General features: G+C 45.7%; 2 long non-coding RNA genes across 2 annotated transcripts; one reads left to right on the forward strand and one right to left on the reverse strand.

Moving 5' to 3' along the window:
• Positions 1-10,064: 10,064 nt before the first annotated feature.
• LOC135918245 (uncharacterized) lies at positions 10,065-70,510 on the reverse strand. Its single transcript, XR_010569608.2, has 2 exons — positions 70,171-70,510; positions 10,065-10,829 (listed from the first exon to the last, which is right to left on the reverse strand). It is a non-coding gene; the product is annotated as an uncharacterized lncRNA (long non-coding RNA).
• Positions 30,069-44,741, forward strand: LOC135918243 (uncharacterized). The gene is made up of 4 exons (XR_010569607.2): positions 30,069-30,159; positions 31,557-31,665; positions 39,865-39,923; positions 44,590-44,741. It is a non-coding gene; the product is annotated as an uncharacterized lncRNA (long non-coding RNA).
• Positions 70,511-144,179: the final 73,669 nt, after the last annotated feature.

Here is a 144,179-nt window from a genome sequence, read left to right on the forward strand (position 1 = left end):
CATGATACATCAACTTTTCTAGTGCTTCACTCGCGGTATTCTTCCGGCAGCTCTCTAACTTCGCTGACTTGCGATGCCTTTGTGAATCATCTCTCAGTCAGTGAATGACAGCTGCGGTCTCTGTTGAGTATATTTTTCCAGTTTGACCACGTTGCAGTGGCGTACAACCTTTAAAGAAAGATACATTATCATTACATCTTGTCAGGCTAGTTGACAAATTTTCGACGATGTTGCATGCTGTGTCAAGGAACACGCACGGCCCTATGTATTGGGTGTCCTGTTCTATTGGCAACACATCCGTGTCAAGCGACATCGTTTCATGTTTATGGAAACACGACATGAAAAGCCCATTCACTATGAAATTTCTTCTGCACGTGAAAAACAACGGAACTGCATTCGTGAAATAGTACTTTTATTTGGTGCAGGTGAGTTCTGTTCACATTTTGCTGTATACTTTCATGAACAAATATGCGCTCAAACTTTAATAAGCAATGTTGCAAACTTCACTGCTGCTCTACATTCATGATATATGTTAAGCATTGCTGGTTTCTCAATAGCTGGCTGAGAACACAAGGAATCAGTATTTAGAGCTAGTTTTCTTTATCGATGAAAGCTTGGTTAATCTTGTCAAGGGTTAGATAATTGAGAGTTCTGTTTATTTTCGGTTGATCTTTCTGCGAAATGGCCCTAAGCGTGAAACTAACATCCAATAGTTTAAAGGTGCTAGGCAACCAAGCATTGGAAATATTGCTCCGGAAGAATTTGTGCTGTAAAGCGGCAAACCAAGCTTAGGGAGAAGACGGCAGCGTGCGGACAGAACTGTCTTTGCCGTATCGTATGCTGAAGCGCCAAGTGCGGCGCGACATTTTACGAACGTGATTTCGCTCATTTTTAGCGAAAACTGTTCGACCTTTTAGTTGAGCTTAAAATCGGGAACATTGCGCACCCCAGGTGAGCAAGCGGTAAAGGCCGATCCACACGATGGACCAAGTCTGCGGGCCGATCGGTCACGTGATGCGTCGTCAACGGCCCGCCGCGGTCCGGTCCGGCGCAGTGCACATCCACCCGAAAGCACATGGTGTTTAAATAAATATATCTGCTGCACGCACGTGCAGGCGGAACGGCGAACATGAAACGACTGGCTTTGGCTCAGCCGAAAACTAGATTGGATTTGGCTGAAGACACTATGTTGCCGGGCAACATTCTTTGGCTACCCCGAAATCGCTGCGGTTTGCATGCGGTCCGCCGCCAAACCTGATGTGGGAAAAGCCACGGACATTTGTTGGACCGCGAGGGCCGCGGTCTTGCGCAGGCTAACGGCGGTCCACGCGAAGTGGTGACGTCCTATCCCATGATGCGCGGACCGTGGTCCAAAAGAGCAATTTGGTCCGTCGTGTATATCGGCCTTAACGAGAAACTGACACGCACACGGTTGCTTGGCGCAAGCGGAGCAAATTTCCGTGCGCAATGTCAGAGCACACCCGGCGCCGTAGGAGACGATTAGGAAAAGGCAGCGCTGGCCCTCCTACATGGCACTTGCGCCGTCACCTGTCAAGTGGTTTCTGTGCGAAAATAATTAAATGCAGAAGCACAGATTAGCGACAACTTATACCTTGCTTTCTTTACATTCATCGATGAGGGACCGCAGTTCCACTCGAAGAGTCGGCAACCGTCTACACATATCGAAGGGAAATGTTTTGCCTGCGCGTCTGCTAGCATAAATCAGCCCCGTATCTTTAGTTTTTTGCAACACCACACCAAAATGCAGCGCGGCACACCAAAAAAAAAAAAACATATTCACTTGAAAACAAGCGCGGAAGGCTTTTCATTACGCCATATAGTTGTTTTGGTAGGAAAAGACTCGAAACCGGTGTGCGCCAGCAATTATCGAATGTAAAAGAAAATAAGCAAACAGGTATTTTTCTGTCGGTTAGGCTCACCTTAAAAATTAATTCTACGTCTCGCAGATGGTGTAGCGAACCCAGTAATCCTAATATTTTTTTCTGCTGTCGTAAGCAGGTCGAACGGCTCGGGGATGTCACGTGACGACGCCTACACACACGTGCCGCACACAGGAGACATTGGCGTTTCTTAATCTGGCCTTGTTAATTTTATTTTTAATACGCGTAACACAATGAGCTTTAACTTTATATTTCGAGATATATCAGTTCATCATTGGCCGATTTAGTTTCGTACTCTACCGGCACGCTCTCGGTAGCGTGTCCTGAAGGAAGCAATGAAAAGTGTTCGTCGGCGCCGTGTGTCTGCTGCACAACACCTCTTCAGTAAAAACTCTTTCAACTTGGTGAGAGCTCCCTTAGGTAAAAGAGTGTTTGTTTGCACGTTCGTGTGTAAGACTTATTAGCTATCCCTGCCAGAGGGACGCGTTCGTCACTGAACTACATGCGGCGCGTCGCTTTTGATGCGCCATTTTGCCTCTTTGGCTCATGAAATGTTCGCGTATAGTAGTTCCATCAGTGCATCGGATTTCCACACCTTCTTTTCATGGCGGTATCAATTACATGGACACTGCAGGACCATTTATGCCGTCGACGCCACCGTGATGTTTTGTATGAGTGAAAGACTGTGGGGGTGAGACGGCGAACGCGGTTCATTCTCGCGTACGCGCGTGAGGGCAGCGGCCCGGAGGCTCACCCTCTCCGGTGGCGCCCGAGGCAGGGGGTCAGGAGAGGGAGGAGTGGCGTTCTTCCACGGCGGCTGATAAGCGTGCCTCGATGACCTCCTCGCACACCGCTACCGAAAGAGTGGAGACAACCGTGGCGTCTTCTGCGGTGTTGGCAACGCGAATCGCGGACACCGTAGGGACGCGTTCGCGGCGCTCGTGAGTTGTGAAAGCGATGTGCGACGTGGTCAAGATGGGCGCCCGCGCGGGCCTCACTTTCAAAGCGCTCTGCGATGTTTGCAGAGGTAGTGTAGTGGCGGTAGTTTCGTATGCGCTGTGCTTTCGACGTTTTGTACGTGTTGAAGCGACAGATGCAGGGAGATCAAGTGGCTGGCGGCTGCTGCGGCGATTCCTAACTCCAGCGTTTTCACAGACAATTTCCGCTGTCATCGACCGAGATGTGTTCCTGTTTACCTATGCGCGCGTGGCACCATGCCGCTTACTTTAGTTAAACACGTTGACGGGCTAGTTGGTTTGAGTCCACGATAGAATGTGCAGGCTCGGCTGAACAAGGACGTATAAAAAAGGATACAGCGCTTTCTGTGTGTCTTTCTACGTCCTCGTTGAGTGTCGCTTACACATTCTATCATTGCTAATTTAATTAGTAAGCGAATGTTTGCAAGTTTATACTGCCGATAAAGCTACTATATATCCTTACTTCGTAGAGCTATCTCCTAATTTGCTATCGCCATCTGTGCTTTTCATTCAAGGAGTAACTGCGAATTCTTTTTCTTTTAATGAATTGTCTCCTCCTCCACGTTCATGCAGCGATGGCAGTTATCTGACCTAAGGTCGTGCATCACCGAAGTGAAAGCACTTTGTGGCTTCGTTATTACGCGGCAACAACTTGCATTTACTGTCAGAATTACTGCTCCTCGCTATAAAATGCACAATATACAAAGAGTGAATTAAGAACGCAGACAGCCGAAGAAGTTCCTTGAAATCGCTATACCATTGCTTTTAAGTAGAACATGAGCAATAGTATTTATTGAGTTGAAACTGACACCACACGAAGACCATTATGGGGGATGTTCAGGATCCCTAGGCGTGAACAAATGCCGAGAAATCGGCTCCATTCGCAATATCCGAGGCTGTTGTGCCCGCTTCTCGGCCTTTTGGCTAAGATCAAAGTGTGTGGATCAGGTGCTTTTCACGTGCGTATCATCAGCCTGGGCACCACGCATTGCGTCGTGGTTGCTTAGGTGAATCAGCCATGGACCGACCAGCGCCTGCCCAACGCCCAACGAAAGCCCAGTGCTTTCTCTTCAATGTACCGGTTTCGACGCCGGTTGACGCCATCATCGACTCCATCGAAGAAGTCGTAGGTGCCAGAGGCTTGCAGTATCTGCAACATCACGGCGGCAACAATTTCTTGGCAGCTGTCCGCTCCGCGGCTCAGGCAGCCAAGATGGCGGCAAAAGGTTCCCTGCTGCTCGCCAACAAGGTCGTACCGCTGGAACGCATGGGCACTCCAGTCGTTTATGTGACGGTCTACCGTCTTCCACCCTGTGTCAGTGACGACGCCCTGATTGCTGCACTTGCACCATATGGGAAGTGCCGCGGCATTTCCGACGTCGTTTTCAAGGACAGGACGGACATCAGCAATGGCAGCCGACTGGTCAAGCTTGAGATGGTAAAACCTCCACCGAATTTCATCATGGTGACTGGCTTTCGGGTAATGCTGGAATACAAAGGAATGAAGAGAGTGTGCTCCAAGTGCGGAGCAGAAGGTCATTTTGGGGCCAGCTGCACATCAGCTCGATGCGGCCGATGTGCCATTTTCGGCCATGCGACTGCAACGTGCAACGCGCCATGCAGACGTTGTAATGGCGAGCACGCCACTGTTGACTGTGTGTTGCCACGTTCGTATGCTGCTGCAGTGACACCAGTGACGCCCGCCCAGCCAGAACCGGGCGAGAATACCTCTGAAGAGGCAGCACAGACGCAAGCCACAGATCAACCAGGAAAAGAAAGTGCCCCGGAGGCGTCGACGCCAGCGTCCCCCGATGCCAGCGACACTGCTTCTTCTCCCTCTACTGACGAAGAGAGCAACGAGACGCCACCTGCCACAATGGCGTCGTCTGCCACGGAAGACGATGAAGAGCCTTCGTTAGACGCCCAGTCTACGCTATCACAGCGGGAACGGCTCCTTGCATGTGCTCCAACACCGAACGCTGGCGGGAACGCGGCTGGACGTTATCGCGGCCTCCCCGAAGTCTCGGCGGGTCCGTCGAGGTTCACGCCGGTTGCCAAGACAACGACCGCGCTTGCGAGTGGTGCTAGTACAGCGGTGAATGAGAGACGCACGCGCTCGCAAATAGTGTCTGAAGACGCCAAGAGAATGCTCTCTTCAGAGAGCTCTACGTCATCAGAACCAATGGCGACACCCTCCAAGAAATGCAAGAAAATGCCACGAGACACCACTACCATGGACGTTGTCTCCGATCCGGAGACGTACTAACAATGGCGCCTTACACTGCATCTGCTGCCCGTAAAGGCTGCTTTTTCTTTACTCCCCGCTACGAAGCTCAGGCAGCGTTGACGGAACGATGTTTGGCGCAGACATCGCGTTTCCGTCCCTGTGCGAGCGTCTGCAACCTGGGTTTTTTAGTAATCAGCTTGCTTCCGACTAACTTGTGTGAAGAACGTGAACAGTGCCCGTTTCGATTTCGCCGCTGTGATACTCCTAAGTCATTGCTGACTTTGCCGTGTTCTGGCTGTTGCACTGATGTACGACGCCGATTCAGTTCGCTACTAGTTGTGGTAAGCCATTTGTCTTAGTCTATTTCGGTACGCAACTAACTCACCATGTATTTGCACATAATGACACTTAACGCACAAGGATTTCGTAGCATAAATAAGCAGAGGGAAGTAATTCATTTTGCTCGCGAGAAAAAAGTCGACCTCCTGTTTCTTCAGGAGTGTAACTTGAGAAACAAGCAGGACGTTAAAAGATTTTGCGATGAATTTTCTGTTAAAGCTTATTTTTCATATAGCCCCGGGAGATGTCGCGGTGTAGGAGTGGTGGTTTTTCGTAGGGTGCTTCTACATGGAAGTCACCGCCTTTTTGACTTGGAAGGTCGTGTAATAGCTTTTGATTTTTTCTGGGGTGAGAGGAAAGTTCGGGCATTGAATGTCTATGGACCCGCCGTATGGTCAGACCGCAATGACTTCTTTGCGAGACTCTCCCCCTTTTTGTTAGACAACCACCCATTCTTTATCGTTGGCGATTTCAACTGTGTGCTCGACCCCATGCGCGACTCACGAGGGCCACGACAATACGCTTCCAATGCGCACGCAACTGAATTATCTCGTATAGTGACAGAATACAATTTATCGGATGCCTGGGTCCATATGCATGGCGGAAGTTTTGGCGCCACATGGCAGCAAAGGCAATCACAATGTCGTCTAGATCGAATGTATTTCCCCCCTGAATTAACAACGCAAATTGTCCAGTGCAGCATCCTCGATCTCCCCGCGGACGCCGGGCACATTTCAGATCATCGCCCTTTCGCTGTCATATTGAACCTCGAGGGAAGGCCAGGTGAACGCACTGACATGTGGAGACTAGACATTGCTTCTTTGCGTGACCAGGCGACTATAACCGAATTAAAAGCGTCAGTAGCTACAGCAGTTTGCGATTATGAATGCAACATCGGAGCGTGGGATACCTTAAAGGAAAGGTGGAGGTCAGTATGCATAGCAGCTAGCAGGAAACGGAAAAGAAAAGAGACCGAGCAGCTTTGTGAGTGCCTGAGAAGGATAAGAATAGTACGAGACGGTAACTCCCAAACACAGTTAATCCGCGAATACCTAGATCTTCAGCGTGAACGCTACCATAGACTTATGAGCTGGTACTCTCGCACCTCTGCAAAGGCGTGGATGACCAACAGACCAATTTCTGACCCCGAGGTACTGCGGCTGGCTCGTGCGTCCAGCGGGAGGCAGAATGGCAGCTCTTTCATTGAAAGAGTTATAATAGAAGATGGCACAGAGAGTGGTGCGAGGCGAGATATCGAAAGAATTTTTTGGAACTGGTTCTCAGATGCATTTTCATCGGAAAAGATTTATGATGCAGAGCTATTGAGTGAAGAAATTTCAGACTTTTGCGCTAACCTACCTCAAGTAGAAGATACAGAAGGCCAGAATTTATTGTCTCCAACAAATCTGCAAGAAGTTTTTGATGTTATACGATCTATGAACAGCGGATCAACACCCGGTCCAGATGGCTTACCAGTCGAATTTTACCGATCTTGCTGGGAGGAAGTAGGAACTGCCTTAGTGTCGCTCCTTAACGGCATTCTTGCGCGGGAAGGTATTCCTAAATCGTTTAATCGGGGTCGCGTAATGCTCTTGCCAAATCCAGACTCCAACCTTGCAGAACCCTCATCCTGGAGGCCTATAACGCTGCTCAACACAGACTATAAAATATTGACAACCCTTCTTGTAAATCGCATGAAAATATTATTGCCAAAAATAGTCAGTGTACATCAAACATGTTCCGTGCCGGGTCGGAGTATATTTTCATCTCTCAACTTAACACGTGATATCATACATTACACAGCAGCGCGTGAAGCTTCAGGAGTATTACTAAGCTTGGACCAAGCCAAAGCGTTCGACCGCTTAGAACACCAGTACTTATTTGAGGTTTTACGATGCTATAACTTCCCTGACGAGTTTGTAGACATCCTGCGGATGTTGTATTCGCGAACAACAGCTGAGCTACTGCTTAACAGCATTTTAACACCTAGATTTGATGTGACAAGGGGAGTGCGGCAGGGTTGTCCTTTGTCACCCATATTGTTTGTGCTTGCGATTGACCCGTTGTTGAGGCGGTTTAGCGAGAGCCCGCTCATAAGAGGTCTTCCTATGCCGGGATCCGGGTGCAAAAAAGTATCGGCGTATGCGGATGACATCACTTTGTTTTTACGGGGTGGGGACAGTCTTGTAGAGGTATTTCGTATTTATAATCAATATGCTTCACTGTCAGGGGGCAAAATAAATGTTAGGAAATGTGAAGCATTAAATTTAGGTCGCGGCGAAATAACGCTACCTGGGGACATTAAACAGACCGAGCATATGCAAATACTAGGTATCAAATTTTGTACAAGTGGTGTTTCACCTCACACGTGGCGAGAAATTGTCAGCTCCATTAAAGAACCGTCAGAAGCAGTGACTGCGTCGCCACTGCCGCTGGCAGAAAGGGCTTTCTTCATTAAGAACGTATTGTGCAGTAAACTGTGGTTTGCTGCAAGGGTAGCTCTCCCGCCGTCACCAACAGTTCGAGTAGTAAACTCACTTATTTTCTCATGGTTCTGGCTAAACAAGTCGCAATACGTAGCGCAGCAATTTTTGCGTCTGCCTAAATCCAGTGGAGGATGGAGCTTGCCGTGCATAGTTACATTCGGTAGGCTGTTGTGCACTAAGTGTACATGTGATCTACTTGATGATGATGAGTACCCTGGTAGGCCACTGCTCCTTTATTGGCTGGGCCATTACCGTCGAACGCTTATGCCGCAGAGTACAGGCAACTTGCTTCCGACGGCGGTAACGCCAGCACCGCAGTATGCGGCGGCTGCGCGCTTGCAAAGCCAGCTTGTACAACTAAGAATCACAAAGTGGCGTGCGACACCAGTTTCCAGGCTTTGTGAAATGTTGTGTGAGACAGCTGTACCTCCACGGACAGCTACTACACAAACATGGACAGCTGTGCTTTCACCTGATTTGCCCTCTCAAGTGAAGGACTTTCATTGGCAATATCAGTGGGGTATTCTGCCTACAAAAGACAGGCTTAAACGCTGGCTTATGGTAGCGAATGATAAATGCATATATTGCGCACAAACAGAGACCAACGCGCATGTAGTAAAGGACTGCGTTGTAGCACGCACCTTCTGGAAGCTAGTTGCAAGAATGTTCGGAATATCCATCGTGCGGCCACGACAGCGCCGGGATCGGTTTGCGAGTCTCGTCTACTACAGCGCTAGCTACATTTTGTGGTGCTTCCGTAACATCGCAGAACGATCTCGACAGACAAATAGAGCAATGTACCCCAGATTGCGGAAACTACGAGTGTTAATATGGGGTCATCTTGAAGAACAGTTGTTCAAACTCGGTGAAGTCGAGTTTCTTCGCCGCTGGTCTACGCGGTACATAACCGTCTCCCGAGGCAAAGTCTCTCTACAGCCAGAATAATGATCAATTCGGTTGCCCGAGTTCAGGCTGTGTCAGTATGTGCCTCGTCGAGGCCGACAATAATGCTTTTGCGTGGATGTGGTAATGAGTTTTGTTGTTGTTGTTGTGTGTGGCAAAGCCAGTGTCAAGAAGACACCATTTATTACTTCATTTGTTAATCTTTTTTGTTTACATCAAGTATGATGTATTACATGTGATGTACCTCATACTGTACTTTTCGTTCCTACCACTGTTGTAAGTGTGCCTACGGGTGAATAAATTTCCTTTTCAATCTCGTTTACATCAAGTATGATGTATTACATGTGATGTACCTCATATTGAACTTTTCGTTCCTACCAGAGTTGTAAGTGTGCCTACGGGTGAATAAATTTCCTTGTCAATCTTGCTGTATTATTGATGTGGTATACGAGACTATCACATACAGATCGAGAGGCTCCTCCATCAAAAGTTGTTCCAAGAAAAAGTACTACTACGCTTTCCCGTATGTTTATTACTTATACGAGGGCAACATCTGGGAACAAAGTCATATACAGACTGCTACCATTCGGTATGTCCTTTCCGCACGGTGACCACGTCGCGGTGTGTACACTACATCGCTACATAGAACCTCGACAGGACGCCCTACATGATCCCGGAGGATGGTGTGCCCCCATGGGACTGGTACTTTCGGGTACAAAGGCTACATTCCCGTTCAGCATCGTTACAGTGGGTCAACGACTCCTTCTACAAATATCCATTCATCTGAACCAAACTAACTCAATCTAGTACTGACGATCCATGTACTCCGAATCGAACTGGACATTTGTGGCTGTGCGACAGCATGTATTTAATGTAATCGCATCACGGTTTGCTCAGGGATTGCTACGTGAGCACGGGCTTACCACAACGCTTACCACATCAATATAGCGCCAATGCGTTTAGTCTCATCCGCCGCACCAATCGAAAGTGAAGAACGAATGCGAGAAAGCTGGGCTAGCTGAATTTCATGTAACTAATGAATTTCCATTGTTTCCGACGGAACAAAAAAAAATCTGAATAAGAGAGATCAGAAGTGGCAGGACGCTAGTTCTTCAACTGATTTCATGTCGACAAGGCGCAGAACAAAAGACCTAGAATAATGGCACAAGTGTCCAGGTGCTCAGCTCAGGTGTAACTATACAAAGCCAACACACACGGACAACAAGGAAAGCGCAGGGGAAATTACTTGTTTATTCAAGTGAAATGTAGCAATAATAAATAGGTGAAATTGGGTGAAAAAAAGATATGTTTTATCCTTCTTTCATAGGAATCGGTAGAACATCAAATGAAAACGTGTCTTCACAGAATGTTTTGCGTGTTTGCTTTGTGCACTCATAGTCCGGTGCAGGGATAGGTGGAGGATTTGGTGGCTGGCGACCGTGTTGCCGGATTGCTTGGCGTACGGCTGTCCTGTTGGCGAGCGGCGTCGTGCTATGGAATCGCTTCGGTGAGCGTACGAGCATCCTGGTATTGTTCCTTAGTGTGTTTTGCAGCCAGCTTAGTAGCGACGTGCTCAGCTTGAGGAATATGAGTGCCATAGATCCGAGATTGTGCCGCAAACACGCGATGACGTACTGCTTCGAGCTGGCTTCGAGATTCGCCCGCGAACGTCGTTGCCTTTCTGCGCTAATTGACGCAGCAGTTCTCTTAGTAGATTCCATCGCGATCGGAGCAGTTGGCTGCGTGTAAGCAGTGCTGATGTATGTTGACGCTAAACTCCGTAGGGCACGAGTTGCACAGGCTAGACAAACGCGGAGGAATAACAATGTGTAGAAAGTGCGTCGTCACCTGAGCGGAAGGCCTACACCCGGCTACACCAGGCTACGCCGCGTTGGAGCGTTCGCTGCGCTGAGACTACAGAAGCGCTCACCGTCGGTGCTCCTTAGCCTCAGGATGCAGTGCTTCGCGTCAACGCTGCACGGTGGTGGCGGATTCCCTGTCAAGATAAAGCATATAAACCTGGTGTTGTTAAAGATCCCGTGTCGCACAAAATTCGGTGTCAGCGTCCAGCGTCGGCACCGACCACCTCGAGAGTGAAAAATAATTTCGAAACACGTAGGCCCTCCGCGTGGCGCGCACGCATCACTAAAGTGTTTTGAAATTCTCCAAGTAAAACGCGTCAGAAAACTCGTATAGTAGAACCTAAACACAACCTACAGACGTGGCAACGTCGGACTGTAAGTTGAATATACGAGAAAGCTGATTCTGGCCACCCTGCATACGCAATGCCTCATGACCTCGAGCGTACCGGAATCTTGCAAAAACGCTAACATAATCCTAATTCATAAGAAAGGAGACGCCAAAGACTTGAAAAATAATAGACCGATGAGCTTACTGTCCGTTGCCTACAAACTATTTACTAAGGTAATCGCAAATAGAATCAGGAACACCTTAGACTTCTGTCAAGCAAAGGACCAGGCAGGATTCCGTAAAGGCTACTCAACAATAGATCATATTCACACCATCAATCAGGTAATTGAGAAATGTGCGGAATATAACCAACCCTTATATATAGCTTTCATTGATTACGAGAAAGCATTTGATTCTGTCGAAACCTCAGCAGTCATGGAGGCATTACGGAATCAGGGTGTAGACGAGCCATATGTAAAAATACTGAAAGATATCTATAGCGGCTCCACAGCCACCATAGTCCTCCATAAAGCAAGCAACAAAATCCCAATAAAGAAATGCGTCAGGCAGGGAGATAAGATCTCTCCAATGCTATTCACAGCATGTTTACAGGAGGTATTGAGAGACCTGGATTGGGAAGAATTGGGGATAAAAGTTAATGGTGAGTACCTTAGTAACTTGCGATTCGCTGATGATATTGCCTTGCTTAGTAACTCAGGGGACCAATTGCAATGCATGCTCACTGACCTGGAGAGGCAAAGCAGAAGAGTGGGTCTAAAAATTAATCTGCAGAAAACTAAAGTAATGTTTAACAGTCTCGGAAGACAACAGCAATTTACAATAGGCAGCGAGGCACTGGAAGTCGTAACGGAATAATACACCTACTTGGGGCAGGTAGTGACGGCGGATCCGGATCATGAGACGGAAATAATTAGGAGAATAAGAATGGGCTGGGGTGCGTTTGGCAGGCATTCTCAGATCATGAACAGCAGGTTGCCATTATCCCTCAAGAGAAAAGCATATAACAGCTGTGTCTTACCAGTACTCACCTACGGGGCAGAAACCTGGAGGCTTACGAAAAGAGTTCTACTCAAATCGAGGACGACGCAACGAGCTACGGAAAGAAGAATGATAGGTGTAACGTTAAGGGATAAGAAAAGAGCAGATTGGGTTAGGGAACAAACGCGAGTTAGTGACTTCTTAGTTGAAATCAAGAAAAAGAAATGGGCATGGGCAGGACATGTAATGAGGAGGGAAGATAACCGATGGTCATTAAGGGTTACGGACTGCATCCCAAGGGAAGGGAAGCGTAGCAGGGGGCGGCAGAAAGTTAGGTGGGCGGATGAGGTTAAGAAGTTTGCAGGGACGGCGTGGCCACAATTAGTACATGACTGGGGTTGTTGGAGAAATGTGGGAGAGGCCTTTGCCCTGCAGTGGGCGTAACCAGGCTGATGATGATGATGATGATGATGATTATGATGATGATGATGATGATGATGATGATTCTGCTACGCGGTAACTAAAACAGAAACCCCTTTTCCAGCGTTTCACGATTCATAGAGTGGTGCGCCCTCCTCGGTTCCTTGCAACAGCATTCAGATGGCGCTCGCCTCAGCGCATGCGCGGAGGTAAACGTGGAGAATAAAAAAAGAAAGCTGCAGTTGCCGGGAGCGCTTCAAGCCATCAGGGAACTCTGATTGCTTTTGCATTGCACTGTAAAAGTTGAAGCTTAAGCATTCTCAAATTTTTTTACGGGTTTCAACTGGCCGCACGTTGGATGTGAACCCGTCTGTTCGCATTACGCGTACAATACCCTTCCTAATTTCACTACCGTGAAAACGCTTTTCCCGTCCACTTTTTTGGCGTTTGCATATGTATACTATATTTATCCTTAGGAGTGCTAGTCAGCACCACAGCTCACGTTCTTAGTGCGGATGTGGAACATCCTTTCTGCGGCAGGTGCCACGTAGAGCGTGAACATGGTTTGGTGACATAGTTTAGTGAACTTGATTTGATTTTCTTTGACGTCACAGCCATTACAGGAAATTGATCGTGGACCCCAGCATAAAACACTTTCTCATTAAAAAAGATCTGGCTGCAGTTTGATTTTGAACCCGTGTCTTACATATATATATATATATACTAGAGGTAACCCTGGGAATGTCAGCCAGCGCCATCACTCATGTCCTTAGTGGCGGATGTCGAACACAGTTTCTTCCGCAGGCGTCACGTATTACGTGAACTTGGTTGGGTGACCTATTGGACCATGGCGTGCTATGGCACCGCTGCTAAACGCGTCAGAGAAATAATAGTCTAAATACCGCCAACTGAAGCGTGTATTATTCGCACCCGCCACAATCTATTCAATTCATCCCATTCACACAGCTGGTCTATTCACATAGTTGGTCTATAAGATCTGCAAGAATCATCCTGCCCGTCACGAGGAGTGCACAGTGAGTTCAGATACACCCGCTTGCCTCGCCACTGTTCCGTGAACAAAGATGGGTCTGCAAATGAACCGCCAATTCCTGGAATCTCGTTCTCTCTACAATGATTGGCTTATTCTTCTATTCATACATGCAATAATACTGTCTCCGATTCAGGAGGGGAAATATTTGAGTAAATAGCCCTCTTATTCGGTGTTGTAAATACTGTATGTATCGCAAATTGTACGTTGGTTCTCTATACTTTCTCACATTCTTGTCCCTTTCTGTTTAGCACTCCGTTCTGGCTGCTGTTTGTGCGCCAGTAGAACTTTCCTATACAACTACAAACTTAACAGTTTCCTTTTGCACAGCCAGCTTTGTAAATTGACGCAGACGCGAAGCCATGAGCGTTGCGCACGGCTCTTTCTGTAGATGCTGCTTGAGCAAAGCATTGTGGTGGGTGAGAAGGCTCAAGTTTGCCAACGAATCTTCCTTGTTTATAAACATGAGAGAAGCAGAACGAATTGGGGTAAATTGATTCGGCGAAAGAATGTCAGGTGGGTCCAAAGCTTCCCGAATCGCGTATCTTTTGTCCGCGTATGGTTGGTCACACCCTTTTCTGCCTGTTTTGTCATGCTTGAAAAAAACCTAGACGACCGCATTGCTTTGGAGCAATTGTGGCGCGTCCAGCTGCATGCTGTCACGTGTCCTATCCATTTTCTTGGATTCCTGGCGTCCCAAAAGGAAGAGCTGCACTAGTTCTGCCTGGCTGAAAACATTTTGAACATTTTTCTTTTGGGTAAATATTCAATACTAGAAAAAGTAATTGCGCATTTTTGGATTCTACAGAATTTGTGCGTGACGACATCTCAGAACTGTGTGCCACCTGGAACACTACTAGATAATAGACAGTAGTGCTTCAGTAACAGGTTTTTCGCAGGACATATTTAAAATGGCTCATCTAAACAGACAGTGAATTGGAGGGGGACTCTTTTCAGGAGTTTTGTCGGCATTGAAAGCCAGACATGTCTCGGGGGGAAGGGGTTGGGGTAGGGGAGGGCCCCCTTCTGGATCCGCCACTGGTCTGTAGTGCCGTGGGACCCGCTATCTCTTAGTGCAACTGTATGTTTGTGAATGTAATAAAAACAAACAGAAACACCCTTGCACCCATCCGCAATATTCTTAGTCAGTGCACCCTTTTGGCGGGTAAAAGGGTGTTATGACATCTAGAACTGCCCTATCCTTCGCAAAAACTCATGATGATGAGCTAAGTATGGACAGCTGGGCTAGTTGGTTATGATTAGCATTGTGAAACATAGTTCCAGCGCACAATTGAACTAGGACGAGGAGAGAAAGACAACACGAACGCCGGTTTGATTTTTTTTTAGGACCACTCAAAAATATTTCCTTGGTCTAGGCAAAGGTCATCAGAGGTGTCAAAACAAAAATAAAAAGAAAAACTTTTCCCTCTTTTTTTTTCCTATTTACGTCACCCGTTTGCCCTGAGATATTCAATTTCTTTTGTCCCGGCGTTCGTGTTGTCTTTCTCTCCTCGTCCTTGTTCAATTGTGCGCTGGAACTATGTTTCACAATGATGATGAGATGTTTCTTGAATGAAAACACCCTTCAAGGGTGTTATAATTCGCAATTCTCACCATAAAGGGTGTAAATCATTTTACTGTCTATAGAGAGACGTTGAAGGCGCTTTTGTGTCTTGAAAGCGATCTGCGTTGTTTGCAGAGTGCACTTAGTGCCAGTAGCTTCGCATGGGCTGTGCCTTCGACGTTTCGTTGACGTTGAAGCGACATATGAACGAAGGTCAATTAGCTCACGGCTGTAGTCGTGATTCCCAAGTCCGGCGTTTTCAGACACTTTCCGCTGTCATCGAGCGGGATGGGCTCATGTCTACCTGTGTGCACGTACGTGACACCTTGCTGGCAAATTTGGACAAACGCGTTGACGTGCTAGTTGGTTTGAACCGCTGATAGAATGTTTAACCGCGACTGAATAAGGACGTAGAAACAAGCAGACAGAAAGACAGTGCTGTCCTTGTATGTCGGTTTCTTTCTACGTCCTCGTTGAGTCACGCTTACATATTCTATCATTTGGTAATTTAGTTAGTAAGCGAATGTTCACAAATTTCAACGACCTAGAAAACTACTATACTTACTTCGTACAGGTATCTAGTAAATTGCTATCGCAATCGGTGCTTCGCCTTTCAGACGTGACTGCAATTATTTTGATGAAATACCTCCTGCTCCACAATGTTGATGCAGAATGGTAGTTATGCCAGTGCGCTTCCGAAGTGCAAGCGCCTTGCGACTTTGTTATACAGCGGAAACAGCTTGCATTTTGGGGCGGAAATACTGCTCCTTTCTATGATATATCTAGCATACAAAAAATGATTTAAAGAGCTCACACAGCAGGGGAAGTGCATTGACAACGCCATACTGCTGCTTTTATACACCTAATGACTGTTAGAATATACGAAGTCGAAGCTGAGGCAAACCCCGGGCCATTGTTATGGGTGTTCAGCCTAACTAGCAGCGAACAAATACTCATAGGTGGCTCCATTGACATACTGCCTTCGTTATATGGTGTGTTCTAGTATGCGCGACTCTAAGAGATGGAGAGGCTGCTCCATTAAAAGTTGATTCCATTGACAGGTCCACTTTCCCTTCGTCTCGCTTCATATAGTGTACCAGCTTCTTGGAGAGCCTCTTCTATGAAAACTTTGTTCAAGAACGCTACTATGACGCCTTCCCGTATGTGTATGATTTGTACGTGCGCAACATACGCGAACTAACTCATATACACAAAAATATCATCGCTGCTTTTTTGCCACATGCTGACGACGTCACAATGTGTACACGACACACAGACCACAGGGGGTGTTCTGTATACCTAGCAATGAACAATTGCCATGAGGGCGGCTGAATTCGCAATGTGTTACTTGCGTACGTTAGCTTCCTGTACTATTGATGTATTATACGAGGCTATCACAAGGAAATAGACAGCCCCCTCTACCAAAACTAGTTCCAAGAAAGGCTACTACTGCGCCATCCCGTATGTTTATTGTTTGTCCGTGTGCAATATCGGAGAAGGAATTCATCTCCACATGGTTACCACCGGTATGTTTTTTCTACCCGTTAACGACGTCACAGTGTGTACACTACGTGGAGATCTAGGATGGCCATAGGATGCCCTGTATGAGGCCTCAGGATGGTGTTCCGGTATAGTAGAGGCACTTCGGATGCCCAGGCTACATTCACGCTCATAACTAATACGCTAGTTCACCGACTTCTCCTGCAAACACGCATCAATCGCAACCTAAATGACTCCCTCTAGTACCGGCGATGCACCCACTTCCAGTCCAACTGGGCACTTCTGGCTCTGCGACAGCATGTGTTGCACGTCATCGCATCATGGTTTGGACAAGGGTTGCTACGTCAGCATGGGTTTGCCACATCGCCTACCACATCAACAAAGCGCCCTTGCGCTGAGTCCTACATGCCGCGCCAGTCAAAAGTGAACAACGAATGGGAGAAATCTGGGCTAGCTGAATTTTATATAACCTATGCATTTCTAGCGCTTTGGATTGAAAAAAGATTCAGAGTAAAAGAGAACAGATGTGTAGCAGGATGCGTTAGTGGGGAAGTTGGTTCATTGTAATTCGAAACATTGGTTGCGCCTTCTAGACAATCGCATGTAAGAAGACAGGACAGGCGCAGACTTGCGCCTGTCCTGTCTTCTTAGATGTGCTTGTCTAGAAAGCGCAACCAATGTTTCCAAGAACAGATGTGGCAGGAGCCTGATTTTTCACCTGATTTCATGTCAAGCGGCCGCAGAAGATGGACGTAGAATCATGGCGCATTTGGCAAGCCGCTCGTCAAAGGTGTAAAAGCAGAAAGCCAACACACACTGACAACAAAGAAAGTGTAGGGGAAACCACCTCTTTATTTTGAGTCAATGTAGCAATTATATATAAATGAAATTGGATGAAACAAAGGACATGGTTTTTAATTCTTTCATTGGAGTCAGTAGAACACGAAAGTGAGTTTGCATGTTTGCTTCGTGAACTTACTGTGCGCTGCAGCGAAAGGCACAGGATGTGCGGGATTGCTTGGCGCAGGGCGTCCAGCTGCCGAGTGGCTTGGGCGAAGGCACGAGCATTGTGGTGCGAGTGTCTGTTGCAGCCAGTTGAGTTGCGACGCGCTGAGCTTCAGGATTAGGAGTGCCACAGCCCACAGCCTGCGATACAAACACGCGGAGTTCTGCTTCACGTTGGCGTGCCTCTCGTTGGGCCAAAGGGAGATTCGCCCGCCGACATCGGTGCCTTTCTGGGCCACCTAGCGCACCCATTAGTTGATGCCATAGGGAGTGAAGTGCTTGGCGGCGTCTAAGCTCAGCTGATGCATGTCGACGCTAAACTTCGTAGGCGACGAGGCGTCACAGGCAATCAGACGCGAAAAAGAAACTATCTGCGGAAACAGCGCCGTCAGCCAAGCAGATGGCCTATATTGCATGCACCTGGTTGGAGGCTCCAATGCTTTGAGACTATATCGAAGCGCTGTCTGTCGGTGCTCGTTAGCGTCATGATGCAGTGCTTCGCGTCACCGCTACTACGTGGCGCTGCCGTACTTGTCAAGATGTAGTATATTAAGTGGTAGTGCTAATGGTGTGGCGTCGCATAAATACCGCTGTCAGCGTCCTTCGCCGACACCGAGCGTCTTCCGAGTGAAAAATCATATTCAGAAACGCAGGCCATCCGCGCGGCGCACAGGCGTCACTAAACTAATTGAATTCAATCAAATCAATCAAATCAAATCAACCTTTATTTTCCAGTAAAAGAAACAGAAACTGCATGGTCATTTTGGGCTAGAAGCTCCAAGTAAAACGTGTCAGAAAGATCGGAAAGTACTACTTAAACAGAAGCTACAGACATGATAGTATTCATCTGTAATGGTAATATACGAGAACGCATAATTCTGGTACGCGGTAACTCAAACACAACACCCTTTTCCAGAGTTTCGCCATTCTTAGAGAGGCGCACTACGCTCGATTCCTTGCAACAACACCGTCCAGATGGCGCTGGCCTCCGCGCATGCACGGCAGCCGGGCGCGGAGTCGAAGGTGGACAGAAATATCGCAGTTCCAACGAAAAGGCGAAGCACCGATTGCAATAGCAAATTAGTAGATAGCTGCACGAAATAAGGATAGTAGAGTTATCTGCTGCATGAACTAGTAATCCTTCCTTTACTAAATAAATTAACAATGACTGAATATGTAAGCGTGACTCAACAAGGACGTAGAAAGAGACGGACACACGGAGACAGCGCGGTCTTTGTATGTCTGCTTCTTTCTACGTCCTTGTTCAGTCGCGCTTACACATTCTATCATGGATTCAGACCAGCTAGCCCGCCAACGTGTTTTAACTGAGTTAACCAGAGCGGTGTCACGCGCGCACAGGTAAACATGAACATGCGTAGCTCGATGACAGCGGAAACTGTCTGTGAAAACGCTGAAGTTAGGAACCGCGGCAGAAACCGCGAGCCCATTCCCCTCCGTGCATCTGTCGCTTCAACGCGTACGAAATATCGAAAGCAGAGCGCATACAAAGCTACCAGCACTTCGCGCACTCTGCAACCATCGCAGATCGCTTTGAACATGGGGCCTGCGCGGCTAATTACTTTAGGGACGTCGCACACCGCTTTCTAGACACACGAGCGCCGGCAACGAGTCCCTATAGACCAGAACACGATAGTCTGGAACCGGATAAGCTGAGCTCATACTCCGAAACCTAGCGACCGGCCGCCATCTTCCCTGAGCTGACAAGACGCGGTTCGCGTGCATGTAACGTGTGTGTGTTACGGGGTGTTCAATGTGTAAATATGTCTGTGCCCGGAACAACCAAGCACAGAACATCCTCGGGGCGTCACTGCGTCATATATGGATGTGCAAATAATCAGCGAAAAGAAGCAGATTGAAGAGCAACGTTTGCGACGAATACGATGTACGTCGGGAGCTGCGGCGCTGTGGCATATTAGGCCGTGCATGCATGTCTCTGTATGCGTGTATCTGTGCGTGTCTTTCTGTGTATTTGTCTGTCTACGGACCTCGATTACAAAAAGGCTTGAGGTGGGCTTCGTACAGCGGCTCTCGCCATAGAACTCCGCACCTGATTCACAAGCAAATGCCGCGAAAGTGCTCGCACCGCTACAAAGATCATGGTATTGGTGGCCGCGAAATGTCGCAATACCTTTCAACAAGTATTAAAAACCTCTACGTGTGAAAGCTGGCTTGTGTTGCTTATCGTAAATGCAGGCCAGGAGGAAAGAGTGGCGACGTTTGTTAAAATAGTTTGCACACATTGCACCGTAGATCCGACACGGTTGAACTAATCTTAATTCATTCTTGCGCCATCGCGAGACAAAAAACCGACACATCTGGGCATCCGCGCACCTTCGCTGTGCTTACTCGAACATATGCCGCCTGTTTTCAAGGTGCGCGCCGCGAGATTTTTCCAGGCACTACAACGCAGAGGTAAATGTATCGCGTACATCAAGGCTTGTACTAGTTCACGACGTATTGTCAGACGTCCAAATCAAAGTAGAATAGCCGCAGAACCAAGGTTTCCGCGTGCAAAGGTAACGCGGACCTACCCGAACGATCCGCTCCGTCTGCGGACGTTGCGCTTGCCACAGCCATCGCGATTTGCAGCACAATCTTGCCGAGAAGCTGAAGTTCGCTAACCAAATTCGTTAGCTAAAATTCGCCATCCCGTCCTTCGTGAGAACTTCGAAGAAATGCCAAAGCGCAAACAGCGCAAGCACTGCGCCTACCTGCGGTCGCCTCGCTCGACAGCTCGGAACCGTTAGAGCAGCAGGTGGCGCCACCGCGCTTTGAAAATGGCGCCACTCAATTTTTCTTTGTGTTGTGGTTGTATACGGCGCCCACCCAACGCGTCCACTACAACGTCCACAATTCGCGTGGGCAACGTCGTACTAGACTCCTCGGTTGCCTTTTCCTGCCTGCACTTTACACGGAGCGGCGGGCGAGGAGGACGTCGAGGCACCGTAGGAGCCGCCGGAGAAGAACGCCCCTCCTCCCTCGCCTCGCCTTCCTCACCCTCGACAGAGAAGGCAAGCGTCCGGGCCGCGTTCCTCGCTCACGCACGCGGGATTGAACCGCGTTCGCCTATATTCGCCGGCTCACCCTCACACGTTGTCACTCATGCAGAACCTCACGGCGACGGCGTCGAAGGCGACGGCACAAATGCGGTTGGAGTGTACATATAATTGATATCACAATAAAAGAACAAAGCTGCAGTTGCCGGGAGCGCAACAAGCAGTCAGGGATCTCTGAATGCAATCGCGGCTGTAGACCGCACGGGGAAGAGCCTCGCGATTGGCACGGTGACCACGGGATACACGGAGGCGGCCAAAGAAGCCGCGATAGCCCTAGCACTGGCCGCGGTGCCGAGCGCCTCAATCGGGATCAGCGGCTCGCAGGCGGCAATCCCCGGTTTCGCGCGCAGTCGCGTCTCGCGGGATGCGATCCGCATACCCCAACTTTCTGACGACGGCGACTGGTCATCGCCCTCGCAACCTCAAAATTTTACCGTCTTCCTCCTCTGGACCCCCACACACTCCGATGTCCTGCTCGCGGGCAACGAGGAGGCCCACGCCACGGCTCGAGGTCTAACACGCCGAGCCGCCGCAGATTATGTGGCCGCCGCCCCCGTCCCCGAGAGCGGGGCGCCGGATTCGGGGGCGGGGGCGGGGCACGCCTCAGATTCGTCGCCGAAAAAATTAACTGCCTTCCGTGTGTCATCGTACTATGGTTAGTAGGCACGTTTCTGCAATGTAAACCACGTTGTGTCTTGAGATTGAACACATTTTAAGACACTTTCGATGTCTACAAACATGAACCCTGGAAACTTCCGGTTTTGCTCCCTGACGTATCTAGCTAAACGCAGAAAACGAGTAGGGCATTGGCGGCGATATCGGGCAGCAGGAGTGCGCCCAAATTAAAGCCCGAATACTGTGAACATTTTTTCTCTGAACATAAAGACAATGTTGCAAGTCAAGGTTGTCTAATTTTATACGCAAAATGTTACGTATTGGTCTTGAGACGTAATGCGCGCGTCTTTTGTCTCAACGGATTAAAAACATAACTACTGCGCAGTGAAAGAACTTTGCAATGCGCTTTCTCAACCAGCGCAGCAGACTGATAAGGCCCGCGACAGGAACCTTCTTGGGGCCGCACTCCCGCTTCTATTGTTGAGCAAGCGAAACCGTCTAAGGTTTCTCTGCCAGAGGGGCGCGTTCACACTGAACAATATGGTGCGTTGCGTTTGATGCGATATTTTGCCTTGTTGGCTCTTGAAATCTTCGCGTACATCAGTTTCTTTAGTGCGTCCGACTAGCACACTCGTACTTCTGATAAAGTGTCTCCTTTTCTGTCCTGTTCTGGTAGGGATGGTAGGTTGGCGAGTTAACGTCGTGCGTTTACCAAGTGTAAGCACACGGTGACTTTGCCGTAAAGCCGCAGAATTTTGCATTTTTCCACCCGAAATACTCCTTGTTGCTATCAGATGCCCTCTATTGGACGCTTGAGTAAAAAAAACGCGGACAGCTCAAGAAGTGCCTTCACAAGCCTGTACTCTCGCTTTTATACAGAGCATGCTTAATAGTATTTACTGAATGGAAGCCGAGACAATTTGCATGTTAATTGCGTGGGTTTTCGCAATACCTAGCCGTGATGAATTCCTACAAAGCTGGCTCCATTGGCAGTGCGCATTGCAGTACTGTCAACCAGATTACCACAAAGAAGTGTACAAACTCCTCTCTCGCTAATATATGAAACGCTAACATATTACTACGCCTTCCCGTATGTTCGCTATTGGTACATGTGCAATATTTGTGAATGTATTCATATAGACGCGGTTACGATCGGTATGTTCTTTCCACGCCCTGACGACGTCGCAGTCTGTACACCGCGTGGAGACCTAGAACCCAGCTAGGTCAGGTGCTGTACCCCACCAAAAAGGGCAATGGCGTAACGAATGCCATTTTATACCCTCGTGATGGGTAGACTCAACTCCTAGAAGAAAAAAAAAACTAGAAAAAAATGAAGCCTGCGTCCACGGCAACGGTTCTGCATATACCATCCCACTTGTCGTCTGCTATGCGCTCGACGAGCACACGAATTTCTCTGCAGGTGCGAGCGGAAACCAACACCGCCTGCATTTAATTTTTCAGATTGTCTACCTCTTTCAGATTTAGTTTTCTACCCGCTTCGGCTTCTAATCTTTCTCTAATTCCCAACATATGTAACGCATCTGTGTGAAAACTTATCTTTTTCTCTGCAAGATGGGCATGCCGGCATGCAATGCTCACGCAGGTATTTTTCTGCTTCAGCAGAACATAAGTAGGCAGCAAAATATGGCTTATTCACTGGTTTTACTAGCAACCTGTCGCACAGCAGGGCATTCAATACACAACACAATAATGTAGAGCTGAGTATCTCATTATTCAGTACAAATGGGCGCATTCGGTACTACGATCACACATACGTAAGACAACGTCCTACAGTTTTTTTAAAGACTGAAAATAAGTACAGAGACCAGGCTAGCTTGCAGTGCACAACAGACCTCTACCTGAGTAATTTTGCCGCAACAGTTGTTTGTGAATATTAAAAACACTATCAAGAGCAACAGATCTACATGTGTCGCATACAAGTAAAAAAAACTTCCTTTTTTACTCCATACAACGGGTATACTTGCTAGACGAAAGAACTTGCTATACCTAGTCAATCTTCTGCAAAGCTCTCCTTGTGCTAATGAAACGATAAATCTCTACCAATCTATATTGAATATGTTTGTAGTATTTTTAAATGTCTGGTTTTGTTTCGCTATACAACATATAAGACCACTAGAGCTTCATTGAGATCTGTGACATTGTAAACAAAGCACCAATACTAAATCCCTCGCTAACTTATTGCAGGTGTTTCTTAACATTTGTAATACAGTTCGTTTGCTCTATCGTCATCTTGGCAAAAATGGCACGGTTCCAAGACAATAAAAACGTACAGCGCTATGTTTTCTTGTTGTGAAACAGTAAATGCAAGAGAAGCATGCATCAAACAGCAGTTAAACGTCAGTAGAGTTTGGGCAAGGACAGAGTGATGCATAAAGTAATTATTAAACGCGCAGCTTCGAGACATACAGACATATTTTCTAAAAGCAACGCAAGTTGGCTGCATTCAGTGAATCAGTGCAACCTCCTCAAGACAATTCCCTTTTGAACGGTTTTAAACACGTTTTGATACGCTTAATGTACATTGCGCAGTTTCCTTAAAAAGAGCCTAGGCTCAGTTGCGTGCGGCCTATTTGAAGCCTAGGAGACGTGTCATAGTTATGTTAGGAGTTTCATCATTGTCTGCAGAACAAGCGTTATGGAAAAATTTCTGTGGACACAATAAGGAGGCGAAAGCTCTTCAACTTTCCTAGAATGCTTGCTTTCTTTGCTTATTAAGATTACTCGCGACTTTGCCGAAAGAAGATGTCCCCGCTCCCACTTTTACTCTATCAAAAGGAGGAAGCTTTAGTTTAGGTGCTCCTATCTAAATACATCTAAAAGGAGGATTTGTTTTTCTCGCCAACCGCTGCACTAAATCTGCATTTAAAGGAAAAACCTAAATGTTGGTTTCGAATTCTTGATTTATATCCTCCATTTTTTCATTAAAGTTGGCAAAAGTACAACATTTTCAGAAAACAGAACTATAACACCTACAAATGCGTAACTATAAGAGTAAAAATTGATATCCCAAATTTGTGAAATGAATATCTAAATAAATGAACATTTAAAGCGGACAAAATTGATATGTTACATATGAATGTAAAAAAATCCAGTATCATGGAAATACAGCGTTTCCAGAACCTTTGATGATATTTGGTGTTTCATGGCGCAAGGGCCAGGTATAGCCAAGGAGTGCCAAGCGACTGCAGAACCCTTTTACACAACGTAACAAATTCACGTAAGACACAAATGAAATACCGAATGTGTCCGCTTTAAATTATCAAATAGATGCAGTTTACAAAACCGCGATATCTCTTCTTGATGCCGAAGTAATAAATTATAAACTTCGTGTACCTATTCTCGCCACACTTTCGAACTGCTGAAAATTGTTTTCGCTGAACTCACGACATATATAAAAAGATATTTTCTGCACAGCAAAATAACTTAGAAATGCGCACTCCATTCCAGCGCAGTATATTCACAAGGCCCATGACCGGAATCCTCTTGGGGCCGCACTCTGGCTTCTATTGTTGAGGAAGGTAACCATAGAGTTTCTCACTGTAACACCTAGAGAGAAATCTCGCGCCACTGCCTTTGGGATTTTCTTAAGGGGCGCTGTGCCGTCACGGGAAGGACTGTAAATGTGTGTGCGAGGCTTTTGTTGGCTGGTGTTGTAATAGGCTTCGTGTTAAAACGTTTATATGGTTACACAAATAACGCGTTTTTAAAGTAATATCTTTAATGAAATGCTTCAAGTCACCCGAATGCAATCTCTACTCACCTACAATGTTTGACGAACGAAAGAAAAGCATGAACAAACGACAAACTGCTTCAAAGCGAGCGCGAATCTTGTTGTTGGTCCTCCAACTTTTGCGGCCCACTGATACTTTTTACGTTTCATATAAGTGTACCTGCTAAATCAAGTTCTCATGGTTAAACAAAACACGTTTTTGTGTAATAATAAAGCTAAAACAGCTTATTACTTGCGGTTTTTGTAGAAAATTAATCATTGTGACAGACGGAATGGTGTTTGCCTGGCTCTCCGAGAACGATGCCAATCCGAAGTGACAATGTACCGGCATTCCCATGCATACCACGGCGCAGCAGCGTCACATTTCCCTCTAGGTAATATCGTGAGAAACTCTATGAAGGAAATTGTCTTAGATTTCTCTGCTAGAGGGACGTTTTCACACTGAACAATGCGGTGGGTCGCTTTTGATGCGCCATTTTTCTTTGTTGGCTCTTCAAACCTTCGTGTACTTCAGTTTGATAAGTCCATCCGATTTTCACACTTTGTTCTTCCGATGAACTGTCTCATCCTCAACCATGTTAACGCAGGGATCGCAGGTAGGCTAGCTAACGCTGTGGGAGAACTCTGCGACTTTGCTATAAAACGGCAACAGCTTGCATTCTTCCATCACAAATACTTGTTGTTGATGTGAGAGGCGAGTAATAGAACGAATGAAATAAAGAACTTCGATAGCTGAAGAAGTGCACTGACATGCCTGCACTCCTACTTTGCTTTGAAAAACGACTAATGGTATTTCCTAAGTGGAAGCTGAAGGAATCCCCATTCTATTTGTGGGGTGCTCAGAATCCGTAGCCATGAACAATCTTTCTGTCGTTGGCTCCATTCGCAAATGAGGATGTCTCTTTCCTACTTTGCTGTAGATGTTCTATACGAGATTATCACAAAGAGGTGTACGGGCTCGTCTACCAAAAGTACTTCCAAGAAACGCCAGTGCTACGTCTTCCCGTATGTTAATTCTGTCTACATGTACAATAGCTGTGAATGTGGAGTCACGGCTACGATTGGTATGTTTTATGCGAAGCATATTACGAGAGCTCAACCCAGCTCCTCAGGCGCGGAGTGTCGCCTTCAATACCACGTGACACCGTGACGTCACGACGGAGGAGAAGTGGCTTTGGCTCAACTCTTGCAAGATGGGCTGGGTGGGAATCGAACCAGGGTCTCCGGAGTGTGAGACGGAGACGCTACCACTGAGCCACGAGTACGATGCTTCAAAGTGGTACAAAAGCGCCTCTAGTGAATGCGGTGTTGCCTTAGAAACGAGCTGTTTTAAGGCTCAGGCGTGCGTCGCTTGCTCAGGCGCACATTTCGTTGCCGCGCCGAACGCTGCGTTGCTCGACGCTCACCGCGTCCAATGCGGGGCGCGTAGTCGCTGCGTCGTAGCCCATTGTCTGCACCCCTTGGCGGGTCGACGGGAACGCTGTGGCGTTCCACTCTTGAAGGCGAAGCAGAGTAACGCATGAGTTGTTTCTTCGTCTAGCCGAACCAAATATAGCCAAGCAACAGCTGTTCACCAGGCTAAACAGTGGTTCAACAACTAAAATAAAGGCTAATATGCTTCGCATCCTGGGCTTAACCTTAGCTAAGCCACAGACATTTTTTCATATTGCTTTACCTCTTTCGGGTTAAGCTTCCTACCTCCTTCGGCTTCTAATATTCTTTTATTACTCACAAGATATGTGTGACGCATTTGCGTGAAAACTTACCTTTTTCTCTTCAAGATGCGCCCGCCAGCATGCTATGACACGCGGCAATTTTGTTTCGGCAAAATATAATTTGGCAGAAAAGTGTGGTTTGTTCACTTTCTGTATCAGCAACCCAACACACAGCAAGTCCTTTAATACAGAATGCAGTGCGTCACTAGAAATAGGCACCTTCAGTACTCTGGTGGTACATACGCAAGACAACTTCCTACAGTTTTTCAAAGACAGAACATTGCTACAGAAGCCATACTTAGTTGCTGTGCCGAACATTACTCTACCTAAGTAATTTCGCCGCAACAGTTACTTGTGAATAAAAAGAAAATATATCAAGAGCGGGAGATCTACATATCTCGAATACCAGTAACAAAAACTTCCTTTTTAATTTCATACAACAGGTACACTGGCTACTCCAAGCAACACGCTACACCTAGCCAATTTTCTGCATAGCTCTTCTTATCATAATGTGCCCTTATATATCTAGCAAATTATTTTGAAAATGTATCCTTTTTTGTATGAAGTTTTGTTTCGCCATACAACACATAGGACTACTAGAGCTACATTCAGATCTCTAACATTGCGAACAAGGTATCAATACTAATTCCATCGCGAGGATATTGCAGATTTTTCTTAACATTTGTATTGCAGTTCGTTTGCCTTGTCGTCATATAAGCATAAATGGCACGGTTCCAAGATAATAACAGCAAATAGCGCTGAGTTTTCTTGTTGAGAAACAGTAAATCCAGGAGGAGCATGTGTCAATCGCCGGTGGATCGTCAGCAGAGTATGGGCAAAGGCAAAGTGATGTGCAAAGGAATTATTGAGTGCGTAACTTCAGGACATGGAGACATATATTCGAAATGCAGCGCAAATCGGCTGCATTCAATGCTTAATGGTGACCTGGTCAGGACTTTTGTCTTTTGATTGCATTTAAAGACAACATTCTGATGCGCTGAATTTATATTACGTACTTTCTTTAAAAGAGCCCATAGGCTAAGCTACGTGCAATCTGCTTGAAGGATAGGAAAGGTATTAAACCGATGTTACAAGTTTCATCATTGGATGGAGGCCATTCGTTATGAGCATGCAGGTGTGGACACAATAAGCAGACGAAAGCGTTTCAATTTTCCTAGAACACTCCTTTCAGGCACAGCATGCTTTCATTGCCTATTCAGATTATTTCTGACTTTGGGGAGACAAGTTTTCCCCCTCCCAATTTCCCTCTACTAATGAAACACTGAAGTCAACAGTGCTGAGCAACACTTGTGCTTGCACACTTTTACTGAAGTAAGCTCAAGAAGATTCTAGCACCCCAAGACCAAAGTATGGTAGATATGTAATGATCAAGAGTAGGGTGCAAGCGTTGGAGCAACTACTGTATGCAGTAATAACACATTACACGGTGTTAATGCAATTATAGAAATATGCATAGATATATTCAAAAAACAGGTTAATCAGGAAATCGCCATAAGAGCTATCCGAATTAAAAAATATCAGGCAGAAATTTTCTTTTATTTTCAAACTTTCTTTCGTCAACGGGTTTTTCTCTCACGCTGTCTCGCGATATCGCATAGAAAGCAAGTATATGGGATATTGATTAGAACAAGCGATTTCTTATCGTAAACATCTGTTTAGCTCATTTTAAGTACAGCGGACACACCGCAAAACTGCGAGACAACACCAAAGTGGTCCGGAAAAATTTATCGATGTTCTTCCCTTCATTTTGAGATAATGGAGCGTCACGTGGCACTGGAAGAGTTGGTAGAACTCTGGGCTGACATGATACAACAACTTCTCTAGTGATTCCCTCGCGGTATTCTTCAGAAAGCTCTTTACCTTGGCTGGCTTGCGAAACTTTTGAGAGTCATCTCTCAGTAGGTGAATGACACCTGCGGTCTCTATTGAGTATATTTTCCAATTTTGACCAGGTTGCGGCGACGTACAACCCTTAAAGAAAGATACATTATCAGAACACCTTGTCAGGCTAGTTGGCAAATTTTCGCCCAGGTTGCACGTTGTGCCAAGGTACAATACGCAGGGGCACACAGAAGAAGCGCAGGACCCTATGTTTGAGTGTCATGATCTGTTGGCAACACATCCACGCCAAACGACATCGTTTCACGTTTATGGAAACACGAGATGACAAGCCCATTCATTATCAACTTTCTTCTGCACGTGAAAAAAAGTGAAATTGTTTTCGTAAAATAGTACTTTGAATTCATGCAGATGAGTTCTCTTTACATTCCGGTGTAGACTTTCAGGTACAAATACGCGCTCAAATATCAATGAGCAATATTGCAATTTTACTGCTGCTCTATATTCATGTAATATGCTAAGCATTGCTGGTTTCTCAATAGCTGGCTCAGAACACAAGGAATCTGTTTTTAGGGCTAGTTTTCTTTATCGATGAAAGCTTGGTTTCTCTTGGGAAGGATTAGGTAATTGAGCGTTCTGTTTATTTTATGTTGATCTTTCTGCGAAATGCCCCAAAGAGTGAAACTAACATCCAATAGTGTGAAGGTGCTAGGCAACCGAGCGTTGGAATTATTGCTCCGGACGAATTTGTGCTGTAAAGCGGCAAACCAAGCTTAGAGAGAAGACGGCAGCGTGCCGACAGAACTGTCTTCGCCGTATCGTATGCTGTAGCGCCAAGTGCGGCGCGACATTTTACGAACTTGAATTTCCTAATTCTCAGCGAAAAGTGTTCGGCCTTTTACTTTAGGCTAAAATCGGGAACACCGCGCACCACAGGCGAGCAAGCGACAAAGGCCGATCTACACGACGGACCAAGTCTGCGGGCCGATCGGTCACGTGATGCGTCGTAACGGCCCGCCGCGGTCCGGTCGGCCGCAGTGCGCATCCACACGCCGGACCGCCATTGCAGACGGCAGAGCAGACCAACCACACTGTAAAAAATTTCCGTAATTTTACGGTCAAACCTGCCGTAAAAATTACGTAGACCATTCAGTTTTATGAAAAACGGCGGAATTCTACGTAAAAAAACGGACGTGAGCTCTGTTTTTTGAAATACGGAGAACCGTCCGTAATTTCATGAGGAGGGCAACTGAGCATGTTAAGAGCGAAAAATCAACACGCAACGAATATAAAGAAAAGACACCGCCCACGTTTACCAGCAGTTACATAATATCACTATAGGTAACGCTGCTTGAACATTATTCATAGGCGAATCGTAGTACGCACGCACAAACGGGAGAGGTTTCAGCGGTGGCGCTGCTTACCACCCTTCATCGCTTCTACACGACGGGTTGCATTTCTCCGCCTCAACAGTACAGAGTGGACAGCGGCTGGAAATGGCGGCGTGCGGTGGTGGTATACCTGTTGCATTTGGGATTTCACTGAGAGAATAAGAAGGAATCGACGATGGAGTGCTACGCAAGTAAGTGATTTAAGTGTCCTTTTTTGTTGTTGGTGCACGTCGCGCGTGCGAAATGCACCGCGATGGCCGGTGACGGGCTCAACTGTGTTGTGTGAGCATGCCCTGTCAATGCCCTGTAACGACATTCCCGCTTGGCCATGAGGATTGATAAAGCCGCGGCATTGCGAGACTGTGATAAATGGTGTAGCGTTTGTTGTGCTGATTGCATATAGAGTACATTGAGGCGCGTAGGCAACATCAGCGACGATGTCGTCTGTAGCAGTTCGTTATCGGCTGTATGTGGCAGCTGGTTTACTGACGTTGGCATTCCAGTTTTGCAATGTGTTGTGATGTGTTCTTGGCATTCCAAAATAAAGTGAAGTTACTGTTCCCCTTATCAATCTCTCACGGCGCGGTGTAACACTATATTAGCCGTATTCGGCAACGCATTGCATCACAGCGAAATTCTATTTTTCCTTAAACTTAGGACGCAGTGTGCTTGGCGTGCATAATCGCTGTGTTCATAAGACTGCTTCTGGAATTGAAAGTCTGCTTGTGTATGAAGCCCTCATAGAGCATGTTGCATGCGATGCCCCTACATCACAATAAATGGACGGTGTAGCGTGTTTGCTGCCGTAACCTCGTGCGATCTGCAGTGTTACGTAACACTGGTGTAACACGGTGCCTTGGAACACTTTGGGATCGAGCCCGAGCAATCGTGCGCGATCGCACTTGAAAGTGTCCGCGTGATACCCATTAAGGGTCGCTGGAGAAGAAATTGATTATTTTGCTAGCTGGTAATCGGCATCAGATTATTCGCGAATTTTTGTTTTTGTTTTGTTTTTACTTCAGACAGCTACCAGGCTGACTATCAACGTTCTGACGCAATACGTCAGCATTTAACGTAATCTGGGAGTGGATTGCCACGTAAATTTTGCCTATCTGCGGCCGTAATTGTAAAGCAAGTGCATGTGATAAGTAATTTTTAAGGTAACCTTGACACAGAATAGCGGCGCCCAAAAGTGTGTAATGGACAACCAAAATTACAAATGTTCCAAACTGGTATAAAAAAATCAAAAGATGTGTCAACACTGATGTTAAAGGCTGGTTCTAATACTGACTGTCTCTAGTTGCGTAGACTAATTTTCAGCATATAGGCATCAGTACAATAATTATTCTAAAATACACGTTGTGAGTTATGTAGAGCAAAATGTCTGCTGTTTTGCCGAATAGAAGGTGCTTCATGAAGTCTTTTTTTAAATGAGTTGAACGATACAATTGAAGACACCAAACAATACCACAGCAATCGGTAATTCGGTGAAAAGCTTATGTGCAAGAGTATTTGTATATGAAAATGTTTTTGCTTTACTGTGGACGACCGGTCTGAAAATACCTGATAATATTTGCTTCAATTGCAGCTATTGCACCAGTGAAGGATGTCTGTGTGCCGGTTTGTGCTCAGTTTCTCAGCCAGCGGGCCTGAGAAAGTGTGCCACAGCAGTCTGTCTAGTGGTGCTCTTTGTTCTGGTAAGCTGTGCCATTCTATTGTATACCTGTCTTGCATATGCAGTCTTAATAGACAGTGACTGCAAATGTTGGTGGAATGACGAGGCCTATGCAAGTAGAGTAATTTTTGCAGATGCATTCAAGAATAATTGATGATTTGTTTTCCTGTGGCAACAAATTGGTTCAGTATGAGCACGTCGACTTGAAAGGGATATTGTTTCGTACCTGACTTGGTTGCACATATGAGTGGTGTTTAAAAAGCACTTATAGCGCCAGAGTTAAAGATTTGAGGCAACAGATAAAACATGCACCAATAAAATAACTGTTTGTCTAGTGTTGGCTTAATGAGTATGCAACAACACTGCACACTGATCGTTAGCACTGTCATGCATGGGCTCCATGGTAACTAAGATTAGCCACGAATAAGCTCACTGTGAGCTAGTGTCGAGCTAACTATAACAGGTGAGTATGCGATGATGTAATTAAGGGCAACATTGGAAGGCAATGTAACAATGTAAAATTATAGCCTGAGATCGCAGCTGCGTTGCGTGGTCAGGCGACCAAAAGATATGAATATTTAAAAGGGAACAAACAGTGCTACTGCCAGTATGAAGTGACAGCGTTGTACACAGCAACATATTCCCTTTGTCCTGTCTGTAGCCCTGTTCGGTTCCCTTCTAAACATGCACCAAGCAGCCCAATTCAGAACGTTCGGCAGGTTGATCTGAATACTTCAATATGCCAAGCAGGTTAAATGATGGCACGCTAGCATAGTGGGAGCTATTCTGAAAGTTATGTCTGCTATGAAAATGTGTCATGAAGATACTTCACTGCTAAAAATTTTGTGTACAACTGCACAAAGCAGCATCAACAGCTATGTTGCTCCCCCATGTTGTGTCAAGGGTCTGTGCATGTTTTGTAAGATAATCCTTGAGTCGTCGGCCGGTTTGTCCTACATAATTGCGGCTGCAGGACAGTGGGATATTGTAAATAGCACCAACCGTAGTACCTATGAACTCCAGCACATACTTTTTTATGTAAACTTTACGTGTTGCCCTGGTCCGGTTAACATTTTGTACGTGCCCAGATTGCTTGGCACTGAAAATAAAAAGGTAGTTTCAACTCTCTGAGCAATTTGCTTGAATTGATGGTTGCCTTTGTGTACAGATTGCATAACAGTCATAGGCCTTGGCTTTCTCGAAGTTGTCTGACCTGAGACGTCAGCTACGTTCAACTCCATTAAATGCTTCTTGGCAATGCTTGCTAAAAGGCAGTGCGAACGCACTGTTAAAAGCAAACATTGTACTTGGTTATGGAAGCTCCCCTCCACGTCGGGGTGGTACCAAGTGTTAAATGTGCTCTCTGGTGTTCCTTTATCAACAACATGCTTCAGTGTTCAGGTGCACCAACAGAAAAGTTGAAAACACCTTTGAGTGCAGGGAATAGCTCCAGCTCGATGCTCACCACAAAAAATCTTCAGGCCCAGATAGTGGAGCTTGCCTTTCAGTAGTAGTTTTGCTTACTTGAACATGTGTGGCACTTTGTAGGAGACATTAAAAAGTTGCTCAACCACTTTAATTGCGACTTTTCACTGCCGAGAACACTGTCAGCTAGTCGTAAACACTAGCTGCTGTAAGAACCAGCGTAGTAGAGGTATTCTGCTTCATTGGAAACTTTCTGCCCTATATGACGTGAAGTAAGGCTACTAAATGGGTTGAGTGATTTGTTTTCTGTCTTCTCTACAGTGCTAGATGAGCTCATGGAAGGGGGAAAACTACATTTCAATAGATGAAGTGCCAACAGAGACAGCACAGTCAGAAAGAACAAAGACAGGACAAGGTGCTACTTGCAACTGTTTATTGAGGTCAAAAGCACTGAATATATAGCCATGGGGAGAGGGGGAAGAAAAAAAAAGAAGCACTGATTATGTGAGTGCGCATGTGCAAAAATATGGAAGATGTATATGAAGGGAATCATAAGATTAACCAGAATCAAAAATTTATCTAAAAACATGCGTTCATTTCGGTAAATAGTCGGAGACGGGGTGTCGACACAGGCGTTCCCTCTTTTCTTAGTCTGGCTGGTCTCCAAAAGTTCACGTGCCAAAGTGTCATTGCTTTTAAACATGTTTGTTGTATCAGGAAGCCTTGCTTCACGTACTTGCTTATTCTCATTCTCACATGCCTTGCAATGAAGCAGCAAGTTTGAGCCATAACCATTTTTGAGTGAAAGCTTGTGCTCCTGCAGGCGTTCATTAATACATTGGCCAGTTTGGCCAGTTTACTCCTTCCCACACTTCAGCGGTATGCAGTATACGACCCCTTCTCTGTACTTCACAAAAGGGTTTGTGTGTTTACTAGAACACTCTACTTTCTTAGTCATCATATCCAATCAGAGGGCACAAAGTAGCAAGTTTTTGCGGCTCGGAAGAAACCACAGGAATTTTGTATTTCATGATGACATGTTTAATATTATGAGCTGCTTTGTGAGAATACGGTATCACCACTGGTTTCGCTTTCTTTTCCAATGTTTGACCTTCTTCACTGCTTCAGTTTCTTTCTTTTTGCCCCTTTTTCAACAACGCCTCTGAAACTTTGCTCAAAACCAAACAAGGAAAGGCAGCTTTCTTCAACTTCAAAATCTGTTCATCAAAGGTTTTGTGTGCCTTATGACAGCACAATTCTTTAAGGGTAAATTCAAGGCACATAGTGGCAATCGCACGTTTAACAGTCTTGGAGTGCATAGACTTATACTGCAACAATTAATTGCAGGGTCGGTATACCGACCTTGTGCCCGCAAGGAATTTCTGCCGTATCCAGTTGTGATACCATATTCTCACGAAGTGGCGCGTAATCTTAAACACGTCGCCGCTAAATATGAAATTCCTGTAGTTTTTGCTGTGCCCCGAAAGCTTGCTACTTCGTGCCGCCTGATTGGATCTCATGACTCTAAAAGTAGAGTGTTCTATTTAACATACAAATCCTTTTGTGAAATGTGAAGAAGCGGTCGTATACCGTGGAAGTGTGGGAAAGAGTATATCAGACAAACTGGCTGATGTATCGGCGAACACCTGTGGGAGCACAAGCTTTCGCTGAAAAATAGTTATGGCTCAAACTTGCCACTTCATTGCAAGGCCTGCAGGAATGAGAATAAGCAAGTATGTGAAGCAAGGCTTCAGGATACAACGATCGTGCTTAAAAGCAAATACACTGTGGCACGTGAACTGTTGGAGGCCAACCAGATTAAGAATAGAGGGGATGCCTGTGTCAGCATGCCTGTGTCTGAATATTTACACAAATGAATGCATGTTTTTAGATAAGTTTTAGATTTTCGCTAATCTTATGATTCCCTTCATCTTCTGTGTTCTCGCGCGTGCACCTTCACACAAGCAATGCTTCTGTTTTTTTCTTCCCCTTCTCCCCATGGCTATATATTCAGTTGCTTTTGACCTCAATAAACAGTTGCAAGTAGCACCTTGTCCTGTCTTTGTTCTTTCTTACTGTGTTGTCTCTGTTGGCGCTTCATCTTCTGAAAGCCCTTCACCAAGTGGCCCCACAACGTGTTCTACTGGAAAACTACCACTAGACAGTGATCTTCCATTTCTTGACCTCATTGTTTTCTTTGGTGAGTGTCATGTGCACTGCATCTATGCCCCGTCTTTTAAGGAGGGAATTCTGCCTTTCGCATCAGCGCACTGTTCGGCTGTGAAGCTCTGTCACAGAAGCACGAAATAGCATCCTCAACAAGTCGAGGAGAACTTCTATACCTAGGTCTAACATTGGCCTACAGTGGTGTGACCACTGTTAGATCACATTCAAGAGGTCAGCCATAGTCTCAATATCTGGGTTCAAAAAGGTGAATCATACCAGGCCTTGACGCAAAGTGTAGCAAGAGGCACATGCAGCAGTTCAACTGTGTGGTTGTTTACAACATCCCGTTGTCCTGCAGCTGCAACTAGGCAGGACAAATAGGCCTAATATTTGTTTTTGTGTGTGTGTGTGTGCGTGTTTGTGTGTGCGCGCACGCGCGCGCGCAATTAACCAAAAGTCTTAGCCTGCGCTCGTGTTGTTTGGCCTTCTGTCTTTTCATGTTGTCCCCAAGTAATCAGTCGGTGTCACATTCTTATAGAATTTGCAGTTATGAGATTCATGCTTTGGAACATGATCAGAAGCTACCAGATGGATGACATAACCCATCTACATGTGTTGGTGTAGATAAATGTGTCTGTGCAGTAGGGGTAGGGCATCATATGTGCTTGTTTAGCACTTATGTATGCACTTTTGTTTCCAGAGCTTGTGACACAGTGATTCAAACGGTCTGGGAAAACAGTGCTGCACGTTGCAAGGAAATGTTACAACACTTGTAGGTGAAGCTCGCTGTTGTGAGAGGTTATAGAAACTTGCTTTTTGCAAGTTTCTAGAGCATTCTTTAAAGATGCTTAACTCCCGCGTGCATCGTGTTCATGACTCGCTATGAAACTGTCAACAAGTATGTCCTTTATGCCATCCGTTTCTAAAGAATACATGAATATAATTAACCCTTTGAGGGTCGATCTTTTTCGCCATATTCGACCGCCCAGGGTCGATTTTTTTATTGCAGATTCCAATTCTTAGGGACTTATTTCGAAAAAAATTTACCGTAATTTTTCTAGGGTGTCCGTAAAGCCAGAAAAAAATTATTTTGCGTTGATATACTATATGTACTCTTTATTCATGAGTAACAATAATAAAAAAGGAAATAAACCTACAAGAGTAAAAAATTTGTTACATTGTTATAGTTCAAGGCTTTGAAAATGTGCACACGAGAATACTTTGCAAAACTCAAAGGTTCCTGCTCTTACACTAATACATACTATTATGAGCAATATCTAAGGGAACACAGGAACGCGTAGAAAACACCCTCAGACCCAGCTATATTGGTGATACGCAGCAGCCACCATCAGAAACAAAGTGGAAAGGGGGATGCTGTTCTAACAACTGTTCGCACTCCCGCCATGCGTATGCAAAGTGCGGAATTTCACATCACCAGCAGACAGTGATAACACTGTTCGATATTGCGTCACTGGTAACCTTTTGCGTCGAATCATTACAAAAGATAGCACTGTTCCGGACTTCGATATCGATTTATGGCAAATCTTCTAAACCGGGAAAAAATTGTCTTTAAGGGTGAGTTCAATATAAGTTTATTGGCGCTTGCCGAATATTAAAGAGATATTGAAGCAAATGAAATAAGGCAATAGCGTTATCGCAGCTTATCCTCGTCCTTTGCTTTGTTCGTTGGTGGCCTAATAACGCGTCATGCCACCGTCGGCTTAACGATGGCCTCCATTTTTTGAGGCAAAGACGCGTAGACAGCCTCGATGAATGCGGTATCACGCTGAAGGCGGGCTTCCACTCATGTTCTATTGCTTCCGATAGTTGGTTGGAGTTCGCCAGTTCTAGTGAGCTCTTCGAAAGGTTCACTTTCATATGGCCCCAAACGTGCTCTATAATGTTCATGTCGGCACCCTTCGCACACCACTGAAGTTGCATTACCCCTCACTCTTCCAAAAGGCCTGCCACGTCCTTCGATGTGTGAACGGGAGACAAGTCCTGCTGGAAAAAATAACACCCATCCGGGTGCGGCCTGTTCAACACATAGGGGATCATCTGGTGCTCGAGCAGAGTGCAATACGCAGCACTGGTGAACCTCCCATCAATTCTCACCAGTGGGCCTAGGCCTGCGTGGGAAATCGCCCCCCAGACGTTCACAGACACGTGTCAACTGGCGGCCACCTCCTGTATATTCTGTGGACTAAAGTGTGTGTTTGGGGTCCACCACACTCTCTTTCGTTGGTCCCAGCGGCTCGAGAACGTGAACTCATCAGAGAAAACTACATACTTCTACCTACTCTCACTCCAGCTGCGGTGTTCAGTAGCGAACCTCAGGCGAGCCGCTTTGTTGGCTGCGGTGAGCAGAGGTTTCTGCGCGGCGATGCGACTTTGCAGTCCTGCTTCTCTAAGCCTTCGTCGTACCGTGCTGTCGCTCAAGTTGTTCAAGCCAAGAGCACCTCGAACGTCCTTTGCACTTTGAAATGGCTTGTCGCTGACGGCAGCCACGATGCAAAGGTCTTAGTCGTTCGTTGTTGATCGAGGTCGTGTGCGGTGCGGTGCATCGTTTATGCGTCCTTCGTCTCGGTAAGCCAGGATAATCCGGTTGACCATTTTCAATGGGTGGCTTGTCACGAGAGCAATATTGCACTGCGTATAACCTCTTTTAGACATTTCTATTATATCTTCCTGTCTTTGAGGCACTCGAGGCATCTTGAGGCTACAAATTCAGAGTTGACTGCTCTGCGTGGGCCACTGCAGTGTGCGACGTGAATTTTTTCTGAACAAACTTCGTGCAACAGTCGCACGAGAGACAGTTTGTCAATGTTCTTTTTTTTTTAATTTTTCTTTATTCTATTCCTCTGTCGTCATTGGTTCGAGCGTCGCCGCTGTTCGAGGTGCCCCTGACAACGGAGTGCGTCGATTCAAATAAAGAATTGATTTGAAATACAGGGCAAACTTTTTCTCGGGGTACTATCAAGCGGTTGCACGAACAAAAAAAAGAGAATGAAAGAAAAGAAAGTGAATCGAAGTCACTGGCGACGATCACCATCTTATCGGCTGTCGGACGATCCATGACGTAAGCTGCTCCTTTGTAGAAATGCCAGCATGGTGGGAGTGCCAACAGTTAGTGGAAGAGCGCTCTCCTTTCACCCTTCATTTTTCACAGCGCCATCTGTGTATCGCTCCGAGTCTGTTTCAAGGCTGTTTGCCATGCGTTCCTGTGTTCCCTTTCATATTGCTTATGATAGTACATCCATAGCATAATCGAACTGTGTAGGTGCACGCACTCAAGAAAACTGCGGTTGTGTGCCCATCAAAAAAGCAAAACGTGTGACAAACTTCTACTAATCTTCATCTTATCGCCAACCAGATGCAATTAGTTTTCGCGAGTCTCAAAAAAAAAAGAAAAGGAGCAACAGAAGCGCATGCACGGCAGCATCCTTCCTATGCGCACCCCTGCGAGCACTAAATGAGCGAGAAACAATCAGTAGCCTTTTGAGCGATTAGTAACGAGATAGCCATCAGTTTTGCAAGCGCAAGAAGCCGAAACGGCCTGCGAAAACAAAACCCAAACTGCCACCCGCCCGCGCGCACGCCAATGCGCTAGCGGTCGTACATAGATGCGCAGGAGCAAACTAGCGCTAAAACAAACCATGCAATGAAAACTGAGAGAGCGAGGCGTGCAAAATAAATTCCCTGTATTTCCACATAATGGCAGCACATGACAGAAAAGACAAGGTTAGGAAATTGTCGTGCTTTTTAAACCTACAGACAGCGCCGTAAATATACGGCATCGACCATTTTTGTACTTCGCAATGCGGTATATTTACGTCATTGACCCTCGAAGGCTTAAGGAGTCATGCTCCTTGAAACAATTTCCCATAACATTGCAAAATACCAACTGAGGGTCTCGCATCTCTTACATCTGCTGTTTTGCACATCATAATTTAATAAAACTGCATTTAGTAGCTGCACAGCACAGGCCCCATTTTGTTTTATCACACTTTTGTCTTTTCTCCCCCTGCCCCAGGTCTTATTTCAACAACTGCTATCTGCAGGCCGTCATAAAATTGCTTCAACATTGTTGACAGATTCCAATATTTTTTTCGAACCATTCTCTCATGTGATCTAAAGAAAATTAACTTGATTAGCCTGACATGAAGATGAGTTTGAAATAATTTATTTATTGTACTTGCTTGGTAGCACTGAACTGTTTCTTTAATCAATATAATACTTACAATTCACCTTTGTATTGCTGGGTACCGGTAGAGATATGGTTAGTTATTCACCAGAAAGGATCCCGAATTTTCCACTTTCTTAGTGTAGGTTAGACACTCACTTGTTGCACTTCATAAAGAGCAACTTGTGGTTGCTAGGAAATAAAAGTTTACTGAGAATTTTCATGCATCTAATTTGATTCTGTGTACTAGCATGTTTGTATTAGCATGTATTTCATGGAGTTGAGGCTCCATAAAAGTACATTCTGTCATTTAATGTCTGTGACATGGTTAAGCAGGTTGACCATATCTAATTAGAACTTCCTTTGTTCTGGGGCACTTGTTTTCAACTTAAATTATGTGGTTTGGTGCTGTCAGTGTAAGCCTAATGTCGTTTTTTGTTCTCCCAGGAAGGGCGCAAGCATTGCAAGGAGCCATTTGACCTGCCGCCACACTAATATTGTATTTGGTAAGGTCTATTACAGTTCTTATTTCGTGTAGTATGTGCTATAATTGTGTACAATGTGTTCAAAACTTCAGTAGGTGGGCTGTTCGACAACAGGTGTTTACAAATTAATAATTATAAAAGATGTTCAAGGTCATTAGTGATCCAATTGCTGCTCACTGCTGAATTTTTTTCCAAATTAAACGATGAGCCATCCAGCAAGTGCGGCTCTCCTGGCTAATTATACAAACTTTCAAATACGGTTAATTTTTTATCACAAGTGTACAGCAGTCGGGGACAACTGTTCGCAGCGACAATTTCTTAATATTTACTTACATGCAAAAGTGAGTCAAAGGTCAGGTGTACTTATGAAGTTTTGTGAAACAAGTTCATCATCATATTGCTTACTTCATTGAAAAGTTTGTCGCGGAATTCTCACTTCTATGAACAGTTCAACAGTTGTCGAACGATGGTCGTCTCTATAGCCAATGTTTGGGCAAGAGGCTTGTCTTCAGAGCACTAACAAGAGACTTCTTTGCCATGCAGCTTGAGCTAATCAGTATGAAGAGATTACATAGGATAGGAACACAAAGCATTAGTGGGCCTCTTCGATTATCAGTCCTTGACAGTCCTGGACTGCTTAGCACTGCTGTCCCGCATTCGATTTTCTCAATCAGCTTAGGAAGCCCCATCCACCAGTCTGAGGGCAGCCAGTATCACATTCGTTTTACCAGAAGTCACAGACTCTGCGGACTCTCAGAGCTGTCAGCAGATATTTGTTCAGACATATGCAAGTAGCTACCAGACGGCGGCTGTCTTATAAAGATGCATGCGGGCTTGACGCCATGTTTTAAAAGAGGCTGTGTGTTTATGTGTACTTTGCGCGTTCCAGACAGAAAATATCATGCACTCAGCTATCGCTTCCGTTAAATCGATGCTTTGTGTGCCATAATGCGAGGTTTTCATGAGTGGTCTAATTGCTGCAACCTTAGTCCTTGTGTTTTTTTAAGGCAAAGCACAGTGATCAGGTGCAAATGCTTGCTTTTCTTGATGTGTTTCGTGAAATCTGTCATGCTCATTGCTATATGCATAGTAAACAGGTAGATTTCGCTGTTCAGATGAGTGAAACTGGTGGACGAGGAAACATATCATATTGCATGTAGATATTTAATGCTGGTAGCTTGCGTGGCATACAGGGTGTTTCACGTAACTTGAGCCAAACATTTAAAATATGCAAATGCCACGTAAATGGACAGAACCAAGGTAATGTTGTTTCCCTCGCTTCGAGATACTCATTTTTTTATTTTGCCAGATTAAATCATTAGTATTCTGTAATTAATCAACTTCTCAAATATTATGATTAATACATGCTACATAAAAGTGTTTTTCCTAGCGTGAAAGAAGCCTGCAAATACACACTAAATTGTTGCGTGACTGTCCATTCGCAGCACTTTGCGTGTATTCGCAAGCTTCTTTCTCGAAAAAACACTTCTACGCAGCATGTCTCGAACAACAGAAAGCTGTGTGGGGAGCTTTTCATGTTGCTCTACAATTTTCTCATGGACACTTCTAATCTAATTATAATATTTGAAAAGTTGATTAATTAACGAAGATAAAATATTTATTGTGGTGGAATGAAAAATATCTAAGTATCTCCAAGTGACAGCAAACTGTTACCTTGGTTCTGTCGAGCTACGTCACATTTGCATATTTTTATTGTTTGGCTCAAGTTACATGGGACAACCTGTATAATCAGAGCTTCACCGATTGCTGTTGACATGTGTGCTGATTCCTTCTGTTACCCAAATTCGAAATTTTGCTTTTGGATGTGCAGGATTAGTAGACAGTGTAGATGCGCTCTGTCCTAGACACACGTCAGGCCTTTAGTAGACGGTTTCACGAGCTTTGAGGATATCGGCCTGTGCTTTGTGGGTGAACAGTGATGTGGCACAACCGTGTTTTTGCTTATTTTTGTGTGGCAATGACGCTTAAATTTTACAGGAAATGAATGAGCTGGCTTAAATACAGCGGTTAAGGGGCCCGAAGAGCGAGAGCACGATGTAAACTGAGCTTTGTTAACATGTTCAATGTGCTCAGGCTGCGATTCCATTATGCAAGCTTTATGGTTGTGTTGGCGACATGGCCTCTGAGACTGCACCATTTTGATGACCACGCTACTGAATTTGCTGGGTAGGGCGCTATCTACAAGAAGCTAAAAGCACGAGGTCACGGGATTGAATCCCGTCCACGGTGGCCGCATATCAATGGGGGCAAAATATGAAAACACCCATGTACTTGGATCTAGGTGCATGTTAACGAACCCCAGGTGGTCGAAATTTCCGGAGTCCTCTACTACAGCTTGCCTCGTAATCAGAAAGTGGATTTGGCACGTAAAACCCCCTAATTTAAGTAGCTAATAGCAGACAACAGCAGCCAGGAGAGCGACTTCCAATCACGGTGCTTTCAAACAAAACCTTGGACAGTCCCAGGCAGCGGGATCACATGACTGTGATGTGTCCTGTCAATGCAAGCCAGACCAGAAGCCGCAGGTGGTTTGCGGAGAGTCTGGGACTGCATAATTGAAGGGGCACAGTGCTCTCACATATATTATGTCCACTGCGGGACTAACGCCTTTCCTAGTAATCAGTAAATATATATGGCTTGCGCCAACTGACTCCATCCTATGCTTGCATATTTACAAATTTCGTCATGGTGCCTAGTTCTTTACCGTCCTCATCAGCGCGTTTTTAAAAATTTATCATGCATATCATTTTTTGTCGTTCTGTTGCTTGTTGAGCAAGCCTTCATTCTCAAGCTCCATTTTTATCATGTCAGGTTTCAGTCTCTTAGGTTAGTTTTAGGACAATGCAATGATGGTACCTTTATGTGACTTAAGTCTTCTAAACAATTTATAGTCTTTAAATTTTCTTCTACTGATCCAGGACTCCTGTGACTAATTGCCTTAAGTAACATACTTCATTGCCTTCTTGCCCTAGAAAATATAACTGGTGCCTTCTTGCAGGCCTTTAAAGTGGCAACGTGTGTACTGCAGACAGTAGTGCATGTTTAGATGAATTCAACTGGACGTGCCTGGCGATCACTTTTAATTTTGATTTAAAAATTTATTTTCAGTAACGTGGAAAGTTGGGCTAGTTGGTGAGTGATCATAGTACCTTGCTGGTGAAGCAGCGCACAGACACGGACACAGTGAAGACAAACAGGAATAGATGACACAAAATAGTTGCGAGTGCAGCGAGTGTCGTCTATTCCTGTTTGTCTTCACTGTGTCCGTGTCTGTGCGCTGCTTCACCAGCAAGGTACTATAAAAATTTATTTTGCTGCCCGAGCCTGGCGTCAATGAAATTAACCTTAGTTTTCCAAAAAAAAGGTGTCTCTGCAAAAAACAATATAGAATTACCAGTTTAGTTAAGTTAGAGGCATTTTCCCTGGATTTTACCGAATCTGCATTTTGGATAGATCCGAAGGAAATAGTGTTGTCGCTGCGGCTTTAAAAATATTTTGTACCAGACTGCAGGCCAATAGCATTAATTCCAACTAATTACCACAGAGTATCCCCACTACGGTATAAAGAAGAAAAATTTTGGAGAGAAACATTGCATAAATTGACCAAAGTTTTTTTTCTTTGCATTTACTAACAGCACGGAATTTGGCCATCCTGTTGCCATGAGTCGTAGAAATTTGAGCAAATAGCTCTGTCCTCATTGGCTCTCAAAATCCACGGGAAGTGCTCATGTTTAGGCATGTTAATGAATTACTCTACTTCAAAATTTTTTAGGAGAGGCTTGATTCATTTAGGAAATTTCCCAAATTAAGCACATTCACATGAAGCAATGCAATCTGGAAAAATATGTTGCATTATTTGTTTCGTTATGGGATTGCAAGTCAAGAAACGGACAGAATAAACAGTACTGCCTGCCAGAGCCATGTATGGGGTCCAGGCATAATTGCAGGCTTCTTTAAAAAAGGGCAAATTTTTCGGTGAACACAGTGCAATATTATAACTTTTTATGAAGATGGGAAGGGTATGTTGATGCATTCACGACCGTAACTTTCAATTTTCACTGCTTGAGTACAAAGAATATTACACATTGATACTTCTTCCGTGACACAAACCATATCCGAAAGGGGCTGACAGCTGTTGTGACACAGTTGTGCTGCAAGCATGGTTTTTTGTATTGTTGCTATTGTTGCTATTCTACCAGCCTGTCAGCTGGACAATATCTTTGGCTTGCTTGTTCTGGGTCGGAAGTAAACAACATGCAGGGTTTGCGCTTGTTTCAAGAGTACTTCATTGTTTTGGGAAACAGTAAAATCTGCAAGGTTCTTTAATGGAGCAATGGAGCAGTGAAAGTTGAAAGCTATGGTCTGCAGTATGTGGGCATGGCAGCTCTACCTAAATATGGGAGATGTAATCTCCGAATGTCATAATGTGCACGTGACATCCAAGCAAACCATAAATTGACTTGGGTCCTTTCTATCTGAAGCTTTTTATGCTATAAGGCTACGAATGAATATATACCAACATGGCTGACTCTGAACCATTTCTTTTGACAAGAGCACTTGTAGTGACAGTTGTGAATACGAAATCATTGTTTATCTGAGTAACAGTAGTGATGATGATGGTAAATAATTGAACAGCCTTAATTGATTGGTGTTTCTTACTTTTCAGGCAAAGCCGAAGGCCTCTGCAAGCAGCCAGTCATTCCAAGTCTCAACCAATCCTTCCTCTAGTCAGCCAATTTCTAGTGTCTATGCGGAAAGGACTTGCGCAAAACTGGGCACGGGACACTAAAAAGGCGACAAGGACAGGCGTAAACTTCCAACCGGTGTTCATTACAAAAAGGTGTGTATATGTACTCTTGCACACTTGATCATAATCTGTTACAATCGTGCAAGTCAACGTGGTCATCACAAATAAACAAGCGCACCGAGGCCTAAGGTGGCTTCCCGCATACAGACCCCAGATATTCAGATTCTTTAACAGTCAGTGCTTAGGGATGGCTTGTTAATGCTGTTGCATTCTGCAATAGCCGCTGCCTCAATGATGAGTCTAGTGTTTTCTTTCACACTGCTTGCTATTATTTCTGTTTTTTCAAACAGTCGATGACATTTGCATTGGGAGCAATGGACTCCAAGGAAACCTCCTTTCTCGTTTTGTACTTTCCGATTATGTTCCTGTAGTCTCAAGTTTAGGGAACTTCCCATTTGTCCCACGTAACGCTGCCTGCAGGAAGGAGGTATGCTATACACTATTCCTCTTGAGCATTTGATGAAACCCTTTCTGTGCACAATGTTGCATGATTTTTATTGTCTGCTGACAGGGCTGGTTTTGGGGCATAACTTGGATAGCTTGCGGGGCGCGGAAGAAATGACCAAGACTGCAGTCCTTTGGCCTATTTTCTTTAGTTACACCTATGTGATACTGTTCGCAGGAATCTAGCAATCATCCCATACATTACGCTATCTTGCATAAACTAAAGAAAATAGGCCAAAGGGCGGGAGTTTCGGTCGTTTTTCCCGCACCCATCAAGTTATCTCAGTTATGTGCCAAAACCAGCCCTGTCAGCAGACAATCAATTTCATGCAACATTGCTCACAGAAAAGGTTTCGTCGAAATGCTCAGGGGGAGCAGTGAATAGCACACCTCTTTTCTGTGGGCAGCGTTACGTGGGACAAACGGGAAGGTGCCTAAATATGAGACTACAGGAACATGATACAAAAGTACAAAAGGGAGAGAGGGTTTCCTTGGAATCCACAACTCCCAATGCAAATGTCATGCACTCTGAAAAAACAGAAATAATAGCAAGCAACGCACAAGAAAGCACTAGGCCCATCATTGAGGGGGCAGATAACGCATAAGGCAACTGCGTTAGCAAACTATCCCTAGCGTTGACATTAAAGAATTTGCATACCTGGGGTCTGTATGTGGGAGGCCGCCTTAGGCCTTGGGGCGCCCTTAGTGCGCTCTTGTAACTGATTATGATCAAGTGCACAAGAGAATATATACATGCCTTTTCGTAATAAACACCAATTGGAAGTTCGCTCCTGTTCTTGTCACCTTTTTAGTGTCCTGCGTTCACTCTTGCGATGGTCACTTCAGCATGGAATACCAACTAGCCCGGTCTCATACACTGCTTTTTTCAGTAAAGCAAAATAAACACAGGTTTTTTCAGATTCAAGCGGCTTGTTGTTTCTCGAACACAAATTTGTATGTATGCTGTGTACATGTTGGGTGTAGAACCCAAGTGCAACATGACAACACTGACACGAAGAATAAGCGGTGTAGAAAACAATGACACTAGGAGGAAACATGCAAACACAGCACGTTCTGTCTGGTGTATTTCCTGTGTGCTATGATTTCTACCCCATTTCCAGCTATATCTTAAATGATGTTGCAAGTTATCCGCGTTGTAATGTACGACTTGGGTGGTTCATTGCCCAAAATAACTTATTCCAATGAACGAAACAATTTGGCTCAAGAACACGAGCATTCAAGTCCCCACTTCTTCATTACCGAAGTACGGTCATGTACTATAATCACAAGTACGGGGCTCAATTTACAGCATTTCCGTTTTACGGAACTCACCGTTTTTCTTATTTGCAAAATACGGTCGATTCTGTTATCACAACTACGGAGCTCACCGTTTTCCATTTAACGGAAATAATTTTACGGCCTGTCCGTTCTACGGAAACACCATTTTCCATTTAACGGAAATAATTTTACGGCCTGTCCGTTTTACGGAAACACCGTTTTCCATTTAACGGAAATAATTTTTACGGCCTGTCCGTTTTACGGAAACACCGTTTTTCATTTGACGGAAAAGTGTCCGGCAACGTTTTACCTACAACTTTGACCGTAAACTGAAGAAATTTTTTTTACAGTGCAGCTACGCTAACGTTTTTTCGCCTTATCACTGTAATCTTTTCAGCTCGAGTCCCACAGAGCTGGGAATTACTCAACAAGGGGTACAAAATGAAAAAAACTCGTCGTCACTCCAGGAGGACACGGTGTTTAAAAAATATATCTGCTGCACGCACGTGCAGGCGGAACGGCGGACATGAAACGACTGGCTTTGGCTCAGCCGAAAACTAGATTGGATTTGGCTGAAGACACTATGTTGCCGGGCAACATTCATTGGCTGCGCCAAAATCACTACGGTTTGCATGCGGTCCGCCGCCAAAACTGAAGCGGGAAAAGCCACGGTCATTTGTTGGACCGCGACGGCCGCGGTCTTGCGCAGGCTAACGGCGGTCCACGCGAAGTGGTGACGTCCTATCACGTGATGCGCGGACCGTGGTCCAAAAAAGCAATTTGGTCCGTCGTGTAGATCGGCCTTAACGAGAAACTGAGACGCCGACGGTTACATAGCGTACGTGGAGAAAATTTCGTTGCGTAATGTCACAGCACACCCGGCGCCGTAGCAGACGATATGGAAAAGGCAGCACTGCCCTCCTACATGGCACTTGCGCCGTCACCTGTCAAGTGGTTTCTGTGCGAAAATAATTAAATACAGAAGCACAGATTGGCGGCAACTTATAACTTGCTTTCTTTACCTTCATCGATCAGGGACCGCTCTTCCAATCCAACAGTCGGCAACCGTTTACACATACCGAAGTGAAATTTTCGCCTGCGCGTCTGCTAGAATAAACCGGCCATGTATATTTAGTTTCTTACACCACACCAAAATGCGGCGCGGCAGACCAAAAAGAGATATTCACTTGAAAACAATCGCGGAAGACTTTTCATTACGCCATATAGTTGCTTTGGTAGGAAAAGACTCGAAACCGGTGTGTGCCAGCAATAACGCTTGTAATAGAAAATAAGCGAACAGGTATTTTTCGGTCGCTTAGGATCACCTTAAAAATTGATTTTATGTCTCGCAGAAGGTGTAGCAAACCCAGTAATCCTAATATTTTTGTGCTGTCGTAAGCAGGTCGGATGGTTCGGTGATGTACAAATGGCCAGCGTACAAAGGTTGAAGATTAATGACAATGATTTAACTGGAATTGAGTTGGCTAATGCTTTTAATGATTTTTTTACGCAAATGCCAACCTATGGATCGCTTCCAGATGCATGTGAGTACATAAACTGTCGTAACGATAAAACAATGTTTCTAGAACCTGTTACAAGAGAGGAAGTTGTGTCAGTATTATTAAGCCAAAAGAATAGCAGATGCCGAGACATTGACGACATTAAGATAGGACCAGTAAAATATGTTGCTGATATTGTAGCCCCCGCAGTTACACACATATTCAACCTCTGCTTAACTACATCTTCCTTTCCAGAAAAAATGCAGACCGCCAAAGTAACCGTTTTATTTAAAAAGGGCGACCAAAATGACTTAGGTAATTATAGACCTGTATCCATACTTCCTGTTTTTTCTAAAGCATTAGAAAATGTTATGCACTCCAGGTTCACTAAATTTACTGACCAATGTAATTTGCTCACTCCGTGTCAGTTCGGTTTTCGCAAAAATAAATCAACTGAGCTAGCACTTCTACATCAAAAAGAATATATTCTGTCCCAGTTTATAACAGAGCTTTCGTAATAGGTATATTTGTAGATTTTTCAAAGGCATTTGACTTGGTGAATCATGAATTACTCCTAAAGAAGTTATGGTACTATGGTATCCGAGGCCAGGCTGCAATGTTAATAAAATCATATCTTTCGCAAAGAAAACAAGCAGTTAGCTTACATAATGTACTATCAGAGGTAAAACCTATATTTTCTGCTGTCCCTCAAGGTAGCGTGTTAGGCCCACTTCTTTTCAATATATTCCTGGATGACACTGCTAACATTAACAAAAATGCCAAATTCATCATATACGCTGACGACACGAGTATTTTTTTTTTTGCTGGGAAAAACATTCAGGATCTAATAGTGTCTTGCAATACAACAATGGTCACGCTGGAAAAATGGTCAAAATCTAATGATATGCGCGTGAATGAAAAGAAGACAAAAGCCGTAATATTTCGCCCGAAAAATAAGCCGGTTTCTATTCACAGTCATATTCTATACAATTCTCAACCTATAGAAATAGTTAATCATTTTAAATGCCTTGGAGTTATATTTTCTTCAACCATGTCATGGGAACACCATGTAACTCACGTTGTCAAACAACTGGCTAGAGTAGTGGGCATGAACTCATTATAACGCACTTTTTTATTCTCACGTAAATTATTGTCATTTTTTATGGGGAACTGCAACACATTCTTGTCTTCGCAAAATACACATGCTGCAGAAAAGGGTCCTTCGCTACGCCTACAATGTTAGCTATGGGTCACCCAGCAAAGGTCTCTTTCTTACAGCCGGTGTGGTCCAAATCTATGAATTATATCGATACCGGTTGAGCATTTCTTACAAAAGAGAAATAAAAAATGGTACAAACCATATTCGACAATTGGCAAACTTGCAAGAGAAAACCACTAATTACCCTTTCAGACAACCCGAACAATGGATGGTGCCAACAGCGCGCCTAAACTCCGGGCAAGAACGTTTGCAATTCACACTCCCTTCCCTTCAGAACGCTTATACATCTGCACATATTGACTTATTCACCTGTACTCATAAGGTATTGCGTAGGTTGTATATAGAAGGTAGCTCCTAACAATTTTCATCCTCAATTGTGCCAAAATAAGTCTTTGCTTCTGTATCTCATATTTCATGTATGAGAGTGTCATATGTAAAAACAATCTTTTTATCCCTGTGTTTACTCAGTACGCTTGAAGTGCTCTTGCGATGTATAGCATTACATTTTTGTTCTTTTGTTTCGTTTATACGACACCTGAAGTTGAGTCGTTGTTTGTCTTCTGCTGTTGCCTGTAAAATGGGGGCTGCGGCTTTGTTAAGCTGTATTTTTTACAGCTTTTTCTGCAGCTCCTCTGTCCATGTATCTTTGAGGCAGAAATAAGCTTTATTATTATTATTATTATGTCACGTGACGACGCCCACAGACGCGTGCAGCACGCATGAGATATTAGCGTTTCTTAATCTGGCGCTGTTAATTTTATTTTAAATACTCGTAACACAATAAGCTTTAACTTTATATTTCGAGATATCTCAGTTCATTATTGGCCGATTTTGTTTCGTACTCTGCCGGCACGCTCTCAGTAGCGTGTCCTGAAGGAAGCGATGAAAAGAGTTCGTCGGCGCCGTGTGTCGGCTGCACAACACCTCTTCAGTAAAAACTCTTTCAACTTAGTGAAAGCTCCCTTACGTAGACGAGGTTTTGCGAATTTTTATGTCAGAGGTATAAGCTATCCTTGCTAGAGGGACGCGTTCATCACTGAACTATATGCGGCGCGTCGCTTTTGATGCGCCATTTTGCCTCGTTGACTCATGAAATGTTCGCGTATAGTATAGTTCCATAAGTGCATCGGATTTCCACACCTTCTTTTCATTGCAATATCAATTATATGGACACTGCAGGACCATTTTTGCCGTCGACGCCACCGTGACGTTTTGTATGAGTGAAAGACTGTGGGGGTGAGACGGCGAACGCGGTTCTTTCTCGCGTGCGCGCGTGAGGGCAGCGGCCCGGAGACTCGCCCTCTCCGGTGGCGCCCGAGGAAGGGGGTCAGGAGAGGGAGGAGGGGCGTTCTTCCACGGCGGCTGATAAGCGTGCCTCGATGTCCTCCTCGCCCACCGCTCCGGGAAGAGTGGAGACAACCGTGGCGTCTTCTGCGGTGTTGGCAATGCGAATCGCGGACACCGTAGGGACGCGTTCGCGGCGCTCGTGAGTTGTGAAAGCGATCTGCGACGTGGTCAAGATGGGCGCCCGCGCGGGTCTCACTTTCAAAGCGCTCTGCGATGTTTGCAGAGGGCGTGTAGTGGCGATAGTTTCGTATGCGCTGTGCTTTCGACGTTTTGTACGTGTTGAAGCGACAGATGCAGAGAGATCAATTGGCTCGTGGCTGCTGCCGCGATTCCTAACTCCAGCGTTTTCACAGACATTTTCCACTGTCATCGACCGAGACGTGTTCCTGTTAACCTATGCGCGCGTGGCACCATGCCGCTTACTTTAGTTAAACACGTTGACGGGCTACTTGGTTTGAGTCCATGATAGAATGTGCAGGCTCGACTGAACAAGGACGTATAAAAAAGGATACAGCTCTTTCTGTGCGTATTTCTACGTCCTCGTTGAGTGTCGCTTACACATTCTATCACTGCCAATTTAATTAGTAAGCGAATGTTTGCAAGTTTATACTGCCGATAAAGCTACTATCCTTACTTCGTACAGCTACCTCCTAATTTGCTATCGCCATCTGTGCTTTTCATTCAAGGAGTAACTGCGAATACTTTTTTTTAATTGTCTCCTCCTCCACGTTCATGCAGCGATGGCAGTTATCTGACCTAAGGTCGTGCATTACCGAAGTGAAAGCACTTTGCGACTTGGCTATTACGCAGCAACAGCTTGCATTTACTGCTGGAATTGCTGCTCATCGCTACAAAATGCCCAATATAGAAAGATTGAATTAAAGAACGCAGACAGCTGACAAAGTGCCTTGAAATCGCTATACTCTTGCTTTTAAGTAGAGCATGACCAATACAATTTACTGAGACGAAACTGAGGCAATGCCGAGACCATTGTGGGGAATGTTCACGATCCGTAGGCGTGAACGAATGCCGAGTAGTCGGCTCCATTCGCGAAACCTCGAAGCATCAGAAAACATCCCTTGTCACCTGCATTCCTAAAGCAGGAAAGGAAATTAATACGGACAACCTGAGACCTCTCACATCGTGTGTGGGCAAACTAGTGGAGACGATGGTGCGAGATAGGCTCTCCGAATATTAGGAAAAGCGTAACACTTTTGCAGACATCATGTTCGGCTTCCGCCCACACAAGTCGGCTCAAGACATATTATTACAACTCAATCACGACACATTACAGCCAACGGAGCACCCTCACAACGACAAAGTTGTCCTGGCCTTAGATCTAAAGGGAGCTTTCTACAACGTTAAACACAGCATTATCTTAGAACACCTCCGTGAGACCCACTGTGGCAAAAACAAATTTAATTATATCAAGGATTTCTTGACGGATCGAGCCGCACTCGTCAAAATCCAAGACACCGAATATGGACCCTACGAAATGTGCACCAGGGGGACGCCACAAGGCGCTGTGCTTTCCCCGCTGCTATTTAACCTTGCGATGGTGCATCTCCCGGCCCAGCTAAACGGTATTGAAGGCGTGCGGTATGCGCTGTACGCCGACGATATCACCATCTGGGCCACAGAGGGAAACATAGGGCATATAGAGGAAAACCTGCAAGTAGCCGCCCACGTAGTGGATCGCTACGCAGAGCGCTGCGGACTTCAGTGTGCACCACACAAATCAGAATTTGTGCACCTTAGACCAACACCTAAGGACACTACACAAATACATCTCTTTTTGGCTAGTGGTCCCATACACGAGGCCAAGGAGCTCAGAATTCTCGAACTCTTTATCCACAATCAAAGAAGAGTCGACACAACACTAAAAAAGCTCCGCAAGGTTGGGGACCAAGTGGGCCGAATGGTCCGGCGTGTGTCCAACAAGAGAGGGGGATTGCGAAGCAGGGACGCTGTGCGGCTAGCTCATGCTTTCGTAACAAGCCGAATTCTATATTCGGTCTCGTATCTCTATCTGCGGAAACATGATGAAGCCAAACTCGAAGTCATCCTCCGCAAAGTGATGAAGAGGGCCCTTGACCTCCCTGTCACAACTTCGAACGCGAGACTTCTCGCTTTGGGAGTGGTGAACACCTTTCAGGAGCTCAAGGAAGCCCACCTTACCAGCCTGCACACGTCTAGCTCAGACAAACTCGGGACGGCGTTTGTTGGACCGGCTCCTCTTGAATCACACCTTTCACATTCAGGAGCGGGTCCGAGTGCCCGAACTCTGGAGACGCGCCATCAGAGTTCGACCCCTCCCCACAAAAATGGATAGGGAAGACCACAGTGGTCGTCGCCAGGCGAGGGCGGACGCCTTACAACGCCACTACGGCAACAAACGCGGAGTCTTCTACGTGGATGTGGCCGGTCCACGCCGCGGGGGGTGGTATACGGCATCAGTCATTCACGAGGAAAAGCAAGTAGATGGGCTCACTTTCAAAGCCTCGGGCTCAACACATGCAGAAGAGGTAGCTATTGCCCTGGCTGCCTCTGACCCCCGGTCTCAATATATCATAACCGACTCGCGCGAGCCTTGTCGAAATTATGAAGCCGGTTGGATCACCCCACTAGCCGAACGAATATTGGCGAACTACAGCAACGGGGAAATTGATCCTACTCCCCATTGTCTGGTCTGGACTACGAGCCACCAGGGCCTAGCAGGGAATGAAGCCGCGAACACGGCGGCCCGAGCACTCATATACCGGGCGTCCCAGTTAGACCGTGAGTACCTGGAATCCGAAGGCATTTATCTTGTAACATTCAAAGATATCACGACCTTTTACAAAGATAGGCATCGCCAATACCCAACTCCTGCAAAAGGGCTTGGCAAGGATAATGAACGGATCTTGATTCGACGTTTCACTAGCACTTTACTGTGCCCGGCAATCTTGAAACATTTCGATTGTTCCTTCACTGGCAAGTGCCAATACTGTGGGGAGCTGGCTGACACCTACCACATGGTTTGGGCTTGTCAGCTAAACTCAGCTCTTCCCCTCAACCCTAACCCAACCCGAGAGGAGTGGGAGGCGACGCTGCTCGGTTGCTCGGACCTTCAGGCCCAAAAGGCCTTGGTCCAGAGGGCTAAGCTGGCGGCTCGTACCAGTGGGGTCCCGGAATAGAGACTCCACCCACTGCGGAGCCTCATAAGGACTCTACCTCTCTTCCTGTTTTGAATAAAAGCTTTCAATCAGTCAATGCAAGCATCAAACCACCTTGCTGTATTATTGCTGTGGGATACGAGGCTATCACAAACAGATGGAGAGGCTCCTCTATCAAAAGTAATTCCCATAAACAGAACTACTACGCTTTGCCGTATGTTTATTACTTATACGAAGGCAAGATCTGGGAACAAAGTCATATGCAGACTGTTACCATTCGGTATGTTCTTTCCGCACGCTGACCACGTCGTGGTGTGTACACTACATGGCTACATATAACTTCGTCAGGACGCCCTACATGTGCCCGGAGGATGGTGTGCCCCAATGGGACTGGTACTTTCGGATACAAAGGCTACATTCCCGTTCAGCACCGTTACAGTGGGTCAACGACTCCTTCAACAAACATCCATTCATCTGAACCTAACTGACTCACTCTAGTACTGATGATCCATGTACTCCGAATCGAACTGGACATTTGTGGCGGAGCGACAGCATGTATTTGATGTCATCGCATCATGGTTTTCACAGGGATTGCTACGTGAGCACGGGCTTACCACATCGCTTACCACATCAATATAGCACCCAATGCGTTCAGTCTCATCCGCCGCACCAATCGAAAGTGAAGAACGAATGCGAGAAAGCTGGGCTAGCTGAATTTTATGTAACTAATGAATTTCCATATTTTCCGACGGAACAAAAAAAATCAGAAAAAAAGAGATCAGAAGTGGCAGGACGCTAGTTCAACTGATTTCATGTCGACAAGGCGCAGAACAAATGTCCTAGAACAAAACAAAACCACCACGCACGGACAACAAGGAAAGCGCAGAGGAAATTACTTGTTTATTCAAGTGAAACGTATCAATTATAAATAAGTCAAATTGGATGAGAAAATGATATGTTTTATCTTTCTATCATAGGAATCGGTAGAACATCAAAGGAAAAAGTGTCTTCACAGGATCTCTTGCGTGCTTACTTTGTGCACTCATAGTCCGCTGCAGGGAAAGGTGCAGGATTTGGTGGCTGGCGACCGTGTTGCCGGATTGCGTGGCATACGGCGTCCTATTGGCGGGCGTCCTTGTGCTATGGAATCGCTGCGGTGAGCGTACGAGCATCCTGGTAAGGTTCCTTAGTGTATTGGGCAGCCAGCTGAGTACCGACGTGTTCAGATTGAGGAATACGAGTGCCAGAGTTCCGAGCGTGCGCCGCAAACACGCGATGACGTACAGTTTCAGGCTGGCTTCGAGATTCGCCCGCGAACGTCGTTGCCTTTCTGCGCTACTTGACGCAGCAGTTCTCTTAGTTCATGCCATCCCGATCGAAGCAGTTGGCTGCGTGTAAGCAGTGCTGATGCATGTTGACGCTAAACTCCGTAGGCCATGAGTCGTCACAGGCTAAACAAATGCGGAGGAAAAACAATCTGTAGAAAGTGCGTCGTCACCTGAGCAGAAGGCCTACACCGCCTACACCAGGCTACACCGCGTTGCAGTTTTCGCTGCGCTGAGACTACAGAAGCGCTAACCGTCGGCGCTCCTTAGCTTCAGGATGCAGTGCTTCGCGTCAACGCTGCACGGTGGTGGCGGCTTCTCTGCCATTACAGAGCACGGAAACCTGGTGTTGTTAAAGATCCCGTGTCGCACAAAATTCGGTGTCGGCGTCCAGCGTCGGCACTGACCGCCTCGAGAGTGAAAAATAATTTCGAAACACGTAGGCCCTCCGCGTGGCGCACAAGCGTCACTAAAGTGTTTTGAAATTCTACAAGTAAAACACGTCATAAAACTCGTATAGTAGAACCAAAACACAACCTACAGACGTGGCAACGTCGGACTGTAAGTTGAATATACGAGAAAGCATGATTCTGCTACGCGGTAAGTCAAACAGAAACCCCTTTTCCAGCGTTTCACGATTAATAGAGGGGTGCGCCCTTCTCGGTTCCTTGCAACAACAGCATCCAGATGGCGCTCGCCTCAGCGCATGCGTGGCAGCGGCGCGCGGAGGCAAACGTGGAGAAATAAAAAAGAAAGCTGCAGTTGCCGGGAGCGCTTCAAGCCGTCAGGGATCTCTGATTGCTTTTGCGTTCCACTGTAAAAGTTGTAGCTTAAGCATCCTTCAAATTTTTTTACGGGTTTCAACTGGCCGCACGTTCGATGTGAACCCGTCTGTTCGCATTACGCGTACAATGCCCTTCCTAATTTCACTACTTTGGCAACGCTTTTCTCGTCCACTTTTTGGGCGTTTGCATGTGTTTACTGTATTTATCCTTAGGAGTGCTAGTCAGCGCCACCGCTCACGTTCTCAGTGCGGATGTGGAACATCCTTTCTGCCGCAGGTGCCACGTAATGCGTGAACTTGGTTTGGTGACATAGTTTAGTGAAGTTGATTTGATTTTCTTCGACGTCACAGCCATTAGAGCAAATTGATCGTGAACCCCAGCATAAAACACTTTCCTATTAAAAAAGTACTGGCTGCAGTTTGAATGTGAACCCGTGTCTTCGTGCCACGCATGCATTGCTCTTTGTAATTTAAGTACCGTGGCACAGCATTCCCCCTCCACTTGCTGGGGTGTTTATATATATACATATCTATCTATCTATCTATCTATCTATCTATCTATCTATCTATCTATCTATCTATCTATCTATCTATCTATCTATCTATCTATCTATCTATCTATCTATCTATCTATCTATCTATCTATATATATATATATATATATATATATATATATATATATATATATATATATTTACTAGAGGTAACCCTGGGAATGTGAGCCAGCGCCATCCCTCACGTCCTGAGTGGCGGATGTAGAACACAGTTTCTGCCGCAGGCGTCACGGATTACGTGAACTTGGTTGGGTGACATATTGGACCTTGGCGTTCTACGGGACCGCTGCTAAACGCGTCAGAGAAATAATAGTCTAAATGCCGCCACCTGAAGCGTGAATTACTCGCACCCGCCACCATCCATTCGATTCATCCCATTCACACAGCTGGTCTATTCACACAGTTGGTCTATAAAATCTGCAAGAAGCATCCTGCCCGTCACGAAGACTGCACAGTGACTTCAGATACACCCGCATGCCTCGCCACTGTTCCGTGAACAAAGATGGGTCTGCAAATGCAACGCCAATTTCTGGAATCTCATTCTCTCTACAGTGATTGGCTTAACCTTCTATTCATGCATGCAATAATACTGTCTCCGATTCGGGAGGGGAAATATTTGAGTAAATAGCGCTCTTATTCGGTGTTGTAAATACTTTATGCATCGCAAGTTGTACGTTGGTTCTCTATACTTTCTCACATTCTTGTCCCTTTCTTTTTTAGCACTCCGTTCTGGCAGCTGTTTGTAAGCCAGTAGAACTTTCCTATACAACTACAAACTTAATAGTTTCCTTTTGCACAGCCAGCTTTGTAAATTGACGCAGACGCGAAGCCATGGGCGTTTTGCACGGCTCTTTCCGTAGATGCTGCTTGAGCAAAGCATTGTGGGGGGTGAGAAGGCTCAAGTTTGCCAACGAAGCTTCCTTGTTTGTAAACGTGAGAGAAGCAGAATGAATTGGGGTTATTGATTCGCCGAAAGAATGTCAGGTGGGGTCAAAGCTTCCCGAATCGGCGTATCTTTTGTCCGCGTAAGGTTCGTCACGCCCTTTTCTGCCTGTTTTATCATGCTTAAAAAAACCTAGACGACCGCATTGCTTTGGAGCAATTGTGGCGCGTCCAGCTGCATGCTGTCACGTGTCCTATTCATTTTGTTGGATTCCTGGCGTCCCAAAAGCAAGAGCTGCACTAGTTCTGCCTTGCTGAAAATGTTTTGAACATTTTTCTATTGGTTAAATATTCATTACTAGAAAAATAGGTGCGCGCTTTTGGATTCTATGGAATTTGTGCGTGACGACATCTCAGGACTGTGTGCCACCTAGAACACTATTAGATAATAGATAGTAGTGCTTCAGCAACAGGTTTTTCGCAGGACATATTTAAAATGGCTCATCAAAACAGACAGTGAATTGGAGGGGGACACTTTTCAGGAGTTTTGTCGGCATTGAAAGCCCGACATGTTCCGGGGGGCAGGGGTTGGGGTAGGGGAGGGCCCCCTTCTGGATCCGCCCCTGGTCTGTAGTGCCGTGGGACGTGCTATCTCTTCGTGCGACTGTATGTTCGTGAATGTATTAAAAATAAACAAAAACACCCTTGTACCCACCCCCAATATTCTTAGTCAGTGCACCCTTTTGGTGGGTAAAAGGGTGTCATGACATCTAGAACTGCCTTATCCTTCGCAAAAAGTCATGATGATGAGATGTTTCTTGAATGAAAACACCCTTCAAGGGTGTTATGATTCGCAATTCTCACCATCAAGGGTGTAAATAATTTTACAGTCTATAGAGAGACGTTGAAGGCGCTTTTGTGTCTTGAAAGCGATCTGCGTTGGTTGCAGAGTGCACGTAGTGCCAGTAGCTTCGTATGGGCTGTGCCTTCGTCGTTTCGTTCACGTTGAAGCGACATATGAACTGAGGTCAATTGGCTCACGGCTGTTGTCGTGATTCCCAAGTCCGGTGTTTTCAGACACTTTCCGCTGTCATCGAGCGGGATGGGCCCATGTCTACCTGTGCGCACGTACGTGACACCGTGCTGGCTAATTTGGACAAACGCGTTGACGTTCTAGTTGGTTTGAACCCCTGATAGAATGTTTAACCGCGACTGAATAAGGATGTAGAAACAAGCAGACAGAAAGACAGTGCTGCCTTTGTATGTCGGTTTCTTTCTACGTCCTCGTTGAGTCACGCTTGCATATTCCATCATTGGTAATTTAGTTAGTAAGGGAATGTTCACAAATTTCTACGACCTAGAAAACTACTAGCCTTACTTCGTACAGGTATCCAGTAATTTGCTATCGCAAGCGGTGCTTCGCCTTTCAGACGTGTCTGCAATTATTTTGATGAAGTATCTCCTGCTCCACAATGTTCATGCAGAATGGTAGTTATGCCAGCGCGCTTCCGGCAGCTTGCATTTTGCGGCGGAAATATTGCTCCTTGCTACGATATAACCAGTATACAAAAATGAATTAAAGAGCTCACACAGAAGAGGAAGTACATCGACAACGCTATAGTGCTGCTTTTATACACCTAATGACTGTTAGAATTTAATAAGGGGAAGCTGAGGCAATCCCCGGGCCATTGTAATGGGTGTTCAGCATAACTAGCAGGGAACAAATGCTCATAGGTGGCTCCATTGACTGTTCCATGTCTTGATAGTGTGTCTTCTAGTATGCGTGACTATTGAGATAGAGAGGCTCCTCTATGAAAAGTTGGTTCCGTTGACAAGTCCACCCTCCCTTCGTCTCGCTTCATATAGTATAGAAGATTATAAGACATGGAAAGCCTCTTCTATGAAAACTTTGTTCAAGAAACGCTACTGTTACGCCTTCCCGAATGTGTATTATTTGTGCGTGCGCAACGTATGCGAACTAACCCATATACACAAAAATTTCATCGCTGCTTTTTTGCCACACGCTGACGACGTCGCAGGGTGTACGCGACACACAGACCACAGGGGGTGTTCTGGATACCTAGCAGTGAACAATTGCTATGAGGATGGCTGAATTCGCAATGTGTTACTTGCATACGTTAGCTTCCTGCACTATTGGTGTAGTATACGAGCCTATCACAGGGAAATAGGCAGGCTCCTCTACCAAAATTATATCTCAGAAACGCTACTACGGCGCCATCCCTTATGTTTATCCTTTGTTCGTGTGCAATATCGGCGAAGGAACTCATGTACACTCGGTTAGCATCGGTATGTTTTTTCTACCGGTTGACGACGTCACAGTGTGTACACTACATGGAGATCTAGGACGGCCATAGGATGCACTATACGAGGCCTCAGGGTGGTGTTCTTGTATAGTAGAGGCACTTCCGATGCACAGGCTACATTCACGCTCATCCCTGATACGCTAGTACACCGACTTGTCCTTCAAACACGCATTCATCGGGACCTAAATGACTCACTCTAGTACCGACAATCCACGCACTTCGAGTCCAACTGGGCACTTCTGGCTCTACGACAGCATGTGTTGCACGGCATCGCATCATGGTTGGCACAAGGGTTGCTACGTAAGCATGGGTTTACCACATCGCCTACCACATCAAGAAAGCGCCCTTGCGCTGAGTCCTACCCGCCGCGTCAGTCAAATGTGAAGAAGGAATTGAAGAAAGCTGGGCTAGCTCAATTTTATGCAACTTATGAATTTCAAGCGCTTCGGATGGAAAGGAAATTTCAGAGTAAAAGAGAACAGAAGTGGTAGGAGCCTGGTTTTTCAAATGATTTCATGTCAAGCGGCCGCAGTAGAAAGACCTCGAGTCATAGCGCGCTCGTCAGGCCACTCGTCAAAGGTGTAAAAGCACAAAGCCAACACACAATGACAACAAGTAAAGGTTAGGGGAACCCGCTTGTTTATTTTGAGTCAATGTAGCAATTACATATAAATGAAATTGGATGAAAGAAAAGATACGGTTTATCATTCTTTCACTGCAACCAGTAGAACACGAAATTGAGTTTGCATGTTAGCTTCGTGAACTCACGGTGCGCTGCAGCTAAAGGCGCAGGATTTGTCGGATGGCGTCCATGTCGCAGGATGGCTTGGCGCACGGCGTTCTGCTGGCGAGTCGCTTGGGCAAAGGCGCGAGCATTGTGGCACGAGTGCACGTGGCAACCACTTGAGTTGCGACGCACTGAGCTTCAGGAATACGAGTGCCAGAGTCCACAGCGTGTACTGCAACCCCGCGGAGTTCTGCTTCACGCGGGCGTGCGTCTCGTTGGACAAAAGCGAGATTCGCCCGCCGACGTCATTGCCCTTCTGCGCCACTTAGCGCAGCCATTAGTTAATGCCATAGGGAGCAAAGCGCTGGGCGGCGTGTAAGCGATGCTGATGCATGTCGACGGTATACTTCGTAAGCGACGAGGCGTCACAGGCAATCAGACGCGAAAAAGTAACCATCTGCGGAAACTGCGTCGTCAGCTAAGCAGAAGGCCTACATCGCATGGACCTGGTTGGACTCTCCGCTGCGCTGAGACTACCGTAGCGCTGCCTATCGGTGCTCGTTAGAGCCATGATGCAGTGCTTCGCGTCACCGCCATTACGTAGCGGTTCCGTACCTGCCAAGATATAGCATATTACGTGGTAGTTTTAAGTGTCCTGTGTCCTACATTATCCGCAGTCAGCGTCCATCGCCGGCACTGAGCGTCTTGTGAGCGAAATATCATTTCAATACACGCCGGTCCTCCGCATGGCGCAAACGCGTCACTAAACTAATTTAATTTCTCCAAGTAAAACGCATCAGAAGTATCGTAAAGTTCGACTTAATCCCAAGGCGCCGTCATGTAGCATTCGTCTGTAAATGTAATATACGAGAAAGCATAATTGTGGTACGCGGTAACTCAAACACAAAACCCCTTTTTCAGCGTTTCACCGTTCGTTGAGCGACGCACTACGCTCGGTTCGTTGCAACAACACCACCCAGATGGCGCTCGCCTCCGCGCATGCATGGCAGCGCCGCGCGGCGGCGAAGGTGTATAAAACATATCGCAGTTCTGCGGGAAAGGCGAAGTACCGATTGCAATAGCAAATTAGTGGATAGCTGAACGAAATAAGGATAGTAGATTTATCGGCTGCGTGAACTAGTAAACATTCGCTTACTAACTAAATTAACAGTGGTAGAATATATGTAAGCGTGACTCAACGAAGACGTTGAAATAGACAGACTCACGGAAACAGCGCTGTCTTTGTGTGTCTGCTTCTTTCTATGTCCTTGTAGAGTCGCGCTTACACGTTCTATCATGGATTCAGACCAACTAGCCTGCCAACGTGTTTTAAATAAATTAACGAGGACGGTGTCACGTGCGCACATGTAAACTTGAACGTGCGTAGCTGGATGACAGCGGAAACGGTCTGTGAAAACACTGGAGTTAGGAACCGCGGCAGAAACTGCGGAACAATTTACCTCCGTGCATCTGTCGCTTCAACGCGTACAAAATGTCGAAAGTAGAGTGTATACAAAGGTACCGGCTATACGTGCACTCTGCGTCCATCGCAGATCGCTTTGAAGATGAGGCCCGCGCCGGTGCGTGCCTTAGGGGCGTCGCAGACCGCTTTCGAGACACACAAGCGCCGGCAACGAGTCCCTGTAGACCAGAACACGATAGTCTCGAACCGGATGGGCTACGCTCATACTCCGGAACCGATCGACCGGCCGCCATCTTCTCTGAGCTGACAAGACGCGTTCGCGTGCGCGTAGCCCTATTCGCAGTGCGTGCATTCACGTGCATTAGCAACTATTCGCAACCTTTACGTGTGAAAGCTGGTTTGTCTTAATGATCGTAAATACAGGCCAGAGGGCCAGAGCGGCGACGTTTGTTAAAAAAGTATGCATACATTGCACAGTAGATCCGACATGGGTGAACTAATGTTAATTCACTCTTCCGCCGTCCCGAGACAAAAAACCGCCACATCTCGGCATCCGCGCACGTGCGCTAGGCTTACTCGAACCTACGGCTTGCCGCCTGTTTTCAAGGTGCGGTCCGCGAGATTTTTCCAGGCAATACAACGCCTAGGTGAAATATATGGCGTACGTCAAGGCTCTTACTAGTTCACGACGTATTGTCAGACGTGCAAATCAAAGTAGAACAGCAGCAGAACCAACGTTTCCGCGTGCAAAGCTAACGCGGACGTGCCTTAACGATCCGCTCCGTCTGCGGACGTTGCGCTTGCCACAGCCATCGCGATTTGCAGCACAATCTTGCCGAGAAGCTGAATTTCACCAACTAAATTCGTTAGCTAAAATTCACCATCCCCTCCTTCGTGAGAACTTCAAAAAAATGTCAAAGCGCAAACAGCGCAAGCACTGCGTCTACCTGCGGTCACCTCGCTTGGCAGCTCGAATCCGTTGGAGCAGCAGGTGGCGCCACTGCGTTTTGAAAATGGCGCCACTCAATTTTTTTCTTTGTTCTGGTGTATACGGCGCCCACCGAAAGCGTCTACTACAACGTCCGCAATTCGCGTGGGCAACGTCGCAGTAGACGCCTCGGTTGCCTCCCCCTGCCTGCACTCTATACGGAGTGGCGGTCGAGGAGGACGTCGAGGCACCGTAGGAGCCGCCGGAGAAGAACGCCCCTCCTCCCTCGCCTCGCCTCCCTGCCTCACCCTCGACAAGAGAAGGCACGCGTCCGGGCCGCGTTCCTCGCTCACGCATGCGGGATTGAACCGCGTTCGCCTACGTTCGCTGGATCACCCTCAAACGCTTTCACTCATACGGAACCTCACGGCGGCGACGTCGAAGGCGACGGGATAAATGTGACTGGAGTGTCAATATAATTGATATCACAATAAAAGAAGATAGCTGCAGCTGCGAGGAGCGCAACAAGCAGTCAGGGATCTCTGAATGCGACCGGGGTTGCAGACCGCACTGGTAAGTGCCTCGCGAGCGCCACGGTGACCACGGGATACACGCAGGCGGCCGAAGAAGCCGCGATAGCTCTAGCACTGGCCGCGGGGCCGAGCGCTGCAATCGTGATGAGCGGCTCGCAGGCGGCAATCCGCGGTAAGCGGTCCGCATACCACAAATTTGCGACGACGGCGACTCGCCATCGCCCTCGCAACCCCGAAATTCTACAGTCTTCCTCCTCTGGACCCCCGCACACTCCGATGTCCCGCTCGCGGGCAACGAGGCAGCCCACGCCACGGCTCGAGGTCTCACACGCCGAGCCGCCGCAGATTATGTATTGCCGACGTTGTTTCTTTCATGGTTCTAACCACTTTTAACGCTCTCCGATGTGGTGGCGAGTGCTTACCAAGCGTGTTGTGTGTCTGAGTCGCTTGCGACGCACGGTACAGTTAGCAAAAAGTCTCGTAATGGTGCGCGAACCGCTCAAAAGAACCCACGCCACCGTGGAGCAGCGACATGTCTGGTGCGCTGCATGGCCGCTGCAAGGAGCCGCATTGCTACGTGACAGCGGTAAAAGTTCTTCGTTTATGTGAGAAGGGCGAGCATCGCATATGTTTTGACTGCTGCAACGAATGGTGAAGACAGCAATAAAGGTGACCTAATAAGCAATGCTTCTGGTTGAATCGTTTATTTGCTGGTTTGCGTGTGTCGTATATTTCACAGTCAATTCATGATCATGCTTACGATACTCAGTTTTATCGAAGCGAACTATCTGCTCGCTTCATAAAAATAGCTTCTTTTGTACCTTTATTAGACACCGTGTTGGTTATTTTAAAGCCGGAGTGTATGTTTCACTTTTGTGCGTACGCGCGGCATTAGACCTCATGCACGGAACTGGTGTTTTGTGATGATATGATCATATGTCCACAAAATAATTGTAAGCTATCCGAAATTAAAGAATGTTAATTGCAGTAATTCTATATAATCACTTGATATCGCGTTTCTACTGTTGAACTGTCGTATTCTTGCGGTGTTGTTTATTTTACTGGAGTGGAGTACGAACTGACTTTGGAATTAAGTTACGTTAATTAGTTTTATATGATTATTAATTTTCCAATAATAATTCTTGAATTTTTATTATTACCGAAATTTCCTTGATAGAGCATACTCACATTTTGCCTGTTTAAATATTTGTTTTGCGGTAATATTTTATCCGTTTGTGGTTTATTCATGCCTCTTACATGTTGATAGCTGTATGCAGTGCGACTCATACAAGTAAATAAAAGACTGTAAGATTACTATTCTGTCTCTGTAAGCTCCACTGCCCAGCAAGGAGATCGGAGAATTAGCAACTGACATGCTGCCTGCAATATTACATGAGTGTGCTCTCAACAGGGCTGAGATCGTCTTCCTTATGATAGTGCAATATGTATTTGTATATAAACATACAGTACACGAACCACGAACATTTATGCCATCATTACTGGTGCTGCTGTACAAATAAATGTCTGCTGCCACGCAGCGCTAATCGAGAAGATTTTTACGTTATGGCTTCATGGCCTTGAAGATAAAAAAAAGAAAAGGAAATGTATTTTTAGTTGTGGAAGGAAAACGTTGAATTACCTTATTTCTTAGATGCAAACAAAGTAATCATTACATTTTCTATCAACATTTTCTGCCAGCTTCTCTTCTCACAGCTGCCAGACACATCAATTCCATAATGAGGGTTGTGCTGCCTCATGGCTCCATAAATTTTGTTTAACAGGCAATGTTGCATGCAGAAATGGGTAGTAATACCGAAATGTGCAACCTTTCCAGATCTGCGTTCCACTTGTGCAAAATATGTTTATTAGAAATCTCCCTATAATGTGATGACGGTATCATACTGTTTGCAGAAAGCTTTCTTTCAACATGAACCACAGCAAAGAAATATGTTGCTCCTCCAACCTTTATACAGTGCATTCACCTCTTCAAAACGAAAGCAGCAGACGTATTTCACGAACTATTCGCTGCTTTGCACGTTCAATCTTCAAATTACCAAGTATATGTGCCAGCTTTTTTAAAAAGCTACAACTTTTATGATGCATCGTGCATTCTATACTAATTGCTGCAAGCTGCCCAATACGCCAAATAGCAAGGTGGGAAAGGTAACTGATACGCTGTGATCTGTACTGTCTTTGAATACTAAGACTGGAGAATTTGAACTGAAATGCTGATTGCTGCTGAACAAGATTATAGAAATCGCCACAAAATTTCCGCAACAATCGTTAGCAGGAACGTTACCAATAATTGACTGATTATCGATAGATAACCAATTGTGGTTAGCGGCAGAGCTGTTCAATTAGCACCCCATATTCGGTTGCTGGAAGTATTCTGCCGCAGAATGTTCTCAAGAACAGATACATCAAACATGCCATAAAATGTATTCCTGTTCCAGTTGAGATGTTTATGTACAGAATGTTGCTGCACAGCGTGCCAAAACAATATTTAAAACAGCAACGCACTTCATTACAGATGCTTACGTTTCAATTTCTGGAAACTCGTGTTAGGCACAAGCTATGGCAAATTGGCATCCTTTCAGCACTGGCTGCCTTCACTATGCTATGACATGTCCCCTAAATAATTGGAAAAACCTGATTATTAAATTTTGTCCCTCAATAATTGTACTGTCTATCGCGTAAATTCTGATTTCTGTCACCGCGATGACACTTTCACATCAATAAAAAGTCATTTTGTCTTAAGACCTGCATATTTAATAATTTTAGACAGGGTCATGTCCCAGAATCCTGGAAATTGCCCCTTCGGCTATTCTTGTGAACTTCTTTATTGTGATCTTTTGTAAAGGCATAGAGAATGGCGCGTGTTCACAAGCGCGTCTTTGTGCTCCTGCCCGTGAAATTTGTACATGGCTCCTTCGGCCGTCCTCTGAACTTCCCTGCAGGTCACTAACGTAACTTATTGAGCAACGGTTTCAAAAAATGGTAACTTATTGAGCAGCGGCTTCAAAAAATGGTATTTCGGAAGGTCAGCAAGAAGTTCAAGAACTTTTCGTTACCTACGTCGAAGGGATACTTTTTTCTGACAACATGCGCTTTTACGGCCCTTTGTTGTATTTACGACTATGTGCCTTAAAGGCCCATGTATGCTTAGGAGAGTATGCTGCTGGCGTTGCTATCAGAAATTTGTTGAAATCTGGCTGACCTTTTGAAATGGGATTTTTGGAAAGTTAAGTGCTCGGTGAATTAGGCAAGTGCATTGCGGTGAAGTTTAACGGATCGCCGGAGAATCATTTGTTCTGTATTCGTGGGCATGCATAGAATGACGCGGGGGTGAAGAGTTGCAAAACTGTGTGCTTATAGAAAACGTTACAATACCAAAAGGTTGCGTTTACCTATAATCAAAGTTAATATATGCCTTTTAGTTCAGTGGTGCACGAAATTGTGATAATATGCGCCAGTATTAAACATTGCTTGAGTGTAGGTTACGATTTTATTTCTGGTTGATAGGCTCACCGATATGCGCCTTTATTAGGGGTTACATGAGTATAAGTTACTGTGTATTTCTTTTCTTTTTAAAATTGCACTAATTTGTGAGAATGTGGCTGTTTATTAAACATTACCGTCTTAAGAGTGTGCGCTGACGAATTGCCAGTAGTGCTCGAAGCCTCGTTGCGATTAGCAGGTAGGCGTGCCTGACGAGGAGAGTCGACTTCACTAAAGGTATCAGTACCTGCGCCGTAGATGTATCATTTTTTGTTGATGATAAGCTTGTAAAAATATGCGCAGTCGAAAGGGTTGGCCGCTAGATTTCCGCATTCTATTTTTTTCGTGAGAAGGGCTTGATCTGCAAAAGTATTCGCCCACAGAAATGCCAGCTGTTTTCAGCTTAGCTTTCTGAAAGAGAACAAACACTTTGGTTTTAATAGACGAAAACTTGACGATAGCTGGGCGTGTCTTTAGTTGCTCAAAGGAACCCAGCCTGTGCGCTCTGTCGATCATACCATCGGTATCGTTCAATCTGGGAAGGCGCGACGGCAGATATTCAACACAGTCTTAGGACTGTGCCTACGTCCCGTTAGCGCTGTCAGATATTCCGTAAAATAAAAAATTAACCCTTCGGGACCGATGTTCCAACTCGTCAAGCCTTGAGCTAAGTGCGGCACTTTCAGTTGTAGCTGCTTCATGAACAAGGCGGGTAACTTGAGCTGGGGCCGATGCATTTTCTATAGATTCTATAGATTCCAAAGTTGCCAATCTTTCTGCAAGATCTGTGACTTCTTGCGTAAGTGCCTTTTCGGTTTTCCTCAATCTCGAGGAATTACTCCATAACTTCCATATGACACTTGTCAAACTCATTTGACAAGGCACTGACAGCATGAAGCAGTTCCTAGTGCAAATCACTTGGGACAGGATTAGGCGGTCCAGGATTTTGTTTTTACCATGAGAAGTTTAACAACAAATATACAGTCGTTCGAGAAATCGCAGACAGCACTTGGGCACGTGAGAAGCAAAATACAACTGTTGCTTGAACGTTTACAATAACTAGACGGGGCTGCAGCAACCAGCATATGAAAGCAAAAGGGGAGTTTGAGCAACAACACCGTCGCTGCTACCCCGTGCCCACTGAAGACAGAAAGCCGATGCTAGTCCTTTAAATCCCGGAGGCAAAAAGCTGTCGGGGGCAGTGATGACGCCGTGCTTGACCGTGAAGCGAAAGTGGTGCCAGGGCAAAGCTCATTGGACCTTTCGTAATCTCTCGCTGTCACCTAACAAATCAGGAGCGGTGATGATAACGGCAACTGGGTCAATGCAGAATTAAAGCTTAGGCATAGGCTTTAAGTACAGGCGCGCATATAGCCGCGCGGAGAATAACGTGAACAACTGCATATCAAACCAGAAGGGTATCTTGAGCAGCAACGTAGTCGCTGCTCTCATATGCCTGCTCTCAAAAGATAGGTAGGACAATCGGCAAAATAGGAATAAGAGAGCGATCGCACCACCCACCGCCTCCATTAAACGGGGCGCTCATGGGATCCATCCGCAGACCCATCTGTGGCAGGTCCGGCCGTGCGCGGCTAAAGAAAACAAAAAACAAAAAAACAACAACACCCAGAAAGCTCCCTTTCCCGCATCGCATGCAGCGGCGGTGGCGTTGCATTAGCGTCTCTACAAGGTCTGAATGAAGCATACCTTGCCACATTGTGCGGACATTAAATAAATAAAAAATTTTGCAGTTACGCCCGAAAGGCGAAGCACCGTTTGCTGTAGTAAATTAGTAGATAGCTGTACGAAGAAAGGATAGTAGCTTTATCGTTCGTATTGATTTGCAGACATTTGCCTACTAATCAAATTAATAATAATAATATATGGGGTTTTACGTGCCAACACCACTTTCTGATCATGAGGCACGTCGTAGTGGAGGACTCCGGAAATTTCGACCGCCTGGGGTTTTTTAACGTGCGCCTAAATGTAACCACACGGGTGTTTTCGCATTTCGCCCCCATCGAAATACGGCTGCCGTGACCGGGATTTGATCCCGCGAACTCGTGCTCAGCAGCCCAACACCATAGCCACTAAGCAACCACGGCGGGTAATTTGAAGTAGCAATACGATCCCAAAATTTATTAAGCAAAGTTGCAAGCTTTACTGCTGCAATGCATTCAGGATATATAGATATCTACAGTTTTCTTGACCGGAGATAGTTTTGATTCATCTTGTTAAGGATTAGGTAATTGATCATTCTATTTCCTTTGACTCAATATCATTTGCGAAATGCCAATAAAAGCAAAAGTAACTTCCAATAGTTTAAAGCCGCTGGGCAACTGAACATTGCGATTTCATCTCCGGAAGAATTTCTGCTGTAAAGCGGCAAACCAAGCTGAGGGAGAAGACGGCAATGTGCGGCCAGAAATGTGTTCGTCGTAACCTATGCCGTAGGGCCAAGCGCGGCGCCCGTTTTCACGAACGAGAATTCGCTCATTGTCAGGGAAACTGTGCGGCTTTTTACTTTAAGCCATAATCGGGAACATCACGCACCGCACGCGAGCAAGCGATAACGAAGGACTGGCACGCACAACGTTTCTTCCCGCGCGCGGAGCAAATTTCGCTGCGTGACGTCACAGGGAACACGGCGCCGGAGCAAACTACGAGGAAGAGGCAGCGCTGGCCCCTCTCTTGGCACTTGCGCTTTTACCTGCAAAGTGGTTTTTGTGCGAAAAGAATGAACTACAGAAGCACAGATATGCAACCACTTATACCTTTGTTTGCTTACCTTCATCGATCCCCCTCCCCCCCCCTACCATTGCCCGTCCATTGCCTTCTGTTCCACTCCAACAGTCGGCACAGCCCAGCAACCCAGCCCAGCCTTGCTAGGAGTCCCAATTTAGCGTCATCTCGCCATATGTGACTTCTGAGAAATGAGCAAAATGCCGCATGGTCATAATTGGAGAACAATTAACAGCGAAACCAAACGAAGGTAAAAGTACGAAGAAGCGGCTGAAAAATTCTGCCCTTCTAAACACAGGTTCAAAAGCGAAGCGAACCTATGTCGACACATAGGAAACTCGAACTCATTATTCAAAATGCAAACGATGACTGACACGTAGTTTTTTTTTTCTTGTGCCGTTTTTATGACCTATAAGAAGCGGCAATGTAATAAGAAAAATACTTGTTCCCGGAACGCTCTCCTGCGTAAACAGTTTGCGCAGGAAACATGCAAACACTTTCGGCAGGCATCATAAATTGAACGCGTTCTACTCGTGGAAAAATGAAGAGCAACCGCCAACATATACCGAAACGAAGTTTCCGTCTGGGCGTCAGCTAGCATCAATCGGCGAAGCAGCTTTAGTTTGTTACAACGCGGCAGAAAAATTGCGCCACGCCAAACCGAAACAACGATATTCACTTGAAAAGAAGCGCGGAAGGTCTTTCGTTTCATCCTATAGTTGTTTTGACAAGAACAACGTTTGTTTCTTCATAACGATTGCACAAAAAGTACGCTTACCACACGTCCGCTGGGAAACAGAAACATGTCGCCCTCGTGTTGCTCCTCGAGCTCCCACGTCACACAGCAGCGCAGCGAGCCTTGTATCCTGAAGGCAGTTTTTCCAACATTGCCGAAAAATTCGCAGGTACAGAAAGTTCTAAACTGCAGAGCATACGAAAAAAACGTGCACGAAGAAAATGGCAGCCGAATACTTCAGAGCAAGAGCGCCTCCCCTTGGCGAAGCAAATGAAGTGACCACATAAAGTTACAAGACGCCAAAAAAGGAAATAGCCTAAAGCACATATCTACACATAATTGCATCGCCTTACTTTATTCTTATGTAGTTTGAAAAGGTAACGCCACGTATGCAAACGTTATTGCATATTCTTTGGCTACCAGCTTCGTGGCGGCGCTGTATTGCCAATACCAAAACTAGCGCCGGTGGAGACACCATCTCTGCTTGAGGGACGCGTTCGTCACTGAACTATGCGGCGCGTCGCCTTTGATGCGTCATTTTGCCTTGTTGGCTCCTGAAACGTTCGCTTACGTCAGTTCCATTAGTGCCGTGGATTTGCGCACTTCCTTTCTTTCTTTTTCTTTTTGATCAAGCGTCTCCTTCGCAGACGCGTTCGTGCAGGGTTTGAAGGAAAGCTTACGTCGTGCATTACCGAAGTGGAAGCACTTTGTGACTTTGTTTAAAAGCGCCACCGGCTTGCATTTTGCCGGGCAGAAACACTGATCGTTGCTATGAAATGCGTGTATACAAAGAATGAATAAAGGACGCAGATAGCGGAAGAAGTGCCCGGATATCGCTGTCTCTCGTTTTTTGCAAGAGAATGACTAATAGTATTTAGTGAGCAGAAGCAGAGGAAAATGCCCAGCCTATTTATGGGGGGTGTTCGGGATAACTAGGCGTGAATAAATGCCAAGAGTACGGATCTATTCGCATTTCTTCGACGTTAAGCGTTGGCTTGAAGCCAGTGTCACACCATTTATTTTTTCATTTGCTAATCGGTTTTGTTTAAGTCAAATATGATTCAGTACATGTGCTGTACCTTATAATGTACTTTTTGTTCATACCACAGTTGTAAGCGTGCCTACGGGTGAATATATTTACTTGTCAGCTACAATACTGATGTGCTATACAACACTATTGCAAGCAGATAGATGTACAGGCTCCTTCATCAAAAGTACGTCCTCGAAACGCTACTACTACGCCTTTCCCTATGTTTATTATTTGTACGTGGGCAAGAAATACGAATGAAGTCATATACACACAGTTACCACCGGTACGTTCTTTTTCCCCCCGCTGACGACGTCACAGGGTGTACACTTCACGGAGACCTAGAACACCCACAGGATGCCCTACACGAGGCTTCAGGATGGTGTGCCCGCATAGGACAGGTGCTTTCATCCAAAAAAGCTGCATTCACATTCATCACCGATACACTAGGTTCCCGACATCTCTTGTACACACACTCACCTGAAACTAAATGACTCAGGCTAGTATTGACTATCGACGTTCTCCGAGTCTCACTGGACACTTCCGGCTTTGCGACAGCTCGTGTTGCACATCATCGCATCATGGTCTGCACAAGGGTTGCCACGTCAGCTAGGGCTGCGGATCGCTTAGGACATCACGAGGAAGTCCAAACCCCCACTCCTATCAGCCGAACTAAAGTGAAGCACGTGTTGCAGAAAGCTGGGCTAGTTGGATTTTACGTAATTGATGAATTTCCAGCCCTCGGAAGGAACAGAAAGATTCGGAGTAAAAGAGAACAGAACAGGCAACTCGTTAGTTCTTCCACTGATTTCATGTGAAGACGTTGCAGAAGAAAGACCTACAATCATGGCACGTGCGTCAAGCCACTCGTCCCACGTGTAACCATACAATGCCAACCGACAGGGACAACAAGGAAAGAGCTGAAGGAATTACTTGTTTATTTCAGTCAAATGTAGCAATCACAAATAAGTGAAGGTGAATGAAGAAAAGGTATGGTTTATCTTTCTTTCATAGGAATCGGTTGAACACGAAAATGAAGCGTCTCTTCGTAGAAGCTCTTGCATGTTTGCTTCGTGAGCTTATGGTCAGCTGCAGTGAAAGGAGGAGCCTTTGCGGGCCGGTGTCCGTGTTACAGGAGAGCTGCCTCGTCGCTTCGGCGAAGGCATGTGCATTGTGGTACGGCTCCGCAGTGTCTTGGGCAGCCCGTTGAGCCACGACGCGCTCAGCTTCGGGAATGCTAGTGCCAGAGTTCGCAGCGTGCGCGGCAAACACGCGAAGGCGTCCTGCTTCGCGCTGGCGTGTCTCTCGCCGGACCAAAGCGAGATTCTCCCGTCGACGTAATTGGCTTTCCGTGCCGCTTAGCGCAGCACTTTTGTTAGGTAATGCCATCGCAATGCAGAAACAGCTGGCGGGGTTCAAGCAATGCTGATGCTTGTTGAACTGTGGCGTGCCCCATAATCACAAAGTGGTTTCGGCGCGTAATATTCCATAATTTTAACGTTTCTACCGATCATAGAGTGGCGCGCCCCGCGTGGTTCCCTGCAACAAGACCATCCGGATGGCACTCGCCTCTGCGCATGCGCAGCAACGGCGCCCGGAGGCGAAGATTCAGAAAAATAAGAAACCTGCAGTTGCCGGGAGCGCGACAAGCAGTCCGGGATCTCTGAATGGTGTCGCGCTCCACCCCTAAGGGTGAAGCGTCCTCCGAATTTTTTTACGCGTTCGCTCCGACGTCACATCCGCTACAGGAAGTTCATCCTGGATGTGGCATAAAATACTTTCGTGTTAAAAACTATTGCCCGCAGGTTTGGCGCGAACCCACGTTTCCGCACAACTCGTGCAATGCTCTTTTGAATTTAACTACCGCGCGACGCTTTTCCCGTCCTCTTCCTTGGTATTTATACGTATATGTCTACAAGAGTTAACCCTGGGAGTGTTAGCCTGCACCATCACTCACATCCTTAGTGCGGATGTCGAACATGCTTCCTGCTGCGAGCTTCACTTAGTAGGTGAACTTGGTTGAGTGACAGATTGGACCTTGGCGTGCTACTGGAACGATGAAAAATAAATCTCAGAAATAGCAGCCTAAATGTTTCCAACTTGAGCAAGAATTAGTTGCATCCTCCCCCACGTAATCAATTCATCCGATTCACGTACCTGGTCTATTCATGTAAAAGCTGGAAGGTGCATCCTGCCCGTCACGACGACTGCACAAGCATCAGCAGATGCCGTTCGCCTCTGCACATCGTGAACTATTTTTTAGAAAAACATAGCTAGAACAAAAAACTGGAGGACGCTTAAGCTTCGCCTTCAAGGGTGTAACGCGACAGCGTTCCTGTCGACCCGCCAAGGAATGTAAGACAATGGGCTACGGCGCAGCGACTACGCGCCCCGTATCGGACGCGGTGAGCGTCGAGCAACGCAGCGTTCGGCGCGGCAACGAAATGTGCGCCTGAGCAAGCGACGCACGCAACACCGCATTCACTAGAGGCGCGTTTGTACCGCTTTGAAGCATCGAACTCGTGGCTCAGTGGTAGCGCCTCCGTCTCACACACCGGACACCCTGGTTCGATTCCCATCCAGCCCATCTTGCAAGCTGTTTTTTTATTCATGAAGTGCCTGCTGGGATTTATCGCTCACGGCCAACGCCGCCGACGCCGACACCGCCGCCGACGACACCGGCTTTTCTGCGACACGAGCTCCTTAACGCTGTCGCGTTAATAGGCACAATAATACCAAGAGCCTGGTGGCGCAACCCACCGCTTCTGTTAAAGGAGACGCTCACAGCATCCGTCATTTCATCCCTCTGCGGCGTCGCCGGCCGTACGGGTGAAAGCAAGAGAACAAAAAGAAGAACCAGAAAGCTCGCCTTCGAGCACCACTGGCACCGGTGGCGGCATTGCATAATATTCTCTACAAAGCCTGAATGGAGCCTTCCCTGTCACCATCTCCGGAAATTCCATGAACACATACTCACGTTTAGACTAGTTATGCACTCGCACAATGCTTCGCTGTCTATATATAGATACCAAGTAGCGGGATCTGCTCAATTTTTTATCATCCGCTATTCCACTCCTACAAGGTAACGCTTTGGAAAACTTTGCTGCATTAGGCGTCACATAGACAAAATTTATTGATAAGATATGACCGCACGCACTTCCCAGCTTATATAAAAAAAATAATATGCCGCGCGTTCGTTGCCGAAACTCTCTGTGCGTCACCCACGGTACTGTGGCGGGAAGGCGCGTTTCTGCAAGGTCAAACACGTGGTGTCTTTCCATTCAACACATTTCAGGACCCACTCGCTATTTGAAACTTAGGCCCCGGACAAATTCCGGTTTTGCTCAGAGACGTAGCCGGTTAAACGTGGCGAACAAGATATTGTCGGCGATATCGAGTGGCTGGAGTGCGGTAATATCTATGTCCTAAGATTACCAATACTTCAGTGTGTCGACACACTGTAGAAAACGACAATTCGCATGTGAAGGTTGTCTGAACGTATGCGCAACATTTTATTCATTAGTCTTGAGGCGCAATGCGCACGTCTTTTTCCCCAAAACATAAAAATAGACTTACCCTACAGAGCAACAACTTAGAAATGCGCTTTGTATTCCGGCGCATCAGAGTGATATGGCCCGTGACCGACAGACTCTTGAGGCCAAACTGTCGCTTCTGTTATTGCTCCAGCGAAACCGTCTTACACCCCTGTCACACGGGTACTCGAAAGCCTTTCGAGCAAAACGGCTTCTCAGGAAAAAGAGTTTCGCCGGCAGACACACGAAAGGGACCGATCTCCTTTTCAGAAGCGGCCTTTTCTGGAAACCGTGTTCTTCGATCTTTTTACGACCGGTATGGTGTGGCCTCGAAGCTGGTGGGCGCCAGCAATTATCATATCTTTTTTTTATTTTTTTGTTTTTATGTTCACATACTTGAGCTGTCGCAGGAGTGGATTTGTACATTGCACATAGCAAAATATTCTTCCGCACAAATCAACTTCAATGCCTTAAGAAACATAACTTCAAAATAAAAGATACAATCAGTATAATAAACACAGCATGAATGAAGTTATTTTATACAAAAATTCCTCTAGAGGCGGTGACCTATTTTCACCTGGTAGTAACTTCTATTTTTAATTTTTTTAGTAAAGAAGCTTTACTTAGAGAAAGCTTTACTACATAATATAAAATAAGTAAACATATATTACTCTGTCAGCGAGGCTCACTATAAAAATAATAATAGGTCTCGCTGAAGATGCAGTAAGCACAGTAATGCTAATTTTATTCTGTACTCTTGTAAGCAGGTCGAACGGGTCGGGGATGTCACGTGACGACCTTACAGACGCGCGCCGCACGGACGAGACATCGACGTTTCGTAATATGGCGCAATAAATTTATTTTGAAAACTTGTGACACATTAAATTTTGACCTTATATTTCAAGATACATCAGTTTCTTTTCGTCGATCTTGTTTCGTACTCTACTAACACGCTTTCCGTTGCGTGTCCTGAAGGAAGGGTTGAAAAGATATCGTCGGTGCCGCGTGTCGGCGGCACAACACCTCTTCATTAAAATGTATTTCAACTTGGTGAAAGCTACCTTACGTCAAAGAGTTTTTGCGTGTTCGCGCGGCACAGGTATGTATCCCTGCTAGAGAGATGCGTTCGTCATTGAAGTATGCGGCGCGTCAATTTCGATGCACCATTTTGCCTCGTTGGCTCATCTAATTATCGCGTACATCAGTTCCATTAGTGCGTCCGATTTCTACACTTTCTTTTTATTGCGATTGTAAATATAAGGACATTCATGTCGTATTTCTGCCGTCGGAATCGCCGTGAGGTTCCGTTTTGCTCACTAACGTAGCCAGCTTAACGTAGCAAACAAGAAAGGCATTGGCGGCGATATCGGGCAGCAGGAGTGGGACAAAATCACAGCCCGCAGATTGTCAACATTTTTCCTCTGAACATAACGTCAATTTAGCAAGTCAAGGTTGTTTTATGTTATACGTAAAATGTCATCCATGAATTCGCCTTGAAGAGTAATGAGCGTGTCTTTTTTCTCAAAATTTAAGAGCATAATTTCTGCACAGCGAAAGAACTTAGCAATGCGCTTTCTTTTCCGGTGCGGTAGACCGATGAGACCCGCGAACGGAAGTTTCTCGGGGCCGCACTCTCGCTTCTATTGCTGAGTAAGAGAAATCGTCTTAGATTTCTCTGCAAGAGGGAGGCGCGTTCACACTAAACGATGCGGTGTGTTGCTTTTGATGCGCCACTTTGCCTTGCTGGTTCTTGAAACCTTCACGCACAGCAGTTTCATTTGTGCATTCAATTTGCGCACTTCTGATGAAGTGTCTCCTCCTATAACATGTTCACGTAGGGATGGTAGGTAGGCGAGCTAACGTCGTGCGTTATCAAAGTGGAAGCACTCGGGGACTTTGCCATAAAGCGGCAAAACCTTGCATTTCTTTTCGCCCGAAATACTCCTTGTTTCTATGAGATGCCCACTATTCGACGCCTGAATAAAGAAACGCTGATAGCTGAAGAACTGCTTTCATATGCTTGTACTGACGCTTTTCTACAGAAAATGGCTAATAGTATTTACTGAATGGAAACCGAGGAAATAGCGATGCTAATTGTGGGGATTTTCAGGGTGCCTAGCCATGAACAATTCCTATGAAGTTGGCTCCATTCACGATCCTGGCCCCAGTTCTGCTATTTTGGTGAAATATTGATGTGCAATACGAGATCATCACAAAGAGGTGGACAGAGTCCTCTGTCAAAAGTTGTTCCAACGCCTTTCCGTATGTTTATTATTTACACATGTGCAATATCTGTGAACGTAGTCATGTAGACACGGTTACGATCGGTATGTCCTTTCCACGCGCTGACGGCGTCGCAGTCTGTACAGCGCATGGAGACCTAAAACGCAGCTAGATCAACTGGTATGCCTCCACGAAATGGGCAATTGCGTCACGAGCACCATTTTATGTCCTGGTGCTGGGTAGACCAAACTCCGACAGCAAAACAACAAAGAAAAAAAATGAAGCCTGCTTCTATGGTCATGGCTTTGTTGATGCGCGAGGGTGAAACCCCATCCCGCTTGTCGTCTGCTATGCGATCGACGAGTACACGTCTTTCTCTGCAGGCGCCAACGGAAACCAACACCGCCTGCATTTAATTTTTGAGATTGTCTTCCTCTTTCAGATTTAGTTTTCTGCCCGTTTCGGTTTCTGATTTCCTTTTCTTATTCAGAGCATATGTTCAACGGATCCATGTGAAAACTTATGTTTTTTTGTTCAAGATGTGCGTGCCGGCATGCCACGTAGCTATATTTCTGTAACGGCAAAACATAAGTAGGCAGCAAAATGTGGCTTATTCACTGCTTTTATTAGCAACCTATCGCACACCAAGGCCTTCAAGATACAGTACAATAATTTACAGTTGAGTATCTGATTAGTCAGTACAAATGGGCGCATTCGGTACGACGATCATGCATACTTAAGAAAAGTTCCTGTAGTTTTCCAAAGACCAAGCATAGGTACAGTGGCCATGCTTGTTTGTAGTCGCCAACATACCTCTACGTCAGCAATTTTGCCGCAACAGTTACTTGTGAATAATAAAAACATTACCAAGAGCAGCAGACCTACATTTTTTGCATAGCAGTAACAAAAGCTTCCTTTTTTATTCCATACAACGGGCATACATGCTAAACTAAATAACTTGCTTTACCTAGCCAATTTTCTGCAAAGCTCTCCTTGTGCTAATGAGCCGATAAATATCTAGCAAATCGTAGTGAAAATATTTGCAGTCTTTTTTCATAACTGGTTTTCTTTCGCTGTACAACATATAGGACCACTAAAGCTTGATTCAAATCTGTAACAATGCGAGCAAGCTATCATTACTAAATCCTCGCGAACATACTGCAGATGTTTCTTAATATTTGTAATACAATTCGTTTGTCAAACAGTAAATGCAGGAGTAGCATGCGTCAATCGGCGTTTCATCGTCAGTAGAGTTTGGGCAAGGACAGAGTGACGCACAAATGTATTATTAAACGCGCAGCTTCGAGGCATTGAGACATAATTTTTTAAAAGCAACGCATGTCTGCTGCACTCAATGCATCAGTGCAACCTGCTCAAGACAAGTCTCTTTTGAATGGTGTTAAAGACCTTCTTCTAATACGCCTAATGTACATCACGCCCTTTAACAAGAGCCTATAGACCGTTTTTTCGTAGGCGCCGCCATATTGTGAACGCAGTGGCGCCGCCTATGAGCAGCGCCATGCTGGCTTGGGTGAAAGCAGTTTTTTGCGTGGCAGGTATACGCTCGGCGGTAGGTTCTGGTGTTTGTCTTCGCGGTCGTGCGGTCTGTTTAGTATGAAGTGCGTCTTCTACGTGGTAAACGGTTCTGTGAGACGTGCTGAAGTGGTTTAAGGCGTCATGGCCGGAATTTATGTTGAGCGTTGAGGTGGACGGAACACGTAGCGCGATGTGTGCGCGCATATTTGAGCGTACAATCAGCCTCGGAGATCAATTGTGTATTTCTGAATGTTCCAATCACTAATGTGACCTTACTGCAGTATTATCCTCTATTTCTAAGCTGCGGTTTAGGAGCCATGAAGCATGCGCTACGATCGTAACAGCGTGGGTACCGTTCTGCTACGATAGGAGCTGTGCTAACTGTTCTCTGAAGATCACATTGCGTGACTACTTGGTTGGATGGATGAGATTTCCACCCATTAATAAAATAGTTTTGGCTAGTTTTAGCAGCATATCTTACAGTCTGAATTAAGCTTGTCCAGCAAAGCAACCGTTTAAGAACTGCGGGAGCGTCCTAAGCAGTAGTAGGTGCTGGATTACAGATATCTTTGTTCTATATAGCGCATGGTCGAAGCATACGGCATCAGTGGTTATATATTTATAAACGTTGTGCGGTGTTAGCCCATTTTCTCTTGATTTTTAGAGAAAGAGGATGATAACCGAATTTTTTTTTCGGTTGTGTTCGTTCAGTTCTCTACGACGTACTCACACGTATTACAGAAATTTTGCGCTCAAAAATATCCATCGCATTCTTCTTATGCGAACCCTCTCACATATTATGGCTGTATACAGACCAAAAAGGCAATGCCGAAGCACACAGCTTATATATGTATCGTGGTGCCTCCCCAACCGCAGTGATCGCTGTGTTGAGCAGCGCCATGGGCCTCATGCAGGAAGGCTAGCGTAGACATATGGTAATTTCAAGCACACTAGACTTCAAATGCGTGAGAACGATGCCAGTGTATCACAAATATTTGACAGCGCCTGCCGCTCAGATGTTTCGTGGTTGCCTTAGGTTGGCCGTGCACGAGCGTGCGCTCTTACGTTTTGTTTTACTCCCTACGCCAATCGATCAGACAGTGAGCTGATTTACCATTTAATGCTGGTAATACAGAGACGCCGGTGTGGATTGTTGAATTAAAATCAATATAATCAAGGAAGGAAGGAAAAAGTGGAGAAGGAAAGGTAGGGAGGTTAACCAGTATGAATATAATCAAAATAGTAAACAACACATACACGCACCGCGACTGATAATGCGCGTATACCGCGGCTGATTGTGCGCTTCACATTTTTGCGCCCCCAAGGCATATTTCTCCCTACAGTAGTTACCGATGCACCGAAAGGCTTCCCTGACGACCTTATATGAACGGACATGGCGTAAATTTCACAAAGTAAGACCTAAAACATCTCGAAATTATTCCGCAGCACGCGACAGCAATACTTTCAAGCAGCGCCGCGCCGATGGCCCAAGCCAGAGAGGAGGAAAGGCTCTCTGCGCGCGCTATCCTCCTCGCCTGATGAAACGGTCTATAGGATAAGTTGCGTGCGACCTGTTTAAATCACAGGACAGGCATTAGAGCTATGTTACGAGTTTCATCAGTGGCTGGAGGTCATCCATCATGAGAATGTTTGTGTGGACTCAATAAGGAGGCGAAAGCTCTTCAACTTTCCTACAATACTTGTTTTCTTTCCTTATTAATTATATTCGCGACTATGGCGAAAGATCCCTCCCCTCGCACTTTTACTCAATTAAGAGGAGGAAGCTTTAGCTGAGGTGCTCCAATCCAAATACATGCAAAAAGATCATTCTTTTTTCTCGGCAACCACTCCAGTAAATTTGACGAGATTTTTTGGATATAAAACAAAAACCTAAGTGCTGGTTTTGATTTTTTTATTGCGATCCTCAATTTATAATTAAAATTTGGCCAAAGTTGAAAATGTTCAAGAAACAGAACTCTAACGTTTACAACTGCGTAACTGAGCAAGGAAAATTCATATCACAGCTTTGTGAAATGGATATGATAGTACATCCAGAGCCGACAAAATTGCCATGTCACATATGAATCTAAAAAAAATTCAGCATCATAAAAATACAGGTTTTTCAGTACCCTTGTACACAACGTAACAAGTTCACGTAAGATATAAACTGAAATATAAACTGAAACAGACTTATAAAATGAAACTTTCTCCGCTTCAAATGATCTTATGGATGCAGTTTACAGAACCACTATATGTTTTTTTTGATGCCCAGCTGTTAATTTATAAACTTCGTGCGTCTATCTTTCTCTAACTTTTGTATTGTTGAAAATTCTTGTCACAAAACTCATAACATAAATCGGCATTCCGCTTGCAGCAGTCACGATAATTTTACTTTCTCTTTGAAATGCAACATATTTCACCAAAATCAGTCCAGGGGTTATCTCAGAAAAGCGTTTTCGCGTTTTACATGTATTTGACTAGGCCGCGTCTGAGTTGGGTCAGAGCTAAAGGTTCCTCCTAATGAAACACCGAAGTCAAGAGTGCTGAGCAACACTAGTTCTTGCACACCATTGCAGAGGTAAGCTCAAGAAGATCCTAGCATCCCAAGACCAAGGCATATTAGCTATGTGATAATCTTCGAAGAGGGGGTTGCAAGTGTGGGAACAATGACTGGCTACAGAAAGGTTACGTTGCACAATGTTTATATACAGATTGAAATATAACTAAATGTATTGAAAAGATATGCTAATAAGGAGACCGCCCTACTAGCTATCGGAGTTAATATATATATCAGTGAGAATTTCTTGTTTACATATCAAGCTTTTGGAGTTTTCTTTTTCGAGGAATTTTCTCTCAGGCCGTTTTTTGAGACCCAGATGGAAGTGATTTATGTGCAGCGTAAGACACGCAATGCAGAACTACTGCAGCAGGTCTAAGTGACTTTTATTAGAGCAAGATATTCCTTATAGTACACTGGTGTTTAGCTCGTCTTTCAGAACAACCGACACACCGCACAATTGCGCGACAACACCATAGTGGTAAGCGTAACTGTTTTCGTAAAATAGAACTTCTGGTCTATGTGGTGAGTTTTCTTTATATTTGGTTGTAGAATTTGGAGTACAAATATGGCCCCACAATATAATAAGCAAAGTTTCAAACTTTACTGCTGCTGTACATTCATGATATATACATTCATGCGCCTACGTGGTTGTTCCGTGTCGCCTTCGCTCCTCCGTACTTTGATTTGGCGTCTTCGTTGTATACATTCATGTAACATGTTAAGCATCGCTCTTTTCTCAATAGCTGGCTCAGAACACTAGGCATCAGTTTTTAGAGCTAGTTTTCTTGATCGATGAAAATTTTTATTCTTCTTGTGAAGCAATAGGTAATTGAGCGTTCTATTTACTTTGGCTCGATTTCTCTGTGAAATACACATGAAAGCAATGCTAACTTCGAATAACTTAAAACCACTGGGCAACCTAACATCGCGATTTTAGCGCCGGAAGAATTTCTGCTGTAAAGCAGCAAACCAAGCTTAGGGAGAACACGGCAATGCGCGGCCAGAACTGTGTTCGCCGTAACCTATGCAGTAGAGCAAAGCGCAGCGCGACTTTTTACGAACGTAAATACGCTCATTGTCAGCGAAAGCTTCTCGGTTTTTTAGTTTAAGCTACAATCGGGAACATCACGCACCGCACGCGAGCATGCAATAACGAAGAACCGACACGCACACGGTTTCATGACTCACGCGGAGCAAATTTCGCTACGTGACGTCACCGGGCAGAGGGCGCCGGAGCATGCGACGAGGAACAGACAACGCTGGCCCCCTCATGGCACTTGCGTCATATACTGTCAAGTGGTTTTCGTACGAAAATAAGAAAACGCAGAAATTGGCAACCACTGATAACTTGTTTTGCTTAACTTCACCGACCGGAGACCACTGTTCCGCTCCAACATCAGGCACAGCCGACCACGACAGGGTCGGCGTAATTCGTTCCTGTGAAGTGGCCCGTGCAGATGCCGTAGCCGTTATACATCTGCTCCCTTGTGAGGCACGCCGGGACTCCCCATGCAGCGTCATTTTGTCATATGTCGCTACTGAGAAATAGGCACACAGCCGGGTGGTAATGATTAAAGAACAATTAAAACTGAAACCAATTAAGCTGACAGCATGAAGAAGCGACTATAAAATGAGGTCCTTGTATGTAGCGGTTAAAAAGTGAAACGAACCTATGTCGGGGGGTGGCATAGGTAGCATGAGCTTATATTTTAGAACGCGAACCGTCATTGCTACGTAATTGTTCTAAACATAAACACATAGGTGCATCTGAAATTTTGAATTATCCATAATACCCTTTACGACTGATAAGCGGGCTACACGGCTTGTCGGAATCAGCTACCGTATGTTGCGACGCTCTTCCGTGTGGTAGACGGATGCATGGTGCGCGTTTTTTTGTGTACTGTTGTAACAACCATTTGTTTATTCACGCAATACAAATGTACGGCTTCTTGGCCGTAGTACATTTTAGTTAGGCGGTGAAGCATACTAAATCTGGGATGGGCCGCTTTCAGCCAGCATAGTATGTCCACTTAGGCGACCTGAGAGGCGGTGGGTGCGCGAGTGTATAATTAAAGAACTCTTATTATGTCCAGTGACAGTGGCCCCTTTTCACTTTTAGTATGCTTCACAGCGAAGTATTATTGTATTGCGAGAAAGATTCTCGTAAAAAGCCTGATTATGCAACGTTTCTTTTGTAGCTTGGTACACCGCAATATAGGGGTACAAATAAGCATCGTGCAGTAAAGCATACTAGGAGTGGAAAGGGCGCCTAGGTTTAGACTATGCTCATGATTTTGAATTGTGACATAATTTGCAAGTGCATCTGTGCTCGTGGTAAGCTTCATTGACAATCCTTTGTACATTACAAAGTCATATTGCAGGGAAGCTTACTAAAGCACATCGCCATTTTGTAACATTATTCACCTTCAATGCAGGAGCACAATCCGGATTCTTGCCATAATTTTGGCTCGACTGCACATGCTCTTTGAGAATTGATTAGTTGTTCATAAGTGCACTGTTACTTTACTGTAAACTGGGGGGCTCAAGTTGATATGGAAGCACAACTTTAATTAAGGGGACAAGATGTTGCCGAGATGGTTGCAGCACAGCTTTCTTTTTTCCAGGCACCTTTTCTACTTGAAGCTTCCATTACAGTGTTTCGAGCCTCTTTGAACCGGCATATAGTGTATATAATATTTGGACACTGATTGGGGACATCACCTAATTTCATGCCTATCTATAGTAAAAAGATGTAGCAGGACCAGACAAAATAAAAGAAGGGGGTGGGCTCCAGCAATACTAAGTGTTAAATGGTGCTTTATCCTTTCCCTTGAGTTTTCTGTTTTTGTGCTTTTTATGGATCATCCGCAGTAAACACGTGAGTGCCGAACTTGAGCTTGTTGGTTTCAAGTCTCATGGTTGTTACTAACAGAACAGTGTGATAAACGAACAAGGGCTTGGAGGCATCCGTTCACCTTGTTTGCCTCATGGTGCTGCTTCATAAGCGCCGTGAGCATCCAGGCCAACTAGGAAGGGAGGTTTGTTGCAATTGCTTCTGAACTGTATTGACACCAAACCAAGAGTGCTCTCAATGACAGCTTTTGGACAGTAGAATGCTTGCACCCAGCAAAGTCGTAAGAAGGAAGTATTCTGGACGTGCAAAGTAGGCTTTTGAAACTGGCAGCATTACTGAAGGGGCTTTGCCCATCTGTCCTTTTTATGGATACACAAAGATGATTTCCTCTTTAGGAGGGCTTGTTTCGGAGGTCATTACATGGCAACAGTGTTGGGTTTTTAGTAGCTTGTCTTTGCCCACTGTTAATAATCTGTTCCTTCTCCATTGCCCCTGTGAAGTGCCTACTTTTTGGACATGCATGCATGCATTTTTAGCTTGTAAAGACGTCTATTACTTCTTGCCTCAAGCTGGTCCTGGCTGATGTCACAAGAAGGCATTGGGCAGTATGGCAATGTACACTTACAAAACACTATTGATACCAGTGAAACCAAATAATGGAGCTGCTGTTCTTTTTTGTCCACTCCATCCTGGTTAGTTGCAATAAGTAATGTTCGATCAGAAGGGATATGTAGTTGGTTGTGCACAGCCTGCGCACTAAGACTTGGCATGTTATGACCTTAGCACATTTATATGTAAAATCCTTCTGATGTGTTGACGACTTCCTTCTCTATACCATACTTTGCCTGATGTAGCCAGCAAGTGGGTCAACCGGATTTTCAGCAGGCTTCCCACTAGTTTTCCCAGAGTCTCCTTTACCAGGGTGCTGCTCATAGATATCTGTTTTCTTGACCTTGCACTGCACTTCAACCATGGCCACACAGGCTAAACCTATAGCATGCGATCGAAAAGTGCTACACATCATGTTGCTCCAAACTCGTGACATATGCTACAAGGCCTTGAGAAACACCCTCATTTATTTACGCCCTCATCATATTGTACGCAGCTTTGCATGATAAGTGCAATGATTAACATCTGCTGGTCTTTCAGTGTTATTCTTGTCCAGTTTGCTGAAAGCTATGCCGAGTGTTTCAAATGCAAAAGACTGCTGCCGGACAACAAAGTGCATAAAACAAGGGTTGCTATAACCACATATGTTACACAAAATGAAAGAAGGGCACTGAGTGTACAGGCGGTTTACTTCATATCCAACAAGCTTGGTTCTCCCTCTGCAAGTGGGTCAACTCAGCTTGCCCCAAAGACATGGCCTGTGACAAACTATGTGCCAGATGCTGTGTCTCCTGCAAAGCTGAAGATGTGTGCAAGATCCTGACACCCTGCAGCAGCTTCTACACTGGGCAAACAGGTCACTATAAAAATGAGTGCCTTTACTAACATTGCTAATAACATGAAAGCAGGCAGAAATTTGGCTATTCATTGGCCCCAACTGAGGGTGCAAGCTACTCTTCCACCAGGTGTGTGTTGTTCACAAGAACTGGAGCTATACAAATGCAGAAAAAAACAATGATGCTTGAAAGTAGTAGAGTTGCACTATATTCTGCACAAGCAGTGCTGCCTGCACCACTGGTACCTTATAGGCTCAATTTATGGCTGCACCACCATGCAAATGCACTATTCTTGAATTAACTTCTATTTATTATATTTATGGTGGCCGTATATTGCAAATGTCACATGTGTCATGCCATCAGCAATGGATAACAATCTTTCAAGCTTGGGTGACAGAGGAGAAACAGCAAAATGCTGCAATCACTCAAATGTAAAACAGCCTTGGACACAAAAACCGACATCATATTGTACAAAATGAAAGGGCAAGACTCCATCTAAGAACAGTCTATGGCACCACATACTTGACATGGTGTAAAAAATGTTGACATGCCCTACCCATAAAGAAAAAGCAACAAACACAGAAAAGGGCCTTAAAATGCAATGTGCAGAGTCTGAAACCAAGAAAAAACAACCCGAAAAATGTTTCGCTGTCTTTCAACGATTAAAATTGTCAAACTGTCGCATCACTTCTTAATGAACCTGCACAGCTGAAAAGGAAGGAAGGAAACCCCAATAGGAGGGCTGCAGAAAATGTCACCGAATAAATATACTTTGCTTACCAACGACACCTGTGGTTTAGTTGTGGTCTGTGTATAAACTAATTGTGTATAAACTTCTCTTGTTTAGATTGGTTTAGCGGATAGGGAAAAAATATCTATGAGAGCACCAGGTATATGCATAGTCTACACACAAAAAGCCACTGCTTTCTTACTTCTTTCTCTCTCTACTACTATTCATGAGTATTTAGGTGCCTAATAGCACTGCTAACATCCTACTGCAAAACACAAAATTGGGCAAGTTGTGGCATAAAGCAAATTGTAGTTTCACTCATAATGTGAAACAATGATGCAGTAGCTGGTTATATATGCGCAGGAAGCTTACTTCATGCAGTGTTTGTTGAAGAACACTTGCCAATGCAAGTCGGTAATCTCCTTAAAAAAGTCAAATAAGTAAGAGTCGTATCTATTTGTGGGAGTTGTGCCTCCCAGTGATGAAGTGGAAAGACTCGGCTTTTCTTCCTCCTCTTTCATATCTGGACTTGGCCACTGGTCAACACCAAAACAACCCTTTAGCTTCTTACTGCTGAATTCGTTTTGGTTTTCTCAAATCTATATTTGGGCTACCTATTGCTAGATCTCGCGCTTAATCAAAGAATGAATCAATTCTCAAAGAGCATGTGCAGTCAAGCAAAAGGAGGGGCAAGAATCCGCACTGTGCTCCTGCATTGAAGGTGAATAACACGTACCATAATAGCGAATGTGCTTCCCTGCAATATGATGTTCTAATGTACAAAGAATTGTCAATGAAGCTTACCACGAGCACAGATGCACTTGCAAATTATGTCACAATTGAAAATAATGAGCACAGTGTAAACATATGTGCCCTTTCCACTCTTGGTATGCTTTACTGCACGATGGTTATTTAGGCTCCAGTATTGCGGTGTAGCAAGCTACTAAAGAAACATTTCATAATCAGGCTTTTTACTATAATCTTTCTCGCAATACATTAATACTTCTTGGTGAAGCATACTAAAAGTGAAAAGGGGCCACTGTCACTGGACATAATAACAGTTCTTTAATTATACACTCGCGCACCCTCAGGTCGCCTAAGTGGACATACTATGCTGGCTGATAGCGGCCCCCTCCCACTTTTAGTATGCTTCACCGCCTAACTAAAGTGTACTGCGGCGAAGAAGCCGTACATTTGTATTGAGTGAATAAACAAATTGTTTTTACAACAGTACAGAAATAAACGCGCACCATGCATCAGTCTACCACAAGGAAGAGCGTCGCAACATACGGTAGCTGATTCACACAGGCCGTGTAGCCCGCTTATCAATCGTAAAGGGTATTATGAGTAATTCAAAATTTCAGATACACCTATGTGTTTTTTTCTTTCTTTATTTGTTTCCATTGCTAAAATACAATCACGAGGGCTAAGAAAAAAGCTGCAACGAGGCAGATTGAGGTGCCCTTAGCCCCTGTGTTACGTGGTCGCAGTGAGTAGCGCAATCGACCATACGCAGAGAACATTACATATAAATATTGATTACAATCATCAATCAAGAGAATTTTCTATAACGGAACAAACAAACAAGGAACAAAGAAATGGGATAAGGACAAATAAAAGCAATGCAGATAGTACGCACCACCACATTACATACACTTGGAAATACGTAAATGAATGAATGAATGAATAAAGCCTTTATTTTAAGGAAGGGGACGGCTCTAGGCCGCTGATTGGGATTAGGAGGGAAGGGAATGGGGGTACCCAGACTGTTGGCTGAAACACTTCATCTCAGTCTGGGATCTTCCGCTTTATGCAGGCTCAGGTGCATGTTTAGTTCCACCGCTCTCACGTGGGCTGATCGACCCCTTCTACACTACTCGAAACAGGCCACTTTGTCTGACATACGCAGCTCTTGGAAACCTCGGTCACACAGCCCGGCATGCACTTCTAGACGTGTACAATAATTCATGGCGTGAAGGAGAAGTTCCAGCTGCATGGAAGTCCAGCCGCCTTGTGCCTTTGCTCAAGCCAGGTAAATCACCCCTAGACGTGGCGTCTTATCGTCCCATTGCTCTGGCCAGTTGTCTAGGAAAGGTGATGGAGAGGATGGTGCTGACGCGTCTAGAGTGGTATCTAGAACATTACAAGTTATATCCTGACGCTATGGCAGGCTTTCGACGCGGACGCTCTTCTATAGACAACGTCATAGATCTTGTCTCGTCTGTTCAGCACGAAAAAAGCCTCAGGAAGCTGTCAGCGGCGATGTTCCTGGATGTTAAAGGCGCATATGACAACGTAACCCATCAAGCCATCCTGGACGCCTTGGGTGATGTCGGCCTAGGCGGCCTTGTTTTTCGGTGGATATCCAGCTTCTTGAAGGACAGGTCATTCTTTGTGCAAACAGAGGACGGTGCGTCATCACAACGCAAAACCTACCGAGGCGTACCACAAGGCGGAGTCTTGAGCCCCACTCTATTTAACCTGGTGCTCATCGACATGGTTCATACCCTTCCGGAATCCGTCCATGTGTCGATCTATGCAGACGATATATGCATTTGGTCATCAGGAGCGACGCGTCCTCAGGTGCGCGCCAGGCTTCAAAAAGCGGCCACACTAACATCAGGTTATCTTCGAGCACGAGGTCTGGAGCTGTCCTGCGAGAAGTGCTCTATAGTCGCTTTCACGCGTAAAGCAATGAAACCATACGTTATCAGAATTAATGGACAGCCAATTGCCTACGAGAAGACGCACCGCTTTCTAGGAGTGATAATAGACCGAGACCTTTCCTGGAGTCCTCATATCTCCTACCTAAAAAGGAAATTAGTCATGATAACCCACGTGCTCAGATTTCTTGCGGGAAAGTCATGGGGTGCGTCTGTGAGTGCGATGCTCCAACTCTATAACGCACTGTTCCTCGGTCTCCTGCGCTATAGCTTACCTGTGCTGGGTGGGACCGGCAAGACCAACCTCCGTGCCCTCCAATCTGTACAAGCTCAAGCTCTGCAAATTTGCCTTGGTCTTCCTAGATGTGCGTCCACGGCAGCAACAATAGCCATCGCGCATGACCACCCTATCAACACGTATCTTCAAGTCGACACTTTGAGGATGCATATCAGGCACTTCGCCCGACTTCCATCGCATCATCTCGCCTCCCTTCCTGCCGCTCGACCTCGTTCAGCGTTTAGCAAGATTATTGCCGCCAACAATGGAACTTTACCGTCAAACTTCACGCCTGCAGCACGACCATCTCAACCGCTGTGGTGCCTCCATCCACTCCAGGCTGTCCTTGTTATTCCCGGTATCAAAAAGAAAACAGAGATGTCAACTTTTGCCCTCAAACAAACCGTGCTTTCAGTGCTACATGAACAACACAGAGGACGCATCCACGTTTACACTGACGGTTCTGTATCCTCTAATAGTTCAGCTGGAGCAGTGGTGATTCCCACAGAGTGCGTCACCCTCAAGTTCAAGACATCTCACATTACATCATCGACGGCTGCAGAACTCGCAGCTATCCGTGCTGCTCTGGAGTTTATCGTTCAGAAATCATCACATTCATGGTCCATCTTATGTGACTCAAAGGCAGCTCTTCAGTGTCTGATGTCCCCTTTCAACCATGGACCTAATGAGCAACTAGTCGCAGACATCCGACTACTCCACCATCACGCAATCAACAAGGGACACAACATCATCTACCAGTGGATACCGGGTCACTGTGGAATTTCAGGAAATGACAGTGCGGACGACGCTGCCCGGTCGGCTCATGATGGCGCCCAGATTATACCCATACCACTGTCAAGAACAGATGCAGCCACAAGTCTTCGCTCCCTCGCCCGCGAGCTTACACAAAATCTGTGGAACACCAGTGACTTCACGAACGCACGTCTCCACAAATTGGATCCACGTCTGCAACTCCGCCTACCACCAGGGTTGCCACGAGCGGAAGCAACACTTCTGTGCCGCCTGTGGCTCGGCGTGGCGTTCACGAACTCATATTCATTCCGTATCGGAATGGCCGACAGCCCTACTTGTGACACCTGCGGCTGCGAGGAGACGATTGAACACCTCCTTTGTGACTGTCCCCGTTACGCAGTGCGAAGAACAGTGCTTGTGACCGCTCTCGCAAAACTGGACAATCGCCCCTTTACAGAGGAAAAAGCTCTAGGACATTGGTCCAGACGGGCTTCGGCACTGAAGGCCTTAAGGGCTTTGTTGAAGTTTTTAAGGACGTGCGAATTGTGTGACCGCCTTTGAACGTTGTAGAGCGTAGTTTCGCGTTACTCTGTGAATTTTCTTTTTTTTTTTTTCTTTTTTTTCCTCTTCTTCTTCTTTCTCCTTTTATTCCCTTTACCCCTATCCCCAGCACAGGGTAGCCAGCCGGTACTTACACTGGCTAACCTCCCTGTCTTTTCCCTCCTTTGTCTCCTCCTCCTCCTTGTCTGCCATATGTCGCAATGGCTTTCTGTGTTTCAGGGTTAGTTTGTATGGCAATTCCTAATGTTCTAATGTCTCGGTGTAGTGGATGCTGAATGTTGGATCTCCCTTGTGAAAAAGCTGCACAGCTCCAAATGAGGTGTTGCAAGTCTGCTCTGCATGACTCCTGGCAATGTGTACATCGGGTGTAAGTCTTCACAATCGTAGCTTGTCTGGGTTGGTGCCATTTCTCAAGTATGTGTGGTGTGTACGCAGCGTTTGCCATAACCTTATTTAAGAAAACCTCTTCCGTGCGGGTAAGCCCTCCCTTGTCGTCAAACACATGTACTGGTGTAGCTTCTAATAATCTCCGTTTACTGTCTGCTTTTATTTTAGTACGAATGTAATGCATCAGTGCTCTGCTAGGAGAGCCTGCCGCCAATATGTTTAGGTATGGGTTTTGGTCCGCGGGGTTTGGCGAGGAAATGGAGTGTGGGGAGCTGTACGTGTAATCAAGCCCACCCGCTTGCGCGGCAGCAGCGTGAGCGGCTGCGTTTCCCCCATCCGTGCCGGTGTGCCCCGGTGTCCATAGGATTTCAACATTTGTCCCATTGTCCTGTATTCTCTTTAGCTTTTTTCTGGTGTCGTTGGCCACCGCATCATCTGTCGTAGGCCCCGTTAATTCGGCCACTGCTTCGTACGAATCAGTAAGGATCCGATAATTATTCCGCACACTCTACTCTACAATGTCTCCCATGTCAATGGGAATGGTGTTGACCGCTCCCCATATAGCTAAGAGCTCAGCGTGCAAGGTTGCACCCCCAGGAAGCTGACATGTGTGATAGCCATTGTGTTGGGGTGCAGATGTGCTAACCCAGGCCATGCTTGCTATGTCGTTTGTGATTGCAGCGTCCGTGTAGATGTCAGTGGTGTGCTGCGGCGTGTTTAATCCCAATCTCTTTTCAAATATTTTTCTAGCTTCCGCGTTTCGTCTGGCGATAGGGCGTTGTTGCCTCCGTACGCCCAGTGGTGCTTCCCATGGTGGCGTTATGGTCGCTTCCGCGGGCTCTGGCTTCGCATGGACTTGTTTATCCCATGCCATGATCTGTTTTCCTTGGGTCGTGTTTTCCAACCGGGATCGCATTCGAATTCGTGCTTCACTGATTATGTCCCGTATGGGTGGAATCGCTACGAGCTTGAGCAGGTCCTCGTTCCTCGTGTGCTTTGGTAGCCCAGTGATCGTACGGAGGGTGGCCCTGTGTAACTTTTCGATGTCGCCGAGGTCTCGTTCAGAGAATTCGTACAAGGGTGCCCCGTAAAGAATCCTTCCAACCGCGACCGCTTTTGCAAGCGTTTGGCACGCTTTCTGACGCGCTCCGCCATACTTGCTCGATATTCGTCTAACCATGTGCAACAGCGGTCTCCATTTCTGCTTTAGTGTGCGAATCCATAGCTGGGGGCTGTTGCAGCTAGCAATCGGTGCTCCAAGAATCCTAATTTGTCCATTGGCTGACGTAATATCGCTTTGGCCGATGTGTAAAGTGATCTGCTTGTTTACATTGGTTGCTTTCTTTCCGTCTACGCTGATCAATTCTGTCTTCTCTGGCGAGAGTTGCAGTCCGAGGTTATCTAAAGTGTTGCTAAGGCTCAGGATCGCTGCTTGCAGCTCAGTTTGCATGCTCTGTATGTCGGAATAATCCGCCGCTTCCGTCCATATTGTTATATCGTCGGCATAAATAGTAAAACGGGCTGAAGTGCCTCGCTCAAGACTTTCTGCCACACGTGTCATGGCCAGATTGAATAGCATAGGTCCGAGGATGGAGCCCTGGGGCACTCCCCTATCCAAGTAATAGGTCTTCGGACTCCATCCCGGTGCCTTGCCATGGAGCTGAATTGGTCTGCTTTGGAGAAAGCTACGTATCCAATTGTATGTTCTTTGGCTAGGGTACCTGGTTGCCAGTTCCTGTAAGATGGCCTCTTGTTTCACGTTATCGAATGCTTTACGCATATCGACTGCAAGAATATAGTCAGGCATTTGTTTGCGAGACTTACGGTTGATCACTCTGCGGAGCAACCAGAGGCAGTCATGTGTGCCAATGTTCAGCCGAAAACCTGCCTGCGCAGGATGCAAACCCGGTTGTACATATTCGATGTAGCGCTGCATTCGTGTGTGTAGCATTCTTTCTATCAATTTGCAGACAGTTGACGTTAGAGCTATGGGGCGTAGGTTAGCTGGGTTCGTGTGGTCTTTGCCCGGCTTCGGTATGGGGTAGATGCGAGATAGTTTTAGTGAATCTGGCACTAGTCCGGATTCCCAGGATTCATTGATAATTGTTAAGAGCTGTTCTTGAGCTTCATTGCTGAGGTTACGAAGTTCTTGCCAAGTCACTCCATCGTGCCCGGGAGCTGATTTCGTTTTGCCTCGTGCAAGGGCTGCTACGAGTTCACCCAGCGTAAAGGGCGTGTCTAGCTCCGCTTTCGCGTTGTCTAACGTTGCAGAAGGCAGCGGTTCAGGAGGCGCCTCGGCAGCATGTGGGAAGAAAGTGTGGATGACGCGGTCCTCCAGCACGGCAGGCTCTTCTCGCAAAAAGAGCTCCTCGAGAGGAGGCGCGCCTTTCTTGCTCCCAAGCAGGCTCCTTAAAATCTGCCACAGCTTTTTTAGGCCGGGTTCCCGGCCAAGCTTCGCGCACGTATTGTGCCACGTGTCTGCTTCGAGTTGGTGTTGGTATTCCTTGATGAGTCGGTATTGATGTTTAAGGCGCATTAGATCTTTGTGACGCTTTCCTTTATACCGGTATTGCTGTGTGAGGCGGTTGACCTTCCGCCATAGATTTGCAAAGTGCATATCCATGTGAGTTGCAGTGTCATCGCATGGGATAGTTTCCCTGGCCTCCGGCCGTGCCTCCGCTATCATAGCGCTGAATTGTTCAAAGTCCGCAAAAGAGTCCCCGGTAGCCATTCTAAATTTTTTCCAGTCAAAAAGCACCGTTTCTCTCCTCTCTCGGATCTTTTTGCGATTGAGCGTGATAATTATTGGTAAATGGTCGCTTCCCCATGTCGTCGATTCTACGTTCCATTGCCTTATGAGCCCTGGAGTGGCTAGTGTCAGATCGGGCGTTGTGTCCTGTTGTCGCGCGTGTAGCCCTATGCGGGTTGGTGTTTCTGGTGTGTTGCATATGTCCAGAGTTGACATTTCTATTGCATCGTGCAGTATGCGTCCTCTCGGGTCAGCTTTGGCGTAGCCCCATGTTTGGTGCTTGGCGTTAAAATCTCCCCCCACTAGAATGGGAAGGCCTCCGGCTTGTGCCTGCAATTTACTGAGCCATTGGTAGGAGTCATTCCGGTGCTTGCCCGTTAGGGGTCTGTAGTACGTGGAGACTGCAACCATTGGCCGGTGGCCGCGTGGACATAGCTTTACTGCCACAATTTCTCTAAAATCATTACACAAATCTGGTATCTGCAGTTGGGTTGCGGTGCAGTCATGTCTTACTAAAAGAGCAGCTTGGCCTTGCGCTTGTTGGTTTCCTTTGCCTTGGTGTCGTATCGTTGCCTGCTGAAAGGTTCGGTAACCTCGAATAGTGCATTGTCCCCTTGTCTCCTGTAGAAGCACGACAAGGGGTTTGAATTTTTTAATTTGCTGTCTTAGTGTGGATCCATTCTGCGTAAAACTTCGACAGTTCCATTGGATGCATATAGGCCGTAAATAAAAGTGAAAATCGCGTACACTTGACGATGCATAATCAAAGGTGAAAAGATACGATGGTCGATTAATATTGCAGAAATTAAGAGAAAGAAAATGACGAGCATAATTTCACGTTCAAAAAAACGTTCAAAAAAAAACGTTCACACTCCTTGCGTAATAAGACTCCCAGAACTTCTACAATAGAAAGTGACTTACAACACACAAACGCAAAGAACACAGTCATATGTCTCGTTTTCAACTTGGCCGTCATGCAAGTGACATATAGCGCGGAAAAATGTGCACATGCTGTGTGTTAGCGTCGTAAACTTCATACTAGGCAAGGAGCTAGCACACCACAATCCCGCGAGAGCCGCTAATGAGACCAAGACGGGAGCACATGTCTGTGAACGCCCAAACGGAGCCCCTAAGCCACTCTGCTCCTCCGCCACCCCCGCTGCACGGCTGCACCACTCGTTTCAAGCACAGCACACCAAACACACATTCAGCGCTAAACAGTGGGCGGTCGACGCAGTTGCATTTACATGATTTGCAGCGAGCCGCACATCCCTCGATGTCCGTTAAGCAAAGTGTCGGACACGGCGACGGCACATCGCGGTTCGCAGAACTTCGCTGCCGAGGCGCTAGGCCACTTCGATATTTCAATTGTCACCACCGCCGGGATATCAAGAAAGCACGGGTCACACAATGCAGGTTCTGTACTGCCAGAGCTCACCGAGGCCAAAGCCGCACTGCCGCACCGCCACTATTCGCGGCTCACCGCGAAATAACACACAACCTACAACCAACACACAAGCAACGCACGCACAATCACATGAGCAATGTTGAACAACTCGCGGTCCAGAGAACGATAGCGCCGAGGACGAACACGCCACGGCGTCGCTCGGCGCCAGCATCGCGCCTTCTCAAATATCCCTAAACGATGCTCTCCCTAGGCACCTAGGATCAGGTCACGTGAGGGATTTTTGTACGACAATTAGGCGCACGCGGTTCTGGCCGCCCGTGGGTAGCCGGAACCGTCCAGCGCAAGCAAAACTAACGCCCGGCGGAAGTGCGTAGCGCGGTGGGCGGAGCAACCCGAGAAAAACGGAGGCTCTGGCTAGCTCTGGCAGCCCGCGGGTTGCCAGAAGTGGAAAATCGAAGAAGCCCACTGTCATGATCCAGTGCTTCGCGTCACCTTTGCTAGGTAGCGGCGCCATCCGTGGTCAAGGTAGAGCATATTAACGTGACAGCGATAACGGTCCCGTGAGCCCTAAAATTGGAGGACGCTTAAGCTTCGCCTTGAAGAGTGGAACTCGATAGCATTCGAAGATTCCAGACTGCTTCTCATGCTTCCCGGCCACTGCATGGTATGCAACCGTAAGGTTTACCGGGAAACGCTCGCGGAGAACGCTATGCATGAAGGCGAGCTTTCTGTTCGAAACGCGGCCTTCGGCGTGGGCCGTGATGCGGCGGCGGCTAACGCCATCTGATAGTCCTTCGAGGAAGCGGCGTCGCTGATTGGTGGACTCAGATATCTGCGCGCCGGCATGTGCAAATGGCGGACGCTGTCTGCGGTCTGCGCTTTATAGAAACACTGAAAAAGAGTCTTGTTTGAGTTTTCGCGTAACAGAAATATGTTTTCTCCTACATTTTATTTACAATCCGAGAGGTTTCATGTGGGCTAGCTGTGTGTGAAGCTTATTATAGGATTTCTCCACGAATTTTAGCTTCAGAAATTCAATTATTTCAGAGATTTCCTTGAGTCACATGAGCGGCCTGGGTAAGTGTGGTTCTAAAAGCTTCGAGCAACATCGCGTCGCACACAAACTTTAATATGTAGGTAGACTGTCACCGTGAAATCTGGAATCCTAAACAATTCTGTGACCGGAAACAGCAGTACGAAGTATCGTCATAGAACACCTATACAAATTCGTAGAAGGGAAACTGTACCTCCCACAGTGCGACGGAAAGAATAGTAGCGGTGGCAAAATTATCGTCATCATTGCGTAGTAAGCTACATGGCCGCTGCGGTATCGGGTGGTTGGGGTAGCCGTGCTGCTCGCTCGCTGGTTTTGGTTGTTTTACAACCACGTTCTGAGCGGTGTTTGTGTGTACGATACTCTCAAATGACTAACGATACCTTTATTATATCGCCAGGTGACCGAGAGGCCTCAACTGGCAAAACAATACGTCAGACAAGTAAGCTTACATTGTGTATTGTCAATCTTGAATGAATGACAATGGCAATCATAACCAGGCTAATTATGGTCATCTTAAGATACAGGCCACTCAAAGTTAAATGAACCACTATCGTGTAACCTTATGGGAGTGCCAAAGTCAGAGAAGAAAAATAGTTACTCGCGTACCAGCCAAAAAAGGCAGAGAGAAACGTTTTATTGACGCAGTGATTCCTATCGATTAATCATCAGCCATGTATTCCTCTCTACGCCCGGTCCTCGAGCCATTTCTCGCAAGTTGTATCCGAGTTGAGAAGGGTGGCCTGCTATTCTGCGGTGGATCTGTTGCCTGGCGTTGTGCTTTTGAGATTGGGATTGCATGTGCAGGACCACGGTGCGTTAAGTAAAACTCCCGTATGATCTCAGTGTGCCAATTGTGGCGTTGGACGAATGAACGAGTAACAGTGGCGTAGGGTTGCTGGGACAGGATGAGTGTTTGTGTGGAGCTGTCGGAGTAACAGCGCCACTTTTCTGGTGAGTGAGGGGTGAGGATCCGGCAGTATGCCACTACCAAGAAGAAGCACCCGCATAATCTCTCTGTAGATTGTGCCCAACGAAGGGGTTGAAAGGAAACCGCTGTCCCCTGGGTCCGGGGGACAGCCAGTGGGTGTGCACGCCCGAAATACTGAATAGTGGGCTAAGGTGTGTGCGGCAACGTTGCCACAGGTCTGTCTCTGATGACCACGAAACTATTTCATCGGCTCCCCATAGGGCAGATGTTTCGCGATTATTCCAAGGGTTTAGTGACATGCCCTGCAGCTGCTGAAATTTCGGCAAGTCACTTGGGAATCAGTCATGAATATTTCCCAGGGATGGGTTGAGACGGCCAGGGCGACGGCCGGTGATGTTGTTATCATTAGTTTAGCCGATTGACGTCGACTAATCATAGACAATTATAGCAGACGAAAAAAATGAACGTTGAGATTTCCGCACGCATTTGGCATGTTTGATTTTGTGCTCATTCTAGTTACGCCACGGATGCGTGCTAAAATTTCGCCGCTCTCGCAAGAATTATTCGCACACAATCTGAACGGCTAGAATTCGTAATGCGTTTTGCAAGCCGTAAATAATCCTAACCACTTGAATGTTACTTTACGCCTAACCGAGAACGCGAGCCTGGTTTTCAAGAAATATACACATTGTGTAACGTATCTCTGAGTTCTCTGAGGACACTGGAAAACAGCGTAATATGGCTATATACTGCACAGGAGCACTTAATTTCTTTTCTTTGCAAAAACTACCCGCGATTCAAAAGCACACAAGTTTGTCGTAGCGTTCCCTCCATGTTTGCCAAGTGTTATCCTGGTTGAAGTGGAAGTGGTAGTTGCGGCAGGGAAAAGGATTAACTTTCGAGCTGTCATTAAGCACAGTATTAACGCTCCGAAGTGCACGCATTTGTAATTGATTTTAATTATCATAATTACGCCAAACATTTTTAAATAATCTTGCGCATAGTTAATGATGCGTGCCTTATTGTCGGCTCATATAAACTTGCTGCAATTTGAATTGATTTGACTTTATTCAAGTACATGGTTACAATCTGGAAGAGAGGACAATTTAGGATGTAACGCCTGAAGAAGTCCTCCCACCTGGGACAACAGTTTTCACACAAGTCATTTCAGGACAATGGGAAGCAGCAAACAATGAATATTTATATTGTTTAAACCACTTGCTAGATCAGTCTTTTGAAAAGACAGCTTTGAGCCAGTCAATGTAACTTTGCTCTCTCAGATTAGCAATAACCCTCCCCCTACCTTCGTTAAATTCGATCCTGGTTGCTCTTGCAGTTATTCGAGCGCAGCAGGCTACATTTTCCACCAGTGGTAAAACAAACTCATACAGGCAGAGAAAACATGCTTACGTATTCAACTACAAAACTCCACTTAACCCCCGCACTTTGAAGGTAAGCTACTTATTATCCATAGCGTGTCCCGGTGTTTCGCTGAATATTAACAAGGTGGCATGTTGAGTTAAGCGGAGACACCGGAGAAAGGAAATGCAGGCCTAATATGACGCATGAAAATATGAAAAAAAACGAAGGTTTAGTGACTATATCTTACCATTGTATTTACAGCAAAATCGTCAACATTTCATCACACAGTAAACTCGCCATTCACCATTATTTTCACGAAATCGTTAGTTCCTTTCATCTGATCTTATTTTGTATCACAATCCGGAACGCTTGAAAGGTTACTCAACAAACATCTCAAGATAAACAAACTACATCGAACAGTACACCGAGCGGGCCTGTAACTCCAGCTACACGCCTCGTACAGTGCACGACACTAGAGGAAGGCGAGCATTGACTCACAATGTCTAAAGTACACAAGTAACGTCGACGCTTATAACTTTGGTCAGATGTCACGGATGAAACAGCCAATATTCTTTTAAATCTAAATTTCTGATATTTCTGCAAAAAGATTTCTATAGCATCGAATATAACGGTCCACAATAGACGAAGAACGAGGCCTTACGAATGCTCTTTTAACCCCTACTTGTCACACACACTTCAAAATTCGCCTGCACGTCGCCCTTAACGTTCCCCGCAATTTTCTTTTCTTCAAGAAGAAAACGTTGTGAGTTTAGTTTTGTTAGAAGAGACCGAACATTGGCACATAACGTTTTCTGAGCGATTTCAATCCCACTGAAAACTTCCCTGTTAAAAAACATATAAGCCTGATTTTTCGCCCGAGTTGCCACAGACACACGGAATTGCATCTAGGAGCCAACACAATTTGCAGAACCCAGCAGAACAAGAGCGAGGGTAGCAGCTAAACGCAGGGTTATGCTCTCAGCCTAAGAGCATCAGAATAGCGATGCCTAAAAGTTCCGTTTTATTGTGCCTTCGGGAAGATGGCGGATGGCGCTTCGCTGCAAGCGAACTGATCGCTCTTAGGATTTTAGAAGCGAAGCTTTTCGTTGCAAACTCGCCGCGTTTTCGTGACCGTGGTTGCTGCGCGGCTATTGTCTACGCAAATAGAGAAACCTTTCACAGTGGTGGACCCGTGCTGTGCGCTCTACTGCAGCAGTAGAGCGTTCCTTGCAGCAGCACCAGATGACACTCGCCTCTGCACACCTTGAAATATTTTTTTAGAAAAAGTTAGGCAGGCGAATCGCGAAAATAGGAACAAGAGCTTGATGGCGCCACCCGCCGCCTGTTTCAAAGAGTACGCCCATAGCATCCATCCAGTCATCCATGCGCGGCGGCGAAAAATGCAAACAAAAAGAACCAGAAAGCTCGCCTTCGCACACCGCAGGCAGCGCCTGCGGCATCGCATTAGCCGCCCTAGTAGGTCTGAATGATGCGTTCCGTATCACTTTGTCTGGACATTGAATAAACACGAACTAATGTTTCGACTCTTTACGCCCTCGCACAAAGCTTCGCTGTCTATATATATTTAAACTGGTTGGATCTGCTCCATTTTTAACTTCTGATATTAACTTCTGTAAGGTATCGTTTTCGACACTTGGCTGCGTTAGGCGTCGCATAGAAAATATTTATGAGAAGTGACCGCGTGCACTTTCCAGCTGACAAAGAAATAAATTACGCCACGAGTTTGTTACCGCAATTTTCCGTGCGTCTCTCATCGAACGGCGGCGAGAAGCCGCGTTTCGCTTTTTAGAAATATAGGCTCTGGTCTGCATCACGTTTTTCTCACTGAAGTAGCCCGCTAAGCAAGAAGGGTGGTGGCGGTGATATCGACTAGCTGGAGTGCGTTAAAATATAAACAAGTTGTTTTTGAAGAATTTTTCTCTTAACGACAATTTTACACGTCAAGGTTGCCGCAAGTCAGACGAAAATATTTAAGATTTAGTCTTGAAGGGTAATGAGCACTTCTTTTATCTCAAAACTCCTAAACAGACTTTCCGCACGGTGAAAGATCTTGGAAATACGCTTTCTGTTGCCGCGCAGTAGACTGACAAGGAACGTGACCGGAAGTTCGCTAGCGCCGCCCTCCCACTTCTGTTGTCGAGCAAGCGAAAGCGTCTTAGGTTTCTTTTCTAGAGGTATGCGTTCACACTGAACTGTGTGGCACGTCGTTTTCGGCGCACCATTTCGCCTTGTAAGCTCATGAAGCCTTGGCGCACATCAGTTTCATTAGTGCATCCGAGTTGCACACTTTCTTTTACTGAGGAAGTGTCTCCTCTTCTGCTATGTTCAGGCAGAGATGGCAGGTAGGCGAGCTAACGTCGTGCGTTACCAAAGTGGAAGCACACTGCGACTTTACTAAAAAGCAGCAACAGCTTGCAATTTTGAGGCCAAAATACTTCTCGTTGCCATGGGATGTTACCTATACGAAGAATGAGTAAAAGATCCCGTACAACTCAGGAAGTGTGTTGAAAGCCCTGTAACTTCGCTTTTCTTCATAGCACTACTACTGGTATCGACTAAGTGGAATCTGAAGCAATCCCTGCACTAATTGCTCGGATTGTTCTCGATACGTAGCTGTGAACGATTCATGTCACTTTGGCTCCATCCACAATGCTCCGCAGTTGCAAGTTGGCTTTGTGTACTAATGTTGTGCGATACCAGAATACCACAAAGAGATCAACAGGCTCCCTTATCCAAAGTAGCTGCAAGAAACGCTATTACTACGCCCGTACGTATGTTCATTATTTGTACATGAGCAATATCTGTAAACATACTCCTATAGACACGGTTAAGATCGCCATTTTTTTCCACACGCTCATAACGTCACAGTCTGTACACTACATAATGATTTAGAGCAAGGCTAGGTGAGCTGGTATACCCTCAGGTAAACGGGAATTGCGTCACGAGCACTAATTTCTACCCTGGTGATGGGTATGGAAAACTCCGACAGGAAAAAACATGAAGCCTGGTTCCATGGCAACATTTTTGTTGATGCGCGAGGGTCAAACGCCATCCCACTTGTCGTCTGCTATGTGCTCGACGAGCACACCACTTTCTCTGCAGGCGCCAACGGAAACCAACACCGCCTGCATTTATTTCCTTTTCAACACCCTTCGGCTTCTAAATTTCTTTTCTTAGTCGCAACATATGTGCAACGCATTTGTGTGAAAACTTGCCTTTTTCTGTTGAAGGTGCGCGAGCTGGTATGCAATGCCACGCAGCTATAATTTGTTTCGGCAAAACATAAGTAGGCCGAAAAATTTGGTTTATTCACTGTTTTTATCAGCAACCTATCGCGCAGCAAGACATTAAATAGAGAATGCTATAATGTGGAGCTGAGTAGCTCATTTGTCAGCACAAATGGGCGCATTCTGTACTATGGTCATACATGCGTAAGACAGCCTCCTACAGTTTCACATAGACAGAAAATTGCTGCAGAGGCCATATTTTCTTGCTGTATAACACACAACTCTACCAAAGCAATTTCCGGTGCAACGGTTACTTACGAATAATGAAAACATTATCAGGAGAAGCACATCCACATTTTTCGTACACCGGTAACAAAAGCTCCCCTTTTTATTCCAAACGAAGGGGACGCTTGCTAGTCTAAACAACGTGCTATACCTAGTCAATTATCTGCGTCGCTCTCCTTGGACTGATGCTCCGATAGATATCTAGCAAACTATATTGAAAATTTTTGAGGTCTTTCTTCATGTATGGTTTTGTTTCGCAATACGACGTGTAAGACCACTAGAGCTTCATTTCGATCTGTAACGTTGAGAACAAGGTATCGATACGGTATACCTCTCGAGCATATTGCAGATGTTTCTTAGCATTTGTAAAGCACGTAGTTTTTTTATCGTCATCTAGGCATAAATGGCGCAGTTCAAAGACAATAACAACGAATAGCGTCAACTTTTTTTTCTTGAGAAACAGCAAATGCAAGAGAAGCATTTGCCAAGCAGTGGTCGATCGTCAGTGGAAGTTGGGCAAGGACAGAGTGGCGCACAAAGGTTGTATTGAATGCCTAGCTTCAGGACATAGAGAAATATCTTCTAAAACCAACCCAACTAGGCTAAATTCAATGCATCAGGGCCCTCCGCTAATAAAAATTCTTTTTTGAATGGTTTGAAAGACCTTCTTTTAATGCGCTGAATCTACATTACACACACAAGCACAGTTACGAGCGAACCCCGTGAAGCATTGTAGCATAGGACAGGTGGACACATCTGGACACAATAAGGACTCCAACGTGCTTCAACTTTTTTAGGGCACTCGTTTTTGGCGCAGCATACTTTGTTTGATAACTAAGGTTGTTGGTGACTTTGGCGAAGGAGTCCAACACCCCCCCCCCCCCCACCTGCCAGTTTTGGTATACTTGGGAGGCCACTAAAGTCAACAGGGCTGAGCAATTCTAGTACTCTCACATGTTTAGTGGGATACGCTCTAGAAGAATCCAGCATCCCGTGACCCACGTATGGCAGCTAGGGAATTATATTTGAAGAAAAGGGTGCAGCTGCGGAAAGAAGGGCTGTCTGCATGAAAAATACGTTGCACGATGTTTATGCAAATATTGAAATATGCCGAAAGATTTTCTAAAGCCACGAAATACTTTCTGTTATTGGCTACTGGTTTCATTAGGTGCTTGTTTGCCCATGTCTCACATGTTGAAAATGAACCTGCGGAAGAACTTGATTCTCATGTTGTCGGAGTAAGGGGAAGAATACTTGTATGCACGTGATTGTACCGTTGCCTCATCCAGCAGTGGTGTAAATCAACAATTATAGGCTACTGTCTAGGTCGATAGATGGAGCCACGCAACCGGAACTTGGAATTGCGCAGGCGATGCGCTCAATCCAAATCCTAATATGGCGAAATTCACGACGTCGATGTGTCAGTATTCCAACTCATTTGTCGCCTTTTGGAGGGCGTTGCTGAGCTGCTAAGGTGTAACAATGAAATGGAAGAGGATGGTTGGCTCATCTAGCTGATAACACACGTTGACGTTTCGAGAGCGAAACAACGGAGATGAGAGGAAAGACGTACGCGCAGACCGTCATCTGAGGATATTGCTCAAAAATGGACGCAAATAGAAGCACCGAAAAACACGTGGACCCAAAAATTTAAACTTGCAAATTAACCTTAGAGTCCCGACGTCAGTCAGTGCTGCGCATCGAAGTAAATTACCTCTGCTGCATTCAGCGTAACAGGACGGATGGCTTCGTGACACACGTTTTAATCGATTTGCTGATAAAACAAAATTGAGCAGCAGTTCCACTTTGTGAAGGACTATCAGTGATGCCGTGGTGCATTTTTACTAAGTCTACGGATCTATGTATATATAGGTATTGTTGTTGTTGTTGTTGAAGCACACAGATAACGAATACATCTTTTGACTGTGGAGTGCTTTATTATTTGTTATGAATTAGTGACGTGTGCAAGTACCGTCGCATAGCAAGCTGGAATTTTCATTTATATACAACATATGTAACTTCACTGTGAACTATTAGGAAGAGTAGATTAAACTCGGCCTAACGCTGGAGTCGGCTTAGCAGCGAACTTTCACATAATTTGTTTGGGGATAGTTTTTGATAAAGCAAGCGTTGCAACCGTTTTCTGTAACCACACTTGCTGGGTAGACGGCCATATATTGACAGCAGACGGGAATTCTGTGGCGTTTAGAACTTCACTGTGAAGTAAGCAATCATGACAAGTAAACGAAGCTCGGCGTAACGATGAAGCCTTTTTAGCGGCCAATTTCAGTATGATTTCTTCCAGGATACCTAGATTAAGCTCAGAGCTGAAGAGCATTGGCTGGAAACTGGAGACGAACATTTTTTTGTGTCGAAGCGACGCGTAGACGGACGGAGATCGGCCACAGCTGGAACGTAGCTACATACAGCTTCGTTGTAATGTATCTCCGGTTTCCCTTGCCACCTCGTCTGTGAATCTCGAAAGTACAATGGCGTCCGAAAACATTGTTCCGCCGCCGCATTCTTTGCAATGTAACGGTAAGTTCTAACACCGCTGTGTCCTCAAAGCAAGTTTTTTGAGCTCATTAATCTGTTATTCAAGCAACGACCTGTTTGTCCAGCATAACATTTTCCGCAAAATACCGGAACGTGATCAATAACGCCTGTGCCACCCTCGACCAAGATGCGGATCGGCCGGATGGCTGCGCGAATGGCCGCTCGATGTACTTGGCATATATTTCTGCGCTTCTTTCACATTCGAGGAACATAGTTATGTGGCCCGTATTGAGGATGAGAAAAGCTGTATCGTGAGTTTTCCAAGGTGCTCTGCGATTTTCTCACTGACGCATTCCATGTAATTGTAGTGTTTAAAAAGTTCATTGGTTTACTAAGACTAATTGCGTATTTTGGCGGAATGCAACATAAATATTCCATCTACAAGCGACGGCAAACAACATTGGCCTGTTTCTGTCACGCTCCTGGGCATTCGAGCATTTGTAAATCTTGGTGCATGACTGTTGGGATACCCTTAGCAGCTTTTGAGAAGTATCTGTTTTGGGTTAATTGCCATGTCACTGTCGCGCCTCTATTAATTAATTCCATATATGCTAGCAATGCTATTAAATTTGTCTTTACGTCGCAACAGCACAAAGCAGCCACGCGAACCCCTGGAAAATAGCCAAGCGGAGCTTCGCTATAATAAGAATAAAATTTACATCGGAGATTGAGTTTAGCTGATATGGATAAGATAGCCTGAACGATCGCAATATCTCAGAGTGCGAGGGGACGCAGAGAAAGAAAACCGAGCGTCATGATTCGTAGCCTTTTGGTATGAGGGTGAAGTGTCTTTTGTCTATGTTTTAGTGCTTGGCTTGACTGCTGGCTGTTGGGGAAATCGCCACCTCACCGGATATATTTGGGGACATAAATAAAACAGTTATAAAGATATAAATGCGGAAGCCCACCCAGTTGAAAATGACAACAGAGGTTGTGTTCAGTACTACAGAAATTTCTGTTGTACAACAGGATTTTTCTGTAGTAACTACAGATTCCTGATGGAGCGACAGACTTTTCTGATGTACAACAGACATTTGTTGTTGCTACTACAGAAGTACAGTCTGTCGTATGTCTGTTGTTACAACAGAAAGCTGAAGCTCTACAACAGATTTTTGTAGTACTACAGAAATTTCTGTTGTACAACAGGATTTTTCTGTAGTAACTACAGATTCCTGATGGAGCGACAGACTTTTCTGATGTACAACAGACATTTGTTGTTGCTACTACAGAAGTACAGTCTGTCGTATGTCTGTTGTTACAACAGAAAGCTGAAGCTCTACAACAGATTTTTGTAGTACTACAGAAAAAATTGTCATCACTACAGGCACCCTGTTGTCCCAACAGAAATGTTCCTGAAGTAACCCGAAAAACTTCTGCAGTGCTACAGAGAGCTGTTGAAATACTACAGAAACCTATTGTGGCAACAGGCCCCCAATTGTCACAACAGAAGTGTTCCTGAAGTAATGCGACCAACTTCTGTTGTACTACAGAAAAATGTTGTACGACAGAAGCCTATCATTGCAACAGGCCCCAGTTGTCATAACAGAAGTGTTCCTGAAGTAATGGACAAACTTCTGTTGTACTACAGAGAACTGTTCCACAACGGAAACCTATCGCCGCAACATGTACCCAATGATGACAACAGAAGTGCACTGAAATTGTGTGATGCGACAAGCTTCTGTAGTGCCCGGTTGAAAAAGACAAAAGGAATTCCTGTCGCAACTACAGAAATTCTGTTGTACGACAGAAGTTGTTGACATTTCTTAATTGGGAGACATTTCTGACATTACGGCAGAAATTCTGATTTCGCAACAGAAGCATTCTGTCGCGACAACAAGAGTTCTGAAGTCGGAACAACAGCTTTATATCCTGACAGCGACTCCGACGTTACGACACCAATTCTGACGTCGTAGCAGAAACATTCGGTCGCGACGGCCAAGAGTTCCGAAGTCGCAACAGAAGCGCTTTCCATCGCGGTCCTTTAAAATTGTATGTTTTCGCATCGGTGGTGTACACTGTACTTTTCTCTTGCGCATTATTCAACCGCGCTTCTCTGAAGCCGGCAATGCTGATGGCACCGACACCGGTAATAAAGTCGACGTGCCGCATAGTTATAATTGTGTCGTGACGACGCGGCACCAGCAACGCCCTACCGGCCTCCTCAAAATCGGCCGCTGATCAAAATCATACCATCTGCGGGAATGGCTGCGTATCCGTTTTTTTTTGGTAAGATGTGGCACACAGGCCTGTGGACTTACATGTGCTGTTACACTGACACATTAGTTAATTTCCCAGGAATATTTCACAAGCTTATGCGAAGCGGAAAAGAAGATTTGGGTTGTTCCACAAAGTTGCGTGAAAAGCTGTCTCGCTCGGGTCTCATTAATCTGGTACAGTGCTGCCGTGAGAAGCCAGTATGCTGTCAGAAAGAACTCTCATCCACGAATGTTCATGTAGCTATTTCGCATTGAACACACGAATTATATGCGCGCTCAAAAGTGTAAAGAACGAGAGACAACTGTCGAAACTAGCAGTAATAACCCTAAAAGTCAACGTTGTCTATTTCTGAATTTCTTATTTAATAAGGATATCGTACATCAAAATCGATGTTCTAGCACTGCAAGATGTACCTGTCGATGGTACGAACACTCTTGCTCTTCTAGAGATGCGGCACTTGACGCGGTGGAGTGATAGCGGATCTTGGCTCTCAAAATGCAGATGTAAACATCAGCGCATCGGCTCGTCGTACTGTTCACATGGCCAAAACGTACACTCAAAAAGCATGTCAGCGGTGGTGCAGTGGTAAGATGCCGGGCTCGGAATCGTGAGGTCGCCTGTTCGAAACCTTTCCGAAAACGCTTTTTTTTTATTTTTTTTACTTTTATGTTTTTCTTTTTTGTACTAACAAATTTACATAACCTTACGGACGTCTCTCAATTTTTAATTAAATATTGATCAAGAACTACACAACTTTCTACTACAGGACGTCACACTACAGACAACAGAACTACAGACAACAGAACTACAGGCAACAGAACTACAGGCAACAGAACTACAGGCAACAGAACTACAGGCAACAGAACTACAGGCAACAGAACTACAGGCAACAGAACTAAAGAAAAAACGTCCCAAAATACGACAGAGTCTTAAAATTTCCTGTTGTGTTTTTCAACTGGGCACGATGTAGCTCACTAATTCTTGCATGCTGACCACACATGTCTAGCTCAATTTCGAGTAAAAAATTTTACCATCCTGCACAAAACGTCCACCAAGATTGCTGGCTCATAGGCATCTGTAAACATACCGATTTTTTATTGGAATTAGGATTTATGATAAGGGTTTCCTTTGATGTAGCCCTGTAGTGCTCAACCTGTCATAAATGCTACATCGAGTTCGACACCAGAAAATTTTTATCTTTGTAGGAGAAGCTGAACACGTAGGATAATTACCTTACGTAATTCCTAATTATACTAATAATAGTAATTATTATAGTAAGTAATCCACTACAATAAATAAAATATGAGTTTTTGTTGCGTGTTATCTGTGCTTAGTTATAATAGAAGAGTATTAATAGCAGTTAAAATAGTATTGTATTCTTTGTGGATATGTACACTCCATGGCCAAAATAATGGTGTACAATGCAATATCTTTCACGGGGAACTCTGGGTATTACAGCGTTATGCACTCTGCATGTGCCATTTATAACTTGGCCATTCTTCAGAAATGGGCGTGGCGTACTACGTACAATTCCTGCATAAAACATGAAGATATCATATCGGCTCACAGATACATTTGTAGTACACAGAATAGGTAATAGAACAGGTATTTGCTGATCGTCATCTTTATTAACATCCACGTCAGCGCATGGTAATGTCCACGGCAGGACGAAGGCTTCTTACACAGATCTCCAATTAGCCCTTTCTTACGCAACCTGATTTAAACTTGCGCCTGAAAATTTTCTAATTTTGTCACCAATATAATATTCTGCCATCTTCGGCTGCACCTCCCTTCCCTTTGCACCCATTCTACGCAATGTGCCTGCTTCCCTCACTCCTTTCTTCATCGTTATTTTACCACATTGCTCATGTGCAATTAAGGCAGCTGTGAAATCTTTGTTGGTATTACCCCAGATGTTCACGTATGACTTGTGCTCTCCACGATAACACAATGCCTCCATGACTGCTGCTATGTCTGCTGAATGAAATGTTTTTGCATATTACAGCAAAGCCACATGGAGAGATGAACTGCACTCCGCAGATTTCTCCATGACCTGTTTGATGGCATGGACGTGATTCATTGTTGAATATTTCTTTCAGAAATCAGTGTGTTCTATTGACCGACTGAAATCAAGTGCGGTCCTCATTCTATTCGAAGTGATCTTTGTGTATATTTTATAGAATACTAAATGCTTATCCAATCGGCCTCTAATTTTTCAATTCCATAACCTATCGCTTCTTGTGGATTAGTATAATCGGGATTCTAACCGTAGCATAATGTTGAAGTTCTTCCGTATCGTTAGCACATTTGAATTCGTGAGGAACTCAGAACTCGGCAAGCTTTTCAAGCAGGAGTAATTACTGTGTAATTACATCACCCGAATTCTTTCGTTTACTTCACTCCCCTTCGTGTAGCCATTGGGCATGTGTCCCTGGAGTTGCGCCCATTCTTGGCCAATCCTCCAAGATGTTATGTCCCACTGTCACAGAAGATGTGCAGAATCCATAAATGTTGCTTGAAACATGGCGCACGAATCTCAGCACGCACTTGTCATCCCGAGACTGTACGTATCTCTGTGAGCTGTAGGCATTTGATTAAACACTTTACTTCAGCTTCACTTCGCGGAGATTGCAACAAGTGCAGGGGACCTGCATAAGCGATTTCTTTTTCTGTCATGCACAATAATAACGCTCCAACTTGACCCTCCGCAGTGTACAGTCCTCATAGATAAAAAAGTGAATATTTACGAGACTGCTACATTGCACTATTTTCCTTGAGAGCTTCACTTGCCCTTTGTAGCAGTCCTTCATTTCAAACAATAAGGCGTCCACTTGGGAGAAGATGATGCATTGAAACCAGCTATTCAAATATCAGACGTCGAATTTACATCTAATTACGTGAAAAATAATTTTGTTGCTGTTCCCGTTTGAATTTATCAGCACTGCGAGTCGCTTGAATGCTGCAGATGCCATATACTGTCAAAGTGGGCACCACAGCATGGTGATACTGCTCTTAATGCGACGTTATTATAGCCGATTGATGTCGACAAATGATAGACAGTTATAGCCAAGAACAACAACAAAAATAAACTTTGGGCATTCCACACACATTTGGTATCTTTGATTTTGTGGCCTTTGTGGTTACACCCCGGATGCGTGGTTAAAAGGGCCCTGTATCACTTTTTATCGAAATGGAAAAGGGTATCTGAAGTGAACATGCGCTATTTCAGAAATACTTTGCCGCAAACATAATTTAATGCTTTCAGCAGAAGCGCAATAATTTCCAATCAAACACACCCTCCGCTGTGTTGCATCAATGAATATGGTATAAAAATTAATATGGCACGCTTCCGAGCACTCGCTAAAGCAGTTTGTTAAAAACAGTGTTTTTGACCCAGTGAGCGCGTGACTCCGTGCTGGTTAATTTAGTTAAAACAAGAAGGTGGGCAACTTAGTGTGAATCCATGATAGAATGTGTCAGCGCGGCTGCAGAAGGACATAGAAAGAAGCAGACTTACATATGCAGCGCTGTCTCAATGTTTCTGTTTCTTTCTAGGTCCTCGTTGAGTCACGCTTACACGTTCTATCATTGCTAACTTAGTTTGTAAGTGAATGCTTACAAGTTCATAAGGCCGATAAAACTACTGTCTTTGCTTCGTACAGCTGTCTACTAATTTGCTACCGCAATCTCTGCTTCTTTCTTCAGGCGGCACTGTGAAGTTTTGTGGAGGAGGCGTTTGAGAGAGTGTTGAAGCATGGCGATTGTGTGTTTGGAAGGTGTCTTTCTTTGAGGTACATAGCTGCAACTAAAGATAATAGTCAATTTTATAAAAGATCCGATTATCCTCAACTGAGTGGTCGTCAAAACCGGCGATGTAAGCAGCTCTAAATAATTACATTTTTTGCATGATAGAAGCCGTATCGGCGTTCTTGTAATCAAGAACAACCTGAAATTTATTTTTATTAGAAACACGCGCACGCAAAGCGAAATGAATAAACAAGTGATCTCTTAAACCAGGGATGCAAGTAAGCTCGTATAGTAAGTCAGCTGCTGTAGCATAATGAGGTCAAGAATAATTGGGGAAACTGTAGTAGTACGAGTGGGTTCATCAGCAAGTTGTGCGAGGTGGAACTAAGGACAAACATAAAGAAATTGTGTGCATTCCGAAGAAGTTTTTGCAATAGTGGAGGAACCATTGTGCAATTGAAATCTCCTAGCAGAAAAGAAGACAGTGTGGGGTATCGCGTAACAATATTGTTTAAGACGTCATGAAATTCGTCACAGAATGATTGGGGTGTGGTTGGGAGTCTGTAACATACGCAAAATATACAATTCCTACTGTCAATGGTAATACCCATGAGCACAACTTCTAAAACGGACACGACTGGGCCATTTGAGGAACGGAACCCTTCATTAAAAGCGATCAAGGCACCCCCGCCGACAAGAATATCGGTGCCATATCAATTAAAGGCGTTTTTCACAGTCGAAAACTTCACTCATTTGAACTTTTGCAGAAAGCCAAGTTTCGGATAACAGAACAATATCAACAGAACATTATTCAATATCAGCTGAGAGTGGGGTTCGCTTACTGACCCCACTGCGCGCATTGCTAAATAGAACAGACAGATCATTTGCGTGGCGGGAAGATAGCTACTCTGTCGAATTCTCAGTAGTGCTTGAAGCAGCGTTGCGATTAGCACTTATCTTCTTCTAAAATTTGACTTTTAGCGTGAGTGCCGCTTGGGTTTTCATTCACTCAGCGAAAGACTCCATTATCCCGTATGAGGCTGGTCAAATTAATTTGACACGGCAATAATGGCATCAAGCAGTTCCTTGTTCAATTGGCTAGGATCAGGCTCAGGCTGAGCGGGGATTTCTTCCATGTCAACGCTTAGCAACAGATGTATAATAACAAATATACAGTCGCTCAAGGTATCCCGAACAACGCTTGGGCACGAAAACAGCAAGAGACATCGTTGCTACAACGTTTACAATAAAGAGCTGGGTTGTACCAAAATGCATATGAAAGCAGAAGGGGATTTGGGCAGCAACATCGTCACTGCTCTCCCATGGCCTCTACTTAGAGAAAGATAGGACAACCGGCAAAATAGGAACAAGAGATCGGTGGCGCAACGAGCCGCCTGTTTCAAAGGGGGAGCTATGGGATCCATCCATCCATCCATCCGCGGCGCCACCGGATGTGCAGGGGATTAAAAAAATGTCTGTGGCTTAGCTAAGGTTAATCTCAGGATGCGAAGCATACTATCCTTTATTTTAGTTGTTGAACCACTGTTTAGCCTGGTGAACTGCTGTTGCTTGGCTATATTTGGTTCGGCTAGACGAAGAAACAACTCATGCAGGCGAGCGCACGAGCTGAGACCCGGCTATGTAGCTACGCGGCCGCAAGCGAGCGCACGATTTGAGCCTCCGCTTTTGCAGCTGTTATGACGTCATATCGTAGCTACGCGGCCGCGCGCGGCGCAGCAAGGAAGAGCGTGGTTGTGCGGCTAGTATGCTTCGCATAAAATGGAGAATCAGAAATTTAGCCTTGCTGTGTCACAGGCAGCGGCCGCGAAATTTCAATATCTTCTCTACAGGCCCTGAATGAATCCTTCCGTGCCACTTTGCGCGCACATTATATAACAAATTTGCAGTTCCAACCAAAAGGTTAGGCAACGAATGAGATAGAAAATTATGTGAATAGCTGTACGAAGTAAGGATAATAGTTTCATCGGCCGTATAAACATGCAGACATCGCTTACTAAATATATTAACAATGATAGAATGTGTAAGCGTGACTCAACGGGGACGTCGGAAGAAGGAGGCAGAGACGGCGCTGTCTTTGGGTGTCCGCTTCTTTCTACAACGTTCTTCAGTCGCACTTACACATTCTATTATGGCTTCGAAACAACTAGCCAGTCAACTTGTTTTAACTAAATTAATCAGCACGATCTAACGCGCTAACAGGTAAGCATGAACACATCTCGCTTGTTCAGCACGGAAATCCGCTGTCGAAATTCAGGAGTGACGAATCGAGGCACCAGCAAGCGAATTGAACTTCATGCATTTCTCGCTTCAGCACGAAAGGAACGTCGAAGGTCGAATGTTCTTGGGGCCACACTTTCGCTCCAGATGTTGAGTAAGGAAACCTTCTTAGATTTCTCTGCTGGAGGGACGCGTTCACACTGAACAACGCGGTGGGTCGCTTCTGATGCGCCATTAGGCCTTGTTGCTTCTTGAAACCTTCGCGGGCATCAGTTTCATTGGTGCATCCGATTTTCATACTTTATTACCCCGATGAAGTGTCTCCTCCTCAACCATGTTCACGCAGGGATGGTAGGTAGGCTAGCTAACGCTGTGCGTCTCCAAAGTGGATGAGCTCTGGGGCTTTGCTATAAAACGGCAACAGCTTGAATTTTTCCAGCCGAAATAATCGTTGTTGCTGTCAAATGCCAGTTATGCAGAGAATAAATAAAAGAACGGTGATAGCTGAAGAAGTGCACTGATATACATGCACTCCCACTTTTCTGTAGAGCATGACTTATAGTATTTATTGAGTGTAAGCTGAGGTTCTCCCCATTCTAATTGTTAGGTGTTCAGAATCCCTAGCCCTGAAGAATTTTCGCGTAGTTGGCTCCATTCGCCCGTACGTGTCGGTCAATCTTGTGTAGATAGAGGTGGACAGACTCCTCTACCAAAAGTACTTCCAAGAAATGCTACCACTACGCCTTCCCGTATGCTAATTATGTCTACATGTGCAATATGTGTGATCGTAGCGATCGAGATAGCCACGATTGGTATGTTTTTTTCCACACGCTGACGACGCAAGAGGGTGCACACTATATTGAGACCTCGAACACGGCCAGGCAGTAAACGGCAATTGCGTCACGGACGCCAATTGCTAACTTGTTGCTGGGTAGGCCAAACTTCGGGAGGAAAAAAATACGAAGAAAAAATGAAGCCTGCTTCCATAGCAGTGGTTTTGTTGATGCAAGAGGGGGAAATGCCATCCCGCTTTCTCTGCAGGCGCCAACGGAAACCAACACCACCTGCATCTATTTTTTCATATTATTTTTCCTCTTTCAGATATAGTTTCCTACGCCCTTCGGCTTCTAATTTTCTTTTATTACTCGCTACATATGTACGACGCATTTGTGTGAAAACTTATCTTTTTCTCTTAAATATGCGCGCGCCTGCATGCTATGCCACGCGGCAATGTTGTTTCGGCAAAACATAACTTGGCAGAAAAGTGTGGTTTATTCACTGTCTGTATCAGCATCCCAACGCACAACAATTCCTTCAATTCAGTATGCAATGCGTCACTACAAATGGGCGTATTCAGTACTGTGTTGGTACATACGTAAGACAACTTCTTACAGATTTTCAGACAGAACATTATGCAGAGGCCATGCTTGGTTGCTGTGCAGAACCCAACCTAAGCAATTTTGCCGCCACGGTTACTTGTGAACAATACCAAGAGCGGGAGATCTACATACTTCGCATACCAGTAACAAAAGCTTCCTTTTTAATTCCATACAATGGGTATACTGGCTATTCCAAACAACATGCTACACCTAGTCAATTTTCTGCAAAGGTGTCCTTATGCTAATGTGCCGAAAGATATCTAGCAAATTATTTTAAAAATGTTGTCTTTTAATATGGGGTTTTGTTTCGCCATACAACTCGTAACACCACTAGAGCTTCATTGAGATCTCTAACATTGCGCACAAGGTATCAATACTAGTTCGCCCTTGAGTATATTGCACATTTGTTTTAACATCTGTAATGCAGTTCGCTTGCCGTATCGTCATCTAGGCACAAAGTACACGGCTCCAAGATAACAACAAGCAGCGCAAGGCTTTTTGTTGAGAAACCTTCAATCCAGAAGAAGCATGTGTCTATCGCCGGTCGGTCAGCAGTGGATGGGCAAGGGCACAATTATGCGCAAAGCTGTTATTGAGTACGTAGATTCGGGACATGGTGACATATTCTAAAAGCAACGCACATCGTCTGCATTCAACGCATAAGGGTAACCTGCTGAACAAGGCCGGTAATTTGAGCTGCGGCCGACGCATTTTCAGTAGATTCTATAGATTCCAGTGTTACAATCTCTCTGTAAGATCTGTGACATTCTGCGTAAGTGCCTCTTGGTTTTCCTTCAACTCGGCGAAAGATTCTGTTACTTACGTATGACGAATATCAAATTCAGTTGACGAGGCACTTATGGTATCAAGAAGTTCCAAGCGCAATTGAATAGGGTCAGGCTAAGGTGGACCAGGGTTTTGTTCTTAGCGTGAGGAGTTTAACAATGATACGGTCGTTGAAAGCGTGAAGAGCAAGATACGTCTGTTGCTTGAATCTTTAGAACTAGGAGACGGGCTGCACCAACCTGCATATGAAAGCAGAAGGGGGTCTTGAGCTGCAACATCGTCGGTGCTCTCCGGGCGCCCACTGAAGACAGAAAGCCGATGCAAGTCATTCAAATCCCGGCGGCAAGATGCTGTCGGTGGTAGTGATGACGCCATGCTTGACGGTGAAGCGAAGGTGGCGCCAGGCCAAAGCTCGTTGGACCGGTCGTAATCACTCGCTTTCTCCTAACTTATCAGGAACTGTGATGATAACGGCCACGGCGTCAATGCAGGAGCGGCTAGTCCAACCGTAAGCATACGCGCAGATAGCCGTGGGAAGAATAAGGCGATAAAATGCATATGAATGCAGAAGGGGATGTTGAGTACAACATCGTCGCTGTTCTCATGTGAGCACTGTGAAAAAGAATAGGTAGGACATTCGGCAAAACAGGAACAAGAGAGATCGGTGGTGGAACCGACGGCCTGTTTCAAAGGGGACGTTCATGGGATCCATTCATCGATCCATCCGCGGCGGCGCCAGCTGTGCGGGGCGAAAGAAAAACAACAACAACAACAACAACAATAAAAGAACCAGGAATCTCGCCTTCTTGCGGCGGCATTGCATTAGCTTCTCTACAAGGTCTGAATGAAGCCTACCGTGTCACATTTTGCGGACATTAAAGAAATAAAAAATTTGCAGTTCCGCCCGAAAGGCGAAGCACCGATTGCGATAGAAAATTCGTAGACACCTGTATGGAGTAACGATAGTAGTTTTCTCAACAACATAAACTCGTAAGCATTCGCTTACTAACTAAATTAACAATGATTGCGTAAGCGTGACTCAAAGAAGACCAGAAAAAAGTAACACAGAGACAGCACTGCATTTATGTGTCTGCTAGTTTCTACGTCCTTGTTCAGTCGCACTTACACATTCCATCATGTATGCAAACCAACTAGCTCGCCAACTTGTTTTTACTAAATTAATGACCCCGTTGTCACGCGCTGACGCGTAAAGATGAACACATCTCGCTCGTTGAGAACGGAGACCCGCTTTCATACATCGGGAGTAAGGAATCGCGGCAGCAGAAAGCGAATTCAACTTCATGCATGTTTCGCTACAGCGCGAAACAAACGTCGGAGGCACAGCGGATACGTAGCTACAGGCATTACGCGCACTCTGAAACAATCGCAGATCGCTTTGAAGATGAGGACGGGGGGGGGGGGGGGGGGGAGTTGCGCGAACGTTGGCCACGTGGCGTCTACTACGGCGCCCACGACTCGCGTTCTCGCCCGCCATTACGCGCCCCTATAGCTGCAGCGGTGGGCGCGAAGAACCCCCGTCCCCCTCGTCTGACCCCTTGCCTCGCGGACGACAGGCGAAGGCAAGCATCTGGCCGCATTCCTCGCTCGCGCACGCAAAATTGAACCCATATATCTATATATGATCTGTCTATATATAGATTCCAAGTTGTTGGATCTGTTGCATTACTTGTAAATATCCGCTATTCCCCTGGTTCAAGGTATCACATTAAGACACTTGGCCGTTTAGGTGTCGTATAAAAAAATGGCTGTGGCTTAGCTAAGGTTAAGCCCAGGATGCGAAGCATACTAGCCTTTATTTTAACCCGACAGCGTTAAGGAGCTCGTGTCCCAGAAAAGCCGGTGTCGTCGGCGTCGGCTCAGGCGTGCCGCGCTTGCTCAGACGCACATTTCGTTGTCGCGCCGAACACTGCGTTGCTCGATGCTCACCGCGTCCGATGCGGGGGGCGACGCCGCGAGCGACGGCGCGAGTTGGAGCCCCGTTTCTCCTCTGTCGTGACGTCACGGTGTCACGTGGTATTGAAGGCGACACCGCCGCACCTGAGGAGCTGGGTTGAGCTCTCGAGCGACGGCGCGAGTTGGAGCCCCGTTTCTCCTCCGTCGTGACGTCACGGTGTCACGTGGTATTGAAGGCGACACCGCCGCGCCTGAGGAGCTGGGTGGAGCTCTAGTAATATGCTTCGCATAAAAAAAATTGCTGCGGCTTAGCTAAGGTTAAGCCCAGGATGCGAAGCATACTAGCCTTTATTTTAACGCGACAGCGTTAAGGAGCTCGTGTCGCAGAAAAGCTGGTGTCGTCGGCGTCGGCTTTTTTTTTTCGATTTCGTTGTCCCGCCGAACGCTGCGTTGCTCGACGCTCACCGCGTCCGATGCGGGGCGCGTAGTCGCTGCGCCGTAGCCCATTCCCTTACACCCCTTGGCGGGTCGACGGGAACGCTGTCGCGTTCCACTCTTGAAGGCGAAGCTTCAGCGTCCGCTTTGCAGCTGTTATGACGTCATATGGTAGCTACGCGGCCGCGTGCGGCGCAGCAAGGAAGAGCGTGGTTGTGCGGCTGGTATGCTTCGCATAAAAATTTGATAATAGGTGACCGCGAGCGACCTTCCAGCGGGCAAATAAAGAAACTGCGCCACGCGATCGTCGCCGGAACTGCTTGTGCGTCTCTCATCGTCCTACATGTGGCTAGAAGGCGCGTTTCTGCAAGGTCAAACACGTGTTGTCTTGCCGTTCAACACGTTTTATGACACTTCCGCGGTCTATAAACATAGACCCTGGAAAATTCCGGTTTCGCTCAATGATTTATCCGCCAAACGTAGCAAACACAGGGAACGCAGGGATGGTAGCAAACGCAGGGATGGTAGGTAGGCTAGATAACGTGCTGCGTCACGAAAGTGGGAGAACTCTGGGACTTCGCTATAAAACGGCAACAGCTTCAATTTTTCCAGCCGAAATACTCGTTGTTGCTATGAGATGTAAGTAATAGAAGGATTGAATAAAAGAACACTGATAGCTGAAGAAGTGCACTGATATACCTGCCCTCCTACTTTTCTGTAAAAAATGACTCATGGTATTTACTGAGTGGAAGCTGAGGGAATCCACATGCTAATTGTAGGGTTTTCAGTATCCCTAGCGGTGAACAATATTCCTGTAGTTGGCTCCATTCGCACCCGCGGGTATACGGTGCTCTCAGTTTGCTGTGCGTGTTCTATACGGCAATATCACAAAGAGGTGGACGGGCTTCTCTAAAAAAAAGTACTTCCGCGAAAAGTTAATACTGCCCCTTCCCACATGTTAATTATTTCTAAATGTGCAATAGCTGTGAACGTAGACAACCAGATATGGCTTCGATTGGTATGTTTTTTTTCCAGACACGGACGATGTAACAGTGTGCACACGATATGTAGACCTGCAACACGGCAAGGTCCGTTAGCATGCCCTCAGCTAAACTGCAGTTGCGTCATGAACGCCAATTTCCACACTGGTGCTGTGTAGGCAGAACTTCGGGAGGAAAAAACAGCAAAGAAACAATGAAGCCTGCTTCCATGGCAACGGTCTCGTGGATGCTCGAGGAGGAGACGCCATCCCGCTTCCTCTGCAGGCGCCAACGGAAACCGACACTGCCTGCATTTATTTTATGCGAAGCATATTACTAGAGCTCAACCCAGCTCCTCAGGCGCGGCGGTGTCCCCTTCAATACCACGTGACACCGTGACGTCACGACAGAGGAGAAACCGGGCTCCAACTCGCGCCGTCGCTCGCGGCGTCGCCTTCAAGGCTGACCACGTGACACCGTGACGTCACAACAGAGGAGAAACGGGGCTCCAACTCGCGCCGTCGCTCGCGGCGTCGCAGCGGTACCTAAGCAGCTGCGCTTGCCTCTGCTAGACACTCACGAGGTGAGATGCCTCCTGGAGACAGAGCTGCTCGTGGGAATAAGAAGCGAAGGTTGCGACGTGCTACAGAGGCTGTTTCTAGGTGGCTTTGCTACGGCGCAGCGACTACGCGCCCCGCATCGGACGGGGTGAGCGTCGAGCAACGCAGCGTTCGGCGCGACAACGAAATGTGCGCCTGAGCAAGCGCCGCACGCCTGAGCCGACGCTGACGACACCGGCTTTTCTGCGGCACGAGCTCCTTAACGCTATCGCGTTAAAATGAAGGCTAGTATGCTTCGCATCCTGGGCTTAACCTTAGCTAAGCCACAGCCAGTTTTTTTTTTTCGCAATGTTTTTCCTCTTTCAGATTAATCCTCCTACCCCGTCGGCTTCTAATTTTCTTTTATTACTCACAACATATGTGTAACGCATTTGTGTGAAATGCGTTAATAATTAATTAGGTGTGATTTATTCACTGTCTGTATGAGGAATCGAACGCACAGCAAGTCTTTTAATACAGAATGCAATGCGTCACTACAAGTGGGTGCTTTCAATTCTGTGATGGCACAGACGTAAGACTACTTCCTACAGTTTTTCAAAGACAGAACATTGCTACAGAAGCCATGCTTTTTTGCTGTGCAGAACACTACTCTACCTAAGGAATTTGCCGCAACAGTTACTTCTGAACAAAAAAATATACATTATCAAGAGCAGGAGATCTACATATTCCGCATAACAGTAACAAAAACTTCCTCTTTAATTCCATACAACGGGTATACTGGCTACTCCAAACAACATGCTACACCTAGTCTATTTTCTGCAAAGAGCTCCTTGTGCTAATCTGCCGATATATATGTAGGAAAATTTTTTCATAATGTATTCTTTTTAATATGGGGATTTGTTTCGCCATACAACACGTAAGACTACTAGAGCTTCATTCAGATCTCGAACATTGCGAACTAGGCACCAGTACTAAGTCGCTCGCATGGAGATTGCAGATTTTTCTTAACATTTGTAACGCAGTTCGTTTGCCCTGTCCGCATCTTGGCAGAAATGGCACGGTTCCGAGATAACAACAAACAGCGTTAAGTATTGTTTTGTTGAGAAAAAGTAAATCGAGGAGAAGCATGTGTCAATCGCCGGTTGGTCAGCAGAGGATGGGCAAGGACAGAGTGATGCGCAAAGGAATTACTGAGTGCGTAGCTTCGAGACATGGAGACATATTCTACATGCAACGAAAGTTTGCTGCCTAAGGGTAACCTGCTCAAGACTCTTCTCTTTTGTTTGCTTTTAGGGACCTCATTCTAATACGCTGAATGTATCTTACGTACTTTCTTTAAAAGAGCCTATAGGCTAAGTTATGTGCAATCTGTTTGAAGCGTAGGAAAGGTATCAGAGCTATGTTACAAATTTAATCATTGGATGGAGGTCATTCGTTATGAGCATCTAGGTGTGGACACAATGAGGAGGCGAAAGCGTTCCAACATTCCTAGAAAACTCCTGTCTGGCACAGCACGCTTTCTTTCCTTATTGAGATTATTCATGACTTTGCGGAGTGAAGCTTTCCTTCTCCCAATTTTGCTCTATTAATGAAAGACTGAAATCAACAGTGCTGAGCAACATTAGTACTTGCACTCCTTTACTGAAGTAATCTCAAGAAGATTCTAGTATCCCAAGACCGAAGTATGGTAACTATGTAATGATCTAAAGGAGGGTGCAAGTGTGGGAGCAATGACTGTCTGCAGAAAAAACACATGGCACTATGTTTATGCAAATATTGAAATATGCCTGGATATCTTCAACAGGTCCGGTAATCAGGAGACCGCCCTAGCAGCTATCCGAATTACAAAAAAAAAATTAAATATCAGTCAGAAGTTTTCTTTTAATTTTCGAACCTTTAGAACTTTCTTTGGTCAAGCGGTTTTTAGTGAGTTCTGTTTACATTTCGCTGAGCACTTTCATGTACAAATATGCGCTGAAATTTTAATAGGCAATGTTGCAAATTTTGCTGCTGCTCTACATTCATGAAATATGTTAAGCATTGCTGGTTTCTCAATAGCTGGCTCGGAATAGTAGGAATCAGTTTTTAGAGCTAGTTTTCTTTTTTCGACAAAAACTTGCTTAATCTTGTGCAGGATTAGGTAAGTGAGCATTCTGTTCATTTTGGCTTGATCTTTCTGCGAAATGACCATAAGGGTGAAACTAACATCCAACAGTTTAAAGCTGCTAGGCAACCGAGCATAGGAATTACTGCTCTGGAAGAAATTGTGCTGTAAAGCGGCAAAACAAGCTTAGGGAGAAGACGGCAGCGTGCGGACAGAGCTGTCTTCGCCGTATCGTATGCTGTAGCGCCAAGTGCGGGGCGACATTTTACGAACTTGAATTTCCTAATTCTCAGCGAAAAGTGTTCGGCCTTTTGCTTTAGGATAAAATTAGGAACGTCGCGCACCACAGGCGAGCAAGCGATAAAGGCCGATCCACACGACGGACCAAGTCTGCATGCCGATCGGTCACGTGATGCGTCGTCACGGCCCGCCGTGGTCCGGTCCGCCGCAGTGCTGTTGCGTTCTCCAGGGTAGCGTACCGTACTGCTGCCGAGAAGTAGCGGCGCCTGCCTATCGAAGCTCGACCGACATTACTTATTGGGTAGCGTGGCGTTGTCGGCGGGCTGCAGGCATCCGGTAGACCATGGCGACCGAGCAAGAGGAGACGTCGATTTTCTAGTGCGAAACTTGCACGGTTTATTCAAAGGTAGTTGAAAGAAAATAAGAAAAGCATGAAGTATCTAAAAGTACATTTCGGAGCCCCTTAAAAAGGCTCTCTACAAGTGTGGGCGGGAACTTTCTTCCGTCGATGTCACGTGACAAGCACAGAGAAAGGGCCCCTCCTCCTGCATTATCGAGCACGGGAAGGAAGTCAACCCTCATTTCGACGAATCCTGGTAGAAGGCCCTTTGTGCGCAAGCTGACTGACGTTGACCTTCGCAGGAGAAGTCAATCCTTTTTTCGACGAAACCTGGGAGAAGGCCCGTTGTGCGCAAGCTGACTGACGTCAACCCTCTTTTCGACGAATCCTGGGAGAAGGCCCTCTGTTCGCAAGCTGACTGACGTTGGCCCTCGCAGGAGAAGTCAGCCCTCTTTTCGACGAATACTGGGAGAAGGCCCTTTGTGCGTAAGCTGACTGACGTCAACCCTCTTTTCGACGAATCCTGGGAGAAGGCCCTCTGTTCGCAAGCTGACTGACGTTAGCCCTCGCAGGAGACGTCAGCCCTCTTTTCGACGAATACTGGTAGAAGGTCGGGTGAACGACCTGTCGCGCGTGGTGTCCGACGCCAACCATAACAGTGCGCATCCACACGCCAGACCGCCATTGCGGACGGCAGTGCAAACCAACGAGCTACGCTAACGTTTTTTCGCCACACCATAGCCACTGAGCAACCACGGCGGGTGTGTGCGAAGATATTGAAATAGGGAAGCACAGATTGGCGGCAACTTATCACTTGCTTTCTTTACCTTCATCGATCAGGGACCGCTCTTCCAATCCAAGAGTCGGCAACCCTTTGCACATACCGAAGTGAAATTTTCGCCTGCGCGTCTGCTAGCATAAATCGGCCACGTATCTTTAGTTTCATGCAACACCACACCATAATGCGGTGCTGCACACACACACAAAAAAGATATTCACTTGAAAACAAGCTCGGAAGCCTTTTCACTACGCCATATAGTTGTATTTGTAGAAAAAGACTCGACACCGGTGTGTGCCAGGAATTAGCGAATGTAAAAGAAAATAAGCAAACATGTATTTTTCTGTCGCTTAGGCTCTCCTTAAAAATGAATTTTATGTCTTGCAGAAGGTGTAGCAAACCCAGTAATCCTAATATTTGTTTGTGCTGTCGTAAGCAGTTCGAATGGTTTGGGGATGTCACGTGACGACGCCTGCTGACACGTGCCGCACGCAGGAGACATTGGCGGTTCTTAATCTGGCCTTGTTAATTTTATTTTAAATACGCGTAAGACAATGAGCTTTATTTTATATTTCGAGATAAATCCGTTCATTATTGGCCGATTTTGTTTCGTACTCTACCGGCATGCTCTGGGCAGCGTGTCCTGAAGGAAGCAATGAAAACTGTTCGTCGGCGCCGTGTGTCTGCTGCACGACACCTCTTCAGTAAAAACTCTTTCAACTTGCTGAAAGCTCCCTTAGGTAAAAGAGTGTTTGTTTGCGCGTTCGTGTGTAAGACGTATTAGCTATCCCTGCCAGAGGGACGCGTTCGTCACTGAACTATATGCGGCGCGTCGCTTTTGATGCGCCATTTTGCCTCTTTGGCTCATGAAACGTTCACGTATAGTAGTTCCATCAGTGCATCGCATTTCACACACCTTCTTTTCATTGCAGTAGCAATTATATGGACACTGCAGGACAATTTCTGCCGCTGACGCCACCGTGAGGTTTTGTATGAGTGAAAGACTGTGGGGGGTGAGACGGCGAACGCGGTTCATTCTCGCGTGCGCGCGTGAGGGCAGCGGCCCGGAGGCTCGCCCTCTCCGGTGGCGCCCGAGGCAGGGGGTGAGGAGAGGGAGGAGGGGCGTTCTTCCACGGCGGCTGATAAGCGTGCCTCGATGTCCTACTCACACACCGCTCCGTGAAGAGTGGAGACAACCGTGGCGTCTTCTGCGGTGTTGGCAACGCGAATCGCGGACACTGTAGGGACGCGTTCGCGGCGCTCGTGAGTTGTGAAAGCGATCTGCGACGTGGTCAAGATGGCGCCCGCGCGGGCCTCACGTTCAAAGCGCTCTGCGATGTTTGCAGAGGGCGTGTAGGGTTGGTAGTTTCGTATGCGCTGTGCTTTCGACGTTTTTTTACGTGTTGAAGCGACAGATGCAGGGAGATCAATTGGCTCGCGGCTACTGCCGCGATTCCTAACTCCAGCGTTTTCACAGACATTTTCCGCTGTCATCGACCGAGATGTGTTCCTGTTTACCCATGCGCGCGTGGCACCATGCCGCTTACATAAGTTAAACACGTTGACGGGCTAGTTGGTTTGAGTCCATGATAGAATGTGCAGGCTCGGCTGAACATGGACGTATAAAAAAAGGAGACAGCGCTTTATGTGCGTATTTCTACGTCCTCGTTGAGTGTCGCTTACACATTCTATCATTGCTAATTTAATTAGTAAGCGAATGTTTGCAAGTTTATAATGCCGATAAAGCTACTATCCTTACTTCGTACAGCAATCTCCTAATTTGCTGTCGCTATCTGTGCTTTTCATTCAAGGAGTAACTACAAATTCTTTTTTTTAATGAATTGTCTCCTCCTCCACGTTCATGCAGCGATGGCAGTTGTCTGACCTAAGGTCGTGCATTACCGAAGTGAAAGCACTTTGCGACTTCGTTATTACGCGGCAACAACTTGCATTTACTGTCGGAATTACTCCTCCTCGCTATAAAATGCCCAATATACAAAGAATGAATTAAACAACGCACACAGCTGAGGAAGTGCCTTGAAATCGTTATACTCTTGCTTTTATGTAGAGTATGAGCAATAGCATTTACTGAGTCGAAACTGACACAATGCCAAGACCATTATGGGGGATGTTCAGGATCCCTAGGCGTGAACAAATGCCGAGAAATCGGTTCCATTCGCAATCAGTAATACTGTAGCTGGGTCTTGCTGTGTTATTGATGTGGTATAAAAGACTATAACGAACAGATCGAGAGGCTTCTCCATCAAAAGTGGCTCCAAGAAACAGTACTACTACGCTTGCCCGTATGTTTATTACTTATACGAGGGCAACATCTGGGAACAAAGTCATATACAGACTGTTACCATTCGGTATGTCCTTTCCGCACGCTGACTACGTCGCGGTGTGTACACTACATGGCTACCTCAATGTCGACAGGATGCCCTACACGAGCCAGCAGGATGATGTGCCCGCATGGGACTGGCACTTTCGGATCCAAAGGCAACATTCCCGTTCCGCGCCGTTACAGTAGGTCACCGACTCCTTCTACAAACATCTATTCATCTGAACCTAACTGACTCACTCTGGAATTGACGATGCACGAAATCCGAATCGAACTGGAGATTTGTGGCTGTGCGACAGCATGTATTTAATGTCATCGCATCACGGTTTTCACAAGGATTGCTACGTGAGCACGGTCTTACCACATCAATATAGCGCCAATGCACTCAGTCTCAGCCGCACCAGTGGAAAGTGAAGAACGAATGCGAGAAAGCTGGGCTAGCTGAATTTTAACGCGACAGCGTTAAGGAGCTCGTGTCGCAGAAAAGCCGGTGTTGGCCTCAGCGGCGTTGGCCGTGAGCGATAAATCCCAGAGGGCGCATCATAAATAAAAAAGCATCTGGCAAGATGGGCTAGTGGGAATCGAACCAGGGTCTCCGGAGTGTGAGACGGAGACGCTACCACTCAGCCACGAGTTCGTTCCTTGAAAACGGGACAAAATCTCCTCTAGTGAATGCGGTGTTACCTTAGAAACGAGCCGTAGAAGGTTATACTGCGGTGTATTGCGGTAATTATGACCATCTAACTTACAGAAGTCGCAGTTTCACGAGTAGCGAAGTACGTTTCCGCTAAATTTCTTCTGCGCTCAGCGCACACGCAGAGCCACCTTGCGGCAAACACAGAAGACCCCCTTCTCGCAATGTACGGCGCTGCCCCGACACGTGGCGCGCCACTCGCCCCATGACCGCGTCCGCCTTCATGGCGCGTCGGGGCCCGGCTATCTCTGCCGATCGCGACGTTTGGCTGGCGTAGCGCGTTGGCGTAGGCGGTGTGAATGAGATGCGATAACGCTATCGCGTTCCACTCTTGAAGGCGAAGCTTAAGCGTCCTCCAAGTTTTCTAACTGATGAATTTCCAGCGCTTCCGATGGAACAAAAAATCAGATAAAACGGGACCAGAAGTTGCAGGACGCTAGTTCTTCAACTGATGTCATGTCGAGAAGGCGCAGAACAAAAGTCCTATAACAATGGCACAAATAAGTGTCGAAGCGCTCAGTTCAGGTGTAACTATACAACGCCAACACACATGGACAGCAAGGAAAGCGCAGGGGAGATTACTTGTTTATTCAAGTGAAATGTTGCAATTATAAATAAATGAAATGGGATGAAAAAAAGATATGTTTTATCCTTGTTTCATAGGAATCGGTAGAACATTAAAGTGAAACGTGTCTTCACAGAATCTATTGCGTGTTTGCTTTGTGCACTCATAGTCCGCTGAAGGGAAAGGTGGAGGATTTGGTGGCTGGCGACCGTGTTGCCGTATTGCTTGGCGTACGGCTGTCCTGTTGGCAAGCGGCGTCGTGCTATGGAATCGCTTCGGTGAGCGTACGAGCATCTTGGTATGGTTCCTTAGTGTATTGGGCAGCCAGCTGAGTAGCGACGTGCTCAGCTTGAGGAATGCGAGTGCCAGAGTTCCGAGCGTGCGCCGCAAACACGTGATGACGTACAGCTTCAGGCTGGCTTCGAGATTCGCCCGCTAACGTCGTTGCCTTTCTGCGCTACTTCACGCAGCAGTTCTCTTTGCTGATGCCATCGCGATCGAAGCAGTTGGCTGCGTGTAAGCAGTGCTGATGCATGTTGACGCTAAACTCCGTAGGCGACGAGTCGTCACAGGCTAAACAAACGCGGAGGAAAAACAATGCGTAGAAAGTGCGTCGTCACCTGAGCAGAAGGCCTACACCGCCTACACCGGGCAACACCGCGTTGTAGCCTTCGCTCCGCTGAGACTACAGAAGCGCTCACTGTCGGCGCTCCTTAGCCTCAGGATGCTGTGCTTCGCGTCAACGCTGCACGGTGGTGGCGGCTTCCCTGCCAAGATAGAGCACATAAACCTGGTGGTGTTAAAGATCCCGTGTCGCACAAAATTCGGTGTCTGCGTCCAGCGTCGGTACCGACCGCCTCTAGAGTGAAAAATAATTTCGAAACACCGCAGGCCCTCCACGTGGAGCACAGGCGTCACTAAAATAATTGAAATTCTCCAAGTAAATTGCGTCAGAAAAATCGTAAAGTACAACCTAAACACAACCTACAGACGTGGCAACGTCGGACTGTAAGTTGAATATACGAGAAAGCATGATTCCGCTACGCGGAAACTCAAACAGAAAGCCGTTTTCCAGCGTTTCACGATTCATAGAGGGGTGCGCCCTTCTCGGTTCCTTGCAACAACAGCATCCAGATGGCGCTCGGCTCAGCACATGCGCGGAAGCGGCACGCGGAGGCAAACGTGGAGAAATAAAAACGAAAGCTGCAGTTGCCGGGAGCGCTTCAAGCAGTCAGGGATCTCTGAATGCTTTGGCATTCCACTGTAAAAGTTAAAGCTTAAGCATCCTTCAAATTTTTTTTACAGGTTTCAACTGGCCGCACGTTGGATGTGAACCCGTCTGCTCGCATTACGCGTACAAGGTCCTTCCTAATTCCACTACCTTGGCGACGCTTTTCCCGTCCACTTTTTTGGCGTTTGCATGTGTTTACTGTATTTATCCTTAGGAGTGCTAATCAGCGCCACCTATCACGTCCTTAGTGCGGATGTGGAACATCCTTTCTGCCGCAGGTGCCACGTAGAGCGTGAACTGGGGTGGTGACATAGTTTGGTGAACTTGATTTGATTTTCTGCGAAGTCACAGCCATTACAGGAAATTGATCGGGGACCCCAGCATAAAACACCTTCCTATTACAAAAGAACTGGCTGCAGTTGGAATGTGAACCCGTGTCGTCGTGCTACGCATGCATTGCTCTTTGTAATTTAACTACCGTGGCACAGCATTCCGCTTTCTTGGGTGTTTATATATATATATATATATATATATATATATATATATATATATATATACCAGAGGTAACCCTGGGATTGTTCGCCAGCGCCATGACTCACGTCCTTTGTGGCGGATGGAGAACACAGTTTCTGCCGCAGGCGTCACGGATTACGCGAACTTGCTTGGGTGACATATTGGACCTTGGCGTGCTACGGGACCGCTGCTAAACGCGTCAGAGAAATAATAGTCTATATGCCGCCAACTGAAGCGTGAATTATTCGCACCCGCCACCATCCATTCAATTCATCCCATTCACACAGCTGCTCAATTCACGTAGTTGGTCTATAAAACCTGCAAGAAGCATGCTGCCCGTCACGAAGACAGCACAGTGACTTCAGATACACCCGCATGCCTCGCCACTTTTCCGTGAACAAAGATGGGTCTGCAAATGCACCGCCAATTTCTGGAATCTCATTCTCACTACAATGATTGGCTTAATCTTCTATTCATGCATGCAATAATGCTGTCTCCAAATCGGGAGGGGAAATATTTGAGTAAATAGCCCTCTTATTCGGTGTTGTAAATACTGTATGTATCGCAAATTGTACGTTGGTTCTATATACTTTCTCACATTCTTGTCCCTTTCTTTTTTAGCACTCCATTCTGGCAGCTGTTTGTAAGCCAGTAGAACTTTCCTATACAACTACAAACTTAATAGTTTCCTTTTGCACAGCCAGCTTTGTAAATTGACGCAGACGCGAAGCCATGAGCGTTTTGCACGGCTCTTTCTGTAGATGCTGCTTGAGCAAAGCATTGTGGTGGGTGAGAAGGCTCAAGTTTGCCAACGAAGCTTCCTTGTTTGTAAACGTGAGAGAAGCAGAACGAATTGGGGTGATTGATTCGGCGAAAGAATGTCAGGTGGGTTCAAAGCTTCCGGAATCGGCGTATTTTTTGTCCGCGTAAGGTTCATCACGCCCTTTTCTGCCTGTTTTGTCATGCTTGAAAGATACCTAGACGACCGCATTGCTTTGGAGCAATTGTGGCGCTTCCAGCTGCATGCTGTCAGGTGTCCTATCCATTTTGTTGGATTCCTGGCATCCCAAAAGCAAGAGCTGCACTAGTCCCGCCTGGTTGAAAACATTTTTAAAATTTTTCTTTTGGTTAAATATTCAATACTAGAAAAGTAGGTGCGCGCTTTTGGATTCTACGGAATTTGAGCGTGACGACATCTCAGAACTGTGTGCCACCTAGAACACTATAAGTTAATAGATAGTAGTGCTTCAGCAACAGGTTTTTCACAGGACATATTTAAAATGGCTCATCAAAACAGAAAATGAATTGGAGGGGGACTCTTTTCAGGAGTTTTGTCGGCATTGAAAGCCCGACATGTTTCGGGGGGAAGGGTTTGGGTTAGGGGAGGGACCGCTTCTGGATCCAGCACTTGCTTGTAGTGCCGTGGGACGCGCTATCTCTTCGTGCAACTGTATGTTTGTGAATGTAATAAAAACAAACAAAAACACCCTTGCACCCATCTCCAATATTCTTAGTCAGTGCGCCCTTTTGGCGGGTAAAAGGGTGTTATGACATCTAGAACTGCCCTATGCTTCGCAAAAAGTCATGATGATGAGATGTTTCTTGAATGAAAACACCCTTGAAGGGTGTTATGATTCGCAATTCTCACCATAAAGGCTGTAAATCATTTTACTATCTATAGAGAGACATTGAAGGCGCTTTTGTGTCTTGAAAGCGATCTTCGTTGTTTGCAGAGTGCGCGTAGTGCCAGTAGCTTCGCATGGGCTCAGCCTTCAACGTTTCGTTCACGTTGAAGCGACATATGAACGGAGGTCAATTGGGTCACGGCTGTTGTCGTGATTCCCAAGTCCGGCGTTTTCAGACACTTTCCGCTGTCATCGAGCGGGATGGGCTCATGTCTACCTGTGCGCACGTACGTGACACCGTGCTGGCTAATTTGGACAAACGCGTTGACGTGCTAGTTGGTTTGAACCCCTGATAGAATGTTTGACCGCGACTGAATAAGGACGTAGAAACAAGCAGACAGAAAGACAGTGCGGTCCTTGTATGTCGGTTTCTTTCTATGTCCTCGTTGAGTCACGCTTACATATTCCATCATTGGCAATTTAGTTAGTAAGCGAATGTTCACAAATTTCTACGACCTAGAAAACTACTATCCCTACATTGTACAGCTATCTAGTAATTTGCTATCGCAATCGGTGCTTCGCCTTTCAGACGTAACTGCAATTATTTTGATGAAATATCTCCTGCTTTACAATGTTCATGCAGAATGGTAGGTATGCCAGCGCGCTTCCGAAGTGCAAGCACCTTTCGACTTTGTTATACAGCGGAAACAGCTTGCATTTTGCGGCGGAAATATTGCCCCTTGCTATGATATAACCAGTATATAAAAATGAATTAAAGAGCTCACACAGCAGAGGAAGTGCATTGACAACGCTATACTGATGCTTTTCTACACCTAATGACTGTTACAATTTACTCAGTCGAACCTGAGGCAAACCCCGGGCCATTGTAGTGGGTGTTCAGCCTAACTAGCAGCGAACAAATTCTCATAGGTGGCTCCATTGACATCCGCCGCCTTTCTAATTGTGGCAAGAAGTTTTTGATGTTATACGATCTATGAACAGCGGATCAACACCCGGTCCAGATGGCTTACCAGTCGAATTTTACCGATCTTGCTGGGAGGAAGTAGGCCCTGCCTTAGTGTCGCTCCTTAACGGCATTCTTGCACGGGAAGGTATTCCTAAATCGTTTAATCGGGGTCGCGTAATGCTCTTGCCAAAGCCAGACTCCAACCTTGCAGAACCCTCATCCTGGAGGCCTATAACGCTGCTCAACACAGACTATAAAATAGTGACAACCCTTCTTGTAAATCGCATGAAAATATTATTGCCGAAAATAGTCAGTGTACATCAAACATGTTCCGTGCCGGGTCGGAGTATATTTTCATCTCTCAACTTAACACGTGATATCATACAATACACAACAGCGCCTGAGGCTTCAGGAGTATTAGTAAGCTTGGACCAAGCGTTCGACCGCTTAGAACACCAGTACTCATTTGAGGTTTTACGATGCTATAACTTCCCTGACGAGTTTGTAGACATCCTGCGGATGTTGTATTCGCGAACAACAGCTGAGCTACTGCTTAACAGCATTTTAACACCTAGATTTGATGTGACAAGGGGAGTGCGGCAGGGTTGTCCTTTGTCACCCATATTGTTTGTGCTTGCGATTGACCCGTTGTTGAGGCGGTTTAGCGAGAGCCCGCTCATAAGAGGTCTTCCTATGCCGGGATCCGGGTGCATAAAAGTATCGGCGTATGCGGATGACATCACTTTGTTTTTACGGGATGGGGACAGTCTTGTAGAGGTATTTCGTATTTATAATCAATATGCTTCACTGTCAGGGGGCAAAATAAATATGAGAAAATGTGAAGCATTAAATTTAGGTCGCGGCGAAATAACGCTACCTGGGGACAATAAACAGACCGAGCATATGCAAATACTACGTATCAAATTTTGTACAAGTGGTGTTTCACCTCACACGTGGCGAGAAATTGTCAGCTCCATTAAAGAACAGTCCGAAGCAGTGACTGCGTCGCCACTGCCGCTGGCAGAAAGGGCTTTCTTCATTAAGAACGTATTGTGCAGTAAACTGTGGTTTGCTGCAAGGGTAGCTCTCCCGCCGTCACCAACAGTTCGAGTAGTAAAGTCACTTATTTTCTCATGGTTCTGGCTAAACAAGTCGCAATACGTAGCGCAGCAATTTTTGCGTCTGCCAAAATCCAGTGGAGGATGGAGCTTGCCGTGCATAGTTACATTCGGTAGGCTGTTGTGCACTAAGTGTACATGTGATCTACTTGATGATAATGAGTACCCTGGTAGGCCACTGCTCCTTTATTGGCTGGGCCATTACCGTCGAACGCTTATGCCGCAGAGTACAGGCAACTTGCTTCCGACGGCAGTAACGCCAGCACCGCAGTATGCGGCGGCTGCGCGCTTGCAAAGCCAGCTTGTACAACTAAGAATTGCAAAGTGGCGTGCGACACCAGTTTCCAGGCTTTGTGAAATCTTGTGTGAGACAGCTGTACCTCCACGGACAGCTACTACACAAACATGGACAGCTGTGCTTTCACCTCATTTGCCCTCTCAAGTGAAGGACTTTCATTGGCAATATCACTGGGGCATTCTACCTATAAAAGACAGGCTTAAACGCTGGAATATGGTAGCGAATGATAAATGCATATATTGCGCTCAAACAGAGACCAACGCGCATGTAGTAAAGGACTGCGTTGAAGCACGCACCTTCTGGAAGCTAGTTGCAAGAATGTTCGGAATATCCATCGTGCAGCCACCAGAGCGCCGAGATCGGTTTGCGAGTCTCGTCTACTACAGCGCTAGCTACGTTTTGTGGTGCTTCCGTAACATCGCAGAACGATCTCGGCAGACAAATAGAGCAATGTACCCCAGATTGCGGAAACTACGGGTGTTAATATGGGGTCATCTTGAAGAACAGTTGTTCAGACTCGGTGAAGTCGAGTTTCTTCGCCGCTGGCCTACGCGGTACATAACCGTCTCCCGAGGCAAAGTCTCTCTACAGCCAGAATAATGCTCAATTCGGTTGCCCGAGTTCAGGCTGTGTCAGTATGTGCCCCGAGTACCTTTCATAAATTCGAGGCCGACAATAATGCTTTTGCGTGGATGTGGTAATGAGTTTTGTTGTTGTTGTTGTTGTTGTGTGTGGCAAAGCCAGTGTCAAGAAGACACCATTTATTATTTCATTTGTTAATCTTTTTTGCGCACATCAAGTATGATGTATTACATGTGATGTACCTCATACTGTACTTTTTGTTCCTACCCCTGTTGTAAGTGTGCCTACGGGTGAATAAATTTCCTTTTCAGTCTTCTAGTATGCGTGACTATAGAGATGGAGAGGCTCCTCTATGAAAAGTTTGTTCCGTTGACAGGTCCACCCTCCCTTCGTCTCGCTTCATATAGTATACGAGATTATAAGACATGGAGAGCCTCTTCTATGAAAACTTTGTTCAAGAAACGCTACTATTACGCCTTCCCGTATGTGTATTATTTGTACGTGCGCAACATATGCGAACTAAGTCTTATACCCAAAAATATGATCGCTGTTCTTTTGCCACACGCTGACGAGGTCACAGAGTGTACACGACACACAAACCACAGGGGCTGTTCTGGGTACCTAGCAGTGAACAATTGCCATGAGGGCGGCTGAATTCGCAATGTGTTACTTGCGTACGTTAGCACCCTGTACTATTAATGTACTATACGAGGCTATCACAAGGATATAGACAGCCTCCTCTACCAAAACTAGTTCCAAGAAACGCTACTACTGCGCCATCCCGTATGTTTATTGTTTGTCCGTGTGCAATATCGGAGTAGGAATTCATCTCCACATGGTTACCATCGGTATGTGTTTTCTACCCGTTAACGACGTCACAGTGTGTAAACTACGTGGAGATCTAGGACGGCCATAGGATGCCCTATACGAGGCCTCAGGATGGTGTTCCGGTATAGTAGAGGCACTTCCGATGCACAGGCTACATTCACGCTCATCACTGATACGCTAGTTCACCGACTTGTCTTTCAAACACGCATTCATCGGGACCTAAATGACTCACTCTAGTACCGACAATCCACGCACTTCGAGTCCAACTGGGCACTTCTGGCTCTGCGACAGCATGTGTTGCACGGCATCGCATCATGGTTTGCACAAAGGTTGCTACTTCAGCATGGGTTTACCACATCGCCTACCACATCAACAAAGCGCCCTTGCGCTGAGTCCTACCCGCCGCACCAGTCAAAAGTGAAGAAGGAATTGAACAAAGCTGGGCTAGCTCAATTTTATGCAACCTATGAATTTCAAGCGCTTCGGATGGAAAGAAAATTTCAGAGTAAAAGAGAACAGAAGAGGTGGGAGCCTGGTTTTTCAAATGATTTCATGTCAAGCGGCCGCAGTAGAAAGACCTCGAATCATAGCGCGTTCGTCAGGCCACTCGTCAAAGGTGTAAGAGCAGAAAGCCATGACACAATGACAACAAGTGAAGGTTAGGTGAACCGCTTGTTTATTTTGAGTCAATGTAGCAATTGCATATAAATGAAATTGGATGAAAGAAAAGATATGGTTTATAAGTCTTTCATTGGAATCAGTAGAACACGAAATTGAGTTTGCATGTTAGCTTCGTGAACTCACGGTGCGCTGCAGCTAAAGGCGCAGGAATTGTCGGATGGCGTCCATGTCGCAGGATGGCTTGGCACACGGCGTCCTGCTGGCGAGTTGCTTGGGCAAAGGCGCGAGCATTGTGGCACGAGTGCCTGTGGCAGCCACTTGAGTTGCGACGCGCTGAGCTTCAGGAATACGAGTGCCAGAGTCCACAGCGTGTGCTGCAAACACGCGGAGTTCTGCTTCCGCTGGCGTGCTTCTCGTTGGACCAAAGCGAGATTCGCCCGCTGACGTCGTTGCCCTTCTGCGCCACTTAGCGCAGCCATTAGTTGATGCCATAGGGAGCAAAGCGCTGGGCGGCGTGTAAGCGATGCTGATGCGTGTCGACGCTAAACTTCGTAGCCGCCGAGGCGTCACAGGCAATCAGACGCGAAAAAGTAACCATCTGCGGAAACTGCGTCGTCAGCTAAGCAGAAGCCTACATCCCATGGACCTGGTTGGACTCTCCGCTGCGCTGAGACTACCGAAGCGCTGCCTATCGGTGCTCGTTAGAGCCATGATGCAGTGCTTCGCGTCACCGCTATTACGTAGCGGGACCGTACCTGCCAAGATATAGCATATTACGTGGTAGTTTTAAGGGTCCTGTGTCCTACATTATCCGCAGTCAGCGTCCAGCGCCGGCACTGATCATATTGTGAGCGAAAAATCATTTCAATACACCCAGGTCCTCCGCGTGGCGCAAACGCGTCACTAAACTAATTGAATTTCTCCAAGTAAAACGGATCAGAAGTATCGTAAAGTACGACTTAATCCCAAGGCGCCGTCATGTAGCATTCGTCTGTAAATGTAATATACGAGAAAGCATAATTCTGGTACGCGATAACTCAAACACAAACCCCTTTTTCAGCGTTTCACCGTTCGTTGAGCGACGCACTACGCTCGGTTCGTTGCAACAACTCCATCCAGGTGGCGCTCGCCTCCGCGCATGCATGGCAGCGGCGCGCGGCGGGGAAGGTGTATAAAACATATCGCAGTTCTGCGGGAAAGGCGAAGCACCGATTGCAATAGCAAATTAGTAGATAGCTGCAAGGAATAAGGATGGTAGATTTATCGGCTGCATGAACTAGTAAACATTCGCTTACCAACTAAATTAACAATGGAAGAATATATGTAAGCGTGACTCAACGAAGACGTTGAAATAGACAGACTCACGGAGACAGCGCTGTCTTTGTGTGTCTGCTTCTTTGCACGTCCTTGTTCAGTCGCGCTTACACATTCTATCATGGATTCAGACCAGCTAGCCTGCCAACGTGTTTTAAATAAATCAACCAGAACGGTGTCACGTGCGCACATGTAAACATGAAAGTGCGTAGCTCTATGACAACGGAAACTGTCTATGAAAACACTGTAGTTAGGAAACGCGGCAGAAAGCTCTTTTTCCCGCATCGCATGCAGCGGCGGTGGCGTTGCATTAGCGTCTCTACAAGGCCTGAATGAAGCCTACCGTGCCACATTGGGCGGACATTAAATAAGTAAAAAAATTGCAGGTACGCCCGATAGACGAAGCACCGATTGCTATAGTAAATTAGTAGATAGCTGTACGGAGAAAGGATAGTAGCTTTATCGTCCGTATTGATTTGCAGACATTTGCCTACTCATAAAACTAGCAATTGTAGAATGTGTAAGCGTGACTCAACGAGGACGTAGAAACAAACAGACACACGGAGACAGCGCAGTTTTGTGTGTCTGCTTCTTTCTACGTCCTTGTTCAGTCGCATTTACACATTCTAACATGAATTCACACCAAATAGTCCGACAACTTCTTTTAACTAAATGAACCAGCACGGTGCCACAAGCGCACAGGTAAACATGAACACACATAGCTCTATGACAGCGGCAACTCTCTCTGAAAACGCTGGAGTTGGGAAACACGACAGCAGTCGCGAAGCAATTGTCCTCCGTGCATCTCCAGCTTCAATGCGTAAGAAACGCCGAAACCAACACGTATATGAAGCTACCGGCACTACGCGCACTCTGCAAACATCACAGATCGATTACAAAGATGGCGCCGAATACAACAACACAAGAAGAAGGGCACACGAGACAAGCACGTCCCCTTCTTCTTGTGTTGTTGTATTCGATGCCGTCTTTGTAATCGTGCTTAACCAACTAGCCCACCAACACATGCTCAGTCACAGATCGCTTTGAAGATGAGGCCCGCGCGGGCACTCACTTTCGCCGCATGGGGTCTGCTACAGCGCCTACGGTTCGCGACCTCGCGATCTCGCCCGCCGCCGAGCACCCCGATGGCATAGCGGCAGGCGAGAAGAACACCACTCTCCCTCGCCGGACCCGCCTGGCTCAAGCCCGACAGGAAAAAAATGGCTGTGGCTTAGCTAAGGTTAAGCCCAGGATGCGAAGCATACTAGCCTTTATTTTAGTTGTTGAACCACTGTTTAGCCTGGTGAACTGCTGTTGCTTGGCTATATGCCAACTCATGCTATAAAACAACTCATGCGTTACTCTGCTTCGCCTTCAAGAGTGGAACGCGATAGCGTTCCCGTCGACCCGCCAAGGGGTGTAAGACAATGTGCTACGGCGCAGCGACTACGCGCCCCGCATCGGACGCGGTGAGCGTCGAGCAACGCAGCGTTCGGCGCGGCAACGAAATGTGCGCCTGAGCACGCGACGCACGCCTGATGCCTGTTTCACATGATGCGATTTTCGTCGCACCGGAAGTGCGATTTCCGTCGTTTGCGATGAAAATCGCAGTCGCAGTGCCGACCCCCCGATTTTCGGCTGCGACCAACCGGTTGGTCGCACAGTCGCACCGTCGCACCGATCGCTGCCATTTTCCGTCGAAATTGCGCGGAGAGCTGCAAAGGAGCTATTTCGCTGGTTTGTTTTGGAAAATGGCGTCTCGATCGACAAGTGCAATACGCGGAGACGTGGATCGTCGAATTCGGTACGTACGCGAAGGGAGAATAAAAAACTTGTACCGCAGATTGCATTCTCCGATTTCTATGCGTTTGTTGACACTCTGCACAGCAAATGAAGTGCATTTTCACGTTTGCTTCGTACGCCTTTGCGAGTTGTCAGTGCTAGGAGGTGTTCGACCCCCAGCAGACGACGAGGTCGCTACAATGTTTTGAGTAGCATGCAAAAATAGCGCTTACGGAGCAGCTTGAATTATTTCAACCTCGTCAAGGGCAAATGACAAGACAGCAAAGTACCCGAAGTTTCAACGTTGCGCTGAACGCGGTACCGTTCAGTTGCATTTTCTTGTCGGTTTTCAAGCACGAATTTCCCGATGCATCTTGAAAGCTTATCTTGCCTCTTATTAAATCTGACAGAGCAAAAGTGTAGGCTATCGTAATGAATTTGCTACGATAGCATTAAATCCGTGGCTTGAATAAAATATTACATGCACGTTTGGTTGCACCTCTTCGCTGGAGAATTTTTTTTTTCTTGCACAGAAACCAATAAACATTGACTATGTTGCGGACTTTGTATCCTTACTGCATCTGTATGAACACTTGCTCTGCAAGGTAACTAACTGCACAGCTAGTAGATTAAGTAAATACAGTGACAACGTACCCTCCTGCACAATTATGTAGAACTCGTGCAACAATGCGAAAAGCAGGCAAACGCCCTGTTCTTGTGTGGATAAAACAGTATAAAACAACACGCTGAAGAAAAGTAAATCTAAACTGTGCAGTGAAGTCAGCCAGTACAAGCAGTTCTTGCACGTTCACAGCTGATCAAGTGTGCAGAAACATTCATGCCTTACATGTTTCTAGTAAGTTTCTAATAAGTTTGTGATCACATATATTAGTGTGTAAACCCATATAACGATATCCGCTGCGATTACTATCTTTGTAAGTAATGAAATACCATGCTACTTGCAAGAACATATATCACCTGAGGATTTTAGAACAAATTTCTGCATTTCAACTATACACAATATGTGGTTTATTCAATAAAAGAACACAAACTGGGCTTTTTTGCAATGACAAACTTATTCCAAACTTTACTTACATACAGCCAAGAAAAAAAATTATAGACAGAAATATTGTTCTTCAATTTGTTCACCTGCCACTGTGGCTATAGCATTCTGCTGCTAACACAAGGCGAGGGATTGATTTGCCAGCCATGGAAGTCGCATTTCGATGGGAGTCATAGGTGCGAAAAAAAGCTCTTGCACTTGGATTTAGTTCATCACCTTTTATTGAACCCTTACACTTCAAAATGCTATTGCACGGGGGGCATGCTTATGCAAAATCTAACACCAATAGAAAGCAAAGCGCAGAATTGTAAAACAACCATCTTTCGTGATAATTCAAGTGTGTAAATATTCATTGCATCAATATGTATTGTTCAACAGCACTGCACAAGTATGCATGATCAGGTATAGCAAGTACTCTGTCAAGAAGCTGGTTATACAGATGTATAAATGTCAAGGCATGAATGCTCATAGTACGTCGCACACATAGCACAAAGAAAACCTTTTTCAAGAGTTGTCCCTTCTGGCAGATATGAGTGGGCCATAAGCAGCAGAAACTTTATTGCAGGACATTGTGTAATACCGCTTATGAAAAAATGAACAGAGTGAAGAGGCTTTTAACCCTTTATTGACGAGTGTTGCCTACAGGCAACACACCAAAAAAGAATTTTTTTCTTGTCGAGTTTAAGTATCGAGTACGAAGTTTCTAGCTAAATGTCTTCGGCCAACACTGAATGACAAGCAGCAAGCGTTGTTGGTTGTCAATTTGTTGGTTTAGAGCAGGAACACTGGACGAGGAAGAAGTTTGGCACGTGACTCACTGTCTTGTGCAAGCAAGTTCAGAGGAGACGTATGCAACGTATGCAACGTATGCAGCTGCATTGGTGTCGCACATCTGATGTAAAGCAAATGAAATGGGCACCTCTGGTTCACATATGATAAGAGCTGTCTATACAAATGGAAAATAAAGCTAGGTGGCTTCAACGGGGTGAAGCCCACTTCCAGTTTCCTGCCTGGGGTTTTCCCTCTATTGCTGAAAAATTTCTGCAAAATATTTTTTCTTTTTGTTGATTATGCTTACTCTTGACGTGTTTTGCATATTTAGATAGAACAATAAACATGTTTTCTCGGTATTTATATGTCTCGTCATTAAAGGGTTAACAGCAGTACCTCATGCTGCTCTAATAAGAGGAACGATGTGCAAAAACATTTCTGGTAGAACACTTAAACTAACTTTCTGAAAGACAGAAAATTCCAGGTGAGAGTTGGAGGTACGTTTAGCCCACACACACCAACAACACGGGCATACTACAAGAAACACTACAGCCTATGGTGTATTACAGTCTGTGGGAAAGCTATCTTATACAGAAATCAAAAATGATGCAACAAGTCCTCGACAACACTGCAGACTTTCTTGGCTAGTCTGGCCTCTCGCTTTCTGACAAGTCAGCTCATATCGACGTCAGAAAAAAAGAAAGACTAGAATCAAGAACTACCCCAGATTGCACATAGTGATCCACATAGCTGGACAAATATGCCCGCAAGTCAACATCCACAAATCCTCAGCTAGTGTAAGCCCATGACGGCAGAGCCAGCATGTGGGTGAAACAATTATGCAATGCCTGGACGCAACTTCCACACCTGGTGAAAAGAATAATCTCGAAATAACGGGGGTGGGCGAGGGGATACTATAGAAAATCGCAGATGCTGTGCTTGTGTCCAAGGTATGGTACGGTATCAATTACCAACAGCACACAAAAAAGACAACTCATCGAATACAGGCATCGGGTAGTAATAACAGGTCTTTCCAACTGTACCATGCTTGAAGACCTCTATGAGAAAGAGCTAACGAACAAGCACCTAGACAGAGTAGAGTTGCAGCCTGCAGCACAAATTCTTTGTCTCAAGAGCTCAGAACCTCGTCCCAAGATACTATGCCAGTTAGCATATGAGATGCAAACACCCCTCCCTTCAGAAAGGCAACCTCGGGAGTACGTGAAGTTGAAACACAACAGGCCCATACCGTGAAATATGGGGACAAACAATTAGGCCAGGAGATTATATGCAGCTGCCAAACAAACACAGGAGGTTGCTAATCACGAAGATGCAAGCAAACATAAGGCACATATAGTACACTGATCTGGCAATAGCAGTGTAACAGTAGTATGACACTACATAAAACTAAACCCCATATAAGTGAGTACCATTTTAGGTCATCCTACACCTAGAAAAGCTGTACGGAAAGCAATCAAAGCAGCACTTGTAATGCAGATTACACCCTGCACAACACCCTGCATGGATTCACCAGAAACTGTCTGGGCCTGCACATCACACAAGATTGTCAGGAAAATCAAGAGATTAACACGCGACTTGCCAGCACATGGCCAGAAATTAAATTACAGGATACATAGCCATGCAGTTATTCCAGGACACAAGCGGGCTTATAAGCCTGACATAATAACTGAAAACTAGATGAGTTTGTGTGTATTCATTATTAACTAAAGTGCAACAGATAGACAACACACAAGAACGAAGCGCTCTGTGTGTTCACTTCGTTCCTGTCCATTGCATTTCTGTTGCAGTATAGTTAATGAATTCATAAGACTGCACAGGAGAAGAATGATACCTCTGCCCAAGGGCCCGATCTCGCATCCAAATCCACACGTGTGCACACATACACACACAAATGTTGCAAGAGTGCATAGCATGGAGCAGTATCAACAGGATGACACTAGATATGGATGAGGACTAACTTTCAACTGAGGTTCATTTGTAAAAATGTGGCGAGTTGTAAAAGGGCGATGAGCAAAACGAGAACAAGGTGAAAGCAGGAGCCAACGTTTCGACAAGTGGACTTGTCTTCTTCAAAGTCCACGTGTGGAAACGTTGGCTCCTACTTTCACCTTGTTATCATGTTGCTCATCGTCTTGAATTTCCATCTCCTGCCTTCCCCGAATTTTCCCCAGAAAAAGAAAGACATCATTGAAGGATAGATAAAAATTGGTGCTTGATGCAGCCAAACATAAATAAATATGCTACAGAAAGAAAATAGAGAAAAATTCCAAGTGCAGGAAAAAATAATTACAATTGCCAATCCTGCATGCCAGCACCTTTCAAGAAACACTGTTGTTATTCCAATAGACAGACTGACAGTTTGCTTATGCAATGCGAGCACATTCTTCCAGTTCCATGCCATTGGGGAAAAAATGAGTTTCCTGGAAGGTAGCCACTTGCACACTTGGTCATCACTGTTTTTTTTCCCTGGACTTGTATATCTATACGTATTTTCCCCCTTTCCTGCTTTTATGTTTGGTTTGATCAAGCACTAGTCTTTATCAGGTTTTATTGCTGCACTACTTTGTGGTAAGCTTTATAGATCACTGCACTTTCACAATAAACCTTTTAATTAGAAGTTAGCATACCCTGTTCTTACTGCTTCACACTGTAATTCTTGCTACATTGGCCAAATAAAAGATTTTATAAGGTATCATGAGGGCTATTAAAGTGACTTGCTGCAGTCTAAAAAAAAAAACGAATAGCCTGGCTGCAAATGGCACCAAAGAACACATAGGACAAACAAGAAAACCGTGATGATCTAACAATCAAAAGTTTAATGTACACACCGAGTAAATGCTCGCTGACAAGCAATAAACTGAACATACACAAAAAGGAGAAGCAAAAATTCATGTGCATTTCCTGACGGGAAATGCATCCATTTTTAGCGGGGGCCGTGATGTCAAGATTAACCCAGCATTTTTAGATCTACAGCTTCCGTAATTTCTCTAGGCAGCCGATCTGCACAGAATGCTAGCTTCTTCCTCTACGATGCACGCTCAGATGTGGAGAGTGCATTGTAGAGGAAGAAGCTAGCATTCTGTGGAGATCGGCTGCCTAGAGAAATTATGGATGCTGTAGATGCAAATACACTGGGAGAATCTTGTGTCAGCATGGCCGCTGTTACACTTTCAGAGATGGATGCGTTTCCTGTTGGGATCTGTATGGACACGCATCAGATCTTGCTTCTGCTTTTTGTGTAAATTCGATTTATTGCTTGTCGACCAGCATTTACTCGGCATGGTCAATAAACTTTCATTTGTTAGAACACCTCATGAGATTATCTTGGTATCTAGCAGAAAGGTGTTCATTCTTTTTAGAGTGAAGCTGTATATGCCTAGGCGAAACACTCATGGTCCGATCACAAGAACCCTAGCGTAGGGGTATGAGCCATTGTTTCGGGGGTTGTGAGCCATTGTTCGTCTTGCATGAGGGACGGAGACATTTCTTGTTGGGTAGACATAGAAATTGCTTATGCATTTAACACAAACATTTATCTACGCATTATTCCAAGGAAGGGACACAGAGTGGGACGGGGTTAAGACAAGATCATGATGTCATAATTATCTTGCAGCAAAGGTGTGGCAGGCCAATGGCTACACCGATAGTGACGTCATTTCTCTCTAGCAGCAGAGCGCGCGTGCAGAAGTCTCTCTCAGACTTCCCTATAGGTTCAAAAATGTGTCCCTGTATTTAATTAAATGAAATGTGCAGCCCCGGTGTGTCACTTGGTAACTACAGTGCATAACTGAGTCATAAACATTATGATTAACGCATTACAAAACACAAATGCGTAACATAATTCAGAAAGACTTCGACGGACCACCTGGATTAGCACAATGAACCGCTGCTCATTGCACTTTCGAAGATGGTGATCTTGCAAAGTGCAATGTGCGGCATTCCAAATAAACAATGTGATAAACCCAAGCCAAACATGTGCATAACCTCATTAAGAAACACAGACATAACCAATAATATAGAAAGACTTTAATAAGCCATTGGAATTAACCCAGTGATAAAAACCGGGGCTGCACATTTCAGCTTCGCTGGTTTACCGTCTGTACAGGGTGCATGGGCAGTAACTTTTTCTGTTATTGTTTGTTAAGTATTGTATAATGTGCCAGTAAAACACGTTGGGCTAGTTGGTGCAATGTAGTGGTACTGCTTTTTTTTTGCTGTTTTTTTTCTTAATGTTGTGCCCTTCTTCCTTTTGTAACAACTTTTTTATTCCCCCTTGCATAATACTCCAACCTTGCAGCCTGCGAGGTATATAAATAAATAAGTACATAAGCACGTCATTCATTCATCTGCATACACCTCGCACCATTCCTTGCTCAACAAACGTCACTGTGTTGATGTCTCGCAGCGTGCATCTACATTAACTGCCGTTTGCGTTTCGGTATGGTTTGTGAACAGTGTAATGCATAAAGATTACATGACATTAAGGTTGTGACCTATGCGGTGCATAAGCAAACCTTGCAAAAGATGACAAGTTGGATTGTTGAAAATAAGACAAATGGTATATATCGCAGTTACTTTAACAGCATTTAATTGACCACTTGACAAAAACTTCACTTCGCATAGATTCCAACACGTACACTGAATCTGCAGTTTTCTTTTTTGCTTATTAATGCAGTCGTTACTGCATGGCCACATTGTAGATTTGAAAACAAAGTGAAATAAATTTGTTTCTTGCAATATAACAATATGTGTAGATCACTGCGATTGTAACCCCAGAACTTAATACAAACATGCACACTATAGGACGCAGACAAATGTTCAGGACAAATTTCAGAATGTTTGCATTCTGATACATATGAAAGTGAACGGTTTCATTCCATGGCTGTCAATGAGAGGGAGAGAGAAAACTTAAAAGTGTTCGTGGAACAAAAACGCACTGATAAGCTTAGACATATAGTCATTGCTTAACACTTTCGAAATGAATAATTATAGGTTGCTATCGACATTGAAGCAGCCATTCGACAGCAAGAAAAGGAATCAGTTTTTCCAGCTCTGAACATTGAATTGCAGGAAATGCAAGCAGGCATAAAATTCTGACAATATAATGTATAGGAATACCAAATTGGAATAAACATTGAGGCTTGCATTTGTACTTTCTCTGGCTGAGCAATCTAGTTTGAAATGACTCCCATAAGCATGTCGTAACAATGTTGATCTAATATAGGTTAAATGCATGACTAGCTTAAGAAATCTGGACGATTGCTATAAATTACAGTGAAGAAACTATAATATCTAATAACATTATTAATATAATAATATTTATTTCCACAAAACAGGCTAACCGTGAGAGGCGTGCGAGGCTGAGCAGAAAGCTGAAAAATTCTACGGCAAGTGCGCCTGCCGTGGGCCTACGATCCTGCATTATGAATAGCGCGTATTGATATGGTCTTCTTGTTAGAAGTTCCGAGTATACTACCAGCGCGAGACACGGGACAACAAAGTGGACGAGAAGCGTGTCTTTTAGAATGCTATGTTACAACGTACAGGTTTCTACAAAAGTGACGGTAACTGCTCGAAACATTTGATGCGTCGGCTTTTGCGCCTTTAGAAATATTGAGAGGGGGCTCCCACATATATATATTCGCAGCGCAAGCACGGCGATGGACGAACCAGGCTAGCGCTAAGGTTGAATTTCACAACACAATTTTCATTCCACGTCGTAATCACACAGATCGTTTGAGGCTTCGTTCAGGGGCACACGCGGGCGTTCGGGTTGGTGCTTCTTGTTGCGTTTGGCGTAAGAATATGGCTAGGAGCAGGCACCACATATGCGCAATGACAGGCAATATACACGCAT

Source organism: Dermacentor albipictus, chromosome 8, assembly GCF_038994185.2.
Source record: "Dermacentor albipictus isolate Rhodes 1998 colony chromosome 8, USDA_Dalb.pri_finalv2, whole genome shotgun sequence".
NCBI lineage: Eukaryota > Metazoa > Arthropoda > Arachnida > Ixodida > Ixodidae > Dermacentor > Dermacentor albipictus.